Source organism: Protopterus annectens, chromosome 1.part0 (assembly GCF_019279795.1).
Source record: "Protopterus annectens isolate FY-2018-M chromosome 1.part0, PAN1.0, whole genome shotgun sequence".
Classification (NCBI taxonomy): Eukaryota; Metazoa; Chordata; order Ceratodontiformes; family Protopteridae; genus Protopterus; species Protopterus annectens.
In genome coordinates, this window is record NC_056725.1 from 1917011777 (window position 1) to 1917155955 (window position 144179).

Below are 144179 nucleotides of genomic sequence, written 5' to 3' on the forward strand. Positions count from 1 at the left end.
TTACTTTGTTTTTTATTTCAGACTTTTCTTGCTCCAATAAACCAGGTGTTCCCTGCAGATGAAGATGTCAGCAGGCATGTGGAAGATAATTGTGAGTATGCTATTTAATTTTATAGTGTAAAGTAGAACAAAACATGAGTACTTCAGTGTGAAGGCTGCCAGCCTAGCTAGATAGAATTTTGTAGATAATGTCATTTGTAAATATTAATGTAATCCACAGGCTTGGTTTACAAATGTAAAGAGAAACTATATGTTATGATTAAATTATATGTCGTACTGAGCTTCAAAATGTAACCACAGTGCACTGTGCTGGAAGAAAGCTGATAAGTCAAGCATTGCATGACTGTTTGATCTCATGCTCGGAGACATAATGTCTGGGCCACAAATTTTTTTCTATTGTCTTGATTTAAGAGATAATTACTAAGGTTTTACATGTATAATGTCTTTTATTGCATTGCTGTGGCTTCCTTGCCAAGTCTGCTTACTAAGAAATGTAAATTTTGAGTTTCTGTTAGCCTGGGAACCAGAGAAGTGTCAAGAATGATGTAATGTGAAATGACTCAGCAGTACTGTGTTATCAATTTAAGACTTTCTCAGAGAGAGAGAATTAAGCATTTTGGATTTTGTCTGAAGGCATCAACTTACCAGCACTCTGCCTTTGCTCTGTAAGTAAGATATTTATTTTGAACAGTGATTTCTCTTAGAGATAGAAATCGCCAGATTAGTCTAGCTATTGTCTATATTTATGTCAGACTATTTTATAGTATTATTTTAAAGCATTTTCCCTGTGAGTTCTGAACTCTGTAATGTCATTGTGTTGAAGTAATAAGTATTGTCTTGTGTTCTTATTATTTAATATTAAATATTTTAAACCTTTCAACTGTGGCTGTTTTGTGTAGAGATAATTTAAGCTCTTAGCATACATTGCATGTATCCAGTGATACTGTCTAAGCCACTCCAATAGCTTTAGCCCTGGGTCACACTTACTATTTGGATAACAGTAGTATTACACAGTGAAATTGGTCGCCCTTTCAGAAGGGCCTTATTAGTAGCTGATAAGAGTAGTTGGTGGCAGTGATTTCTACCTTGTAGCCTGGCAGGAGGGGGCATAGCTGGAGAACCTGTGCTAGCCTTCCCCAGGAGTGTCTGTGTGTTTGTATATAAACCAAATCTCAAAGTGTGTGTGTCAGCTACTTGGGCAGGGACATGAAGCACTGTTTGAACAAAGAGGGTACTGGAGGTTTTCTTTTGATTACTTGGCTGAGATCTGAACCCTATAGCTGTGCCAGTGGGGAGTCTTATTGGGGATCCGGAGAGAAATGGAGAAACCAGCCCCAGACTGACTGTGATCTCTGTGTACTCTTAAGGGAAATTGTACTTTACTGTCTGTGCACTTGTTATCCTTCCCAATGTGCATGCCCCTCACTGGTGCTAGTGGTGAGGATTGAGGCTCCTTGATTAATGGGCCATTGCATGGGCGTCACATTCAGGATAATTGTGAGAACGCTATTTAATTTTAAAGTGTAAAGCAGAACAAAACACAAGTATTTCAGTTTTTGGCACTGAGAGCAGAAGGGGAAGAAACAGCATTGAAATGAAGTAAAAAAGTAAAATAAGTTTATTCACTTTCCCTTGTACTTGAACCAATCATTACCTCTTGACTGTGCTTTGCCACTGTATGGCATTACTTGATGCCTTTCAAATTTACCTCACAAGTGTCCTTGATTTTGACTCATATTTTTCACTGCCCCTAGTAAAATGCATTTTTTTTTGTTTGTTAAATCACTAAGGATTGCTTTCAGCCAGTAATGCCAGAGATTAGAGTTTCATACTTCTTATAATTCAGAACATGCATGTTAATGTGTTGTTTTATTAACTTTTTTAAGTGAAGCAGAGTAATATTTAAAAAGGAATCCTTGTTTTGGGTCCCCCCCATTATTTTTGTCATTGTGCAGAATCCCCAGGCAAAAAAGCTGAGAGATAGTACCTCCTTCTCTGTTTTCAACTGATGGAGGAACTTCAAATGCTGACAGTAAAGCTTAGATTTTTTTTGTCTGTGGATGTACTTCAGGTTTTAGAAGCAACTTTTTTCTGATGACTGAAAGCTATTTTACCTTTAATTGGCTTTTTCTCACAGAAGCCTTTTTATACTCCGTGGCATATTTCCATTTGGGAAGAAAAAAAATCAGTTTGTGTAAATACATATTCCATATATATTAATCTGCTTACATTTATGAATTGTAAGTCCCACTGTACTAGAGACACCTTTCTGGGCAAGATCCAGGGCGAAAAAAGACAAACTTGTTGCAAAGTATTTGCAGTGCAGTAGAAGTTGTTACAAATTAACTGAACGTTTAGCTTGCAAATGCAGACGTTAATGACAACACTGCCGAAAGATTATCTTAAACTCTGTATGAGTTTGGACACTCAAGTAACTTGTTGAGTTTACATATTTTATTACGTATTTATTTATTTTACATTTGTTTAATGGGAAAGTCCGACTGGACACAGGACCTTTTTCAGTGGAGGCCCGGCGAGAAAAGCTCCAACAACAGTAGAAGAAGAAGAAGAAGAAAATTTGACATGTACACAATAGGATAACTTGTATATACAATGCAAGAAATGTTGAATATATACAAATACAGGATTACTGATAAAACTGAGAAATGTATCACATTACATATTTAACATAGATTAACAAAGAGTTAAATTATTATGCATATATTTCTCTTTAACTGGTACCACATTGTGTCCACTGGAAATGTTAGTAGAGTTTGTATTAATGAAAACTACTAAGTAAAATGGGATATTAAGAGAAACTATGAAGTAAAAAGGGAGATGTTTGCTGATTAAGAGCCAAATATCCTCAAATGGCATTATCATAGAGAAAAAAAGGTGGGGAATATCCTTCACATATATGCTTGTATTATTTCCAGTGATAGAAACCAAGGAAAAGTGGTAACTAGCTTGGACTTGTGCAGGAGCATAGCCTTGTTTTAGACAAGTGTTTTTTAAGTCTTTTTTAAACTGAGGTAAGCTAGTAGCAGATATTAAGTCTGTAGGCAATGTGTATGCATATACTTTAAACCTACAACTAACCATACATTGCAGTTCCTTATAAGAAGGCACTTTAACTTGTAAAATTAACTAATAGGGCTTACAGGTTATAGTAGAGTTAGCACAACCATTCAGGAAGTTAAGTCTGTAGCTGGGATGTCGTTATGTGTATCACGTGACAGTATTTTTATTGGACAAGAACTTAAGTACAGAAAGATGTCAAAAGGCATATCAGTAGTACCGATAGAAAAGTCCTATTGAGGATGTTGCCATGAGGCTAGGACATCGGTACAGTCAGATGCTGGAACACATACCTTTCAACTGTATAGATTTTCACAGAATGTACAAATTTTTGCCTCATATTTTTTTCCCATTTTTCTTAAAATTGCAGTTTTCTGGCAAATGTTTGCCAAATCATTAAAGAATGAAGATAGAAAATAATGACAGACATTTGCGTTTCTGACTTCATACCCTTCAGAAAATTATTGCTAATGCAAAACCTGTTATTCTATCAACTATCTAAGTTTGTAAGAGCAATGTTTAAAAATTGTCCCTATTTTTGGGCCTTTGTGCCACTTTTTATTTATTGTTTTGTCCAGATTTCTTTCTCTAAGGCATTGAGAGGTATGGTTAGAAGTACTGACAGAAGCAACCTTGAGCATTAAATTAAGAGGGGTGTTGATGCTGTGTGTGCTTGATAGACACCACATTTCAGGCATCGGCAAATGTTTAGTGGGAAAGACTAGAGATGAAAGTTAAAATGATGCTGTATCATAAAGTGATAAAGCCATGACTCTCACAATATACTGTGAAAACATGTAGGTACAGTCTAGTCACCACTTAGTAATGTCACTCCTCAGTGGATAAGAAAGTCATTCAGACAAATCCTCATGTTAATCATTCATTTTTGTGGCTTTACAGATCCAGTATGCTTTTGTGTGAAGCCAGCTGAAATAGTTTACTGTGACCATTTTCTAACAGTGTCAGACATCTGAATATGTACAGTGAATAAAGTGGCTGCACTTAATGAATACTGGGCTGTCTTTAAATGACAGTGAATGTGTGTGTGTGTGTGTGTGTGTGTGTGTGTGTGTGTGTGTGTGTGTGTGTGTGTGTGTGTGTGTGTGCATGTGTGTGTGTGTGTGTGTGTGTGTGTGTGTGTGTGTGTGTGTGTGTGTGTGTGGGAGGGAGTTGTTGCATTGTATCTAAAAGTAACAAATTGAACATAATTCATTTCACTTTCTATCACAGTCAGATGTCTGCATTGTACACAGTAAGTCATTACCTGGGATGGTCTTGGCTAGTTGTGTATGATGGCATCTGATCATTGGCATAGTGTTGCAGGGAGTAGCATTGTCTCACAGTACTGGGTTCTCCTGTTGAGTTCTTGGCTGTTGTTTCTTCAACATGGCATCATATACATGCCTTCCCTGCTTCTGTGTGGGTTTTGTCTCGGTGCTGTGATTCCTCCCCAAGACCTTGGCTGTGTAAGTGGATTTTGAAATGGGCTTAGTGGGATGGGAGCAATACAAACTCTGCCCTGGGCCCCACCTAGTCTGAAACTGACCTTGCTCAGAGGAGTACATGGATGGCCACTATATCTTGTGTGGGTACCTGTGACAGTGTGAACATAATTTCCTTAACTTTCATCACAATTAAACCTCAAAGGTATGCACAGAAAGTCACTAAAGCTTGTCTCATGGTGGTGCGCTGTCTTTTAGCAGCACATTGGAATTTATATATGTGATTATCTTTTTTTTCCTTTTGTTTTCATTGTCAAACATCAACTGTTTATATAGGGTATATAGTACGTTACTGAAGTTTTACAAGTTTGAACACAAAGTGGAACAGCTATACAAGACTTTCTGCAGATATATAGAGCTGAGTATATTTTTCTGCATTATTCTGTATTATAGAGCTAAATTGTTGCTTAGATATCTGTTGTTTTAGTGTTCTGCAAATATGCAGAGATCAGTATATATTTTTTGGGTTTTATAATTTGCACTCTGATTCCTCACATCTCTGTTGAAACTTTCTTCCCCACCCCCCTCATTGTGGTTTCTATTGCTTGTGTGTTGTTAACTCAAGGTTCCCTTAATTTGAACTGTTAATAGCAGCAGTCTGCATTTAAAGTGGAACAGCCTTACAAGACTTTCTGCAGATGTATAGAGCTGAGTATATTTTTCTGCATTATTCTGTATTATAGAGCTAAATTGTTGCTTAGATATCTGTTGTCTTAGTGTTCTGCAAATATACAGAGATCAGTATATATTTTTTGGGTGTTATAATTTGCAGTCTGATTCCTCACATCTCTGTTGAAACTTTTCCCCAACCCCCCTCCCTGTTGTGGTAGTAGTTTAAATTTGGTGGCTTTTGCAGTGCCCGCCCCACTGTAGATTTGATCTAGGACACTCCCCCAGTCCCATCTCTTTACCGCATTCTACCTAATAAACCCTTTCTGCACTTGCTTTTAGTCCTTTTTAATTTAATTACATTTTTTCAAACTGTGTGTGGACTAATATTGCTACATACTCAAGTGTGCCAGCTTGCACTGCATGTGAATTGTTTTTACTACTGTTTTTGCTACTTTTCTGAAAAAAAAAATTGTAAGCCTGTTTCCTACCTTTCCTGTAATTAGTGCTCCAGATACAGATTTGCTGTATCCAGGACTATTTGTAAGCTTCTGAGCCCCCAAGCCCTTCTGTGTTGGAGGGAAGCCTTCTAGCTTATCAGTGGGAGTGGTAAGCACTAGGTAACCTGTCTACCACATAAGGAGTGGTTCTGGCCCAGAATTTGTAGTTATTGGCCGTTTGGGCGGTCTTCCATCTCTCTCAAATTTCTGATTTGAATGCCTGCATTTGCACTTGTTTCTGTCCTGTAGCTGCTGGGCCCATCTCATTTGCTCACTCAAAAAAAAAAAATGTGCTTTTACTGTATTTGTGTTTCTTCCTACTTTATTTTGCTTTTGCGTCATCTTAAAAGTACTCAATTTTATTTATTACTGCTTGGTGTAACTCATTCTAAGCCTTTTAGTTTAAGCACTTGGGCTTCAGACCAGTTGTTTTACATTAGGAAGGTTTGTGGTCTGCACTGTGGTGGCAGGACAGGTAGCTTACATCCTTCTAAGTTGGGAACTGCTGATTTTGGGCTCAGTGTCTGTTATTCTAAAAGTGTATTAATTCTGTTTTAAGCACTTGGGCTTCAGGCCAGTTATTTTACATTAAAAGGGTTCGTGGTCTGCACTCTTGTGGGAGGAGAGGCGGGACTCTGCTCTTCTAGCTGGGAATTTCTGGTTAAAGGCTTATAGTGCCTGCATATCTAAACTGCTTCTTACTGAAATTGGTACACCTTGTTTGCTGTAGCATAGACTAGATCCAGGCCTGCTGAATCTAGCTTTGTTTGTATAACCTGAACACTAATCCAGGCATTCTTTAAAGTATTCAGTTGTATTTATTACTGCTTGGTAGTAACTTGATTAAAGTGTAGCTATCATTCTAAGTCTTTTGGATTAAGCACTTGGGCTTCAGACCAGTTGTTTTACATTAGGAAGGTTTGTGGCCTGCACTGTGGTGGCAGGACAGGTAGCTTACATCCTTCTAAGTTGGGAACTGCTGATTGAGGGCTCAGTGTTTGTTATTCTAAAAGTGTATTAATTCTGGTTTAAGCACTTGGGCTTCACGCCAGTTGTTTTACATTAAGAAGGTTTGTGGTCTGCACTGTAGTGGCAGAACAGGTAGCTTACATCCTTCTAAGTTGGGAACTGCTGATTGAGGGCTCAGTGTCTGTTATTCTAAAAGTGTATTAATTTAGGTTTAAGCACTTGGGCTTCAGGCCAGTTATTTTATATTAAAAGGGTTCGTGGTCTGCACTCTTGTGGGAGGAGAGGCTGGACTCTGCCCTTCTGAGCTGGGAATTTCTGGTTAAAGGCCTAGTGCGTGCATATTTGAACTGCTTCTTACTGAAATTGGCACACCTTGTTTGCTGTAGCATAGACTAGATCCAGGCCTGCTGAATCTAGCTTTGTTTGTATAATTGAGCACTAATCCAGGCATTCTTTAAAGTATTCAATTGTATTTATTACTGCTTGGTAGTAACTTGATTAAAGTGTAGCTATCATTCTAAGTCTTTTGGATTAAGCACTTGGACTTCAGACCAGTTGTTTTACATTAGGAAGGTTTGTGGCCTGCACTGTGGTGGCAGGACAGATAGCTTACATCCTTCTAAGTTGTGAACTGCTGATTGAGGGCTCAGTGTCTGTTATTCTAAAAGTGTATTAGTTCTGGTTTAAGCACTTGGGCTTCAGGCCAGTTATTTTACATTAAGAAGGTTCTTGGTCTGCACTCTTGTGAGAGGAGAGGCTGGACTCTGCCCTTCTGAGCTGGGAATTTCTGGTTAAAGGCTTATAGTGCCTGCATATTTGAACTGTTTCTTACTGAAATTGGTACACCTTGTTTGCTGTAGCATAGACTAGATCCAGGCCTGCTGAATCTAGCTTTATTTGTATGCTGCTTGTTTGTTTGCTTGTTATTTCCCTGAAATGCTAATTCCACCTAAAACGTGGCTTTTCAGCACTTCTGTGGATCCCTAGTGATATCTGCATTGCTTACTGTACTTATTTCCTTGTTTCACTTGAAAGAAAGTTACTGTTTGTCGTTTTTGCATTTAAGTTACCTGAAACACATTGCATTTAAGTTACCTGACACTTGCTCACTAAAGCAATTATATAAGTCAGCACTAAAATATTAAAAGCACTACACCCTCACAAACTCCCGTTGAGTACCTCGTTCCCCATTGGCCTTTTTTTTCAATTATAAAGGAATTCCCAATACTATTCTAGCATGCCCAAAGGTCAGTTGTCAATCTCCTCTCCGGTCCAGCTGGTGAATCTGGGAATCTTGAGGCAATGTTACAACTGCCTCATGTACACAGACAACCCTCTCCTCCTCCCAACAAATTCCAACACATGTGAGAGATGCAACCATATAGCCATACTGGAGGCTAAGCTCTCTCAACTCAGTACTGGCAAAACCAGTCAGGAGAAGAAGGAAACCACACTCACTACAATTCCAATCTCACATAGACTACCACGACAGCAAATCAAACACATAAACACACAAAAACATACTCAGAGGCTCTAAATAAAAAGCTGCCTAAGCAGCAGAGACCACCAAAGCAGACACCCAAGCAATTGCTACCCCAAAACAAAACTCGTGTAACACATAGCTCACAAAGCCAGTGTGCCGAACAGTCACAGCCCTTAAGGCTAAACAACACACCTGATACACTTGTAATAGGTGACTCTATCATCAGGCACACTGATGTCCCGCTCACCAGGCTGAACAAGGAGAAGGTCACGGTGAGCTGCCTGTCGGGAGCTGGGATCCACCACATAACACAAGCACTCAGGTCACTCCAAGGCAAGTACAAATATGGCTCAGTCATTGTCCATGCTGGTGTGAATGACCTGAGACATACCTCCCTGGACTACATGAAAAGAGACATAGAGGAGCTCTCTGAGCATGTAGCCCAGGCAGGTATGACCCTGACCTTGAGTAGCATCTTACCCTCACCAAGAAAGATGCCACAATATGAAGACAGGATGATCAATTTCAACAATTGGATTAAGTATTGGTGTCATTCAAAGGGGATCCAATGCCTGTCAGCCTGGGATGACATGCTCAACAAGCCACGATGCTTCGCTAGGGACAGCTTGCACCTGTCACCCCTGGGCTTTCGGATATTGGCAAAGGCTCTTGCTACCCCCATAATGCCTTTTTTAGGCAAGGCTCAGAAGACAAACCCACCTCCATAGTTATCACAAGGGATAAGAAACTAAGGGTAATGCTACTCAATGCCAGAAGTCTAAACCTCAAGATGCACGCACTCAAAACTCTCCTTAGCATGGAGAACATCGATATCTGTGCAGTAACAGAAACCTGGTTCAAAGCTCCTGAGAGCACCCCAGCACTACCAGGTTATACCTCATACCATGCTTTTCGGCCCCAAAACTTGGACCGTACGACAAAAGGAGGGGGAGTATCAATATTCGTCAAAGATACCCACACCTCCAGGTTGGTGGCACAGCACGAAGCATCAGAGACTATCCAAGTGCAACTAACAGTGGGTAAAACTGCCTTCCAGTTTATAGCCTGCTACAGACCACCCTCCCAAACCCAGGAACCCCACTCGGCCTTCCTGAGAACACTGGAAAATATGAAGGTCTCTCCAAACACCATTATATTGAGCGACTTCAACTACCCAAACATAGACTGGGAGCATTACTGTAGCTCCACCACCCTACCCCAAAGGTTCCTAGAATTTATAAACTCAAATGCTATGGAACAACTTGTTACCACTCCCACAAGAGGGGAAAACATACTTGACCTGATCATCACCAACATGGGGACTCTATGCCCCAGACCAGAAGTGTATCTCTCACTGGTAAGATCACACCATAAACTAATCTCACTGGATATTCACATCCCAACTCCACCCCCTGCCCTGAAAACCACAGTGAAAAACTTCTCTAAAGCAAATTTCACACTCCTCAAAACTGAGGTGGAATCCTTCAAAGCCCCCGGGCCTGTGAAAAATATGGTCCAGACCGCAGAATCTTTTATAAACGCATTCTATGAACACCTTCAGGAATGTATGGATCATGCAATCCCAAATAAAACCAAGACCCAATCCTCCAAAGGCAGACGTCCTGTCTGGTGGACCCCAGCCATAAACAAACTATACAATAGAAGGAGGAAGCTACTACATGATAGAGCAAAATCCCAAAAAGGGAAGGCATCTCTGATCAGTATTAGCAAAAAACTACGGGCACTCATAAAATCATCTAAGGCCAGCTTCGAGAGAAAAATTGCACAGGACACTAAGGATAATCACAAGGCTTTCTTTAGTTATGTTAGGATCCTGGGTGGGAATTCCCAGATATGCTCAGAATTAGTCCAAAATGACAAAAAATACACCGAACCCACAAACATTGCCAACATCCTAGCTGACAGGTTCAGCGCAAACTCCCCCCCACCAAAAGGGCAAATATTTATCCCAGCAGAGTGCTGCCCTCCCTGACATCTCAGATGCTCAGGTAAGAACTACCCTCTCCAAAGCAAAAAACACAGCATCAATGGGACCAGACGGTGTCCTGGGCTGCGTCCTACATGAACTCCAAGAAGAGCTAAACCCAAACATAAAACTACTGTTCAGTCTCAGCCTTACTACAGGATATGTACCCAAAGAGTGGCGTACAGCAACATTGGTCCCTCTCCACAAAGGTGGTGCCTCAACGGATCCTGGAAACTATCACCCCATAAGCCTGACTAGCTTGGTCTGCAAAGCTATGGAAAGGATCATCATGGACCTCATAAATAAAGATATTGGGGACCTACAGACACTGGATCCTACCCAGTTCGGCTTTGTTAAGGGCAGATCCTGCCTCTTAAACCTGGTTGATTTCTTTGAAACAGTCACCAAGGCCATTGACGAGGGGAAGGTGGTCCACACAGCCTACCTGGACCTCGCAAAAGCCTTCGATACAATATCCCACTCGGGCATTATAGATAAACTCACCAGCTTAAATATAAACCCCTATGTCACTAGATGGGTTGCAAACTGGCTCAAGGACAGAACCCACATGGTTAGAATTGCTGGAGCCATGTCAGACTCCAAACCAGTTACAAGTGGCATCCCAAAAGGCTCAGTCCTGGGACCTCTCTTGTTCGGTATATATTTCTCGGAGGTACAGGCCAACATGGAAGGACTGTGGCTGACTAAGTTCGCAGATGACTGCAAACTGGGCACCATAATCGACTCTCCAGCCGACACAAGCATCCTCCAAAAGGTGGCCAGAGCCATGGCCTCAAGCTAAACGCCAAAAAGTGTATAGTCATCCCCTTTGGCAAAAACAAAGTGCCCACAAATTACCACATAGGTGGTAATCCGTTAAGTACTGAAGAAGTAATTAGGGACCCAAGTTGATAGCAATCTCTCATTTGACAACCACGTGGCCAAAGTGGTTAGAAAAACATTTTATATAGCCCACCTAATCATGAAGGGATTCACATCTAGATCAGGGGAGGTCATCATGCCTCTTTACTCATCCCTCATCAGGCCCATAATTGAGTACAATGCCCCTTTTGGGATGTACCTTACCAGACACCTGCAGCAACTGGAAAGACCCCAAAAGTACCTCACCAAGAGGATAATAGGGCTCAAACAGATGCCATATGCTGCCCGGTTAAAGAAACTCCAGCTCTACTCAGTGGTATACCGCCTGCTCAGATGCGATCTGTGCCTGATGTATAAAGCCATGTCCAACCCGGAATTAATGGACATGCTGCACCTCAGAAACTCCAAATCCCATCGAGCTACGCGCTCGAGATACTTGAACCTCAGCACTGAAATAAATAGGACATGCTGGAGGGACAGATTCATAACCCAGAGGCTCCCTTCACTCTGGAATAAAATCCCAGTCCAGGTTAGGCAGAGTCCCTCATTGACTCTCTTCAAGAGGAATCTTGATGAGTGGATGGGAGATCGTAGGTTTATCCCGGGTATCACTTTTGTGTCACTGTTAGACAAAGGCACAGTATACTAACCTCGAAAAAGGGCATAGCAAAATTAATTTAAAATGGGTGGCGAAAGCCAAACACATTCTGGCTAGGCTTATAAATGCCCTAGGGCAGATAGCCTAGTATGAACCTATGAACCTATATAATCGAACCCATATGTTCGAAGTTGTAAAACTTCAAATACGTAAAAATAAAAAAAGAAAAAAGTTACCTGATGGTTTAAGCAGGGTAGCAAGCCACCCTGCACCCCTCACTCTTTAAATATACCAACTCTGAGATTGCACTACAGTGTAGTAAAGGGAAATCTTCCCCTTCCGCACGTTACTGCATTGTAGCGTGGTTTCGGAGTTGGTATATTTAAAGAGCGGGGGGTGTGGGTGGCACAGCCCCCCATGTGGGGGGTGCAGGAGGGCTTGCCCCCCTGCTTACAACCGTCAGGTGTTTTCTTTTTTTCATTTTTTTCTAACGTTTTTGAAGTTTTACAACTTCGAATATATGGGTTAGACCATATGGTGTTCGAAGATGTAAAACTTCAATAACGTAGTGTAGACCCATTTATATATACAGGTGCCTGTCTTTTGTGGGTAGAGATAAGGAGAAATGCTGTTTTGACAGTTGTAAGTTGAGCTATATTGTTGTGGCCATTTGCTCTTTTACTTTCTCCCAGTCTGACATCAGAGAGTTTAAGAGAAAGTAGTTTCTTTTGGGTATAGAGATAACGTGGCACACTGTGTATGTGTCTAACAGCAGCAACTTGAAATATGTACCTGTAACCATTTGTTCTTTCACTTTCTTTCCAATGTAACACTAGGTGGTTACATAGAAGTTGACTGTCTCTTTTGGAGGGGCACACAGACACTGTTTCCAGATATAATTTACTTATTCTAGCACGTCTGAACATTAATGTTTGGACACAACGTATTCCTCCCTTTTAAGAAAAAATCGTTTTGTTCAGGTCATTATTGGATCAAAAAGGTAAAAAAAATCTCCGTGTCCCAGAACATCTAGAGTTTTGTGGCAGCTGGGGACCTCACAGTCCTCAATTCCCCTGGCTTAATTAATTACTTCCTTCATAGTTACTACATTGCAGTCTTGGCCAGTAATGGTATATTGAAAGGATCTGAAGAGTAAGACAAGTGTGTGAATAAACAAGAAATAAGTAATCTTTTTGGTTGGAGTGGGGTTGTGGATAAAGAAGAAAAGAATGGGGTGTGGGGGAAGCCAGTGTACAGTGAGGGATGCTATTGAATCCTTTGTTTAAGGTTCCATTTCACCTAACAATTTCAGACATAGGAAGTGCATATAGTCAAAAGTGGCTAGCATGAGTACTTACTGAGGCAGTATTTGGATGAAAGAGACTGACTTCAGCTCTTGTTTGATCACGAATAGTCAGTGACCTATTGTAATAAAGCACCAGGTATTACAGTTAGCCCCATCCATCCAGTTGCATCCTGTAGCCCCATCTTGCTTTAAACACAGTAGCTGCCACTGGAGACCAGAACTAAGAGAGCTGGTTAACAGGGAAGTGGTTAGTTTACAGTGCAGCAGACACAAAAAGCAGCTAAACAGATCTGAATGTGTAATGCAGTGTAAACAAATGGAGGATGTGCTTTCCCTAGCAGATCTAGACCGATTGTCAAAGTAGACGTACACTCAAATTCTGCTGCAGCTGTGTACAGCACATTTCAATCCAAACTAAAATGTAACAGTGAGAGTATAATTTCCAAATAAATACTGAGGAGTAAGCAGTTGCTGGCTAAAGTCTGTCTTTTATCTGTAAAACTACTTCCAGTAGGGATCAGCAAACACAGGAATTGGTTAAAATCTGTTCTGTTCCAACAGCTTCCTTCATTATGCAGTAGAGACAGTAGAATTTGCCTTCTGTACCAACAGATACTTTCAAGATGTAACATGGAGAGAGAGACGTGGTTAAAGCCTGCCTGCTATTATAACAACAGCTGACAATGTGGAAGATAATAGCTCATGAAAGGTTTTATATAAACAACTTATAAGCTTCACAGCGAAGGACACAGAACTTGTAAAAAATAAACTGATGTATTCAATGGTACATTTTATGATGTTTATATAATCTACCATATTGTCTTATTAATAGTAACATTACTGTAGAGTGCTGTCATTGTAAACAATTTTGGAAATATAAATGTTACACGGAGTACATGTTAAAATGTATGCATTAAATGTTGCCACCTCCTCTTAACAGTTGTGGGTTATAATAGGCATGATTTAAGCAACTGCCTGGTACCTTTAGTTCTGGGGAGGCCCATGGCTGGATATATATAGGCTGTTTTACTGTATGTTCAGCACTGCTAACTAATTTTAGATTAACACTAATTTACATGATAATCACTTTTTTAACTAATGTAAGAAAAGAGAAAAGCATTTAAATATAATTGTGTAAGTATTCTGTTAATTACTGTCATGCGTGGGGAGCACTATACATTACTGAGACAGTGCAATACATAAACATGGTATTATTTATTTATTTTTTTATTAAGATGTTCGCACTCAGTGGGTAAGACTAGTTCACTCCCAAGCCAAAGGGACTTTTTGGAATCAAGCACTTTCATTTTGAAAGACCAGATGTTTGCACTTGCAGTGTGAAAGACCAGTTCCTTCCCACCTCAAACGGACTTGTAGGAAATGTGTTGAAGACCAGTTTTCTACCAACCAAAAGGGGCTTGTAGGAACTGTGACTGCCTGGGGAGTGTGTCCCCTTCAGAAAAATGCAAGTAAGATTATAAGAACTGGACTCTGTAATGCAAATCTGATCGTCAAAGCATCATCAGAGGACTTTGTCAGTAAATTATTTTGCCATAGTGGTGTGTGTGTGTGTGTGTGTGTGTGTGTGTGTGTGTGTGTGTGTGTGTGTGTGTGTGTGTGTCTATGACAGACCATTTTTTCTCATAGTGTACACATAAATGTCCATGAAACTCAGACCTTCTTGCTTACTTTGGAGGTTAAAAACGTCCCTGATTTCCTCTTATTTTTTTCAGGACCTTCTGATGCCACCCATGAACCGCTGGACTAAAATGTTTTGGTAAAGCACTGGTCAATAATGCTGGTCATTAGAGTTTCATAATTCTTATTCTGAAAATGAGCATGTTAGACTCATATTTATGCCCTGTTCCTTTTTATATCTGTTTATTAACCAGGTAAACCCACTTTTTAGGGGGCAACCCAGGAGAACTGTCACACAGAAGACAAATGGAGGTAGAGAGGGAGTCATACTCTGTACCTTTGACTATAGGAAGCAACTCAAAAAGAGCTTAGAACCTTAGTCCGCTGCACTTACTGACAGATTTTATTAACTTGATTTTCTGGTAAGTCACTGAGGACTGCATTCAGTCAATAATGCTGGTCTTTAGAGTTTCAAAATTATTGTTCATAAAATATACCTCCATTTGACACATGTTGTTCTGGTAACTTTTTAAGTGATTAAAGTTGTCTCGCACCTAAGGCTTTGAGTTGTTAAGGAACTGTAGTCAAACCTACATGGTTTGAATCCTTCCACCTCCTTTTACGTAATGTGTAACTTTCAACGAGTCATTTAACCAAACCGTGCTCCCGGACTGCCCCCAAAAAGGGATCCTTTGTCCAGTGGGTTTACCTAACTAACAAATAAATAAAATAAATATTTAAAATGTGTCAAGTTTAGAGGCCTTTGGACATCCATTATTTTTGGCTTTGTCCAGAATTCTTGAGCAAAGAAGTTGAGAGATAGTTTGGCTTGTCCCTTGTAAAAACGTGTGGCTTTCTAGCAGATTGTTGTTGATTGTAGTCAGTAAATAATGATAGATATGTGAGTTTCAGACTTTGTGTCTTTCAGAAAATGTTTACTAATGCAAAGCGTGTTATTCTAGCAACTTTCTTATTATATAAGCAAAATATTTAAAATCTATTCCTGTTTTAGGGTCTTTGTGTCTGATTCTTGAACTAAAAAGTTGAGAAGGCGTAATGGAATTGCAATTGGTTGCACTTTGTGGTTCAGAAATCAGTGAGTTGAGATACCTTTCTGGGTCATATTTCTCAATTTATTCATTCACTTGATCTCAAGCAGATAACTGAGGTATGCAGTCACACAAGAGGCTGTAACTGATGGTCTTTGTGTGTGTGTGTGTGTGTGTGTGTGTGTGTGTGTGTGTGTGTGTGTGTGTGTGTGTGTGTGTGCGCACGCTCACTCGCAGAGGGCATAGTTACCAACTGTCATTAATTTTTTTAACTCATATTTATGGTCTGTTTCTCATAAAATTTGTAATTTTTGATGGTGCTGTGGACTGCAGTTACTAAGTAATCACAAACGTGTGAGTTTCAGACTCCATACTTTGCCTTCCTACTCTGCCTTTATACATGGTCCTAAAAATGTGTGCGGAGGGTGGAGGAAGGCAAATTTTGAAAACAGACCAAGGTCAAAGGTTGATTTAATATGCCACTGTCTCTTAAGAATGAAGGCATTCCTCAAATATAAACTACAAAGTCATACTTGAAATCTAGAAGGAAATGCTGTGTCACCCTGGTGCCCTTTGGTTACTGTATCTGTCACAGTTTTGGATATATTGTTTCTCTTAGTTCAGGTAACCCAGGTGCATACAGCTTCAGAGTCACTAAATACCTGTATCTTATTTCATATGTTGTTATATTTTCTTCAGAGATCAGGAATGAGTTAAAGATTGTCGCACTGTAAGATTGGTTGTGACCCATCAGATTTCATGTACTTCTGACAGTGCCAAAAACTTGAGAGCAAAGTGCACATGATTCATCAAACCTAGGAACATTGTCATTCTACACTTGTTTTCTGTGAACAGTTTGAAGATCCTAGTCAGTCTTGAACTGAGCAGCAGCTGTGACTGTTTTGTGGCACTGCAACTTTTCTTCCTACCATCTTTCTAAATGATGGTGCGTATTTTCACACCTGCACCTCCAATATTATCTCAGGGGATTCTGGAATTTGTACTTTTTAAGTCCAGCAAATTGCTACGTTCTGGCCTTTCCAACACATTCATCGTACAAATGCTGCTTATTATAATATTTTAAAATCAGATCCTCCCTCTGAATCAGTATTCTGATCTGATGCTATCCGTGTCATCGTTCATCACGAATGGGCCGTGGATTCGACCTCGGATCTGAACCAGCAACTGTGAGACAGATACAGAGCTCAAGCACCTCCCCTTCTCATGATGTGTTTCTACCCTCTAATCCTCCGATCTAATTTGCAGCTGAAACGCTTGGACGTAATCCACAGAGCTCAGGCTGTTAGTCACAGGGATGTGCTTTCTCTTTTTGGGTTTTAGCTTATTTATTTCCTGTTCTTGGGTAGTTTTAGATAGTTTTAGATAGTCTAGTTGCATAACCTCCCCTCCCGCATACTAACCATTTGTTTAGTTAGGTTTCTTACCCCTTGCAGTTTTTTCCCACCCTTTTTTCTACTAGGTTAGTTAAAAGCAGAGGTTGTAATTCTTTGTTTAGGTTAGACTAATAAGTTAAACGTCCTTTAATTATTGGGTTGTGGCTGGTGTGTGTGTGTGTGTGTGTGTGTGTGTGTGTGTGTGTGTGTGTGTGTGTGTGTGTGTGTGTGTGTGTCAGAGTCTGTTGTGCTAGCATGGCTAACAAACCCTCTGGGTTCAAGAGATGCTCCTTGTGTGGTTGGAAGATGCCATGTTTTGACTCGCACGAGGAGTGCCTTTATTGCTTAGGCTCGGTGCACATGGATGGTTGAATGCGACATTTGTGTTGCATTCAACCCCAGGGCCCTTGTGGAGTGCTGTAATAAGCTTCTTCTGAAAGGTTTGGCTTGGGGAGGGGGTCCTCTGCCCTCGGACTTCCCTTCCAAGCCCTCTCAGGAGCCAAAAAAGAGAACTCCCCCTCTTTCCGGGGAGGTCCTCCTCGTCCTTCCACTCTTCCCCAGATCTGAGCCCAGCCTCTTTAGCTTCAGATCTGAGATCCACCATTCTGACAGCCTCTGATCAGTCTCTTGGATCCAAGACTTCCATGGAGTGGACGTCTTTAGATCCAAGTAGGCGCAAGCTGTCTCCAGATCTGACCAGCTTGTTGGATCGATGGGCATGCCTTCAAAGACTTAGGATCCTACTAGACTGTCAGATCCTTCTTGACTGTTGGATTTGACAGTTCTTTCAGATCCTATAATAATTCAGAGTTCCCCATCGCAGTCCTCCAGGAAGTTAGATCTGCTTTGTCAGAGCAGATTCCTTCCTGGGACCATAGGGCTATGGGATCCACTCTTCAGTCTTATCCAGGTCCTCCAGAAGTATCCTTCTCTCTGACATGGATAGGATGATGAGGAGCTTCCTCAAGGTTCAAATGGAATTGGGCTTGCTACCATGTCCTGTCCAAGTTGACAGGGGACCCTCCCCATCTTCAGAACTCTACTCTTCTCTTCCAGTCCATCTGTGTTTGGAATGTAAGAATGAGGAAATTTACAGTGAGAGGCTGATGGTGTCAGGTGTTCCCCCCTTCTCAACTCTGTTAGGGTCCCTGGCTGGCTCTGTTCTGTTGCCCTCAAATTAGGGTACGTCTTGCCTCTGAAGGGTCAGTGCGACTTTGTTGGCGGTGGTTTGGGTCCAGATTTGTCAGACCATTCCCTTCACATGGGGGAGTCAGCACTGAACAGCTTGGGGCCGATATCTTCAGGGGGTGTTGGTGCTGCTTCGGGTCCCTTTCCCCCTTCCCAGGTGGCCCCAGCCACGGTGGAGGGGAGAGGTGCTTTATCCAGTCCATCAGCCTTTCAGGCGATAGATAGGACCTTCTCCAGCTTGGCAGTTACCTCTCCTTTTTCTCTAGGTCCCTCCCAGCCACTCTTTGGTTTGGGCACTGAGGCTTTGTCATCCATCCAGGGTCAGCCCTCCTGAGAGTGCCTTCAGTCACACACTACCCGCTTGGGGTACCCATCTCTTCCGAGTCCTCCCCTGAGCCCAACCCCCTCAGAAGAGATTGCGCAAGAGGAGGCACTTGGACTTCCCCAGAGAATCCCTCACTGAGAATATGGACTTTGAGGAGGGAGACAAGTCCCCCAGACTCCTGCCTGAGGAGGTTTCATTCAGGGATATCCTCATGGTTCTTAAACAGAGAGGTGGGTGGTCTTCCCCTTCCCTGTCTGTGGAGGAATCCATTTTCCTGAAGGCCTTCAGGATGGGGCCATCTTCTACCTGGGTGTCCTGCCCTGCTCAAGAGCTTGTGGACCTTATCACCAGCCGGGCTTGGAAGGAACTGGACAAGGTGGAACCAGTGCCCAAGAGAGCTGACAAATTCCTTAGTCCTCACAAAGATGGATCCTTTTGGAGCAAAGGGGTCCCCATTGAAGCCATTGTGGTGGCCACTGCTACTAAGAAGGAGCTAGCGGAACAAAGCTCCTCGGTCTATCACCAAAAAGGGAGTCTTGGGTGACTGACCGCTTTGAAAAGTGAGTGTTTGCCTCAGCTTCCTTCAGACTGAGAGCAACAAACTACTTGGCCTATTATACCCAGCTTCCGAGGGATTTGGTTTTGGAGCTCACCACCTCCTTGTCAGAGTTGTTGCCTCCGGAAAGCCTAAAGGAAGTCACTCTGAGAGTGTCTACTCTAACCACCTTGGCTAATGCTTTGATGAGGCTGATCTCCAATTCTGTGGAGGCCACTTCTCAAGTGGCAGGCGCCAGCATTGCCAAATGGTGGCATGCCTGGCTTCACCTGTGCAGATTTGCGGAACCCTTCTAGGTGTCTTTCACTAACGCCGCCTTCGACGAATTCACCTTGTTTGGACCATCTGCTAAGGAAACCTTGACCTGCAGTGAGCAGGAGGGCAAGACTCTGTCCGCAGTAGGGATCATGTTTTCTACTCCCTGATGGTCCTTTTCAAAGACCCAGAGGGGCAATAAGAAAGTTTGGTTCCAGAGGGCTCAGTCTTCCTTCCAGGATACTCCCCAGGAATCCACTTTGGCTAGCCGGGTAGGGAATTCAATGGGAGATGCCACCCCAGGGGTAGATGGGGTCCATAGAACCAGGGCTCCCAGAAACTTTTCTCGGAGAAGCCTTTTCAGCGTGCCTGAAATGCTGCCCAATTGTCCTGCCCTGGAGGCAGGTCGGGGTTGACTCTCCCTTCACCCACTAGCCTGGACAAATCTCACCTCCGATCAGTGGGTGCTAAAAATTATTTCCAGGGGTTACTCCATTCCCTTTTCCCAGCCCCCCCAATTCAAAAAATTCTCCAAGATGTTTCACCCCACCAAAGGGAGTTGGCCTTTATCAAGGTGCAAGACCTTCTTCAAAAAAGAGCCATCCAAGAGGTCCAAACAGGGCAACGAATGTCTAGAACTTACTCTTGCTGCTTTTTGGTGCCAAAGAAGACTGGGGACTTGCGTTCGATCCTGGAGCTCAGCGAGCTAAATTCGTCCATCAAGAAGTCTAAGTTCCAGATGGTCACTGTGCAGTCCATTTTGCCTCTTTTGTACAAGGAAGGTTGGATGTACTCAGTGGATCTCAAGGACACATACTGTTATATAAAGATCAACAGACACTCCAGAAGACATTTATGCTTTTGGTTGGGGCCAGTAATGACCAGTTCAGGGCCCTGCCCTTTGAACTCACCACAGCCCTCCAGGTGTTTACCAAATGCATGGCAGTGGTGGCAGCTCATCTCCGAATGCAGGGTTTCCAGGTCTTTCTGTACCTGGGTGATTGGCTCCTCATGGCTCCCACAAGGCATCGACTGCTTATGGCCACCAGATATGTCCTTAGCTTTTTCCAGCATCTAGGCATCACAGTCAGTCTTCTCAAGTCCCGTCTTGTTCTATGCCAAAACCTGGAATTCATTGGGGTTCAGCTGGACACAGTATCGGAGACGGCAGTACTGCCCCCCCACAGGGTCCAACTCATTTGAGGTCAGGTCTCTTGTCTTTTGCTGGAGCTTAGAACATCCATTGGTTCACTTGATTTTCCAAGCATTAGGATCAATGGCGGTCACCATTCAGTTGGTGCCTCTCACCAGGTGTCACGTGCGAGTTCTCCAATGGACTCTTGACAGTCCAGTGGTCCATTCTGTCACAGCCCATGTCTGTGATGATAAAGTTGACTCAGGTGTGCAGGGGTCATCTTGCTTAGTGGCTTCAGTCTCAAGACCTATTTCTAGGCAAGCCATTTTGTTTTTCCCCACACAAGGCCACAGTGACCATGAATGCCTCCCTGTTGGGGTGGGCATTTTCAAGGCAGGGCAGTTCAAGGCATGTGGTCCCCCACAGAGACCAAATTGCACATAAATATCCTGGAGATGAGGGTAGTCCTTCTACTATTGCAAACCTTTCAGGAGTGCCTCCCTCTGGGGGACCATAGCAGATCAAACAGACAACATGGAGAGGTGGTCTGGTATATCAGTAAGCAAGGGGGAACACTATCTTATCCTCTGTTCAGGGAGGCCATGAGAGTGTGGGAATGGACAGTGTCTTCCAGGCACTTTCTTCTTGCAACTCTTATTCCTGGAAGTTCCAACATGCTGGCCGACAAACTCAGCAGGTCTATCCTGAGTCCTCATGAGTGGTCCCTGAATCCATCAGTGGTAAGACAAAAATTCAACCATTGGGGTCAACCACATTGTGATCTTTTTGCTTCTCCAGCTAACCACAAATGCAGCAGTTACTTTGCCCTGATCCCTCTATTGGGGGAGTCACCCAGGGATGCTGTGATTCACGACTCGCCTCAATCCAGGTCTCATCTATGCTTATCCTTCTTCTCCCCCAATACCCAAAATCTTATAGAAAGCTCAATGCCTGAAGACACCTCTCATCCTCATTGCCCCTTTCTGGTTTTACCAGACATGGTTCTCCTTCTTAAGATTTCATCTGAAGTATCTGCCTTGGGTACTGGATCTCATTTCGGATCTCATTTTCCGTCCCTGGGGGCTTCCACTACCCAATGTCCAGACCCTTCATCTAACTGCATGATTTCTACAGTTCCAGTAATCCTTTTGCAGTCCAGGCTTCCTTCCCCAGTGAAGAGCAGTATCTTGGCTTCTTAAAAGTCATCTACAAAGAAGATCTATTCTAGCAAATGGAAAAGGTTTCCTATTTGGGCTAGACAGTGTAATCCTTTTTAGGCCCCTATTCCTGATATTTTACTCTTCTTATCTTCTATTTTTCAGAATGGAGTGAGTTTTTCTACCATTAAGCTCCAGTTAGTGGCCATCTCTAATTTTCATCTGAACGAGGAGCCTACGTTTTCTTCTAAGCTGTGCAAAGCCTTTCTGAAAGGTGTTTTTCGACTTACGCCTCCTATTAAAGATTCATCCCGCCTTGGGATTTGACATTGGTGCTGGAGTCCCTGATGCAAAAACCCTTCGAACTGGCTGCTTCTTGTGACATTAAATTCCTTACTTAGAAGATGGGCTTTTTAGTGGCCATTACCTCTGTTCATCTGTTCAAAGGGTCTTGGAACTTCAAGCTCTTAGCATTAAGCCTCCATTCATGAGCTTTCATAAGGACAGGGTGTCCCTTAGAATAAATCCTTCCTTTCTTCCCAAAGTGGCTTTGGAGGCTAACCTCAATCAATCTATTCAACTACTGGATTTCTTCCCTAATTACTCTAATAAAGGAGAATATGTCTTGCATTGTTTAAATGTCCACAGGCAATTGCGTTTTTATCTAAAAAGGACTGAGGAATTTAGGAAGTCAGACCAGTCCTTTGTGGCTTTTCCTCAAAACAGAAAGGGCCAGGCGGTTTCCAAAGTGACTATTTTCAGGTAGAGTGCTAGTTGTATTTCCTTCATTTAGTGCCCATGGTGGTGCAGCGGTTAGCGTTGTCACCTCACAGCAAGAGATTCTCCAGTTTGATTCTCAGCTGGAGCGCCTTCTGTGTGGAGTCTGCATGGCCTCCCCGCAGTCGAGTGACGTTTAAAGACATGCAGGTAGGTGTGTGCGTGAATGGATCCGCCTTCTTTGAAGGTTGGGTGTCGGGCTGGCAACTCAGCACCATAAAAATCCACTGCCAATCATTAGAGGACTGGAGTTCTGCTGTGGTGACCACTAACCAGGAAAATCCAAAAGACGATTATTTTTTTTATGATAGTAATGACCAGTTAAGGCCCATTCTACTAGGTCTTTTGCTACGTCATCAGCCTTCTTGGCTAGAATTTTCCTGGATGAGATTTATACTGCTGCGACTTGGTCTAATCCATGCACTTTCATTTGTCACTACAAATTGGACTTAGTGTCTAGGAACAGGGCTTCCTTTGGTTCCTCACATGCTCTGGCATGTCCTTCCTTGAGGCCACCCAGGGTATATAGTAGCTGGGGACTCTGACCCTTGTGTGATGAATAACAACATGGATAACATCAGATAAAGAGTTATGTACTTACCATAACTTGGCATCTGTGCTATCCAGTGTCATCATTCATTACATTCCTGCCCTCTTTCCCCCTTCCTTCTGGGGGTTCTGGCGAGGCTGGAATGGATGATGTTGGTGGAATGTTTTGTTCTTTTACACAGTTTGTTCTGTGTTTTCAGTAGTTAGCAAACTCGATCTGAGGGTAAGAAGGTAGCAAGGGATCATGGGAAGGGGAGGAGCTTGAGCTCTGGATATGTCTGACAGTTCCCGGCTCGGATGCGTGGTCGGATCCAAGACCCATTTGTGATGAATGATGACACTGGGTAGCACAGATGCCAAGTTATGGTAAGTACATAACTTTTTTTTTTAACATAGAGACATTTTTAGCTGCATCATCTACTTGATCACTTTCTTATTCTTATTGTCTTCGCTGTCAGTTTTGGAATATCTCCTTGTCCACCTGCTGTAACTCTGTGAACAGTGAATCAGATGTGTGGCCTTTTTTTTTTTTTTTTATCAAATTTCTTTTTATTAAATATTTGTTCACAAAATATGCAGAAAAAGATAACAAGACATATACATGTGGTACAGTTGATGTTACATAGTGCATACCATAAGCATGTAATAATAGTTATTGCCCACTTTACTCATTAACATTCAAATTAAGTAGAATTACCATTTGTGTTACTACGAGGATATGGCTACATTATAAGTTAGTCCAAGAGCTTTTATCATATAGCAGATCTCTTGTACATTATTTTACAACTGCGAGCAATATTAGAGGTATAACATCAACCTATGTAATGCTAACAATCTACTCTACTAAACCTTATATACATATATACAAAAATGTCACCTTAATTATTGTGGTTACTAATCTCAACAAAGTGATGGGTTTACTATCCTTATATAATTAGAATTTAACATACTGTTTATGATAGAATATCAATGCATGCTTTGCAGTACCTTTGATAGTAGGTTTGGTTCTTCGGACTCTTTGTGTAAAGCTTCTTGGCCAATATATGTCTTTTAGCCATGCTTTTGTATTCTGACCAGGTTAGTCTTGATCTGTCTGTCCAGTTTTTTGCTATGTAAGCTTTTAATAGGGTGCATAGTGTTATTATAATGTGTTTAGAGAAATTATTATTATTGCATTTGAATATATGCAGTATAGCTGTTTCCCATGACAACATGAATTTTGAATACCCTGATTTCTCTAAAAGGAATCTAAGTGAGCACCATAGTTTATAGACTGTTTTGCAGCTCCAAAAGATGTGGAGGATATCTGCCTCTTTGTTAGGACAGAAGGAGCAATAGGGTGACTTGGATGGGTTGAATTTGTTAAGGTGGACAGGTGTATGGTAGGCATTGTTCAAGATCACGATCTGTGTGTATAAACTTTTTGTATGGTGTCGGTTTCATAGTATTTCTAATAGCTAATTCCTGTTGATTGTCTGTTATGGTGTTATCTTTTCTTTCCCAAAACTTTGAAAAAAGAATAGTACTTTGATATTTAATATTTGCTATTAATTTATATGTATTTGATATCATTTTCTTTTTACTTAAGAGCAATTTTAGAACTTGTTGTGCTAACTTGACATCTTGTTCATCTACATTGATATCTTTGGTTATAGTACTTACTAGGTATAAGATTTGTTTAATTATCAGGTTATATTTATTGCTAGCTTTACGTAGTTTCATGATATTTTCCATTGGAAGTTTTTTTAATTGGTAAAAATCCCATTATGTATAATTTTTTTATTAAAGGGTATTTATCTAGATTTACCATAGTGTTTGCTAGTTTTATATCTGGGTTGTTATTTATTGGTTGCAAAAGCATAATTGTGTCTTTTAAATTTATTGATATCAGTAGCTTCTTGAAAATTTCACAGTTGTTTATTAAGACTGGGTGAATTTTTATTGTCATGAGTTTCTTGTTTTAAGAAAGCAGATGTGTGGCTTAGTTTCTTTCGGGCAGGAAGGCACAAGGACTAAATCATCTCCTGCACATCTGGGGCCTGAACTAACCTGTGGATTCTGTCTGTGCTGTTAATTCACTGTGAGTTTACTATCCTATTTTTATGAGCAGTGTTGGTTTAACTTTTGCCATAAATATGGACAAACAGCCTAGAGTTAAATAATGAACTTAAATTTCCTCCGAATGTGATTTTTGAAACTTTTTCATTTGTTTCAGTGCATCTGCTTTGTGCACAGCTGTGGTCTCTATTTTTAACTGCCTTGATTCAGTAACAATGCTCTGCATCAGCTAACCACTAATTTAAGCCTAAGGCATAACAGAGTGATGTATTTAAACTCTTGCAAAGCTTCTGAACAAACATCTTTCAGAACAAGGTTAGCCCAGGAGATTACTGTTTTTTTTTTCTTGTGACCTGCTCTGATGCCAGTTTGTGTTGAGTGCCTACATAGTATAGAAGAAGTTGGCAGCACTGATTTCAGTTTGGTCTGGGAATCCCCTTTTAACACTGCAGTACTAGTGTCTTTGCTATTGCATGGCCTGTATGCTTAGAATCCAAAGTCTGATGCTTTGTAAAGAAGTTGAGAACACTGAAGTGTTGTCACAAATTATGTGCTAGGTCACCCCATTCACCCTCTTTTTCAAGCCTATTTAAAACAAATTAATCCCAAGAATACCCTGACCTATTTTCCTTGCTTGTTGGAGAAGAAATTAAATGAAAGTCTTTGAAATTAGGTGAAACTTGGATCCTGCATTTTTGGAACTGTGATTCTTTTTGTGTGTGTGTTTTGAGAAACATATCTTTTTATAATCAGATTTTGTACAAATCTAGTTTCTTTTTTAGTGTATTTTGCTAAAAATTATGAGAGGATCTCATCCAGAGTACTTTGGCACTGAAGACAAATACTTTACTGTAGAAGGGAGAGTAAGCATGTTTAGAAAGAGGTTTGAATGAATGAACAAAAGGCAACATAAGCAAGGAGTTTGCTTGCTGAGGCTGTTTCAAGTTGATAATAATGATCTTACAGTTAAATATGGTGTGACTAGATGAAAAAAAATTAGGTCTGCGGTATCCTAGTTGCATAATCGACTTCCCATTTAGCCCGCTCTTTAATTCATGCTCTTTATTCCATGACGTTAGATAACATTATATGACTCTATGGGGTGGATATCATTGTGCAAAATACTATTTACTGTGATCGCGTTTCTGTGCAGTTTCTTACCTTCACCGAATGTGACTAGTTGAACCTCTGAACTAAGCTTTTTTTTGCATGTTCATCATGGATATGGAGGATGCCTATCTCAAAGGTGGATTTAGGTGTTTTTTGGCTGGTGACTGCTCACTTTGCTCATGCATTAGTAGACGTCTTCTTGCAATGAAATGTTTGAGCCTGCCTTCCTGCTCTTCTGGTCCAGGACAGTGTTATCAGGTGGACCTATTGTAGTTGTCCCACACTGACCTGGCCTAAAAAAAAGTGTGAAATGCTGTTTTAAGCATGAGTGCTAATTTATGTTTATCCTCCCATCTCACTTAGTTTTTCAGTCTTTCTAATGTGCCGAAACTAGCTGCTTCATTATTCATGGCATGACATTCATAGGAATTCAACAGGGATTTGACAGGTTGGTAGATATCTGTGATGTCCTTTTATAACACTGTTGTAGTTTTCTACATAGAATGGATCACCAGCCTAGGGCAGCCCGATGCTTGTCTAGTATGCAAAAGCCTAAAAGATATTGTTTGCACTGTACGTCACATTTATACTGTCCCCACAGAACATAGGGCATAAAAGAGAAGTACGGACACAACTACCCAGAATATCTTTGCTGCCATTTTGAATGCCATTTTTGCCAATTGATCTGAATGCCTTGTTGCTGTACTGAATATTTAGCAACACCAGATAAGTTTCCCTTTGGGGTTGTTTCTTTTCTGGGTCTTGTAGTTTATTTTACTACCTAGAGTTCATGTCATCCAAGAAGAGAAAATGTCAGTGTGGGAGGCAGGTTCCCCATGAGGTTGTCACAAAGAGTGTATTTTTTGTTTGAGCTCTTCCCATGACTGCACTTCTTGAGTATCTGTAAGGTATTTGTGCCTAAGATACTCAGAAGCTGTTTGTATTCCCTGGCTCATGGCAGAATCATTTAACCACGAGATACTCCCGCTAGATAGGAAGAAGGCCAAGAAGTCTCAGATGGATTCTTTAGCTGTCTAGCCTCCACCGGACCTCCCTTTAGAAGCAGGTAATAGCTCTGTAGGTCATTCAGTGTGTATGTTGGATTTGAGTGCGGTAACCGTGTTGGAGGCTGGCATGGATCCATCTTTTCATATGTCTTTTGAGGATTTGCAGGTGTCTGCTCCAGATTTTGAGAGGGAAACACAGTTGATCATCTCAGTGGTTCCTAGAGTGATTCCACAGATCTTGATCAGGGAAGAAGTTCCAGGTTCTCTTATCAAATCTTGCCAAGAGTTGGAACCTCTGGTTTTTCTTAGGGCTGATGTCCCTTCTAAGAAAAGACAAAAACTGAAGCATGTTTCAGTCCATCCTACAGATCCTCAGAGGGAATGGCAGGAGTTTACTCAGGGCTTGATGTTCATCGTGTTACCCTGCTGTAGTCATCACACTTGGGTTATCCTGTCATCAGGCGGTCCCGCAGTCGGCCGGAATTCCAAAGTCTTGGTCCGGCGTCGGTTGCTGTCACTTCTTCCCTGACGTCAGTGCGCCAGGAGTATATGTAATGCATCCGACGCCATTTTCTTCAGTTTTTCTTGCCGCGCGGTGCCCGAAGCAGAAGCAGTTCGCAAGTGCGGGTCGGCCGACTCCTGAGATTTTCGAAGTCAAATTTCAGATCCGAGGTCTTCAGTAAAGCTAAGTACCCCATTGGGGAAACTTTTCTTGCCTCAGACCGATGTCAGAAAAATTAACAATTGTATTTCTTGTGGGAAGCAAATACCTCATAAGGATTTTCATTCTTACTGCATAACTTGCCTAGGCCCAGACCACGACGTCACTGGTTGTCGTTTTTGTGCTAGGTTTAATAAGCGTACTATAAAAAGACGCTTTGATTTCGCATGACACTATTTCGGTAGAAAATTTAACTACACTATGCCGTTGGAGCAACCGACTACCGGCGTGCACAAAAAACGCAAGGATAAGGACAGGCAGCCTAGACCCAAGCCAGACTCCGTGGCCTCGGCTGGTCTGGTCTGCGGTTCACCGGTCTTCAGTGAGGCTCCGACGCAGCCCCTGACTACCGCAGATCTGGAACCCGAGACCGCTTCAGAGCTTTTGGCAGAGAGTACTAGGCCGACGCAGCCATTTTGTTTAGCCCCTACCGACGACACTGCTGAAAAAGATGTCGGTGCTGTAGAAACACCTTCGGTTTCTGAAGGCGTCTTCAGACCGATGACGCTCACCATAAAAACGTATCCTAAGACTAAGACTCCTATTAAACCTAAAAAGACTGCACTTCAGTCTCCAGTTCAAGGCCCCATGCCTAAGAAACAGATGCTCAAAATGGCTGAAGATTTGATCTCTTTAATCAGGGGTTCCCAACCCCCACCCAACAAAAGGCGTAGACAAGAGGAAGATTATGCCTCCTCTGAACAAGTGTCTATTTCCTCAGGCTCCTCTGAGGACCAAGATTACTCTTTCTCCCCTTATGAAGATTCTGATGCTGAGGATTCTATTCCCTCAGCTTCTCCTCCTGAAGACTACTCCTTTGGGGAAACTTTACACACTATGAGGGAACATTTTCACTGGGAAGGTCAGGACTACTCTGACTCAAAGAAAAGACTCAGAGAGTTTCTTTTACTCCCCCAGCACAGACCACTTGCCATCCCCCAGTTTTAGACATTGTGGATGATGTTTACTTAGAATCCAGTTTGAACCCAGATTCTCTGCCTCCTGCTCCAGCCAAACCTGACAGATACTATAGAGTACCTGATTCCCACAAATTCCTTTATAAAAGCCCTGTTGCTGATCCAGAGACTATCTCCCAGGGTCCCAAAGGGGCTAAGGCTTCTATGGCAAAAAATCCTCTACCCTCGGAAAGGGACTCCAAAGCACTAGACAGGTGGGGGAAAAAGGTTTACACCTCAGCCACTCTAGCTATGAGGGCACTAAATTGCCAATTTCACATGCTAAAATATCAGCAATTTCTAATGTCTCAGTTAAAACAAAAAATGAGCACACCCCCTCAACAGTCTGAATTGAAAGAAATGCAGGATCTGTTGCATGCAACTGAACAGGTGGGCAAACATACTTTACAATGTGGGTTTGATTCTTTAGAGTCTTCCTGCAGAGCAGCTGTCACTGGCTCTGTTATACGTAGGCATGCTTGGTTAAAGGAACAAACTCTGCCTCATCATGTTAAAGCAAAACGTCTAGATGCTCCCTTACAGCAGGATGTTCTTTTTGGAGTTAAAGCAGAAGAAGTCTTAAAGAAAATGGAGGATAAGGCAAAATCTATGCAGACAGTCAAAGATTTTCTACAGGTACAGCCCCCTCGCTTCAGCAGAAATTGGCCAACAAAAAATTGGTCCTTTCCAGCCACTGACAGACCACAGAGGGGTAAATACAGACATTCAAGAGGCAGAGGACAACCACAAGCCCAGTACAAACCTCGACAATGGGGCACTGCAACACAGAAGGGAGGAGAAGACAGGTCCCAGACTACCAGAAGGCAAACTCAATGACTTGCACCTCATCTGGCCAAGCAACACTCTCTTGGCAGCCCCCCTTGGGAGGAAAACTCGCACTTTTTTCAGACAACTGGCACATTGTCACAAAGGACAAATGGGTCCTAGACATAATTTCACGAGGATACAGATTCCATTTTCACACCTTGCCAATGAAAAAAGGAATGCCAAACCTGCCACAAAATCAATGGGCAGAGGCAGAAAAACAAATTACAGCTCTCATGGAAATGAAAGCCATTCAACTGGTACCTACCCGAGAGCAAGGCCAAGGATTTTACTCAAGACTCTTTCTAGTTCCCAGAAAGGACAATGCCTGGAGACCAATTCTGGACCTTTCAATTCTAAACCCCTTCTTACAAGTACCCAAATTCAAGATGCTAACACTACAGCAGCTTCTTCCCATGTTGGGCAAGAAAGCATGGCTAGTAACGTTGGACCTCAAGGAGGCATACCTGCATGTCCCTATCAGACAAAGTTGCAGAAGATACCTCCATTTCATTGCACGTTCAACCCATTACTAATTCTCTGCACTGCCCTTTCGCTTATCTACTGCCCAGGGTTTTCACAAAATGCCTGGCACCAGTAATTGCATACTGCAGACAAAGAGGAATTCAAATATACCCATACCTGGATGACTGCCTCATCCAAGCAGAAAGCAAGGACATCCTCTTACAACATCTGGCTTTTGTAAAACATCTTCTAAGTTGCCTGGGGGGTACACAGTAAACAAAAAGAAATCAAAACTAGTACCCTCACAAAATATGACATTCCTGGGTGCCAGCTTGAATACAACGGCCCAGAAGGCTTATCTGATGCCAGACAAACAACTACAACTTACTCAATATTTCAAAACAATGGCAACAAAGACCCAACTACCTGCAAGAAAAATTCTGCAGGCCTTGGACTTCATGGCATCTTGCATACTACTAATACCATTTGCAAAGCTGCATATGAGGAAATTACAGTGGTACCTAAAAAGCGTATGGTCTCAACACAGCCACAGCTTGAACACAATGATATCTCTCATTCCCTGCCTACAACAGGAGTTTCTGTGGTGGTCACAGGCATGTCACCTCAACAAGGGTCAGCCTTTCATCTTGCCCCCAGCCAGGCAAACTATGACAGCAGATGCATCGGACTACGCCTGAGGGGCACACATGGCAGGACAGTGCGTTCAAGGCGTATGGACTGCAGATCAAAGGAATCTGCAAATTAATCAAAAAGAGATGCTAGCTGTACAGAATGCTCTCACAGCCTTCAAGAATCTATTACATCCAGGACAACTTACAATAAGGACGGACAACACCACAGTAATGTGGTACATAAACAAACAAGGGGGTACACACTCCTACCGTCTATGCAGGCAAGCAATGACCTTGTGGAACACAGCTCTGGCTTACCAAGTTCAGTTACAAGCTCAATTCCTGCCAGGAAAAAAGAACACATTGGCAGACGACCTCAGCAGAAACATCATGGATCCCCACGAGTGGATCCACAAGTATTCGCAATGATAACTCAGAAATGGGGCCTTCCAGACATAGACCTGTTTGCCAGTCCTCAAAACTATCAACTAACAAAATTTTGTACAAGGACACTTCACCATCAAGCTTGGAAAGTGGACGCACTCTCATTCAGTTGGAAAAACCTGACAGTATATGCCTTCCCTATATTGCCTCTCCTCACAAAGGTGCTTCTGAAAGTCAGAAAGGAGAGACCACGACTGATACTCATAGCCCCAGACTGGCCATGCCAGCACTGGCACCCACTATTGAGGTATATGGCCCAGGGCCCCCCTTGGATTTTACCACAAATTGCCCATTTGCTCACACAGCAAAACAATCAGATTCTTCACAGCCAGCTCAAAACCTTAAATCTGGCTGCATGGCAGATCACCTAAGCATCCAGCCAGCTCCTCTTTCCCAAGCAGTTATGGATGTTATTCTGGAAGCTAGGAGGCCCAGCACCAGGAAGGCCTATTCGGACAAATGGAAAAGGTTTTGCGCCTGGAATCAAGCCAAAGGCCAAAGCACACTACAGCCACACATGCCTCAGATTCTACAGTATTTAACTGAGATGTTGCACAAAGGACTTTCTTTTTCTTCCATTAAAATCCAAGCATCAGCTATTTCAGCCCACTACAACACGGATCCACCCTTATTTTCGCATCTACTTCTAAGGCAGTTCCTCAGAGGGGCAAAAAACATTAGGCCCCCCAGGAGAGCACCTACACCAACATGGGACCTCAATTTTGTTCTGGAAAAACTTACGCTACCTCCCTTTGAACCAGCTTTCTCTGCAGATCTACAGTTTCTATCATGGAAGACTGCCCTGCTGCTAGCAATAACTTCAGCTAGAAGAGTCTCAGAGCTGCAGGCACTAATGGCAGCGGAACCTTTCCTCATTTTCCATCAAGACAGAGTTTCTCTACGAACTAATCCTTCCTTCATGCCTAAGGTGGTTTCCAGTGTGTCTTTAAATCAAACCATTCACTTACCCACCTTCTTCCCAAACCCACAGAACGAAGGAAAAAGACTCCTGCATTCCTTGGACATTCACAGGCAACTTCTTTACTACTTGGATAAAACTGAGGCTTTCAGAAAATCTGACCAGCTCTTTGTATCCTATGCTACAGCTTCACAAGGGAAGGCTATATCAAAACAAACCATTTCCAAATGGATAGCACATTGCATTCGTTTTTGCTATACCCATCATGGAAAACCAGTTCCTGCTACCATTAGGCCCCACTCTACCAGGGCAACAGCTACCTCTACAGCCTTTCTCAGGGGGGTTCCAACCAAGGAGATTTTGGAAGCTGCAACTTGGAGTTCAGTACACACCTTTACCAAACACTATCACTTACCACTTTACTCTAAGACTAGAGCTGGCTTCGCCACTGCAGTTCTGCAGGGCCTTCTAGCCTCCTCTAACACTCTATAACTCCTCCACCCATCCTTAGCTTTGGGATTCTACCCAAGTGTGATGACTGCAGCAGGGTAACACGATGAACATAGTACAATTTTTTACCTACCATAAATGTAGATGTTCGAGTGTACACCCTGCTGCCATCCCCTCTGATCTAACTGGCTAAATCTCTACAATACCTTCCTGATGTATTTGCTTATAGCTGGAGGGATTTTGTGTTTGTGCAAAAAATTACTTAATTTGTGCAAAAAATTACTTAATTTGGTACTAACTACTGATCACCTTTTTGGGGGCACCTGACATCTGGGGCAAGAAAAACTGAAGAAAATGGCGTCGGATGCATTACATATGCCCCTGGCGCACTGACGTCAGGGAAGAAGCGACAGCAACCGACGCCGGACCAAGACTTTGGAATTCCGGCCGACTGCGGGACCGCCTGACGACAGGATAACCCAAGTGTGATGACTGCAGCAGGCTGTACACTCGAACATCTACATTTATGGTAGGTACAAAACTGTACTTTCTCTGCCTTAATGGCCCTAAAGCCTCTTCAAGGGGTTTCAGTACCCACTCCTTCTTGGACATCTATCCCTTCTAAATGGCTTATGGAACCAGATTCCTCAGATGAGGTTTCAGTGTCTAGTGAGGGGTCTTTGTCCTATACTTCACAGATACCTTCACCTTTGGCTTATGGTTCTGATTAAGATGAGTCTGTTAGCCCAGAGTCTCCTTTTGAGGAGTTGTCCTTTGGGGTCACAATCACTGGGACGATGGAATACTTTAAGTGAGATTCTTCTCAAGTGTTTGATATTCAGAGAAGATATTTTGAGTTATTTCAGGTGGCTACTCCTAAACCATCAGTAGTTCCTCCTGTGTTGGCTGCCTTGTTAGATAGTTTTTTCGCTGCTTCCAAGTCTTCTGATTCTCAGCCTCCTGCTCCTAAGAAACCTGAAAAGGTTCCTGAGGATTATCTATTTTATTTAAATGTCCTTCTGCTTTTCTTACTGTGGTGTCAGTCTCTTCTGACAAGCCTTCTAAATGTTTGCCTTCTGATAACGATAGTAGAACAATGGAGAGGGTTGATAAAAAAGTTTACACTGCTTCTACTTTGGCCTTTAAGGCTATTAATTACTAGACCCACATGGCCAGGTATGCTCAGGCCTTGATTGCTCAGGCTTGTTAGGTTATCTCTGTCCTCCCTGACTCTGAAGGCAAATTCTTTGCCTTATCTTTTTTAGACTCTGCTTTTCAAGTGGCTCACCACTCTTTTTAAGTGTAGCTATGATGCTACTGATGCCTCTTCTAGGGCTGTGACTTTTGGGTCCATCATGAGGTCTTATTATTGGCTTTGCCTCTAGTCTGTGCCTCAGGACATTAAGGCCAGGTTGTTGGATGCTGCTTTTGATAATGCACATCTTTTTGTGATGCTGCTGCTGACATGTTTAAGTCTCTTCAAGAGAAAGGCAAAAACCTTGCAGGACCTTAAACATATTTTTGTCTCTCCTGTCCCTAAGTTCCAAAGAAATTATCCTTCTAGGTCCGCTTTTGTTCGCAGGCAACCCTGCTAGGACTCTAAGGGCAAGAAGGGTGATAGGCAGGCCCGTTCTGCTAAGACTTCTCAAATTTCTGTGGCCCAGAAGCCTCCTTTATCTGATAAGCCTGCTTCTCTTTGACAGTTCATATCCTCTCCTTTTAGACCAGTTTCCTTCTGTCCCTTTGGCTGTTCCTTTGTCTCCAAATTGGCATCTCATCACTTCAGAGTCTTGGGTTCTTTCTGTCATCTATCAGGGCTACCTCATTGTATGGAAATCTCTCCCTCCTTTTTCAGGGATTCCTCAACCTCCTCTAGAGCAAATTCCTCATCTCCCAGAGGTTCTAGGGTCCGTTGTGAGACAAGGAACCATTCAAAATATCTTCCTTTCCCAAGTTGAGAGGAGTTTTTATTCCATTTCTGTTTCTGGTACCTCATAAGGAGGGCACTTGGAGACCTGTTTTAGATCTGTCCTGGCTCAATACTTCTCAAGGTCCTTTTTTTTGGATGTTTAATCTTCAAACTCTGTTTCCTCTTTTATTACCCCTTGGATCTGAAAGATGTTTTCCTTCATACCACTACTCACCCTCTACTCAGGAAGTTTTTAGGTTTCACTATGTCTTCTTCTCATTTTCATTTCTCTGCTTTTCCCTTTGGCCTCTCTTCTGCCCCAAGGGTATTCACAAAATGCCTAACTCCTGTGATTGCCTTCTGCAGGCTCCAAGGCATTCAGATTTTTCTTTATCTAGAAGCATGTTGTTTCAGGTGCCTTGTCCTAGTCAATTGGTATGGGATCTGCAGTTCACCATCTCTCATATTCAAAGTCTAGGGTTTACTGTCAACTTCCAAAAGTCCATTCTGACTCCTTCATAGGATCATGTGTGTCTGGGATTAAGATGGTGCCAATGTTGACCCCTCTTCTGCCTCCAAAGTTATTGTCATTGACAGCCTTCTTTCAGTCTCTTCTTCCTCTGACTGCCATGCAAGCCAAGGAGTCTCTTTGGGCCCTGGGATTCATGGCCTCTTCTATTCCAGTGCTTCCTCTTTCCAGACTGCATATGCGACGCTTCAATGGTACCTAATGTCATTTGGTAACAGTATTGTCACCCTCTGGATTTCAGTGTACCTCTCCATCACTATCTCAAGAAGTAATTTGAGTGATGGATTCAACAGTTTGGTCTGAACCCAGGCTGTCATTTTAGCATCCAGTCTCTTGTCAAGATGCCTCAGACATGGTGTGTGGGGTGGGGGGCTTCTCTTGGTCACCTGAAAGTTCAGGGTCTTTGGCCTCCTCATCAAAAGTCAGACTATATCAACATCAAAGAGATGAGAGCTCTAATTCTGACTCTTCAGGATTTTCACCCAATGTTCTCTCCAGGCCCCTTGAAGGTACACACAGACAACACTACAGTGATGTGCTATAGGTTCATAGGTAGGTACTAGGTTATGTCAAGAAACAGGTTGGCACGAAATCTTACCTTCTCTGCACGATGGCACTTTAGGCTTGGGAGGTCACTCTCAGTTATTGGTCACTCTCAGTTATCAGTTAACTCTTCGGGCAGTGTGCATTCCTTCAGAGCACAATCTAGTGGCAGACTCTCTGAGCAGGTCCAAAACACAGACTTATGAATGGATGCTTCACAGAAATGTGTTTCTGAGCATTGTCCATGCTTGAGATATTCCTCAGGTAGTTTTGCTTCCCTTCTGAACAGGCCGCTTCCTCTCTTCTGTTCCAGAGTGCTGTGCCATTTGGCATGGAAGACAGACACCCTTTCCTTTCCTAGGAAGGGGATATTTATTTATGCTTTCCCTCCTCTTCCTTTACTTCCAAGAGTCCTGCAGAAGATTCAGATGGATCTTGCTAGTAACTCCTTTTTAGCCGAGACAGCACTGGTTTTTCCTCCTCTTAATGCATCGGCCAGGGACAGTCATCACAAGTTACCTCACTGGTTGGATCTCTTCAAACAAGACAAGGGGGTCTCTCATCTGTTCCCCACTTGTCCACTGTGCAGCTGACACTGTGGGTGATAGGGTTTTCATCCCTTTCAGGCACCTCTTTTCTGAGGACATGCTCAGGGTTTTACAGGAGACAAGGAAACCCTCAACCAGAAAATTTTGTATGTCCAAATGGAAACTATTTTCTGTCTGTTCCATTGCTCGTAACCAGGACCAGAAACTCATCCCAGGTTTGGCACCTATGTCTCTAATGGATGCAGGTAACCTGTAAATGGTTCATCTCCCAAGCCCATGCTTACACTTATCAAGGGTATCAGACCTTATCAGAGATTTGGGATGCATGGCTAGGCTATAAAAGACCCTTGAGGTTGTTAGCCTAGTAAGCACCATGTGAACCTATGACCCTTTTTCAGTGGGGGCCCTTCTGGCCCTCAGTTATTTGTGTAATTTGCTCCAGTCTGGCTTGGCCTATACTTCTGTGAAGGCCCATTTGTCAGCGACTTCTGCTTTTCTGTCCTTGAATCCTCCTTTGACATCTTGTTTTGAGGTCAAACAATTTCTTAAAGGTGTCCTGCATATTAGGCCAGCAAAAAAAAAACTATTCCTTCTCCTTGAGACCTTCATTTTCTTTTGGAAAAATTGACTCAAGCTTCTTTTGAGACTGCAGATTCTGCTTCTCTGCAACATTGTACCTGGAAGACTGTTTTGTTGTTGGCTCTTCTGTTTGAAGTGTTTCTGAGCTTCGGGCCCTTATGGCTGTTCCTCCTTTTTTGGCTTTTCACAGAAACAGGGTGTCTGGTCGTACTAAACCTGTTTTATAACCAAGGTATTGAATGAGTCATCCTTGAATCAGTCAGTACAACTCCCTTCCTTTTTCCCCTTCTCCTAAGTTTGCTAGTGAGAGGATCCTGCATACCATAGATCTGCACAGACTAAGCAAACCATCTCCTCCTTGATATCTACTGCCATTTCCTTTTGTTATTCTTTTCATGGCAAATCTTTGTCTGCTTCTGTTAGAGTTCATTCCACTAGAGTTGTTGCCTCTTCTGGTGCCTTCTTCAAGGGGTTGGTCACCGTTTCCATCCTTGAAGCTGCTATTTGGTCTTCTTTCCATATCTTTACTAAGCATAAAAAGTTGGATATGGTTTCTATGTCCAGAGCAGGTTTTGCTGAAACCATTTTATGTGGGTTTGTTGAGGGCTCTTTTCAGCTTTCCACCTCCTATTCTGTTTCTTGAGCTTTTTTCTCTTCCTTCTATGTAGAATACTGCAACAGTTATATAGAAGAGAAACTCTTACCATAACAGCAGATGTCCTTCTCTTCACTTTTTCAGTATTCACTCCCTCCCTCCAACCCCCTCTTGTTTTGGATGTGCATAGACTCCTTTGTCCTTTGGAGACTGTTCTCTTCTGGGGCAATTCAGTTCTGGGTAGTTGTGTTTGTAGTTCCTTTTATGCCCTATGTGCTGTGCAGGGAGCATAAGTATAACATATGGCCCATACAAGATCTTTTAGGGTTTTGCATACTGGCCGAGCATCGGCTGCCCTGGGCGAGAGATCCTTTCTATGTTGAATACTGCAACAGTGAAAGAGAAGGACATCTATTGTTATGTAAGATATTACACAGCTGTACTTTCTTTCCAGATAGTAGAGTATAGTATGTGTTTGTGTGATTGGGCTGGGGAAGTGAGCAGTTCAGTCTTCACTTGTGGCATTATGAGAATTTAAAATTAAAGCATAAGCAATTTTTTGTATGTAGGAGGTCACAATCTCAACATTATTGCGTTCAGGCAGGTATTTTTTTTTTATACAGCACATGTCCTGAAAAACCCATAACAATGTGTTGCATATCACTGTGGCATGAAGTCTGCTTCCTTTGCTGGATTTAGACATGAGGACTTAAGGTGCAGATATCATGTGACAGTAAGCTGTTTATTGTTTTTGCGGAGGTTCATCAGTTTCATTATTATTTCTTTCTTTCTCTTTTTTCCCCACTGGATATGCATACTGGTCCTTCTCAAACCCCTTTCAGCAACAAAGGCAATAACAAATTCAGTATGTACATGGACAATTTAGTTTAGTCAGTCAACCAGCATGTTTCTAAAATGTGAGAAGAATCTGAAGTATCTGGAGAACACCCACAAGGAGAATGTGACAAACTCCACACAGTGACACTAGGTCAGGATTGAACCCTACACTCTGCTGCTGTGAGCAGAAGTTGCCAAATGACATCTACAGCAGAACTGCTCAAAAGCTATGTGTATCATTTGCCCAAATTGCTCAGCAGAGGGTATCTTGGGCTGTGTATCCCAGCTCCTACCCACTTACTCACACAAAGGACTTAAACCATCATGGGACATACTTTAATTAGAAATTTGTATTTTTCCCTTGAGTTGCAATAGTGGGCGTGAATCAGCAAATCATTTAGCATTGGAGCCAGGCAGGTGTATTTCACCGATTATTCAGATGACAGTACCACTAGCATTTAGTGGCATAATAAATTGGATTGGATTTATTCATTTAAAGTTCGGATATGTCCATTTTTTGCTCCTCTATTACAGCTTGCTTTATTTTTAATTTTGTTTTGACTTAAACTTTTTTTTTTCCTTATTGGAGTTTTAAAAAAATGTTGTCCTTCTCCATTCACAAGTGGAGAAGGAGTCCAGTCTAGCTAATGACTGGGAGCAGCTCAGAAACAAGATTTCTTATTTAGCTGCAAGTATTTAGCTGGAATGCTGTGCAACACTGCTGATGTCTGACTGCATTTGATTTTTCCCATCCACCCACTCTGTCCCTGTTGCATTTTTAAACTTGGTGGCTTTTCAACTGCTCACCCCTACTATCAATTTGACTCTGGACACTTCTCACAGCCTCATCTTGTATGCTCATTCTACTGGACAGTAACAGATCAACTGGGAAGGCTCTCCCCTTAGATTCTTAAAGCTTGATTTATCTTCTGTTTTATACCAACCCAGTCCGTTAGTGCACACTGCAAATTTCAAGGTATTAAACCTTTTTATTCCACTTTAGTTTTAAAATCTGTAACATCTGGGACTAGTCTACCAGTCACTGATGAGCCTAGGAACTGCTTCTCAGTAATCAGAGTGGGTTTATTACTTCTGTTATATTCCTGGTAAGAGAAAGAGCAGAAGGACACTATTTCCTGGCATTCCTAGAGATTACTAATTACTGGAAAGTCTGACAATTGCTTTTTGGGAACCAGGCATTAATGCTACTGATTTTCTAGTGAGAGAAAGGCTGGAGAGACATTGGTTCCTGATGATCTCTGCTAGGGCAGTGTTGTGTGGGACTTCACTGAGTGGTCTGGTTGAAGTTTGGTTGAGAACCTCTTCAGGACCTTTCTGCAGCTTGGCTAAGGTTGCCACCCATCCCGTTGTCAGCGGGACACTCACGGGTTGAGCTGCCTCATCCTTTTGCCTCCTGTGCAAAGTAGTGGGACTTGAAAAGTTTCACTTTTCAATCACTCTGAATTGCCGTGTAAAAGCCGCACTTACTTCCAACTTTTCCATGGCAATTCAGTTACGTCACTAACCCGGACCTGCAGGTAAAGCTGCTGCCTTTTAGGTCCGGGTGCTTTCATTTGTGCAGCAATTGGTTGCAATTCATGAAAGGGGTGGGGATTGGGGCAGGAAGAGCCCTGCAAAGATCACGGCTGTAGGAGCACTTTGTTTTAAGCGCTTCTACAGCCACTAAAAAAAGACCGAGATTTGTTTTTTGTTTTCTTTTCTAATGAGTCAGCCAGCCATCCTTTCATCCATCCAGCGAGCCATCCATTCATCCAGCCAGCCATCCATCCATTCATCCAGCCATCCATCCATTCATCCAGCCAGCCATCCATCCATCCAGCCAGCCATCCATCCATCCAGCCATCCAGCCAGCCAGCCATCAATTCATTCAGCCATCCATCCATTCAATCAGCCATCCATCCATTCATGCAGCCAGCCAGTCAGCCATCCATCCATTCATGCAGCCAGCCATCCATTCATGCAGCCAGCCATCCATTCATGCAGCCAGCCATCCATCAAGCCATCCATCCAGTCATTCATCCATCTAGCTGCTACTCCCACCAACCAGCTAGCCACTCCAGCAGCCAGCCATTCAGCTAGCCACTCCAGCAGCCGGCCAGCTAGCCACTCCAGCAACCAGCCAACCAGCCAATCCAGCAGCCAGCTAGCCACTCCAGCAGCCATCCGTCGTACCCATAACAGCATATCCTTCACCGCTTCTGTGGTGACATCATGGTAGAGGGCGTGGCCAGTGTCATATTGGCCACACACCCCATGTCCCACTTTGGCCCACTTAAAAGGTGGCAACCCTAAACCTGGCTTTCTGTTGCATCCAGCTGCTGTAGGTTTTATCCAGGGTCTCTTAGAGAAGACAGTAGCAAGTGTACTGAACCATAAACATCTGGGTTAACACCACTTCTCTTGAAACAGCCTGGTAGTAGTGCTACTGTATTGTTTCTGTTGGGAGAAGGAGCAAAGTACACATGAAATCACTTTGTAGTACTGTAGTTGTTGCCACTGGATTCCTGCCTACTTTAAGTAATTTCTGCCTGATTTACTGTGTTAGTTGAATATTTCCTGCACTTTCAGCTTGGGATTACTGTATAAGCAGATTATTTACGCTACATCCAAGCTCTTTCAGTGGTTTAGTTACAGAGGTTAGGCCTGCACATTGTTGGCAGTGGAGAATGGCATGATCTCATTCTCTGCAAAAAATCAATGAGGAAACCTTGGGGTGTGCTTATTGTGATTGGACTGAGGGATATTTTGCTTGTTTACTATTTTTCAAAGCCTGCATAAAGGTGTTTCATTTGCATGAGACTTGGCATTGCACAGCAGTAGTGAGCAGTGCCCTGTATTGATGCAACAATTAGTTTTATAGGAAAATTTCAGTTCTATATCTGTGCAACTAAGTGCTGAGGAAATTTCAGAGAACAACTAGTTTGTGCTTTGAGGAGCACTGACCCAAAAATTTAGTCTTAGTCTTAATTCTTACCCAAGCTAGCCAGCTGTAAACCTCTCCTGTACCATCTCCTTGTAGATCAAGTAATGAGGATCTGTAAGCATGGATATGCACTTTCCTACTATCTGTGCAGCCAGTTTGGTGGATAGGGGCATACTGAAGCAATGCAGTTGTCTCATGTTTACTGACAACTGCCTAATTCTTAAACAAACTGATATGGTATGGAACAGATGTAGTTAAACAATGTCACTGGAAGCAAGGCTCTCACATATAACACTTATAATACCAAGTAGGTTGTCAGAAACACACATACTTACACCCAACAAACATAGTATGTACCAGACACACAGACTAAGAAGTATTCTTAGCTACCTCAAATGTACTTTGCTAAATCAACACACACCATCACACATAACACATAACAGCTACATTGCATGGCATCTCAACTTCTTAGCAAATAAGATCCCATTGTAATGCACACAGATATCTCACTCACCAGGCTGAGTAAGAAGAGAGTCGCCATCAGTTGCCTGTCAGGGGCCATTATCCACCAGATCATTCACTTATTCAGGTCATTGATCTACAAGTACCAGTATGACTAACCATAGTCCATGTGTAAACAACCTGAGATGCACCTCCCTGGACTATACAAAAAGAGACACAATAGAGCGCTTGGACTATATGTCCCAAGTCAGTATGAGCTTAGCACTGAGCAGCATTCTACCTTCACCAAGGATGATGCCTCGGTATGAACAAAAGATGATTGACTTAAAAATAATTGTCTTAGTTTTTGGTGTCATTTGAAGGAGATATAATATTTGTCAGTCTGGGTAGATGTGTTTGACAGCCCATGCTGCTTTACCAGGTATGGTCTGCACCTGCCTCCTCTATGCTTTTGAATACTTGCTAAGACCTTTTCTACCCACATAGTACCCTTTTTAGCCACTGCCAAACTGATAAACCTTTTGACATGTCAAAACCAACCCAAGAAAATCTAAAGCTGTTACTGCTCAATGCCTCGAGACTAAGCAAGAAACTCCACTCACTGCTAGTAGATGTCTGTGCAGTTACTTGAGACATGGTTTAAAGCCACAGAGAGCACTCTAGCAGTACAGGGCTGTAATGCCTTCCACACATTTAGACCACCTATTGCACTGGAATGGACAAAGTGTGGAGGCGCCTTAATTTATATCAAAACCCAATTTACCTCAAGGCTTTTTCATAGGTATATACTAGGCTAATGACAAAAGGCCCTTATAAGCCTAGCCAAGTTTCCCAAATGTATCCAGCAAGTTTTTTTGGTACCCTGGAGGTTATTTTAAGAGTATATTTTAGTGAGTATATGTAAGTTAGAGCAGGGTTGGTCAAACATTTACAGGCTGGTCAAACTGTATGATGTGTATTAGCCTGTCCACATCCAAATTACCATACACAAAATCCCATATTGAATTCTTGCAAGCTATAGGTCCCCCTCTATGACCCAAAAAATCCATAACACATACCTAAATGTACTGGAGATGCTCCCTATTCAGTCCAACATCATATTCATGGGTGATTTTAACTATCCTGTTCTAAACTGGACATCATACATTATTCCAGATATGTAGATGCAGAGATTCCTGAACTTTGTAAACACAAACACTCTGAACCAACTAATCTGTATGCTTACTAGGGGTGATAATGTCCTTGACCTATTCTTCACAAACATGGGAGAAGGTTACCCCCCCCCCCCCCATGTAATGCTCTCACTTGTCAGGTCAACTATAAAGCTGTCTCCTTTGAAATAAAAATAAAATCTGGGACCTCAGCTAATCCTGGAAATGTGACACCCTAGCAAATTTTCAAGCCCCACTAAATCCTTAGAATATGGCTGCCTGTGCTGAAAGTTTCATGAAAACCCTGTACAGTCATGTTCATGGCTGCACAGAGACAGTTGTACATACACAGACAAGCTCAAAAAAGAACAAGCCACCCAGATGGAACAGTCTCAGAGGTTTGTCAGTAAAAAATACAAAATGTAAGACATATGTCTTATGCAGACCAACTAAAGGCCCTGTCCCTTTGCTGTGTCTCATATTGTTTATTTGTTTTTTTGAACAATAAAGATCTTTATTAACTTATCACTTATGACAAAGGCAATCATACATTTATATAAATGAAAACAAACCATGTTGACATAATCTTAGTTGCAAGCATTTTACATCACAAACCATATAGACATAATTTTAGTTGCAAATATTGTACATCACTTATAATCTACCCAGTTGTTGACAGTCAAACATTACATAGCTCATTCAGATCCTGTCTAATTTTAACCTTCATTCCTCCCCTGTGTGTATTGTTCTCACAGTTCCCATTTTCCTATGTAATTTGCTTCTACCATTTTCTAAAAGATCTCAATTCCAGTTGTTTTATCTCTTGTTACTATATTCACTACTTCTAGTAAGGTTGGTTTACTTTGATTTCCATTTTCTAGTAATTGTTTTTTTGGCAGCCACCATAATTAGACTCATCAAGGCCTTACTATGTCTAGGCAATTCCGATGCTGTATCTTAACTCAGAAAAATAATTTCTAGTTTGCTCACCCAGTATCTCTGATAGAGTAATTTGTAGGGAATCTATAAAGTCTGCAAACTCGTTACACTCCCAGAAGATATGTTCCCAATTACCTCCTTCCCCATCACACCTCCACCATTTGCTGTCTTCCTGAGGAAAATTTCTCTGGACTGTACTTGGGGTATAAAATATCTTTGTAAACATTTCCAAGCATAAACCCTAACTCTTCTATATTTTGTTGCATATTTCGGAGACAAACATATATTCCCCATTGTTTCTTTGTGAATTGTTTATTCAATGTCTCTTCCTGATCCTTTCTAACCTCCTCTAAATGATTCTTATAGTTATCATGCAATGTTTTATATGGTCTACTAATTATTCCTTTTTTAACAGCAGCTTCGGTTCAAGATTCTACTAAAAGCTGTACCAGTGCTGGTCTTATGTTTAGGAACCCCCTATTTCTTTCTCTTTGCCTATACTATTATATCAATCCTTGATAGAGAAGGCAATCTCTAACCTTCAGTCCAAATAAATTATTGGCATCTTCCCATTCTATTGCCTTTCCCTCTCTAGTTATTTGCTCCAAATACCTTGGTTTCTTTGGCAGTTTTCTCCAATACATTCCAGCTGCCTTCCGCCTATTGTCTGTATCCCTAATTGCAGTCATCCCTATTGGCAGAATCTCCTTTCTCCATTCCCATGTTGGTATAGTTCTTAGAATACTTTTTGCTACTTTATGAATATAATGTTCTGTATGATTATTGTTATTCTCCTTAAAGGTCTGCATCGAAAATCCCAGTCTCTACTTGTTTCTTGAGCTTCCCCCCTGTTTCATCATCTTGTTCATGGGTGACTTTAATTACCCCACTATTAACTGGAAATCCTATACAAAACCAAATGTACATGAACAGAGATTCCTAGATTTTGTAAACACAAACTCCCTGGACCAAATAGTCAATACACCAACCAGGGGTGCAACCATACTAGCTCTGGTCTTCACTAATATGGGAGAGTGCTGCACACCCCCTATGGTAATGCCTTTCCTGGTAAGGTCAGACTACAAAATGGGGTACTTTGAAGTAAAAATAAAACCTGGACCCCTAGCTATGTAATGCTGGATACATTTTGGAAAATTGGCTGGAATATTCAGGAACTATTCTAAGGCTAACCTCCTGCTATTAAGTGAGAATCTGTCAAAAATTCAAGCCCCCATAAACCCTGAGGACACTGCTGCCTATGCAGAACTGTTCACAGAAACCCTGTACAAACATGTTAATAGCTGCATAGAGGCAGCTGTACCCACCAATTAGAAGTACAAAACTAACAAAAAAAAGCCACCCTGGTAGAATCATAAAATCAATAGACTGTATAACAAAAGGAAGAAAATCATGACAAAAATTAGGAGGCGCATTACCCAGCAGGATAAAAGCACTCTCATCAAAATAAACAAAAAAATGAGAGGACAAATAAAGTCTACTAAAGCCACATTTGAGGTAAGTTTGGCCTCCCTTGCCAAGGACAACCACAAAGCATTTTTTATCTATGTCTGCAACTTCAAAGGCAATACACAATTGTGTGCAGAGCTCATTGTAAATGGAGCCACCTATACCGAGCCAGAAGATATAGCAAACCTCCTGGCTGATAAAATCAGTTCCAAGTTTACTCCTCTTTGTCCCTCAACCTTCCCTCAGAAAATATCATCAAATGTAACTCCTCCTACAATCACTAGGAAACAGGTCCTTAATGCTCTCTCTAAGACCATGAACACTGCGTCAATGGGCACAGACAATATCCCTGGATGCCTTCTAAGTAACATGAAACATGACCTATCCTGGTCTCTGGGATTACTATATAACTGTAGCCTCCAAACAGGCTTCGAGCCTCATGAGTGGAGAAAGGCAGAAGTCATCTTTCTGTACAAAGGTGGGCCATCTACAGACCCTGGAGACTACAGACCCAGCAGTCTCACTAGTCTTATATGTAAAGCCATGGAAAGAATTATCATGGAGATGATCAATAGAGATATAGTAAACCTCCAAACACTGGACCCAACCCAGTTTGGTTTTGTCAAGGGCAGATCATGCCTACTGAACCTGGTGGACTTTTTTGAGAAGGTCACCAAAGCAATGGATGAGGGCAAAATCATTCACACTGCCTACCTTGGCCTGGCCAAGGCATTTGACACAATACCCCACTTGGGCATTGTTGACAAACTTGAGGTTAGGTACAAATCTGTATGTTACCCATTGGATAGCCAACTGGCTCATGGACAAGACCCAAGAAGTTAGAATTGGGGAGTTCACCTTTACAAAGAGGCCAGTCACAAGTAGAGTTCCTCAGGGATTAGTCGTTGGACCACTCCTTTTTCACATTTACTTCTCAGAAATCAAGGCCAATGTCAGTGGTCTCTGGCTGACTAAATTTGCAGATGATTGCAAATTAGGAGCCGTCATTGAATCTCACACTGACACAAATGTTCTCCAGGAGGGGCCAATGCAGACAAACTGGTGTCAGAGCCATGGACTAAAAAATAAATGCATAATAGTATCCCTTCATATTGACAACACACCCCTTAGAGATGACCCAGTAATCAGGGACTTAGGGGCACATATAGATAGTCATCTAGCCTGTGACCATCTCGTGTCTACAGTAGTAAGGAAATAATTCTATGCTGTGCAAATTATAAAGAAAAGTATGGCATTTAAGTCCAAGGAAGTCATTGTTCCACTGTATTTTGCATTCATCAGACCTATCATTGAGGACAGTGGCCCCCTCTGGTATGTACCTAACCAGGCATATTCAACAAATGGAATGTCTACAGAGTTTCCTCACTAAAAGAATGCAGGGCATAAGTAAAATGTCCTACGCAGACCACCTCAAGGCTCTATCCATGTATTATGTCTCCTACAAGCTTTTGAGGGGAGATCTATGCCTGGTATACAGGGCATTGTCAGACCCTACTCTGATGACCCTCCTGCATATCCAAAAAAAAACATCACCAGAATTACCCATTCTAAAGACTTAAACTTTGCCTGTGATGTAAATTGGACCTGCTGGAAAGATAGGTATGTATGCCAGAGACTACCCCATCTATGGAACAGGCTCCCCATCCATGTGAAGCAGGGTTCCTTCCTAATGCAATTCAAGTGCAGCTTGGACAATTGGATGGGAAACTGGAAATTCATCCCTTCTTTGGCACCTATTTCTCTAATGGGCACAGGCAACCCATAAATGGTTCATCTCCTAGGCCCATGCTTACACTTATCAGGGGTATCAGAACTTGCAAGAGAGTTGGGATGCATGGCTAGGCTTAAAAAGGCCCTTGTGATCATTAGCTTAGTAAAGACCTTTGAACCTGTCATCACTTTCCACTCTGAGTTATAGGTTTTTGCTTGTACTGTGCATAGGAGTCTTAACTGTGTAGCCCTGAAATATCCCTTCAAATCAGGCAATCCCAATCAGCCTTGTTCTATTTGAAGAATCATCTTATTCCACTTGGCTCTTGCAGTATTCCCCTCCCAGATAAAATTCTTCAGCTCTTTATGAATTGCTATCCACAACTTCTCCTGTGGTTGATAAAAATATGCCTGACCTGTGCATAAGATTAAAGGGATTAAAACATTTTAACTGATTGTATCTTACTATTCATATCTATATAACCAAGCTTTCAGTTTCTTTTTTTGTATTCTCTTTTTTTAATCTCTTCCTGCATATCCTTAGCTGCCACACAGTAATCATTTTTAATCCATACTCCTAAATACTTCATTTTATCATGTCCTCATAAATATGGATATTGTTGAACCAATTAGTGAGTGGATACAGAATTTAACTCTATTGCCTTTGTTTTAGCTTCATTAATTATGTACCCTGAAAATATTTCAAACTGTCTCAGGAAGTTCCTCAACACTGTAATGTCATTTTCTGATCTTATCAGGTGTAAAATAATATTGTTTGCAAATAGATCTGGCTTTTCTTGACTACCATACCAGTTATATCCTTGAGTTTCTGAGTTCCTTATTTTCTTTGCCAATGGTTCTAAATATAATGGAAATAACAAAGGGGAAAGAGGACATCCCTGCTGTTCCTCTGCTCAAGCAGAAATTATCAGAGAGGAACCCACTCACTTTAATTTTCACCTCTGATCCCTCATATATCCTCCTAATCAACCTTATAATTTATAATCTTTATCTTTTTTTCCCTCCTAGCTTCCAAACTTCTACAGGAATACCATCTTTTCCTGCAGACTTTCATGTAGATTGGTTATACATTGCCATTTTATCTCATCTCCTCCTATCCTGTCAGTAATTGAGCCTCGTCTACCTCTAACCTTGGCATATTTAATTCTTCCATAAATATTTCCATTTATACCTTTTCTTGATTTTCATATTTCTTTGCTTTATACAGACTTTCCTTGTTATCTTCCTGGTTATAGGCTCCCTAAGCTTGGCGGTAACCCTTTCTACTTTCTGTTGCCTCTGTCATTGTATTAAAAGTTTTTGTGCTCTAGAGGTATTATCAAAAAAGAGTTGCTTCACAGGAATCTTTCTAAACTCATGTAGATTGTCAAGGTAATCCCTTTTTTTTCTGTTTAGCATTCTGCAGTTGCTGCTCTTCTTTTTCTGTGAGATTCCCCCTATTTTGCAATACTTTACCATTTGTCAGTCCCTGTAAATGCTTCTTGATGTCCTTCAAGAATGCAACTGCAGTCATAACATATGGGTTGTCCTGCCTCAGGAAGCCCTCGGTCGGCCGAATTCCAAAGTCTGGGTCCGGCGTCGGCTGGTGTCACCTCCTCTCCGACGTCACAACGGCTGGAGTATAAAGGCATCGGCCGACGCCATCTTCTTCAGTCTTTCTTGCCGCGCGGTGCCCAAAACAGAAGCAGTTCGCAAGTGCCGGTCAGTCAGCTCCTGTGTTTTCAGTACCAAAGTCATCTAAAAGCTAAGTACCCCGTTGGGGAACATTTATTCTTGCCTCAGCCGATGTCAGAACAAATTGAGAAAGTTAATAATTGTTTGTCTTGTGGTAAACAAATACCTCATAAGGACTTCCATTCTCTCTGCCTTCCTTGCCCGGGCCCAGACCACGACGTCTCGGCCTGTGCTGCCTGTGTCTGCTTTAATAAGCGCACTCTCAGGTGCCAGGCAGAATTCGCCGAGGACTTTTTCGGTGAATCTTTTGCGTATATCATGCCGTCGGATCAACCGACTACCCAATCTGCTAAAAACCGCAAGGACCGGGACTGACATCCTCGGCCCGCGTCCACTACCGATACTACTCTCAAGCCCTCTGCTAGTGCTCCGGTTCCTTCGGAAGTGGTAAATCTACCTCTCCAGGCCGACGACACAGCGTTAACACGACCTTCGGTCTCGGAGATCTCTCCGGTGCTGGTTGTTGATTTTCCTCCGGAAACCGAAGTTCTGGATCTACCCGACACCATTTCTGTGGACAAGGTTACGCCTGCACGTGGGGCTGCTAGGCTGCCTGTATCCATGTCCATCAAGGCCTTTGCACGTGCTAAGGCCGCCAGTCAGGCCAAGGCCCATCCTAGACCTACTGCCCAGGTCCCTTCTTCTGATAAACAAATCATGTCTCTGGCTGCTGATCTTATTTCCCTTATCAGGGGGTCTCAGCCTCATCCGGAGAGGGGTTCTCAGCCACCTGCAGAGAAAAGGCCCAGAACTGAGCAGGCGGACGACCTCTCTTCGGATGAAACCTCTGGGGATTCTGAACATTCTGATACCGAAGAAGAATCCTTCCAGGCCTACGAGGACTCTGATGCTGAGGAATCAGTTCCCTCTGCCTCCCCTCCAGAGGATTTCTCATTTGGTGAAGTCCTGCATTCCATGAGGGAACATTTTCAATGGCAGGGTCAGGAATTCTCTGACTCCAGGAAAAGGCTTTGTACCTTCCTCAAGCTTCCCCAGCACAGGCCTTATTCCACCTGTTATGGATGTTTTGGATGATGTTTTCTCTGACTCCAGTGCTAACCCTGATTCTCTTCCTCCGGCTCCTGTTAAGCCGGACAGATATTATAGGGTCCCTGACACTCACAAGCACCTTTTTAAGGCCCACTCTGTGGATCTAGAAACTATCTCACAGGGCCCCAAGGGAGTGGCTACCTCCTCTGCCAAAAACCCACTGCCAGCAGACAGGGAAGCTAGTTCCCTGGAGAGATGGGGTAAAAAGGTATATACTTCTACTACCCTGGCCATGAGGTCACTAAATTGCCTTTTTCACTTGTTTCAGTACCAGGATTTTCTCCTGGATGATTTACAGAAAAAGTTAGCCTCTCCTGAGCCTATTGATAAAAAGGCATTGCAGGATCATATACATAACACTCAGCAGGTTAATAACCATTTTCTTCAGTGTGGTTATGATGCACTGGAAGCTTCATGTAGGGCAGCTATGACTGGGGCTGTGATACGTAGACATGCTTGGTTAAAGGATCAGCCCTTGCCTGACCATGTTAAAGTAAAGTTACTTGATGCACCTTTGGAAAAACAGAAGCTTTTTGGTGCTAATGCGCAAGATGTATTGAAATCCATAGAGGAAAAAGCAAAGTCAGTACAGACAGTCAAGGATTTCCTTCAGTTTCAGCCACCCAGATTCAGCAGAAACTGGCCTTCAAAGAATTGGTCCTTCCCCGGTTCAGACAAGTTTCAAAGGGGAAAAAACAGACATGCCCGAGGTAGAGGGCAATACCGAGGATCTTACAGGGGACGCCAATGGCAACCTCCAAATCAAAGAAGTGGTACGGACAGTTCAGTTGCACCACAAGGACAATCGCAATGACTTGATTTTCATTCCGCCTACAAAGGTTCAAAGAGAAGCACCCTTGGGTGGAAAATTATCTTTATTCTCTCAAAACTGGCATATCTTAACCAAGGACAACTGGATTCTGGATTTGATAGACAAAGGTTACAGATTCCACTTCCACACATTACCAATAAGACAAGGCATGCCAAACCTGCCACATCATCAAAGGGCAGAGGCACTCTCTCAAGTTTCCAAGCTGTTAAGTATAAAAGCGATAGAAAGGGTTCCTCCTCAGGAGCAAGGCCAGGGATTTTATTCAAGGCTGTTCCTTGTTCCAAGAAAAGAAAACAAATGAAGACCCATACTGGACTTGTCATCTCTAAACACTTTTCTCATAGTGCCAAAGTTCAAAATGCTGATGTTGCAGCAGCTCCTTCCCATGCTGGGCAAGGGGTCTTGGCTGGTCACTCTGGACCTCAAGGAGGCATACCTGCATGTCCCAATCAGACAAAGCTGCAGAAGATACCTCAGATTTCTTGCAGGGACAGAGCATTATCAATTCTCAGCATTGCCATTTGGCTTATCTACTGCACCCAGAGTGTTCACGAAATGCCTGGCATCAGTAGTGGCACACTGCAGACTGCAGGGGATTCAAATATACCCCTACTTGGACGACTGCCTCATACAAGCAGACAACAAACAAACCTTAAAAGAAAATTTGGACTATGTCATGCATCTACTGCTGTCCTTGGGATACACGGTCAACATTCAGAAGTCAAAACTACTGCCATCCCAACAGATAATATTCTTAGGAGCCAAACTGGACACAGAAAACCAAATGGCCTACCTCACAGAGGAAAAGCAGCAGCAGTTACCAGAGTACTTCAAAGGCCTATCAAAACTCTCCCAGCTGACTGCAAGGAAAATCCTGCAGGCCCTGGGGTTCATGGCATCTTACATCCTTCTGATACCTTTGGCAAGACTTCATATGAGAAAGCTGCAATGGTATTTAAAAAACTTATGGTCTCAACACAGCCAAAGCCTAGAGGACATAATCCCACTTATTCCATGTCTGCAAAAAGAATTTTTATGGTGGGCTCAAGCCAGTCAGCAAAACAAAGGCATGGCTTTCAACAGACCTCAAGCAGGCAAAATGATTACAACAGACGCCTCAGACCATGGATGGGGGGCACACATGGAGGACAGATGCATTCAAGGGCAATGGGCCCCAAAGGAAAGACATCTGCACATAAACCAAAAGGAAATGTTGGCAGTGATACATGCAATCGAGACTTTCGAAAAATCACTACAACAAGGGCATTTACTGATAAGGACAGACAACACCACTGTCATGTGGTACATAAACAAGCAGGGAGGCACTCATTCTTATCCCCTCTGCAGACTAAAAATTCTTCTCTGGGAAAAATCCCTGAGCCTGAAGATACATTTACAATCCCAGTTTGTACCAGGCAAGGACAATGTACTGGCGGACAACCTGAGCAGAAATTTCATGGATCCACACAAATGGATGCTGCATCCTCACATTTTCTCTCAACTGACAAAGACATGGGGAAGACCGGATGTAGATCTTTTCGCCTCCCATTTAAATCATCACCTGAAAAAGTTTTGCACAAGGACTCACCATCCTCTAGCCTGGAAGACGGATGCCCTCGCCTTCAGCTGGAATTCTCTAAAAATTTATGCATTCCCTCCTCTGCCTCTGCTGACCAAGGTGATACTGAAGATCAAGGCAGAACAACCAACAGGTATTTTGATAGCTCCAGACTGGCCAAGGCAGCACTGGTACCCATTGTTATTGACCATAACTCGGACCAAACCATGGCCTCTGACCCTATGGCCCCTGCTTCTAACACAACACAATTACAGGACTGTACATCAAGACCTGAAATCATTACATCTGACAGCCTGGAGGCTAACATGATTTCTCCACCTAATTCTCTATCAAAATCAGTTCAAGAAATCCTGCTGGAAGCACGCAGACCTTCCACAAGAAAAACATATTCAGCCAAATGGAAGAGATTCCGCATCTGGAATGCCAACAGGGGTCAGGACACAGCATTACCGAGCATGCCTCAGATTTTAGAATACTTGGCAGAACTACTTCATACTGGGCTTTCATACTCTTCAATAAAGATTAATGCCTCAGCAATCTCAGCAAAATACAACTGTGACCCTCCAGTGTTTTCTCATCCATTGCTAAGACAATTTCTAAGAGGAATAAAGAATATCAAACCTCCCAGAAAACAGCCAGTACCTGCATGGGACCTCAATTATGTGTTGGAAAAATTAACTCTTCCTCCATTTGAGCCAGCAGCAAGTTCAGAAATGCAATTTCTTTCATGGAAGACGGCCTTCTTGTTGGCAGTCACATCTGCAAGAAGAGTTTCCGAGATACAGGCACTCATGGCAGTGCCCTCCTTCCTCATTTTTCATCAAGACAGAATTTCTCTAAGAACCAATCCTACATTCATGCCAAAAGTTATTTCCAGGGTGTCTCTAAATCAAGCTATTCACCTGCCTGCATTCTTCCCCAATCCTCAAAATAAGGGGGAAAAGCTACTGCATACTTTGGACATACACAGACAACTACGTTACTACTTGGACAGAACTAAGGCCACCAGAAAGTCTGACCAACTGTTTGTAGCCTATGCTGCTGGAGTGCAAGGAAAAGCAATCTCCAAACAAACAATTTCAAAATGGATTGGACATTGCATCAGATTCTGCTATTCTTTCCATGGAAAAGGTGTGCCAGCCAATATTAGGCCACATTCCACCAGAGCTATGGCCACTTCCACAGCTTTCCTAAGAGGAGTGGCAACAAAGGACATTTTAGAGGCTGCTACATGGAGCTCCATGCATACATTTACCAAGCACTACAACCTGCCCTTATATTCCAGATCCCGAGCAGGCTTTGCTTCGGCAGTCCTGCAGGGGATTTTAGCTACACCATCCTTATCATAGTTCCATCCACCCCCAGCTTGGCTATGGTATTCAACCCATATGTTATGACTGCAGTTGCATTCTTGAAGGACATAGTACAGTTTTGTACCTACCATAAATGTAGATGTCCGATAGATATGCAACTGCAGTTGGATTTTCCCTCCCTCCTACCCCTCAGTATCCTTCTTTTTGGGTCCCCACTCCTTTTCCCATTAGCTGGGGGTATTCCTATGGTGTATCTGTTTATTACTGTTGTGCATGTTTGGGATTATTTTTATCCATTTACCAAATTTAGCCTTCCTAGGAGGGCACCTGGCATCTAGGGCAAGAAACACTGAAGAAGATGGCGTCGGCCGATGCCTTTATACTCCAGCCGTTGTGACGTCGGAGAGGAGGCGACACCAGCCGACACCGGACCCAGACTTTGGAATTCGGCCGACCGAGGGCTGCCTGAGGCAGGACAACCCATATGTTATGACTGCAGTTGCATATCTGTCGGACATCTACATTTATGGTAGGTACAAAACTGTACTTTACTTCTTCACCATATCTCCTTTTCTTTTATTTCCACCCTATTTTTAAACTCCACTTTAATTTTATCCCACACCCTAGCTGTATTTTTAGAAGAAATTTCTGTCTTCTCTAATAGCTCCTGAATATTTTCCGCTATCCATTCCTTAAATTCCTGTCTTTTCAGTAGATAGGTGGAAAAGCGCTATTGTCTCATTTTCTTTTTAATTACCATGTGTTTTTATTTTAGTTGTTATTGGTGCATGATCTGAAATAGCTATTGGGTGTGAATCAAGACCTTCAATTAAATGCACATGGTCCTGTGACATATAAACTTTGTGTAGCCCAGTTTTTGTATCTCGGGGAATCATATGTAAATTAATTCCAAACTCCTAGTGTTGAATTTACATCTTCCATGCCAAATATTTTTATAAATTTCTTAAAAACTATACCCTCCTTTGTTATATTTTCCCTTATGGGGCCCCCAGACACATCTTCACTGTTGCAAATCAAATTCCAGTACCCATCTATAGGTAGTATTCCTTGCTGAAAGCTAAATCATTTCTACCAGAATTTTCTTAAGCTCCATTATAGCAGTTTTAGGTGGAATATAATTACATGCCACTGTAATCCTTCTCCCCTGCCAGTAGCCCCTTAATAGTACAAATCTACCATTATTATCTTTTTTATCTTCTTCTATCACTATTGGAGATCCTCTTGCAATTAATATAACTGCTCCTCTTTTCCTTTGTCCCAGGTATTCCACCAAATAACCATCCTGCAAACCTTTCTTTATTAAATTCATGTGTTCAGTTATTTCCAAGTGTGTCTCCTGTAGCTTAGCTATTTGCACTCTACATTTTTTAAATATAATTCACTTCTTTTGTATTTATCTGTGAGACCATTGACATTTAAAGACATTACAGAAAGCATTATTGTATTAAAAAGTTATTTACACCTTTTATGCATAACAGCTTTTTTGTTAAATGTCTAGTTCCAGCTTTTGTGTTACATGCAAACACCGTTTGCCAGTTTGATCTTTTATACAGTTGTTTCTTGTCATATCCATTTGAGCCTATGTCACATCTTATAAAACTTTTTGTTTTATTGAAAAACACTTAAAAACACCCCAGTACCCTCTAAAGCCTGTTAGATTAATAATAGCACAGAAAACTATGTACATCTTCAAATATTGAAGTTTTATCCTGCTAATAGAAAGAAATGTTCCAAAATGACATCCACACTTACAGACTTGAGTTAACATAAAAGAAAGGTTATCTATACTAAGATGTATGGTGCAGCCTGTGCTTTAACTAAGTGCAATATGGTTTTGTCTGATATTTATCTCTCCCAGCTGAGTAAACACTTGAATGTTTTCAAAGAACATTATCTTCTAACCATTTTCGTTATCAGGTTATCTCCTGGAGAAACGGAAACACAGGATTGCTTCCAAAAGTTTAATAAAACACAATAGCGGACAACGAATGCATCAAGCGCTTTCGTTTGGTCCAATACCAAACTTTATCAAGATAAAATATACAGTGATTAATTCCACTTATATAGAGCTAACTATTAAGTTGTGTGACTTAATCAATTATAAAAATCTTAAAGCTGCCATTGCTTCTAAAAATATATAATATCATAAATAATAAAATTCTAAAAACGAACCCGTAAAAATAATGTTAAACCATGCAATGTTAATCACATTCTATCTAAGAATGACTCTGGAATATGCTTTTGACATTTATTTACATCAAAAGGTTAAAAGCACACTGTGAAAAACTATTAAAATATGTTAAGATGCTAGCTTGACCTAAGAACATCCTATTGATACTAAGTATACATTTATTTGGTAGAAAAAAGCCTTATAATATTCAATATTATTTTCATTTACTTGCTTTCTTGTAAAACGTGTTACTAGATCAAGCTAAGCACCTTAATCCAGTCATTCTCCTATGCAAGAATGAGAAAAAGCAGACTCATTTCTCTTTTGTCATGCTGTTTTAACCATACTTCTCTTCTCTCTGTTTCTCTTTTACATTGCAGTGCATACATTTCTTAAAACTGACCAAGGAGAAAGAGAAAAGTGAGAAAGAAAACAGGAGCACCTGTTTATATTAGTATCCCTAAAAATAACTGAGAAAACTTTACTCTAGCATGCACAGAAAATCATGCACTATAAAAATGGTATAATTGAGCAAAAGTTTATTTTACTTACAGTTTACTCTTCCCCTTCTCTTCTCCTCTTGTAAGTGTTTTCCCAACATTAATTACATGAAGTAGGGCATATAGTCCCCTTCAAATTTAAAACAGTTCAAAAGAGTCCCCTCCAAGTTTAACAATGTCCAGAAGAGTCCAATATTTCCAGATGTTCTTGTTCTGTTATATTTCACAAATATAATTATTGCTCTGTAATCCCACATTTCTCAATTTTTAAGTTACTGATTTTATTCCTGTTCAGCTCCATCTAACAAATCCTGTCTCTGCTTCATTTCCAACATATTCTTGATTCTTCTAGTTGACTCTTGTACTTTTTTCCTTCTGTCAAGCATTTTCCATTGAAACATTGGAAGAGGTTTCACTGGCACAGGCTCTTCATGGTCTTTATTGCCAGAAGATCAAGAAGCAGAATCTCCTTCTGTTTCACAGCACATTTTTTGTTGGACAAATTTCTGTATTTCTTCTCTACAGCATGTTCTTCATTAGAAAATGATTTTGTCCCTCCAGCAAAGAATATTTTGAAGATGGCCTGGTACAGTAGTTTGAATCTCACACCTACTTCTCAACATTCCCTGAATAGTGGAATAAATTTACTCCTCTCCTGGCTGGTGTGCAATGAGTAAGGATTCTCCACAAACACTTTGCTGTTTCCTCTTTTTAGTACTTTGTGTTTCTGCCACAGTTTTGTCAGAATCATCTCCTTCTGCTAGTAAGATTGCATCTTTAATATTAAAGGCTTAGGCTGCTTTCTTATAGCCAGGTTTGAAGCATACATGTAATTTGCCCTTTCATTTAACAACTCCTTCTGTGGAATACCAGTCCAGTTGCTTATTTGTGCTTTCTTAACATTAATACAGTTTGTTCCTTCCAGCTTCTCTGGTACAGCAGAAAATCTCTCTACATGCTCTGTCCTCTGTTTCTATTGTTTTAAACATCTCTTCTTGAGCAGTGTCATATTCAGCCAGTCTTTTCTTCATTTTGACCTCTGATTTTTGCAGTTTTATCACCTTATCTGAATATTTGTTTATAGCTTCTTCCATTTTTTCCAGCCTTTTATTATTTGAGTTGATATACTGTATAAGTGTTTCGTTTATTTTAATCAAGTCTGTGGGCAGTTGTCTTATACTTTCTCTAAGTTACTGGAAGTCATGTCTGGAGTTTGCACTACTTTTTGCTGAGCAGCTGCAGTACTTTTTCAAGTCAATGCTTTTCCTCACCTTTTGTAGCTGATTTTCTTTCCTGTCCTCAGTATTTCTTTTTTCCTGGCATCCAGGCAGTGCACTTACTAGCCAGGTACTGAAATTTTCCCAGAAATAGAAATCCACTGGCTTTCTCTTCTAAATTTCTGTTTTCACACTGCAAGAGCTAGTATTAAGTTTTTGCTCAATGTGCATACTTCTTGGAAGTCCTTTCTCATATTGTTTCTTGAGAGGTGACTTATGCCTGAGCTACAAAACATTCTCTGATCTAGCCGTGATGAAAATGTTACATATTTGCAAGAAAAATTATACAAATGTTGTGCATTCCATGGACCTGAAGCTTAGTTGAGACTCTAATAGAACTTGTTGAAGAGACAGATTTGTATCTCAAAGGATACTGTGTCTATGGTATAAACTTCCCATTTTTGTAAAACAAAGCCCATGCTTTACTCTCTTCAAAAATAATTTGGATAAATGGATGGGGAACCCTAAATTCACTTTCAGGGTACAGCCCATGTCCCTTATGGACAGAGGTAGTCTGCAAAATTACTCAGAACTCCAACATCCAAAGGTCTACTACCCTGATACTATTCCATCCCATATCTGGGGAGTTAAGATGTAATATTGTCATATCCTGGGTATAATTGGCTAGACTTGTAAAGGCTGTTGTGCCTTAACCTAGTAATCACCTATGGTGGGATCCCAGAATTAATAGATTGTATAACAAAAGGAAGATAATCATAGCAAAAATTAAGAAGTGCAGTGCCTAGCAAGGTAAAAACTCCCTCATTAATCTAAACAAGCTGCTTAGGGGTCTAATAAAATCTACCAAAGTGAAATTTGAGTGAAAAATAGCTTCCCAGGCCTAGGAGAATCACAAGGCCATGTCCGCAACTTCAAAGGCTTTTCACAACAATATCCAGAATTAATTGTAAATCAGAGCCACTTATACTGAGCCAGAAGATATAACAAATCTACTGGCCAACAACGTCGGCTCCAAGTTTAACCCCCTATCCACCTCAGATATTATTTCTATCTTCAACCATAACTTTCCCAGCTGTCACTAGGGAGCAGATCCTCAATATACCTTTCAAGGTCAAGAACATTGCATTGATTGGCCCTCTTTATCCAAGGATGCCTCTTTAATAACATGAAACAGCGCCTATCAGGTCGTATAGAGTCAATATTTTACTATAATCTCCAGACTGGCTTTGTGCCACGCAGATGGAGGATTGCAGCTGTCATACCTCTACACAAGGATGGGCCATCTACAGACCTGTGTAACTACAGACTTGTAAGTTTATCTAGTCTCATATGCAAAGCTTTGAAAGGAATTGTCATGGAAATGATAAACAATGACATAGAAAATCTTCAGACACTGGGTCCAACCCAATTTGGTTTCATCAAGGGCAGGTAATGCCTACAAACCATGGTGGACTTCTTGGAGAGGGTCACCAAAACAATGGAAAAGGACAAAATGGTGTATACTGCCTCTATTGACATAGACAAAACATTCAACACCATACCTTACTTGGGCATTGCAGACAAACTCACAACATTAGGAGTAAACCTTTGTGTTATCAGCTGGATAGCCAGCTGACTGAAAGAACCCAAGAAATTAGGAGTGTTATCTCCTTAAAAAGGACAACCACTAGCTGAGTCCCCAGGGCTTGGTGCTGGAGCCACTCCCTTTTAACATCTGCTTCCCTGAAGTCAAGGCCAACATCAAAGGCCTCTGGCTGGCCAAGTTTGCAGATGCAAGCTAAGCATGGTCATATAATCTCTCAGTGGCAGAAATACCATCCAAGAAGACCTGACACAGACCAATAGCTGTTGCCATAACCATAGTCTAAAACTCATGCCAAGAAATGCATAAGAGTATCTTTTGGGAAACTGGCTATCCCTGGAAACTACCACATTGATAATACACCCCAAAGAGTAGACCCAGTAGTCAGGGATCTAGGAACATATTTACACAGTAACCTGGCCTTTGACCAGCATGTGTCTACACCACTTAAGAAAGTCATTCTCTGTTCTTGTTCTAATTAGCCTAGTAATCACCTATGAATCTATTAACCTATGGTGGGATCCCAGAATCAATAGACTGTATAACAAAAGGAAGAAAATCATGGCAAAAATTAGGAAATGTAATGTCTAAGAAGGTAGAAACTCTCTCATCAATCTAAACAAACTACTTAGGGGGCTAATCAAGTTTACCAAAGTGAAAGTTGAGGGAAAAATAGCTTCCCACACTGAGGTGCAAGGCCATTAGAACAAGACAGCTCATCCATCTACCTGCTTAACTGAATAAACTACCTAAAACTTCAACAGGGTGTCTTTATTCCTCCCACAGTGAGGGTATCAGAGAGAGAGAGAGAGAGAGAGAGAGAGAGTCTCCTATATCTGCTAGCTTAAGTGATTTTATCTGGGCTAGTCCTTTATTCTAGTGGGTCACAGGTGGGATACCAGACTTCACTCGAGCCCTTTGGATTACCTCTGTTTTCAGAAAAAGAATACAGGGTGTAAACATGCCCTGTGCAGATGGCCTCAAAGCCCTATCTCTGTACTCGGTCTCTTGCATACTGCTGAGAGGCACTCTGTGTCTGGTCTGTAAAGCATCCTATGATCCCACTCACAGGGACCTGTTGCACATATGCAAAACAAGTAGCATCAGAATTACTCAATCTAGATATCTAAACTTCATCTGCAACATAAGTAGGACATGTTGGAAGGACAGGTATGTGTCTCAGACACTACCTATTCTGTGGAACAGGTTTCCTAGCAAATTATTCTCTAACCAGATTCAAGTGTACCATGAACTAGAGGCTGAGGGACTGAACATTTACCCTTGGTCTGGCATCTGTCTTTGTTAGACTGAGACAGCCTATAATTGACAACCCATGTTGTAACATTCCTATACAGCTTAAAATAACCCTAGGGTATCAAAACTTGTTAGATACATTTGGGAAGGAAGGCTAGGGTTCATTAGCCTAACTGTCAACTGTGAAGAAAAATGAAATTATTACAGCCAACAGTGTATCGCAAAGGTAACACAAACTAGTCACAGAAAGAGAAGTGCCTTGAGCAGACTTTACATTGCGTTGAGGTGTGTGACATCCCTGCACTGGCCCAGTAATCAAGGAGCCTCAATCCTCACCACTGGCAACAGCGAGGGACATACACAATGGGATTAACAAGTACACACACAGTAAAGTGCAGTTTCCCTTTAAGAGCACACAGAAACCACAGTCAGTCTGGGGCTGTTTTCTCCCTCTTTCTCCAGATCCCCAATAAGACTCCCCACAGGCACAGCTATAGGGTTGAGATCTCAGCTGAGTGGTCAGTCCTGAACCTCAGCACCCTCTCTGTCCAGCCAGTGCTTCGTGTCTCTGCTCAAGTAGCTGACACACACACACACACACACACACACACACACACACACACACACACACACACACACACACACACACACACTTTGAGATTTAATTTATGTAAAAACACACACACACCTGGGAAAGGCTGGCACAGGTTTACTAACTATGCCCCCTTCTGCCTAGACTATAAGGTAGTTATCACTGCCATCAAACACTATTTTTATCAGCTACTACAAGGCCCTTACAAAGAGTGTCCAATACTCCTGTGTAATTTTACTAGTATCCAAATTGTAGTGTTGACCAAGATTTGCAAGGCTATTTAGGAATGGCAGTGTTATTGTCACCAAATACACATGCAAGTACAATAAGAGCTTAAATATCTCAAAACAAACCAGCCACAAACATAAGTGTAAATATATTTAATAATAAAAGAACAAGACAAGACTCAGTCAATCAACACAGTTACGTCAGAGTTCAAAATCACAGAAAATATTTTAAAACAACATTGCAGGACAGTCTCAAATAAATACAGAAAGCATCTAAACTAATCTTTACTGTATTCCTATCTATATCTAAAAGAGATACTGTGCCCTGAATCTTACTTGTAGAACAACACGCAAGCAGAAGTAGATGATGATGATGATGATGATGAGTGGATGTTCATGACAGGTCCAAGACAAAATACAAAATGTACAATCTCTCTCTCTCTCTCTCTGTGAGAGTTCTTAAATTAATATCACATTACGGCTAGGTTAGCCTGGATGACATCACTTTTTGTCATCTGGCTTTAGTTGCCAGGCTAAACAGAAATTTAACAGAATATTAACATCTCGGTGTTAAAAATACATATCTCTCAGATATTTGCTCAGAACTGTGTAGCTGCTAGGAAGTCGTAAAGCAATAAAACACTTTACATTTTAAACCTGGTAATTAATTTTCTTTCAAGACATTAGGAAAACTTCTAGTTCTAGACATTGTGTCTGCTTTTGCATTGAAACTGAGAGATAACATCTTTTATTTATAGCTCAGCTTTGCAAGTTAATCTTCTGTGTTCCAGCAGGGTATGCTGTGGTTGCATTCTTGGAGCTCAGTACATAACATACAGTTCTGTATAAATCATACCAATATTCATAAATGACATAAAATTATTTACAAAATTCTAGATAGCCGGACTGGCAGTGTCTCCTTTTGTTACATTTCTATATAAATCATATTAATATTCTCAAATGACATATAATTATTTACAAAATCCAGCTAGCTGGGCTGGCAGTCTTTACTCTATGTCACAAGGTGTACAGTATACAAGCATTAAATTGGAATCAAAGGAGTAACAAGAAGAGAGTGTGCAGAAGGTTTAGCCTTGTAAGCTGTAGTGGGGTAACACTAGTTGTTTCAAAGACAAAGAGTAAGTAATGAAAGACACAGAGTGAGTTTCCAAGGTGTGGTCAAAGAATCCACTTATGCTGTACTGACAATGTCAGAAAAAGGACAAATCATGGTTTGAATGCACCAGTAAATACTTAGAAAAGTAAAAACATTTTTGGCATTCAGAAGCCATGTAGCTGAAGCACTATAGAATGGCTGAAGAATCTAGCTTTGCTGGGTCTTGCTTTTAGTTATGAATGGGTTAATAGATTTTGAACTATACAGTTTTATGTTGGTTGAATATCCTACAATAGGTATTCTGTTTGGGATGAAATATGTCAAACCCCTCCCCCATTTAGACCAATAATGTCTGCACCACACAATAGCACTGAGGGAGTCTCACTGTTTCTAGATTATTTATTAAATCCTATAGTTCAGGCATAGCCATTTTACATCAGAGATTCCTGGGATTTTTTGAACAGCGTTAAGTCCTTTCAAAATGTGTATATATATATATATATATGAGGAAGGCAATTGTTATATGTTGACCTTAGTTGTGGTGTCTTTCCAACAAGAAGGTATTGAATGTATTAGATTATATCTAAGCAAGTATACAGATGTAGATACTTCTCTTGTTGAATTATATTGCTTCCTCTTAGAAATAGTGCTAGAAATTAATATCTTTCTGTTTAATCATAGATATTATAAACAACTAAGGGTGGTAGTTAAGGGGTTCTCAGTAGCTCTAGCCTTTGCCAGCTTAGTAGTAGGCTGGTGGGAAAGAGAAATTTTGAGTAAACTAGATTTTGTTAAAAACATAGTTTCTTATTGGCAGTTTGTCTATTTTTTTTATTATTATTAACAATGATCAACTAGAACTCAGTAACACCAATCACATCTTAGCCAGTATTAATAATAGTTTCATTTTTTTTAATTTGTATTAGGAGGTGAAGGCTACATACTTTGTTTCCGAGATGTATGTTTAAATTGTTACACTAATAACAATAAATTTATAGGTAAAAGAGAACCTTTTCCAACAGTTATCTGCACCATAGAAGTAACCATAAAATGCCTAGACGCCAGTATATAAGAGCCTGTAGGATGACAATTAAAGATAGTGACTTTTTAGAAGAGGTAAACTTTATTACTGCCTTGTTTAAAGAAAGAGGCTCTAAAGTAGAATGTTAAATAAACATGCCCAGGAAATAATTTCCAATAGATCTGAACAATTTGAGCCCATCTGAGTAAAAGGGTTTCAACAAAAAGCTAAAGAAAGTTTTACAGAGGAAACAGGGCTAGATATGCCATATAAATGTTTGTAGATAGTACTGATATCAGAAATATATGTAATAAATGGAAGATTATAGAAGGTAATAGAGACCTAGTTGACATCTTAGGAAAATAGCCTTTCTTTGTTTATAAAAACATGTTACAGTTATCTGATTGTCTCAAGGCTTGGCTTCTGTCTTGCTGGTGTAAAAGTATTACCATTTTGTAAATTCCTGCATATCATTGCTAGAATCTCCTTGTGTACTGACTGAATGTTCTTCTCAAACAATCTGGAAATGTAGAGCTGATAAGTATATTTTTTTGGCAATTTAACTGTTGCTCTTTAACTGTTCATAGTTCTGCACTATCTTTAATTTTGCTTGACTGAATTATTTATGTATTTGCTGGCAGAATTTAGTTTTCTGATCTTGCTGAAACTTTTTTTCTCCTTCCCCCACCCTATTCCTGTTGTGTTCTTAAAGTTGGTGGCTTTTGCAGTTGCCCGCCCCTACTGTAAATTTGATCTGGGACACTCCTCCCACTCCCATCTCTTTAGCTCATTCTACCTAACACAGAGATGATTTGGGAAGGCCAAACCCCTTAGTCACTTAACCGTGAATTATCTTCTGTTCCTGCTCTCTCCCTTTTTACTTTATAAAAAAAGACACTTTATTCACCTGCTAATATTTTCTACTTTGTGTTTCTTCCTACTACTGTGTTACGTCACCTTGCTGTGTTTTTTCCTGCTACTTGCTGCCTGTTCTTTAAAGTGTTCAACTGCATCTTTTCTGCTGCATTTATTACTGCTTGCTTATAGCCTGCTTAAATTGTTAAGTGTTATTCTAAGCTCTTAGTTTTGGTTTAAGTGCTTAGGCTTTAGGTCTACCCCTTAGCGCTCCCTGGCCTTTCTCCCTCAGATTCTGACAAATATGGATGGACGATTTCCTACAGTTTCTCCTGCCAGTGTGGTTGATATGAAATCCTGAGACAGTGTAGCAACTGCCTCATGTACACAGGCAACCATCTAATACTACCACCTAGGAACACTACTTGTGAGAGATGCAATTACATTAGGAACCTAGAGTCCAAGCTCTCTCACCCTTCAAGCTAGTATATCTAGCACCAAAAAGATTATCAGCACAATCAATACACCTCAAACACCACCCACACCTACACAGCACACACCTACATATGCGGACGTCTTCCACATAAACATACCCAAACAAAGGAGACCTCAGAGGCAAAAACACACATGATCTCCATGGCCCTCCACACCACATACCATGCATAGTCCACACACTTGTGCCTCACAGCCACTAAGGCTTCACCATAAACCCAACATATTAGTCATAGGAGCCTCCATTGTGAAACACACAGATGTGCCTCTCACCAGGCTGGATAAGGAGAAAGTCATGGTTAGTTGTCTGTCAGGTGCCAGAATCCACCATATCACATATGCACTCATGTCTGTCAACAACAGGTACTGTTACGACTCTGTCATAGTCCATGTTGGTGTGAATGACTTAAGATGTACCTCTCTGGACTGTATGAAGAGAGACATGATTGAGCTTGCTGATAATGTGTCCCAGGCGGGTATGTCCCTTGCCTTAAAGCAGCATTCTGCTGTTACCCAGAATGATGCCTGAATACAAACAGAAAATAATTGACTTTAGCAGTTGGCTTAGTTTCTGGTGTCATTTCAGGGGGATCCAGTACCTGACAGCCAGGGAAGATATGATCGACAGATCATGATGCTTTGCCAGAGATGGCCTGCATCAGTCTCACCTGGGCTTCAAGCTTCTGGAAAAAGCTCTTGCCTCCCTTGTAGTGCCTTTTTTTAGAAAAAGTGATGCGGTTAAAACTATCGACCATAAAAATTTCAACAAAACACATATTAAAGGTCATGCTGCTAAAAGCTAGGAGTCTAAACATGAAACTGCACTCATTGCAAGCATTACTAACTCTGGAAAATGCTGACATCTGTGAAGTCACAGAAACCTAGTTCAAAGCTGCAGAGAGCACCCCAGCCTTACTTGGTTACTCATCCTGTCATGCATTCAGACCGCAGACTATGGACAGTAAAGCCAAAGGAGGTGGAGTTTCACTATACATTAAAGACATACACACCTTCAGGCTGGTTAAACAGTTTGACACACAGGAGACACTCCAGGTGCAATTAGCCATTGACAAGACCTCTATTCAATTCATAGATAGCTACCAGCCCTCAAATCTGACTCAAGATGCACAATCTGCCTATCTGGATCTGTTCGAATCTGTCAAGATTCAACCCTTTACCCTGATCCTGGGTGACTTTAACTTCCCAAACATAGATTGGATGCACTACTCATGCCAGAACACAAATACCCAGAGATTCCTTGATTTTGTCAATGCAAATGCCTTGGAACAGCTAGTCGATACCCCCACAAGAGGTGATAATATCTTGGACTTAGTATTAACCAACATGAGTAACCACTACAGCATCTCTATAGTATCATCCTCCCTGGTAAGATCCGACCACAAAGCGGTCACTTTCAAAGTCATCATCTCCCCCAACTCCCTTCTAGCTAGGATTAGACATAAAAACTTCTCCAAAGCTGATTACAGCCTCCTGAGGGATGGTATAAACAGCTTCACAGCCACTCCCCATCTGTAGGAACTGGCACCAATATCCAAAACTACACCAAAGCATTATATGAGCATTTATATAGATGCATGGAATCAGGAATACCTGACAGGACTAAATCATCCTCCTCAAGGAAGAGTAAACTCATCTGGTGGACATCTGCAATAAATAAACTCTGTAACAAAAGGAAAAAATTGCTGTCCAAGACCAAGAAAGAGCAGGTGCCCAATTGGAAGTAATGTCTCCTTAGCCTGAACAAGCAAATAAGAGCACTAGTGAAATCATCCAAAGCAAACTTCAAGTGCAAATTGGCCACCTATACTAGAGACAATCATAAGACCTTCTTCACATATGTCCACAACCTCAAAGGAAGCACCCAGATCTGTTCAGAACTGGTGGTTAAGGACACCACATATACAAATGTTGTAGATCTAGCAAACTTACTGGTTGACAGATTCAGTGAAAACTTTACCCCTCTGTCCTCCCCATCAGTAAATCAGGACATCCCCAGTACCTGCACCCTTCCCCCTTATATCTATGGAACAGGCCATCACTGCTCTCTCAAAGGCAAAAGGTACAGCCTCCATGGAACCTGATAACATCCAAGGCTGCATCCTACGTGAACTCAGTCAGGAACTTGCAGCAGCATTAGGCACCCTATTCAACCAAAGCCTCTGTACCAGCTTCATCCCAGCTGAGTGGAGGACAGCCACTGTCATCCCTTTACACAAAGGTGGAGCGTCCACCATTCCAGGAAACAATAGACCCATCAGCCTAACTAGCCTGATCTGCAAGGTCATGGAATGGATTATCATGGACATCATTAACAAGGACATTGGCAACCTCCAACTACTTAATCCCACAGAGTTTAGCTTCATCAAGGGGAGGTCATGTCTGCTAAATTTTGTCGACTTCTTTGAGACAGTCATCAAAGCCATAGACAGATTCACTAAAGCCATGGACTAGGGGAAGGTGGTGCACACCACCTACCTTGACCTGGCTAAAGCCTTTGACACTATTCCCCACTCAGGCATAATAGATAAACTCTGTCAACTAGGCATTAATCCATATGTTACCAGATGGGTAGCAAACTGGCTCACTGATGGAACCAAGACACTCTGTAATCACCAAACGTAAAAACTGTTTAATATGAAGCTTTCAGGTCTACACCCTTCATCAGCATACAACTTAATGTCTATTCATCACATTTAAATGGAGAAACAGTTACAATCACATGAACAAACCAGCCATACAAAAGAAGCTTATTAACATATCTCATTAAAATTTAAAAACACATATACTTAAAATACTAAACATTTTCCCTCTGTTTTTTAACTAATATTGGCTTCAAACTTACTTTATTATTCAAGCCAGGCATTTTATCAGCCTGCAACAGATTATCCATTCATATTCTTTCAGTTGTAATAAATTATCCACATCTCCCCCTCATACCATATTCAAAACATAAATACACCTAAATTTAAAAGAATGCGAGCTATAAGTCATTAAATGTCTGTATAGGCCATTAGTTTCAACTTTTCTCTTAATTTGGATTTATGTTTTATTATTCTGTCTTTTAACCTTCTTGTAGTTTTACCTACATAGAACGCATTGCATTCCATGCAGGTAGCTAAATATACTAGCCCCGTGGTGGTGCAATCAGCATTACATCTAATGGAAAAATTTTCATGGGTTACAGGATGTTGAAAATTATCTCCCCCCACATATATATCTGCGCAACATGTACATTTAAAACACTTATGCGTTCCTGTCTTATTGCTTACTGGTTTCCTTCCATTACCAAAATCCTTATAACAAAGCATTTGTTTTAGAGTTTGTCCATTCCTAAAGGCAAACTTAGGTGTTGGACCCAATACATGTTGCAATTCTGGCATTGCCATCAATATTACCCAATTTTTATGTATGATATTACATACATCCTTGGTGTTACCATTAAATGTTGTCACAAATCTCAATGTGTTGTCAGTATCAGGCCTATCCAATTCTAATACCTGCTCAATTTCCTGGCTTTGAACAGAGGTAAAGACTGGACAATAGACATTCTTCCGTTTTTGTAGTATTTCATTGTAAATCTTATATACATCATTGCTACAATAACCATCATTTATAAATTCATTCTTCATAGCCACCATTTGTTCAAGAAAACAAGTCTCTTCTGAAGTTAATCTACTCACTCTAATCATCTGTGATTTTAAGATACCTTTGTATACATGCAGCAGGTGCATACTAGTTGTCCTTAAATACCTAGTTGCATGCACTGCCTTCCTATGTATCATAGTCTCCAGGTTATTCACTTTCCTATAAATGTTAACATCCAAGAATACCATACTCTTATTTGAGTAAGACATCTTAAATTCTAAGAAAGGAGTGGAACTATTAATGTAGGTTAAAAGTTATTAAGTTCTATTTCACTACCAGTCCATACAAAAAAACAATCATCAACAAATCTACTATAACATTCTACATATTTACTATGAATCATTTCACTATTGAGTATGTGTTGCTTTTCCCACATATATAGAACTAAGTTGGCAAAAGTATTAGCAACTGATGTGCCCATCGCCACACCTGTCAATTGTTGAAAACATCCTTGCCAAATATAAAAATATTCTTCGTTAGTACTATATGTAATAAGGAGCAAATATTTTCAATTTCCCTAGGTTGAGAAACATTTTGCATTAATAAAAATCTCCTTATACTTTCTATACCATATTCAATAGGGATCACTGTAAATAATGAAACAATATCCAATGTAACAAAAATATATTCATTTACAGTATTGTTTCTGTGCCATTCATTAAGTTTCTGTAAAAGTGCACAGTGTCTTTAATTATACTCTCACATTTTGGTAGAAACTTAGCTAGCATTAACTGTAAGTATTTGGATATTGGTTCGGTCACCCAGCCTTTACCCGAAACAATTGGTCTCAATGGGGGGTCTACCAAAGACTTGTGTATTTTTGGTAGCCCGTAGATTTGTGGAATTTTTGGACATGACACAGTAAAATAACTCAGTAAATCTAGACTAATATCTTGATTCAGTTGCATTTCATAAATAGCTAAATTTACTTGGGATATCTGGTCTTTCACTTCCAAAGGAGTCAACTTCTTAAAAGTACATCCATCAGATAAAAAAGTAGAGCATTTGTTATTATACCATATTCTATCCATAAGTACAGTGGCACCACCTTTATCAGCCTGCTTTATTATAATATCAGTGTCATTCTTTAAAAATGTCAGAGCTTTATATTCTTCATAGGACAGATTATATTTAACATGTTTTTTAGTGCTTATAGCATATAAGGCCCTAAGTTCCAACTCAACCAGCTCAATAAAAGCTACTAAGACCGGAGACAACTGGGGCAGGAAGGTACTAGACCTTCTACATATTTGTTGTGCTGTACAGGATTGTTTAAACATCGTTCGCAACATCACATTCCTAGCAAAAAGCTTTACATCAGTAATAATATCAACAATAGTGTCCTTAAAAGAAGGTATGAATCTCATACCATTCATTAATAAATCATAATAAACTGGCTCAAAAGTCTTACTTGAAATATTCAATGTACCTTTTATCAATTTTCCGACAGCATCTGAAGCTACAAAGCTTAACTGCTGCGGTATATGATTCCGCTCTTCTTCATGAGATGGTAAATTCCAGGTTATTGCAGCAGTTGTTTGTTTGTTGGAAAAAAGCTGCAACTGCTTAGCCGTTACTAACGCCGAGATATTTTGCTCGGTATTTTCGGGCTGTCGTACTTTCTTTTGCTTGCTTGCATTGGCGACTGCAAAGATTTTTGCGTCGCATTGTTCCCTTGTGTTACCCTTTCCTGTATTATCACCTTTTCTGGCTGTTTCAGTCTGAAGGGTAAAAAAGAAGAAATATCGGATTGCTTAGCTTTTTCTTTAGCCGTTGGTAGCATCTTGCCTGGTTGCGCGTTGTTCTCCATAACACGCTCTCCCTTTGCATGTTTACTTTCTTCGAGCGAAGCACCGGAAGTAACTTCAACTTCCTCAATTTCTTCAGCTCGGGGTCTGGTCTGCCTTACAGGATCTTCATTGGCTACAACTGAGGCAAAGCTTTGGAGCTTCTCTGCATGCTTTGGCTTCTGAGACTCTAGCGTTGGTTATGGAAGGAGATAGTTATTCTTCTTTTTTGGCAGTTGGATATGTTCAAACTTCTAAAGATTGACCAGGAATTCATGGTCTTTATGAAGTCCAGGGAACCCAGCCAGACACAGTTGCCTACCCCTATGCTTTTTCCCAGCAAATGAAGGAAGGATGTTACCTTCCAAGAAGATTCTGACAACTGAGATCTGAGTATGTGGAGGAATTTTCCTATTCTGAGCACGTTCGCTCTGAGTCTTACTCTGACTCTGAGTCAGATGATACTGTCTCTTCTGCCCCCCCCCCCGGACTTATCCTTCATGGGTACTATGTGTAAGATGAAGGAGGCCCTTAACTGCAAGAGCAAGGGATTCTGTTGGGCTCAAACCCATTATAGAGAGCTTCTAAGTCTAACATCCTGCTGACCACTGGCTATTCTTCCTGTACATGTAGTGCTAGATGATGTCTTTGGTGATATCTCTACACCCAGACTCCCTGCCACTAGCATCAAGAAAACCAGATAATTTCTATTGAGTGCTTGACACTCAGAAACATCTCTACAAAAGTCCACAAGCTGATCCTTCAGTCATATATACTAAATCCTGCAAGGGTGCCCCGAAGGGTGCAGCTAGACACCCTTTACTAAATGACAAAAAAAGCAGACAGCTGGATAGATTTGGAAAGATGGAATATACTTCTGTTACCCTGTCTGTGAAAGCCCTTAATTGCCAGTTTCACGTGCTGAAATATTTAGAGTTTCTAATAAAAAAAGTAATTTCTTCTTCAGAAGACATTACTGACAAGACCTTACAGCGAGTCATACAGGAAATGGCTAGATCAACATGTTAGGTCCTCAGGTGCTCTCTAAATGTGGTTACGATGCACTGGATGTATCTTGTAGGGAGGTAAGTTCTATCATTTGTAGACATGTTTATCTGAGGACTCAGCCACTCTCTAACCAGTTAAAGGCTGAACCCCTGGATGCCCCACTGGATATGGAGTTCCTTTTTGGCCCTCCTGCATAAAAAAGTATTTGAGAATTTGGACAAACAAGGAAAACAAATTAAAACTGTGAAGGAATTTTAACTATCTCCCACTCCTAGATATAATAGAAATTATCCTTCTAAACCTTGCCCCCCTAGACAAGACAAGTAGAGGCCTGTCCATGAAAAGAGGCCTAGACAGTCTAGAAGGTGGTAATCTGATCAGCACCATAGACCTGTGGGTTCCAAGGACCCTATCCCCCAGGGAACAGCTGTAACTATGCACAGCCCCTCATTCCCTACCCCAACCTGCCCATCAAGGAGACTTTCTTCTTTTTACAACAATGGAGACTCTTCACCAGAGACCAGTGGGTCCTACACATCATAGAAATGGTGTATATCTGAAGTTGTTAATCTTCTTCCTATTGATCACTGATGGGTTTGACTCCGAGCCCTAGGAACAGAGTCAGCCTTATACCAAGCTTGCGTGCACCAAAAACTCTCAAGCTAAGCTGCTACCCACAATGCCCTTTGCTCAGTTACCTCAGATCTTGTTTGCTGCGCAGCCATATAGCAGCGTTTCACCGAGCTCTCCAGCTAAGTGATTTTTTTCTGATACATTTACAAGATTTTGTAGAAGTGTTTTCCTGTTTATAGTCTGATGTTCATCATGTTACACTGCTGCAGTCATTACACTTGGGTTATCCTGCCATCAGGCGGTTCCCCAGTCGGCCCGAGTTCCAAAGTCTTGGTCCGGCATCGGTTGCTGTCGCCTCCTCCCTGACTTCACTATGACAGGGGTATATAAGATGCAGCCGACGCCATTTTCTTCAGTCTTTCTTCCCGCGTGGTGCCTGAAGCAAAAGCAGTTCGCAAGTGCCGGTCGGCCGACTCCTGAGATTTTCATTCCGAATCCAGAACCAAAATCTTCTACAAAGCTAAGTACCCCGTTGGGGAAACGTTTTCTTGCCGCAGACCGATGTCAGTAAAAGTTAATAACTGTATTTCTTGTGGGAAGCAAATACCTCATAAGGATTTCCATTCCTATTGTATCCCATGCCTAGGTCCAGACCACGACGTCACTGGTTGTCGTTTTTGTGCTAGGTTTAACAAGCGCACTATTAAATGTCAGTTTGATTTTGCCCGGCATTATTTTGGCAGAAAATTTAATTACACCATGCCATCAGAACTTCCGACAATTGGAATACATAAAAAGCGCAAAGACAAGGACAGGCATCTGAGGCCCAAGCCTGACGACGAAGCCTCTTCTAGGCCGGTCGCCGGTTCTGCGGTTTTCAGCGAGGCGCCTTCGCAGCCCCTGACGACCGCTTTTACAGAACCACTAGCCATCTCCGACTCCCACGTGGAGATGGCTGGGCCTTCGGACGCACAAGTTTTTCAGCCTACCGAGGCTGACCCTTCAGAGGGATCGAGAGTAGCTGAGCAACCTGAGGCTTCAGAGGGTGTTTTCTGACCTACTCAGTTAACCATTAAACCCCCTGCTAAGTCTAAGCCTGCTTTAAAAACAAAGAAACAACTACAGCATTCTCCAGGACAGGCCTCCATGCCTAAGAAACAAATGCTCAAAATGGCCGAAGACCTAATCACTCTGATATGGGTCCCATCCCCCTCCTGATAAAAGGCCCAGACAGGATGCAGACTATGACTCATCCGACCAGGTGTCCATTTCTTCAGATTCATCCTCAGACGTAGGATATTCTTTACCCCCTTATGAGGACTGTGATGCTGAGGAATCAATTCCATCAGCCTCTCCGCCTGAGGACTACTCCTTTGGGGAAACCTTACATACCATGAGGGAGCATTTCCATTGGGAAGACCAGGATTACTCTGAATCCAAGAAAAGGCTCAGAGACTTCCTTTTATTACCTCAACACAGACCCCTTGCTATTCTGCCAGTGTTAGACATTGTGGATGATGTGTATACTGAATCCATCTTAAATCCTGACTCCTTACCTCCAGCCCCAGTTAAACCTGACAAATATTAGAGTCCCTGACTCACACAAATTTCTGTATAAAAGCCTTGTTGCTGACCCTGAAACTATGTCTCAGGGTCCCAAAGGGATTAAGGTCACATCAGCAAAAAATCCAGTACCCTCTGACAGAGATTCCAGAGCATTAGACAGATTGGGAAAGAAAGTATATACGTCTGCAACCTTAGCAATGAGAGCCTTAAATTGCCAGTTTCACGTGCTAAAATATCAGCAATTTTTGATGTCTCAGTTAAAACAAAAAATGCTTCCAGATTCAGATCCTACTAATTTTAAAGAAATGCAGGATTTATTGCATGCAGCTGAACAAGTGGGAAAGCATACTTTGCAATTTGGTTTTGATTCTTTAGAGGCCTCCTGTAGAGCAGCAGTTACAGGCTCTGTCATTAGAAGGCATGCTTGGTTAAAAGAACATACGTTACCAGATCATGTTAAAGCAAAATTATTGGATGCACCTTTACAGCTGGATGTGTTATTTGGAGTTAAGGCAGAAGAGGTATTAAAGAAAATGGAGGATAAGGCAAAATCTATGCAAATGGTAAAGGATTTCTTACAGTTTCAGCCACCAAGATTTAGCTGAAATTGGCCAACAAAGAATTGGTCCTTTCCGGCTACAGACAGACCTCAAAGGGGCAGATACAGACGTCCGAGAGGTAGAGGTCAACCACAAGGTCCTTACAGGCCTCGACAATGGGGTGCACCAGGCCAGAAAGAATGGGAAGACAGGCCCCAACCATATAAAAAGCAGCCTCAATGACTTCCCATTACAGCTGCCAAACAACTCTCTCTTGGCAGCCCCCTTGGGAGGAAAACTAGCACTTTTCTATCACAACTAGCATTGGATCACCAAAGACAAATGGGTTCTCAACATTGTATCTCAAGGTTACAGGTTCCACTTTCACACTCTGCCAAGGTTAAAAGGAATGCCAAATCTGCCACCAAATCAATGGGCAGAGGCTCAAAAACAAATTACAGCACTCATGGATATGAGAGCTATTCAAAAGGTACCATCACAGGAGCAAGGACAATGATTTTATTCAAGACTCTTTCTGGTTCCCAGAAAGGACAAAGCCTGGAGGCCCATTCTGGATCTTTCTTCTTTAAACACTTACCTGGATGTTCCGAAATTCAAAATGTTGACACTACAGCAGCTTCTTAAGCTTGGCTCGTGACCTTGGACCTCAAGGAGGCATAGCTGCATGTCCCTATCAGACAAAACTGCAGAAGATACCGCAGATTCATAGCAGGTTCAATGCACTATCAATTCTCTGCGCTGCACTTTGGCTTATCTACTGCGCCCAGGTCTTCACAAAGTGCCTGGCACCAGTAATTGCATTTTGCAGACAGAAAGGAATTTAAATTTATCCGTACCTGGACGACTGCCTGATTCAAGCAGAGAGCAAGGACATTCTTCTAGAGCATCTGGCATTTGTAAAACAGTTATTAAGTTGCCTGGGATACACAGTAAACGAAAAGAAATCAAAACTAGTGCCCTCACAAGAGATAATATTCCTGGGTGCCAGCTTGAACACAACGGCCCAGATGGCTTATCTCATGCCAGACAAGCAAGGACAACTGACTCAATACTTTCAATTGATGGCAACAAAAACCCAACTCCCTGCAAGAAAAATTCTGCAGGCCTTGGGTTACATGGCATCTTGCATACTACTAATTCCATATGTCAGACTGCATATGAGGAAACTACAATGGTACCTAAAGAGTGTATGGTCTCAACACTGTCAAAGTTTGGAAACCGTTATACCACTAATTCCTTGCCTTCAACAGGAGTTTCGATGGTGGGCTCAAGCTTGTCACCTCAACAAGGGACAGCCTTTTACTCATCCCACAACCAGGCAACACTGACAACAGATGCATCGGATTACGCCTGGGGAGCTAACAAGGCAGGAAAATGTATTCAGGGCAAGTGGCCCGCAGAACAAAGGCATCTTCACATCAATCAAAAAGAGATGTTAGCTGTACAGAATGCCCTTATAGCTTTCAAGGACCTGTTGCATCCAGGAAAACTATTACTAAAAACAGACAACACCACAGTTATGTGGTACATAAACAAGCAAGGGGTAACTCACTCCTACCCCCTCTGCAGACAAGCCATGACCTTGTGGAACACAGCTCTAAACTATCAAGTTCATCTGCAAGCACAATTCCTGCCAGGAGAGAAAAACACACTGGCAGACAACTTAAGCAGCAACATCATGGATCCCCATGAATGGGAATTGAATCCACAAATATTCAGAATGATAACATAGAAATGGTGGAGCCCGGACATAGAGCTTTTTGCATCCCCCATGAACTGCCAGCTACAGAAATTCTGCACAAGGAGTTACCATCCACAAGCATGGAAAGTGGATGCCTGCTCATTCAGCTGGAAAAACCTACAAGTATACGCTTTCCCTCCACTACCTCTCCTTCCAAAGGTTCTCATAAAAGCCAGGCAAGAAGAGCCAAAGATGATCCTGATTGCTCCAGACTGGCCACGCCAGCACTGGTACCCAATCTTAAAGAATTTAGCACAAGAACCACCCTGGATATTGCCTCAAATCCAACATCTGCTGACTCAGCACAACAATCAGATACTTCACAGTCAGCTAAAGACCTTAAACCTAGCTGCATGGAAAATTCCTTAGTCAAGCAAGCAATGCCTCTCTCCAAAGCTGTTATGGATGTCATTCTGGAGGCCAGAAGGCCTAGTACCAGGAAAGCCTATTTGGATAAATGGAAGAGATTCTGTGCCTGGAACCAGGCTCACAGCCTTGACCCTCTTGTCCCAAACATTCCTCAGATTCTACAATATTTAACTGAGATGCTGGACAAAGGCCTCTCTTTTTCATCCATCAAGATTCACGCCTCTGCCATCTCTGCTCGATTACAACACGGATCCACCAATTTTCTCTAATCCATTGCTAAAACAGTACCTCAGTGGGGCTAAAAACATAAGACCGCCCTGTAGAGCACCTACTCCAACTTGGGACCTCAACTTTGTTTTGGAAAAATTAATTTTACCTCCCTTTGAGACAGCTAACACAGCAGAATTAAAATATATTTCTTGGAAAACTGCTCTGCTCCTGGCAATAACATCAGCTCAAAGAGTTTCAGAATTACAGGCACTAATGGCAGTGGAACCTTTCCTCATTTTTCACCAGGACAGGGTGTCCTTAAGAACTAACCCTACGTTTATGCCAAAGGTGGTTTCAAGTGTGGCTCTAAACCAAACTATTCACTTGCCAACGTTTTATCCAAAACCACAGAATAAAGGGGAGAGACTACTGCATTCTTTGGACATTCACAGGCAGTTACGTTTCTACTTGGACAAAACCAAAGCTTTCAGAAAATATGAGCAATTACTGGTAGCATATGCTGCAGGAGCACAGGGAAAAGCCATTTCAAAACAGACTATTTCAAAATGGATAGGACATTGCATACGTTTCTGCTACACACACCATGGGAAACCTATACTAGCAGCATTAGATCTCACTCCACCAGGGCAACAGCCACTTCAGCTGCCTACCTCAGAGGAGTGCCTACCACGGACATTTTGGAAGCAGCAACATGGAGTTCTGTGCATACCTTCACCAAGCATTACCATCTGCCTTTATACTCTAAATCCAGAGCTGGCATCGCCACTGTTGTGCTGCAGGGCCTTATAGCCACACCTAATGCCTTATAGAACTGGCCACCCTACATCAGCTTTCGGATTCTACCCAAGTGTAATGACTGCAGCAGTGTAACACAATGAACATAGTACAGTTTTGTACCTACCATAAATGTAGATGTTCGAGTGTATACACTGCTGCAGTCCAGATTACCCTCCCTCTTTCCCCTCTTACTTGCTGGTACGTACCTGTATCTTCTACCCTTTACTACCTACGGGGAGTATTTGCTGGTAATTAAAAGTTGTTGTTTGCTTTTCCTATCTATGTTTTATTAGCAATTTGAATTGCCTATCCATTTGGGGGCACCTGACATCCGGGGCAAGAAAAACTGAAGAAAATGGCATCAGCTGCATCTTATATACCCCTGTCGCACTGATGTCAGGGAGGAGGCGACAGCAACCGATGCCGGACCAAGACTTTGGAACTCGGGCTGACTGGGGAACCGCCTGATGACAGGATAACCCAAGTGTAATGACTGCAGCAGTGTATACACTCGAACATCTACATTTCTGATAGGTACAAAACTGTACTTTCTTGATATCTATATTGTTTCAGCTTTACCCACAGGTATCTCTTTCTTACCATTGTTGGTATTTTCTAACTTTCTACCCTTGTGGTATCTTGTTACCATTGTTGCTATTTCCTCTCTTTCTTCTTCATTTCCTCCACTTTCCTCACTCTTTCCCTTTTGCGTAAGAGTGTGTTCTGGGATGTCTGAAAAGAAAGGAACTACAGGGTTTAAACACTGCTCTTCTTGCAGTGTTAAACTGCCGAATAGTGACCTCCATGAAGAATGTGTGTACTGTTTGGGGGTTTTGCATTTGTTGGCAAAACCCCCGTGTGATATTTGTCCTAGCTTCAGTCAGTGGATGCTGAATGAACGTCGTAACAAACTGATTTTGAAGGGCCTGCTTGCTTCACCTTTTTCGGAGGATGTTTCTGCGACGGAGGTCTCATCCCCTCCTTCTGTGGGCAAGAAACGTCCTCGCTCGGACCCCTCCACCGGCTGGTGACAGAGGTAAAACTCATAAACACAAGGCCCATAAATCCTGCTCAGAGCACCGTTCTGCCTCCTCGGTTCCGACTACTACATCGGCTCCGAGCTCGGCTCTGGCGAAGCTTACCGAGGTCGCCTCATTGGCGCCCACCCCGGCACTGATGACTACGGCACCATCTACTGCCTCGGTTCCGATCAGCTTATCTGTTTCTGTCTCGGCACTGACCTCCCATTTCTGCTCCGATATCGGTTCCGACAACTATCTCAGAACCGTTTTTGTCATCTACCCCTGTTGTAACCTCAGCTCCGAGCCCGTTCGCAGATCCAACCATACCATTGTTGCCGGTTTCGAAATTGGAATCGTCTGCGCCGTTCTGTGATACACCACGGACCCGATATTTGTTGACTGTGGATCCATTTGCCGGACAAGCTTGCAGCCCCTTTTTGGGCCAGCTTGATTCCCCCTCAGGGGCATCAGTGAGATTCACCAGGAGCCTTCCTGAAGTGGATATGGTGTGCCTTTTTGACCAGCTGCTGACTGCCAGGGGAATTTCAAGTCCGCCTAGACCCTATCCCATTCCAGGCTTTGGGTCTATTACTCCAGCAACCCCTACTTACTCTCCTCCCTTGGATCCCAAGGTTCCAAGGCTCATTTATCCAACTTTCTTCTAGAGGACTCCCTTCCTCAACACCAACAACAACACTGTATGAAGCCCCGAGACCCCTTTGAGTGTCGGTTCTGTCAGAACCCACTCTTCCTCAATCTTATTCTTGGGGGTGGAACCACTGGTTCCGGTCTCAGTTCCAACGATATTGTCAGTCCACGACTTCGGATCCGAGGGTGACTACAACTCCGAGACTGCTTGAAGCTCCATCCTCGGGGGCAGACCGTCTGGAGCAGGGTGTGACCCCGGTTCCGATTTTGTCTTCTTCGGTTCTGGGCTCCCACTCCTGTTCAGGCAGGCCCGCTTTCCGGGTGATGGAGAGGGTGCTTGCTTCTAGCAATCCTCCTCCGTTGGTTATTCCCCCAGTTCCTTCTGAGCCGCAGCTGTCAAAAGCCAGCCCCCGGACTCCAAGAGCACAAGGCCCAGGAAACCCCTATCCAGGGTACTTCCCTTTCTGGGTTTTCTTTGGATGCTCCCACCGAAGAACCCTCTTGGAAACAGGTGTGTAAGAGGAAACACATGTACTCCCCAGTGGAGTCCCTCAAGGAAGATATAGACTACAATGATGGAGAAGGGTCCGCACGGTCACCCCTGACGATGTCTCCTTCAGAGACATCATGGAGATCTTGAAACAGAGAGGTGACTGGAAGTCATCCAATCCTTCCTCGGAGGAATACGTATTCCTGCAGGTCTCGCTCTCGGCCCTCTACATCTTGGGTGACTCCCCCCCCTTTCCCGCCGATGAGTTGGTTAAACTCATCATGCAATGGGCATGGAAGAACCCTGCCTCCATTGAGGCCATTCCCAGGAGATCAGATAAGGTATTCTCCCCTCCAGAGGATCAACCCCATTGGTCTAGAGGTTTGCCAGTGGGATGCTATGGTGGTGGCGGCAGCCATGAAAAAGGACCTTGCAGAAGAGAGTCCTGCTGTTCACCCACCCAACAGAGAGTCCGGGCAGTGGACAGGTTAGGGAAGAGAGTTTTTGCATCAGCAACCTTTGCAGTTAGGTCTCTAAACTTTTTGGCACATTTTATGAGGCTCCAGAGAGATCTTATCTCCGAACTCTCCGGAACCCTCTCAGGCCAAGTATCGGATGGAGCATGAGATAAAGTTGCTTCCCAACTTGCCACCCTAGAATCAATATCTAATTCATCCATGAGGTTGCTGTCACATGCAACTGAAGGAGCAGCTAGAGCTGCGGGTGCAGGCGTAGTCATGAGATGCCATGCCTGGATGCGCATTTGTGACCTTGCGGACTCCTTCAAGTCTTCCTTTCTAAATGCCCCTATCGAGCTATCAGCTCTGTTCAGTGCTAAGGTCAGGGATACATTAGCCAGGTGCGAGCAAGACGAGAAGACCTTGTCTGCCATTGGCTTATGCTTTTCCAAACCTCAGCATTCCTTCTCCAGGAATCAGAGGAGCGGGAAGATGTGGCACAAGAAATCTCAAGGTCCTTTCCGAGATGCACATGGTGAGGACTCCTCCAGTGGCAGATGGGGTTCCAGTAATGGAAGAAGTCCTTTTTGGGGCAGAGGGCGTCCTCGGAACCAGGGCTCCAGAGATTCTTTCTTGGATAGACCATATCAGCACTCCTGAGGCACCGCCCGATTGTTTTGCTCTGGAAGCAGTTGGGGTGTGTTTTTCTCTGCACCAAGCTGCCTGGCTCTCCATTTCAAATGATCAGTGGGTGCAGAGAATCATTAGCAGAGGCTATCATATTCCCCTAATAGCATATCCAAGACCTCCAAAATCCCTTCCCGGTGTTCCACCCAGTCAAAGGGAGGAGGCAGCTTCCGAAATACAAAAGCTATGTCAAAAATGAGCCATCCAACAGGTCCCCCCAGATCAGTGTGGACCAGGGTTCTACTCAAGATTCTTTTTGGTGCCAAAGAAAATGGGACTGGAGTCCCATTCTGGATCTCAGCCAACTAAACAAATCGGTAGTTCAGACCAAATTCCGCATGGTCACAATTCATCCATCCTCCCCTTTTTGCGGGAGGGTGTGTGGATCTGCTCAATAGATCTCCGGGATGCATATTACCATATCAGTATGGACAAGCGCTCCAGGAGCCTCCTTTGCTTCTGGTTGGGAGCCAATCACTACCAGTTCAGAGCCCTGCCTTTCAGTCTCTCGACGGCCCCCAGAGTGTTCATGAAATGCCTTGCAGTGGTAACAGCTCATCTGAGACTTCAGGGATTCCAGGTGTTTCCGTACCTAGACAATTGGCTCATCTCCGCCCCCACCAAGCGTCTTCTGGTCAGGGCCCTCCACTACACCCTGGTTCTAGCAGAGTCATTAGGCATCATCATACAGTGGGAGAAATCCAACCTTCAACCCTCACAACAACTGGAATTCATAGGGGCAATATTCCACACCCAGTCAAGCCTGATCTCACTTCCTGTCCACAGGCTTCCGAGACTAAGGACACAAGTTCAAGTGATACTCTGTCGAAGAAATGTGTCTGCAAGGGAAGCCCTCCAAGCCTTGGGATCTATGGCTGCAGCCATCCCTATAGTTCCCTTAGCCAGACTACACATGAGATTACTACAATGGCTCCTTCAGGCCCAGTGGATACCCAATCTTCACCCCCTGAGCTCACAGATTTTCATCACCAACACTTGCAAACTAGATCTCCTCTGGTGGATGAGTACGGATGAAAATCTTTGGTGTCGCCCTTTCCAGTCTCCCCAGCCCAGTGCCACGGTGACCACGGATGCTTCCCTGATGGGGTCGGGGGCCACTTCCAGGGAAAGTCAGTCCAAAGCACGTGGTCCGATGTACAGGTCAACTTGCATATCAATGTCCTGGAGTTAAGAGCAGTGCCATTGGCATTGCAAGCTTTTCATCCACTTCTTCCATCCGGAATGATTGCTGTCCAGTCAGACAACATGTTCGTGGTCTGGTACATAAACAAACAGGGAGGGACCAAATCTTACTCCCTATGTTGCGAAGCCATGAGAATCTGGCAGTGGTCAATAGCTTCCAACCGCTTTCTGATCACAACGCATATCCCGGGGAGCTCCAATGTGATTGCGGACAGGCTGAGTAGATGCATTCTTCATCCTCATGAGTGGTCTCTCAACCCGAGTGTGGCGGCGAAAATTTTCAGCTGTTGGGGCCAGCCATGCTGCGATCTTTTTGCCTCACCCTCAAACACAAAGTGCAGCAGCTACTTTGCCCTCTTTCCCCCTCTCAAGGAGTCACTAAGAGATGCTTTAATCCACGATTGGCCCATTCCTCTAATTCCCCTTGTTCTAAGGAAAGCTATTCGGATGAGAAGCAAAGTGATCCTCATTGCCCCGTTCTGGCCTCAAGTGTGGATGTTCATCATGCATACAGCTGCAGTAATCACATATGGGTTCTCTGCCGTCAGGCGGTCCCTCGGTCGGCCGAATTCCAAAGTCTTGGTCCGGCGTCGGTTGTTGTCCCCTTCTTCCTGACGTCAGTGAGGCAGCGGTATATAAGACACAGCCGACGCCATTTTCTTCATTCTTTTTTGCCATGCGGTGCCCGAAGCAGAAGCAGTTCACAAGTGCCGGTCGACCAGCTCCTGAATTTACGAAAAATTGGAAACCGAAGTCTTCATTAAAGCTAAGTACCCCGTTGGGGAAACTTTTCTTGCCTCAGACCGATGTCAGAAAAAGTTAACAATTGTATTTCTTGCGGGAAGCAAATACTGCATAAGGATTTCCATTCCCTCTGCATACCTTGTTTAGGCCCAGACCACGACGTCTCGGGCTGTCGCTTTTGCACTACTTTCAATAAATGCACTATTAAGCATCGGGCGGAGTTCGCCCAACACTTTTTTGGTACAGCCTTTGATTATAAAATGTCGTCGGAGACTCCGACTACCGTTTTGTCCAAAAAACGCAAGGACAAGGACCGACACGCGAGGTCTGCGGTCCCCACCGACACCACGCCAAAACCGGCTACACGTGGTCCGGTTCTCAGCGAGACGCCTATGCAGTCCCTGACTACCGACGACACTTCTTTGGCGGTGTCTTCTGTAACCGAGACCGCAGGTACCTCGGCCCAGACCCAGACTACAACCACCGAAGCCACTGTGAGCGTTGAATCTCCTAATGTGGACAGGTCTACTTCTACCCATGGTGTCTTTAGACCCTCATCTTCCTTTTCCATTAAGGCCTTTACTAAGTCCAAATCAGCCAGGCATCCCAAGAGGCCTGTTGCACAGGGCCCATCTCCAGGCCCCATGACCAAAAAACAGATGCTTAAAATGGCTGAGGATTTAATTACTCTTATCAGGGGTTCACAACCCCCCCCCAGACAAGAGACCCAGAGTGGAGGAAGATTCTCCCTCTTCTGATCAGGGATCCATTTTATCAGAACATTCTGATGTAGAGGAACACTCTTACTCCCCTTATGAAGATTCGGATGCAGAGCAGTCCATTCCTTCTGTATCTCCTCCTGAGGATTTTTCTTTTGGGGAAACCTTGCACACCTTGAGGGAACACTTTCATTGGGAAGGCCAAGACTTTTCTGATTCTAAGAAAAGACTTGGGGAATTTCTTTTGTTACCTCAACACAGACCTCTGGCGATACCTCCTGTCTTGGACATACTTGATGATGTTTATTCGGAGGCTTGCCTTAGTCCAGATTCCCTGCCTCCTGCCCCAGTCAAACCTGATAGGTACTACAGAGTTCCTAACACTCACCAATTTCTTTACAAAAGCCATAATGCTGACCCTGAATCCATTTCTCAAGGCCCCAAGGGAATGAAGGCCTCTACTGCTAAGAACCCACTACCTTCCGAAAGAGAGTCAAGATCCTTAGAAAGGTTGGGAAAAAAGGTATATACCTCGGCCACTCTAGCCATGAGGGCCTTAAATTGTCAGTTTCATATGCTTAAATATCAGCAGTTTCTGTTATCACAATTAAGAAATAAAATGTCTCAACCTGAACAACCAGACTTGAAGGAGTTGCAGGATATGATCCATAGTACAGAACAAGTGGGTAAACACCTTACAATGTGGCTATGATGCCCTAGAGACTTCAAGTAGAGCTGCTGTTACAGGATCAGTCATTCGTAGACATGCTTGGCTTAGGGAACAAATCTTGCCTGATCATGTGAAGGCTAAACTCTTAGATGTTCCTTTACAAAAGGATGTGTTATTTGGTACTAATGCTGAGGAGATACTACGGAAAATGGAAGAAAAAGCCAAATTTATGCAAACTGTCAAAGCTTTTCTACAGGTTCAACCACCATGTTTTAGCAGAAATTGGCCTTCTAAAAACTGGTCCTTTCTGGCCACAGACAAGCCCCAAAGAGGTAGATACAGGCGCACAAGGGGCAGAGGACAATCACAAGGGCCATATAGAGGCAGGCAATGGCAAACTCCAGCACCAAGAGGTGGCGAAGACAGTGCACAACAATACAGGAAACAAACCCAATGACTTCCTCCTTTCCATGCCAAGCAAGTCTCAGCTGGCAGCACCCTTGGGAGGAAAGCTGGCATTATTTACAAGAAATTGGCATATTGTCACAACAGACAAATGGATCCTGGGACTATAAACAGAGGCTACAGATTTCATTTCACACTCTTCCAAAAAGAGGCATGCCAAACCTGCCACACAATCAAAGGGCAGAGGCACAACTACAAATTTCAAAGCTCATAGACAAAGATGAATGTTATTCAAGAGGTACCTACCAACAGAACAAGGTCAAGGTTTTTATTCCAGGCTATTTCTGGTACCAAGGAAAGGATCCAACTGGAGACCCATTTTGGACTTATCCATCCTAAACACATTCTTCATTGTTCCAAAATTCAAGATGCTGACATTACAGCAGCTTCTTCCCATGCTGGGCAAGGAGTTTTGGCTGGTAACATTGGACCTCAAGGAGGCATACCTGCATGTCCCAATCAGACAAAGCTGCAGAAGATACCTCAGATTTCTTGCAGGTTCAATGCACTATCAATTCTCTGCATTGCCCTTTGGCTTATCTACTGCGCCCAGAGTATTCACGAAATGCCTGGCATCAGTAATTGCCTACTGCAGACTTCAAGGGATACAAATTTATCCTTATTTGGACGACTGCCTGATCCAAGCGGACAGCAAGCACATACTTCTGGATCATCTGGCTTATGTAACATGGTTACTGCATTCTCTGGGATACACAATCAACAAAGAGAAATCCAGGCTAACACCTTCTCAGAAAATAACTTTCCTGGGTGCCAACTTGGACACAAACACCCAGATGGCCTTCCTAACTGCAGAAAAACAGGGGCAACTAACTCAATACTTCAAAATACTAACAAAGCAGAACAGGCTTACTGCAAGGAAAATCCTGCAGGCTCTGGGCTTCATGGCATCTCGCATTCTTTTAATCCCTTGTGCAAAGTTGCATATGAGGAAACTTCAATGGTACCTAAAAAACCTTTGGTCTCAGCACAGCCACAGTTTGGAAACAATAATACAAATAATTCCATGTTTACAAAAGGAATTTCTATGGTGGGCCCAAGCATGTCAAACAAACAGAGGCCTCCCATTCTGCAAGCCTCAAGCAAATCAAGTGATCACAACAGACACCTCAGATTACGCCTGGGGGGCACACATGACAGACAAATGCATTCAAGAATTATGGTCCCAAAAGGAAAAGCACCTTCACATCAATCAAAAAGAAATGCTAGCAGTGATGAATGCAATTACAGCTTTCAAGGACTTGCTGCATCCAGGACAATTATTGATAAGAACAGACAACACCACAGTAATGTGGTACATAAACAAACAAGGAGGAACACATTCATACCCCCTGTGCAGACTAGCCATGACACTTTGGAACTTGGCTCTGGAATGGCAAATCGAACTTCAAGCACAGTATTTGCCAGGTTTGGAAAACACACTGGCAGACAACCTAAGCAGAAATATGACAGATCCACACGAATGGAAGTTGCATCCTCAAGTGTTTACAAAGATAATCCAAGCGTGGGGGAGGCCACAAATAGATCTCTTTGCCTCCCACTCAATCATCAATTCAAGAAATTTTGTTCAAGGACCTTTCATCCAAAGGCCTGGAAGGTGGACTCTCTATCATTCAGTTGGACAGCATGGACAGTTATGCATTTCCACCTCTGCCTCTTCTGCACAAGGTGCTACTGAAAAGCAAGAGCAGACAGACCAAGATGATACTGATTGCTCCAGACTGGCCAAGACAACACTGGTACCCATTGCTGAGGAGCCTAACACATACTCCTCCTGGTCCCTACCTCTAATGCCTCTTCTGCTGACTCAGCACAGCTACAAAACTCTCCACAGTCAGCTGAAAACACTCAATCTAACTGCATGGAAAATTCCATAACACCACAACAGACCCTACTCCCAAAGAGGTGCAAGATGTCATTTTGGAGGCCAGAAGGCCATCTACTAGAAAGGAACTATGCAGGAAATGGAAAAGGTTTGTCATTTGGAATGAGAAAAATATGTGGCCAGGATAGAAAACTGAATTTGCCTCAGGTATTACAGTATCTAGCTGAGCTGCTGAACAGTGGACTTTCATTTTCCTCCATCAAAATCCATGCCTCAGCCATTTCTGCAGAATACAGCGGATCCACCTGTCTTCTCACATCCTCTCTTAAGACAGTTACTCAGAGGAATCAAGAATATAAGACCACCAAGGAAACAACCAATACCAGCCTGGGACTTGAACATTCTAGAAAAATTAACATTGCCTCCATTGAACCAGCTGCCTCAACAGATTTGCAATACTTGTCCTGGAAAACAGCCCTCCTTTTGGCCATTACCTCAGCTCGTAGAGTTTCGGAACTACAAGCCCTCATGGCTGTGCAGCCCTTTCTCATCTTCCTGATGATAGGGTTTCCCTTCGTACCAACCCGTCATTTATGCCTAAAGTGGTATCCTGGGTAGCTTTAAATCAAGCCATACACCTACCTACCTTCTTTCCCAATCCACAAAACAAAGGGGAAAGGCTGCTACACTCCTTAGACATCCATAGACAGCTACATTATTATTTGGACAGAACAAAGCCTTTCAGGAAATCTGAACAACTCTTTGTGTCCTATGCTGTAGGAGCTCAAGGGAAGCCAGTTACCAAACAGACTATTTCAAAATGGATAGGTCACTGCATACGGTTTTGTTACTCCTATCATGGAAAATCTGTCCCTACAGAACATCAGATCCCACTCCACCAGGGCCACAGCTACCTCTACAGCCTTCCTCAGAGGAGTTCCTACCAAAGATATTTTGGAGGCAGCCACTTGGAGTTCTGTGCATACCTTCACAAAACACTACCACCTGCCTTTATATTCCAAAACTAGAACAGGCTTTGCCACTGCTGTGTTGCAGGGCATTCTGGCTCATCCCAGTTCCACCTAGTGCCTACCACCCTGTTTGGCTTTGGGATTCTACCCATATGTGATTACTGCAGCTGTATGCACGAAGAACATAGTACAGTTTTGTACCTACCATAAATGTAGATGTTCGAACAGGATAGCATCTGCAGTACAGGATCCTCCCTCCTTCCCCTCTTGGTAAAGGCCTAGTGGCTAACACCTCCTCTTAAAGCCTGATTGGGTTATCCTTCTATGGTGTATTTGCTTGCAACTACTGATTTTTGATTAAATTGCATTGCATGATTATATATATATATAATTTATGTATTGCCTTCCTTCTTGGGGCACCTGACATCTGGGGCAAGAAAGACTGAAGAAAATGGCGTCGGATGTGTCTTATATACCCCTGCCTCACTGATGTCAGGAAGAAGGGGACAACAACCGACGCCAGACCAAGACTTTGGAATTCGGCCGACCGAGGGACCGCCTGATGGCAGAGAACCCATAAGTGATTACTGCAGCTGTATTAGCACTCGAACATCTACATTTATGGTAGGTACAAAACTGTACTTTTCCCTTCCTTCGACCTCATCAGTTACAACCTCCTTGGATCCTAGACACTCATCAGGACCTCATATCTCACTCACAAGGGCTGACTTCCCTGAATCTGTCCACTCTCAAGCTGACAGCTTGGTTCCTCCATTTCCGTTAGTTGCCAGGCAAGAAACCCTCTCCTTACCCGTCCGTGATGTTATTTTGGCCTCTCATAAACCATCCACCAGGAAACTTTACAGGGACAAATGGAAAAAATTCTCCATTTGGTCACGTAATCAGAAGCTAGACCCATTCTCAGCCCCAGTAGGCACTATTCTTCATTATCTGGCTGAACTGTTCGACAATGGGGCCTCAGCTTCCACCATTCGATTCCATCTAGCAGCTGTTTCCAACTTCCATAACGGGTCTGATGGAGTGCTACTTATTTCCTCTTGCCTTTGCAAGACCTTCCTCAAGGGTATTTTCCACAGCAGGCCTCCCACCAGACAGCCGTAGAGGTATGGGATCTGTCTTTGGTTCTGCAGTCTCTTTTTCTGCCCCCTTTGAGCCGGCTGTGACATGTGATCTAAAATTCCTGTCATGGAAATCCTTATTTCTGGTGACTATAACTTCAGCCAGAAGAATTTCTGAATTAAAAGCATTATGTATCAAGAGCCCTTATCTGATCTTTCATAAGGACAGAGTATCACTTCGAACTAACCCATCCTTTCTTCCCAAGTGGTTTCTGATTTTTCGATTAGCCAGTCCATTGAGCTCCCTGTGTTCTTTCCAAATTACTCTAACAAGGGAGAATACTGCCTACATTCCTTGGATGTTCATAGACAATTAGGTTTCTATCTGGACAGAACTAAATCCTTTCGCAAGTCGGACCAGCTTTTCATTTCCTTTGCGGGTCCTAGAATGGGAGGCGCAGTATCGAAAGTTACTTTGTCTAAATGGCTCAGGGATTGCATTGCCTTCACATATTCACTTATGGAGGGATCTAAGCCTGGCCAAATCAAAGCTCACTCAACTAGGGCTATTGCAGCATCTGTTGCCTTCCACTCTAGGGCCTCCATGGATGACATTTGTGCAGCTGCCATTTGGGCTAAGCCCCACACTTTTATCAAACATAACTTCTTTTTCATTTAGTTCAGTGAAAGGCCACCCTTCCTAGGAATGCCAGACCCACCCCTGTGAAGAACAAGAGGGTCTTCTCCCTATGATCTTGATATAGCTTTTACAACAAGAGTGCATTCAATCAGTTCCTGCAGGAGAACAGAGCACAAGGATGTACTCTAAAGTCTTTCTCGGCCCATGAAAGAAAGGCACCTGGAAACGAGTATTAAATCTGTCAAAGTTAAACAAGTTTCTATACATCCCAAAATTCAGAATACTAACCCTTTAAAAACTGCTATCTGTGATCTTTCAAGGGGCTTATATGGTTGGGCTTTACTTAGAAGATGCCAGCCTACATGCCATATTTCAAAATATCATAGGCGATACCTGTGATTTGAGGCAACAGGATTAACATTACAAATTTTGTGCTTTACCATTTGGCTTATCCACTGCTCCCAGAGATTTCACCAAATGTCTAGCTCCTGTTATAAGCCCATCATGGAACCTCAGAGGCGCATATATACCCTTACCTGGATGACTGCCTCATCCAGGGAAAATCCATGCCAGAACTCCAAGCAGCTTTAGAAATCAAGATGGACTACCTCCAGAAGTGGGTCTCGCTCTGATTCTCTGCAAGTAAAAATTCAGCCCCAGACAAGATTTCTTCTTCTGTGTGCACTGGATAGGCTGTGTGCAACAAAAAGCCTTCCTATGCCAGGAAAAGGTTTCTTAGCTCACAAGCTATCTCCTCAGCCTACCACCAAATTAGACAGTGCCTGCAATGGAAGACTTCCAAGATTACTGAGCATTGATTAACAGCCTATTTCTAGTTCTCCCAGTGTGAAAACAGAAACTTAAGAGAGAAAGCCAGTGGACATAAATGTCTGGGTAAATTTCAGTAACTGGCTAGTAAGTGCACTGCCTGGATGCCAGGAAAAAAGCAACACAGCAGACTTCAAGGAAAATCAGCCACAAAAGTGATGGAAAAACACTGGGAAGAGTGCTGCAACTGTTCATCAAAAAGCAGTACAAGCTCCAGACATAACTTCCAGTAACCTAGAGGAAAATATAAGGCAACTGCACACAGACCTGCTAAAATAAACAAAACACTGATGAAGTATATCAACTCAAATGCTTAAAGGGTGGAAAATAGAAGAAGCTTTAAAAGATATTCAGATAAGGTGCTAAAACTGCAAAACTCAAGAGGTCAAAATGAAGAAAAGGCTGTCTGACTTCACAAGAAGAGATGTTTCAAAAAATAATAGTTAGAGGACAGAGCATGTAGGGAAGACCTGAGATTTTCTGCTGTACCAGATAAGCTGAAAGGAACAGACTGTATTAATTTTATGAGTGCACCAGTAAGTAAATGGACTGGTGTTCCACAACAGGAATTGTTAATTGAAAAGGCACACCATGTGTATGCTCCAAACCTGGCTATGAGAAAGCAACCTAGACATTTAATAGTAAAGATGCAGTTTTACCACCAGAAGGAGTTGATTCTGACAAAACTGTGGCAGAAGGACAAAGTACTAAATGTGGGAGACAGCAGAGTGTTTGTGGAGAATGACTACTCATTCTACACCAGGCAGAGGAGGAGTGCATTTATTCAGTTGTTCAAGAAATGTTGAGAAGCAGGATTGAGATTCAAATGGCTGTACCCAGCTATCTTCAAAATATTTCTCCTGGAGGGAAAAAGTAATTTTTTGATGAAGTACATGCTAAGGAGAAAATACAAAAGTTTGTCCAACAAAAAGTGAGCTGTGAAATAGAAGGAGATTCTGCTTCTTTTTCTTCTGGTAATAAAGACCACAGAGAAACTGTGACATTAAACCATTTCCAATGTTTCAAAGGAAATGCTTGAGAGAAGGAAAACACATGAGTCGACTAGAAGAATCTAGAGTATGTTGAAAATAAATCAGAGTGGAGATGAACAGAAATAAAACCAGTAACTTGGAAATTGATGAATTTGGGATTGCAAAGCAATAACTATATTTGTGAAACACAATGGAACAAGAAAATCTGGAAATATTGGACTTTCTTGGACTTTGTTAAACTTGTAGGAGACTCTAAAGTATATGCTTTATTTCATGTCATTAACGTTTGGAAAAATACTTGAGAGGAGAAGAGGAGGGAGAAAGTTAACTGTAAGAAACCAAAATTGTTTCTTAGTAGTACTATTTTAATACTGCATTATTTTCTTTGCATGCTATAAAATAAAGTTTTCTCAGTTATTTTTTAATTGTAATGTGAATACTAATGTAAGTAAATGCTCCTGCTTTTTGTTTTTTCTTTTCTTTCTCCCTTCCCCTGCCTTTCTCCTTGTTCAGTTTTAAGAAATGTAAGCAGTGCGATGTTAAAAGAAAAAAAAAGAAAAAATTAAAATTAAAAAATAAATAAATAAAAATCTGGTTAAAAGAACATGGTTAAAGAAAAATTAGTATGCTTTTTTTCATTCTTGCATAGGGGAATGACTGGGCTAAGGCCCTTAGCTTTATCTAGTAACATGGTTTATGAGAAAACAAGTAAATGAAAAGGAATATTGAATATTATAAGGCTTTTTTTCTTGGCAAACAAATGTATGCTTGGCAGTTTTGTGTCTGGTTCCCATGTCTCTAGGAGACAATCTGATAAAGAGAAATGGCTTGAAGAAAATGTTTTCTGAAAACTTTCAAGTGTTTTCCCAGCTAAGAGAGCAATAAAGATAAGACCAAGCCAGATAGCAGTTAGTAGAAGCAAAGGCTGTACCATGCATCTTAGCATGGATAACCTTTCTTTTAGGTTATCTGAAGTCTGTCTGTGTGGTTGTCAGTTTGGAACATTTGTACCTATTAGGAGGATAAAACTTCAATATTTGAAGATGTACATAGTTTTCCATGTTATTATTAAGTTAATAGGTTTTAGGGGGTGTTGGATATGTGTTTCTTTTTTGTTTGAGGGCTTTCAGTAAAGCAAACTGTTTTGTAAGATGTGACATAGGCTCAAATGGATATGACAAGAAACAGCTATATAAAAGATCATCCTGACAAACATTATATGCAGGTAACACAAACACTGGAACTAGACATTTAACAAAGAATGTGTTATAGATAAAAGGTGGGAGTTATATTTTTTTAAGAATATAATGCTTTCTGTAATGTCTTTAAATGTCAGTGGTCTCAGAGATAAATACAAGAAGGAAAGAATAGTGAATGATATTAGTAAATATAGAATGCAAATAGCTATGCTACACGAGACACACTTAGAAAGAACTGAGCATGTGAATTTGATAAGGAAAGGTTTTCAGGATGGTTATTCAGTGGAATACCTGGGGTAAAGGAAAAGAGGAATATTTATATTAATTGCAAGAGGGGCTCCATTAGTAATAGAAGAGGATAAAAACGATGGTAGATTTGTAGTACTAAGAGACTGCTGGCAAGGAAGGAGGATTACAGTGGCATTTATTTATATTCCACTGAAAACTGCTATAATGGAGCTTAAGAAAATTCTGGGAGAAATTTTCAGTTTTCAGCAGGGAATATTACTTATATGTGGGGACTGGAATTGGATTTGCAGCAGGGAAGATATGTTTGGAGGGCCCGGAAGGGAAAATATCACAAAGGACAGTAGAATTTTGAAGAAATTTCTGAAAATATTTGGCATGGAAGATTTAAATTCAGTGTAGGAGTTTGGAGTGAATCTGCATATTATTCCCCAAGGTACAAAAACTGGGCTAGCCTAGACCTAGCCAGAATGTACATTTCACAGGAACATGTGCATTTAATTGAAGGTCTTGATACGTACCCAATAACCATTTCGGATCATGGGATAATAATAACTAAAATAAAAACACAGGGTTATGAAATAAAAATCAGACACTGGTGCTTTCTCAACCATCTTATGAAAAGAAAGGAATTTAAGGAATGGGTAGAGGAAATTATTCAGGAGCTGTTGAAGAAGATAGAAATTTCTTCTGAAAATATAGCTAGGGAATGGGATAAAATTAAAGTGGACTTTAAAAATAGGGTGGAAATAAAAGAAAGGGAGATATGGTTAAGAAGTAACAAGAAATTATTTAGGACTGACAGATGTTAAAGTATTGCAAAATAGGGGGAATCCCACATAACAAGAAGAGGAGCAACTGCAGAATGCTAAACAGAAAATAAGGGATTACCTCAATAATATGCATGAGTTTAGAAAGATAGCTGTTAAGCAACTGTTTTTTGATAACAACGTCAGAGCACAAAATCTTTTAGAACAACTCAGGCAACAGAAAGCAGAAAGGGTTGCCATCAAGCTGAGGGAAGACTATAACAAGTAATAAAACAAGCGATCCTGTAGATGTATTAGAAATATTATGAAAGTCTATATAAAGCAAAGGAATATGGAAATCAATAAAAGGTACAAATGGAAATGTTTATGGAAGAATTAAATATGCCAAGGTTAGAGGTAGATGAGACTTAATTACTAACAGGATAGGAGGAGATGAGATAAAAATGCTGAGTACAGCCAATCTACAGGAAAGCCCCTGGGAGTAGATGGTATTCCTGTGGGAGTTAGGAAGCTAGCATGGATAAAACTGACAAAGATCTGAAGGTTTTGTTTAACAGTATTTTAAGAAGAAGAGGAGAAGTAGCAACATTCTGGAAGAAAGTGGTGGTAGCTATAATCCCTAAAGAGGGTAAAGATCCATCAGATCCAGCTTCATACAGGCCCATTTCAGTACTAAACCATGATTATAAAATGATTATGTCTATAATGGCTAAAATAATGGCAAACGTGATGCCACAATTGATAGATATGGATCAGTGTGGTTTTGTGGAGGGGAGTCAAACACTGGAGAACCTTAATGGAACTTTGTTGATCCAGAGTGAAGCAAAATGTAAGAAATTACCACTGTTGTTGATAGGTCTTGATACAGAGAAACCATTTGACAGAGTAAGCTGGTGCTTTATGAGCAGGGCAATGGGATCATTTACATTACTGGATAAAATTTAGCAGGATATATGATGTATCAGAGGCAAAAATTAAAGTGGGTGGCGTCATCTCTAATAATTTCTGCTTGAGCAGAGGAACCAGGCAGGTGTGTATCTCTCCCTTTTGTTATTTGCATTATATTTAGAACTATTGGCAAAGAAAAAAATGGCTTAGAAATTCAAGGATATAATTGTTATGGTAATCAAGAAAAGCTGGCTGTATATGCAGATGGCATTATTTCATACCTGACAAAACCAGAAAGGGACATTACAAAGTTGTGAAATTTTTTGAGACAGTTTCAAATCTTTTCAGGATACAAAATTAATGAAGCTAAAACAAAGGTGATAGTGGTAAATTATGTACTCACACACAAATTGGTTCAACAATATCTGCATTTATGGGGCCATGGTCAAATGAAGTATTTAAGAGTATGGATTAAAAATGATTTCAGTGTGGCAGCTAAGGATATGTGGGAAGAGATTAAACAAAAGGTAATACAAAAACTGAGAAAATGGAAGCTCTGTTATGTGGATATCCATAGTAAGGTAAAAGCAGTTAAAATATTTTAGACCCTCTATTCTTATACACAGGCCAGGCATATTTTTATCAACCAGAGGAGCAGTTGTGAATAGCAATTATTAAAGAGCTGAAGGATTTTATCTGGGAGTGGAAGATGGCAAGCGTCAAGTAGAATAAGCTGATTCTTCCAACAGAGCAGAGCGGATTGGGATTACTTGATTTGAAGGGGTATTTCAGAGCAACACAGTGAAGGTTTGTACACATAGCACATGCAGAAAACTGTAATTGAAAGGGTTGATGATGAAACAGAGAAAGCTTAAGGAACAAGGAGAGACTGGGATTTTGGATGCAGACCTTTAAGGAGAATAACAGTAATCATATAGAATATGATATTCATAAAGTAGCAGAGAGTATTCTAAGAAGTAAGCCAACATAGGAATGGAGAAAGGAAATTCTGCCAATAGGGATGACTGCAATTAGGGATAGACACAATAGTCAAGAGGGGGCTGGAATGTATTGGAGAAAATTGGCAAAAAAAGTATTGGGAGCAAATAACTAGAGAGGGAAAGGTAGAATGGGAAGATGCCAAGAATTTATTTGGACTGAGGGTTAGAGATTGCCTTCCCTATCAAGGATTTATATCAGAGCATAGGCAAAGAGAAAGAAATAGGGGGTTCCTAAATGAAAGACCAGCACTGGTAGAGTTTTTAGTAGAATCTAGAGCAGAAGCTGCCGTTAAGAAAGGAATAACTAGTAGACCATATAAAATATCACATAACTATAAGAATCAATCAGAGGCGGTTAGAAAGGCTTGGGAAAGAGATTGGATAAGTAATTCACAAAGAAACAATGCAAGATATATGTATGTCTCCCAAATATGCAAGAAAGTCTAGACTGTTTATGATCTTTTATTTTTTTACCCCAAGTAGACTCCAAAGAATTTTTCCACAGGTAGACAGCAAATGTTGTAGGTGTGATGGGGAAGGAAAAGGTAACTGAGAACATGTTTCCTGTGAGTGTAATGAGCTGGCAGACTTTAAAGAGTCCCTGCAGACTGCTCTGTCCGAGAGACTGGGTAAGCAAATTGGTGTAACTAGAGAAATTATTTTTTTGATCTATGTTACAGAATTGGAATAGTCTAGGCACAGTAAGGCCTTGCTGAGTCTAATTATGGTGGCTGCCAAAAAAACAATTACTAGAAAATGGAAATCAAATTCTTTACTAGAAGCAGCGGCTATAGTAACATAGGTAAAACAACTGGAAATGGGATCTTTAGAAAAGGGTAAGAGCATATTATATTTGAAAAAAATGAGAATTGTGGGAACAATACATGTAGAGGAAGAATGAGGTTTTAAAAAATGGCATGATTTGAATGAGCTATGTAATGTCTGGGTGACAATGGCAGGATAGATTATAAGTGATGTATAATGTTTGCAACCACAGTTATGTCAACGTGGTTTGTAATGTATAATGTTTGCAACTGGAATTGTGTCAACATGATTTATTTTTATTTTTATAAGATTACCTATATTATACGTGATAATTTAATAAAGATGTTTCTTGTTTAAAAAAAGAAATCCCCGCAATGCAATGTAATACGTAAGGGTTTGGGATGCATGGTATTCTACATTTTAATGGTGCCCCTGAAAAAACTGCGCATGTGAAACTCCAATGTTTCCTTAAAAATATACTTGAGAACAGCATTCTCAACCCATGGATACATTTGTACTTCTTCTCCCCCCTCTTGAAAAGGGAATTGCTGTGGTGAAAAAACATCATCCTGCATAATCCACGGTCAGACTTCTCCTAGCCAGAAGCAGACAAGATCATCACCATGGACAGTTCATTTATTGCCTGGGGAGCACACTTTGCCACTTGAAAGTTCAGGGTGTCTGGACTCCAGAATAAAGAAACCTACAGATAATTCAGAAATAAGTGCTAGCAGTCATTCCAGCCATCAAAGCTTTTGAATACACCCTCAACCCAGGAACACTGCAGAATTCACTAGAAACCCCTATGATTATATGATACATAGGCAAGGGGAACCTACATCTACCCCCTGTGCATTCTTGCAGTGAAACTTTGGCACAGTAATTAGAACTGACACTCATAGCATCTGACATCCCAGTTCAGAACATGCACCCTAGCAGACTCTCTGAGCAGGGATTTTCTGGCTGGTGAATGGATGTTGAAAAGAGACATTTTCCTGGACTTTAACCTTCATTGGGTTTACACTAGTGTAGACCTTTTCGTCTCTTATCAGGACAGACAGCTACAAAGGTTCTGCTCTAGAACCCAACAAATAAGGACATGGAGATGCTTTCTCTTTCAAATGGACATACCTCTTTCGTTATGCTGTTCCAAGGTTACCTGATTCCCAGGGTAGTGAAAAAAGTGAGGTCATCCAAGCTGAGCATAATACTCATAGCCTCCTTCTGGCCAAGGCAACATTGTTTCTCCCCTCCTCTTGACTCTCAGTGAAGGGAGATATCTCATTCTTCCGCAGGTAATAGATCTGCTCACCCAACTAAAGGGGTCTGTCATTCATCCTCACCTGCCACCCTCAAATTGACAGCATGGACATTGGATTTTGAACCCAAATAATGCAGCCTATTATACAGAAGTGTTATCTGTCCTGAGAGAGTCAAGAAAACCTAATACTAGAAAATCATACTTATCCAAATGGAAAAGGTTTTTTTTGGTTTACCTTTACAACGTTGCAAATAAAATGTGCGACTAGTCAAATATCCAACTCTAAAGGTCGGAAACTGCACTTTCGAATGCTTACAAAACTGAAAGAGCTGAACAATGAATTTGATATTCTGGGAATGTTGAATGTTTTCGAAATACTCAACATTTCCGCATTTCTCTAAACACCGTTATGCAGGGGGGCAAGCCCCCTGCACCCCCCACACCCCCTGCTAATTTAATATACTAACTCTGAGATCACACTACAATGAGGGAAGGGGTACATGTTATGATCGCCACTGTAGTGTGAACTCCACTCAGAATGCCGAATTCACATCAGCGAATGCACACTGGCATTCACTCAGTTGTGATTTCAGCAATTCCTAGTTTGTTATTACGAACTTTTGCAATTGTACTTTCACACATCTGGCCATTGCAGATGCGCACTTCAACCATATGAAGGTAAACTTTTTTTTTTTTAGTGTAAGAACAAAGGTACTATTCCTCCTCATGCGGACATTCATCTAGCATTGGAATACCTTTTGGGATTGTTTCACCGGGGTCTTTCTTATTCTGTATTAAGGTACATGCTTCAGCTATCTCTGCCTGTCTTAATTGCTCAACCCCACTTGAAGAGTTCCTGAAAAGGGTCATACCAGAGATTTAAACTACGTATTAAAAAAAACTTACATTGCCACCTTTTGAACCAGCAGCTTTTGCTCCCCTAAAGATCCTCACTTGGAAGACCACCCTATTGATAGCCATCACTTCAGCCAGGCAGGTCTCAGAGCTACAAGCCCTGATGTGCAGAGAACCAGGATAACTCTAAGAAGTAACCCCTTCTTTATGCCCAAAGTAGTATCAGAACTCTTCTTAGATAAAGCTGTTCACTTACTGGTGTTCTTTTCAAACCCACAGAATAAAGTCAAGCAAATTTTGCTTTCCATGGATGTATATTGACAGATCAGTAATTACCTGGACAGGACTACGTTCCCAAATAGAGCAGATTAAGTACTAGTGGCATTTTCAGAAGGGAAAGAAAGCACAGCCATCATCCACACAGGCTGTCTCTAAATGGATAGCCAACTGCATTACTTTCTGGTTTCCCATTGTGGTAAACCATTACTTGCCCATATCAGATCTCACTCCACCAGACACAGTGCAGCCACTGCTGCATTCCATAATGGTGTCTCTACACAGGCCATCCTGGAATCTGCCACATGGCTTCTGTCCACAGTACTAAACATTACCTTTTAGCCAATACTGTCCTACAGAAGTTGCTTTCTCAGGGGGTCGTCAGACACCCTGCCCCCAATTTGTAGCTTTGGGAGTCTTCCCAAGCATCAGTATTGCTACATTGACTGCAAAGAACATAGTACAGTTGTGTTACACTTACTATAATTACAGATGTTAGTACATTTGTGTCAGTCTTACTATAATTACAGATGTTCAACTAGATTAATGTCGCAGGACAAACTCTCACCCTTCTACCCCTCTATTTGCTGGTCTCTCCCCCATGTCTGGGGGAGTGTTTATGGTGGGTAGTCCTTATCCTCCATCATCCTTCTACTACTGCCCCATGGTCGGAAACTTCCCTTATCCCTGACTAAAGCTGCGACATCTGGACGTATCAGGGTGTCCTCAGGCATCAGACCTGAAGATGATGCCGATGGAATCTCCTCTGATACCCTGATGTTCGGATAGTGGTCGTTAGACATCTGTCAGCAAGGGTTGATGCAGAGACATTAGAAATTGGACTGGTCCCAGGTTTCTGCATGCCTGGAAGACTCACAAATCAGTACTGCAGCATTGGTCTAATGGAACATCTGTAATTACTATGTGTGTGGCACAACTGTACTTTATCTGGTACAAGTCAAACATTTTGTGTTACAAATCAAGCATGTCCAAAAAGTACAAATTTTCTAACATGTCCCTCCTACCAGACTCTCTTTTTGGTAGAGGTTATTGGATTGAACAGTTTTACCTTTCTGAGTGGTTTCTTGGTGTATGTCAATGAATTTTCATAGGGGGGTTTCTGTTCTGTAAATCTATTAATTTTCTAGACTATTAATTTTCTAGTACCACAGGCCTATTATTTTACTTCTTAGTTCTGTCTCATTATTAAATAAATCTTGTTAAATTAATATAGAAATGTTTGGGTCTTGCTCATTTTTACAGACTTGCCAACACAGAATATTTAGAAGAAGAAACTATGAAAAGTAAATAGCATACGTACCCTAACTGCAAGTTATTCACAGGGATCTTATTCATCATGTCTTTACCTTTTCCCCTATTTTTGTTTATTTTTATAACTAGGTTCTTAAAGACTTAGTTTTGGCATGCTGAGTCTTCTTCCTAGACAGTCATCTGGTTAGCACTAAGGAGGAGGAGGAGGAAGGCAGGACCACCTTTACAGTTATGCAGGGATCAACAGAGATCAAGGGGTAGCTGTGCAGAGGGCTTGTGGGAGTCTGCTTGAGGAGTGACTTGGAATTCCAGCGCTGATTAGTGACATTGTAATATTTTGTGATTTGATGCACCTGCTGTGTCTGAGGCCCTCAGTGCTATTTTTTATGTGAGGTACCACAGGTGATTGTCTTTTCTATGTTTTCTTCTTCTTTTAAGATTTTGTAAGTTGTGATTTTAATGGTTTTCTGCTGGCTAATGGTGCTTTTTTGGTTGCACTTTCTGTATTCTGGAACTCTTTTGATGGGTATCTGTACAAAATACTTTCCCTAGCAAACTTCTGTTTAAGCTAGACTCTTTAGATTTGAAGTTCACATTCCCAAGGGACTGCAATTAGACAATTAATGTATGACTACTTTAAATCTGTCTGGAATTACATTAAGCTATTTTCTGTATCCTTCACTGTGATGTTCAAAAAAAGTCAGTGTTCTGCTGCACAATGCATTATGTTTGCAGTCTATTAAAAAAGCTGTGTTGTAACTTTTGACTCTTTCCCACTGCTCTTTGCTAGATCCAGAAGTTGTGATTGTCTAGCATTTCATTAAAAACAGATTCACTTCAACAATCACTTTTGCATCACACACACATTTTCAACAGTGTTTCTCTGTGCACATCAGTACCTTCTTAAGGGGAATCGAAATTGTACAGTGCGATAGCTATACATCTATTGACATTTCTGATAATCTCATTTGTGTTTTCATCAGCAAAACAAGAAACATTACATAGGCTTTTGCTACCAGTAACAGTTGACTTATGTCTTGTAACATAAGTAAAATACTCAAGCCTTTTCCTTTTTTTTTTTCAGGTTCGCTTATGTATTTAAATGAAGCTACACTCCTTCACAATGTGAAAGTGCGGTATAGTAAAGACATAATATACGTAAGTGTTTCAAACTTTTTTCCCCCAAGACTATATTTAATTGTAACTGTTGTACAACCTTTGAGATTTCACTTCTAAATGATCACCCATGTTTATTTTAAGTGAAGATCAAATGATATTGCATTCCTGATAGTTCACTGTGCAAAAACCCTGGAATAGACAGTATGATGCAGCCCTTCTGTCTGTAAACAGCACTGGTTCACCCGCAAAATTGTGTTTGACTTGGATTAGCCTGTTGGTGTTAAAGCATTACAAGTTCATAAGTGTACCATGAGCAGGCATCAGTGACCTAATGCATAAGGCACTGGCCTCCTATGCCAGTGATTGCTAGTTAGCGGCCCATATGGGGTGATAGTGTTTAGTCTGGCGGTTAGCTTAGAGGCTTATGGCTATAAGATGTTAGTGATTAGTGTCTTGTTGTCCACTGTTTGATTTAATCAGTCTCCACTTGCCTATTGTATGACTCTTGAGCAAGGGACTTAACAGTGCTCTGGGGTGATTGGGAAACTGCACTTGGGCACATCATTGGTCTCCCAGACTGTATGCTTAGTAACTACCTACGAACTTGGAAAAGTGCAGTACAGAGTATGTATAGATCTTTTCAGCACAGAATTATAGTATTGCCATAAACGTGTAGTTTCTTCTAATGTTATTGCAGATTTCTGAACATTACATGCTAATGCAAAGTTCCTTTTGTTACTTCCGTCAGTGTACAGTTGTAACAAACCTCCACAAGTAAACAACAATGTCTGAAGAAAGTCCTTGATGTGCTGTTACAGATTATTTTGGAAAACACTACATGGATGTTAGATTAATCTGTGCTGCTTCAAGTTCAAAAATTAGAATGTTTCCACATGGCAGATTGCTTCATGCTGTAGCTGGTAAGAGCTTTAATTTGCCATGTTTACACATGCAAACTGTTTGCCCTCTGAATCCTGTTTCATCTAGCATAAGTTACCTTTGTTAATACTTAAATGGTTGTGTTTCTCTAGACGGCATGTTTTTTTTTTCCAGTGAGGTTTTACAGTTGCCTGCTCTGAGTCTTGGGAAGACAAAGGCATCATTTCCATTGCTCCACTGACCATACTTTAAGTGCAGATCGTGGAACTCACATTCTGTAATGAAATCTCAAGCAAACAGCTCTATGTTAAAGTAATTAAACATACAAATAGGCCTTTCCATGATACGTCTACTATCATAAGATAATTACCAGTCTATTCAATGCAGAGGTGAAACTCGCTGAGTTAGACCAATGTGTTTTGGAGAGCTGCAGTTTCAACACCAGAGTGCTTTGGAGTTACAGCTTAAAGCCAGCAATCCTTGTCAATGAGTGCTTTACAGATGTTTCTCATTTATCTGTGAGGCACTGTGAAATTCACAGCCTCATAATTACATTGCTTTAAGGAGACTTTAAAGATACACTTTGTTTTTTTTTTGTTTTTTTTTTGCTAAGGTTGTTATTTAGTCGTACAATAACTGTGCCTTACCATGCTAGTTTTTTAACCCCATTTCAGATAAGTCTGACATCAAGCTTCAGTGATTCGATATTTGGTGTGCTGTTGAAGCTTATGTGTTGGATACTGAGAGCCAATGAAGACTGGGTCCTGTCCATTCTTGTCACATTCACATTCTGATGCTTTTGTAAGGTTCTTGCCAATGGCGTTTTCATTTATTGCTTTGCTCGGTCACAGTGACCATATTTCAGCTAGTCTTCAAGAACTTTAATAGTTTGATAAGGCCCTTGCTTGCTGTGTTTCTGACTGCAGTAACTGCAGCGAATGCTAATATAACGCTATTTCCTGAGAATCACATTCATGTTTGCATACTAGACTGCTTTTCTAGTGAGTCAGAGCACTGACACTATGTGTGATGTTAACCTTTGATTTCATCAGGTTTGTTATTGACAAAGTATGTGAGCCTGCTGTTTTGCAGAGAAGACTGAGGAATAAGAGGATGCCAAGGGTGATATGGCTTATTTTGTTGTACTAACTGAGTACTTTTGGTGCAGGGTTTTCATCAGGGGTTACATCCATTGCTCAGTGCATGTGTAACTGTGCTACTAATGTAATATAATATGATATAATATAATATAATTTAATACAATACTAGTTTACATGTTAGTTGGAGCATGTAGGCTGTGCTGAATTAATGTCTAGTGATAACTTTTTCCAGGGTTTTCACTTTTGTTTCAGTCAGTGTACTTAGCAATGTAAAAAACACAGGGTTAGCTTATTCTCAGAATACACCCAAACATAATGTATGTATGAATGACACTTGACACGAATAGGAATATTGGTTTATAAGTGTTATATTGAATAGGGATTTTTCACAGCAGGTTAACATTGGCTTCCATATATAAAATCCAGTTGTGCAGCGGTTGCATTGTCACCTCACAGCAAGTAGGTCTCCGGTTCTATTCTAGGCTGGGGTGCCTTCTGTGCGGAGTGTGCATGTCCTCCCTGCATTCATGTTGGTTACCTCCAGGTGCTTCAGTTTCCTCCCATGTTACAAAGACATGCATCTGGACCATTTCTTCCTGGGCCTTCACTGAAAATTGGCTTTGTTCCAAGTTGGACTTTCCCGGTAAACAAATGTTAATTAAATAAATAAAAAATAAAATAAATTAGAAAGCAAGACACAATCATCTACAGGATGTTTGCTGTAAGGAATATAGAGTAAACCTACACATTTAGGGTGGGTCTATATTAAATGCTCGAAGAGGTGTTACATTGAACGTCTCTTCAGCAACACACAAACACTGACCGCATTAAACCGCGAATGTTCAAAACAGCGATTTCTTTCCCTGGGAAAGAAATCACTAGCACCAAAAACACATACACACAATTTCAAACAAAACTAAGTGGGGGTTTCGCACCCACACACCCCCCCCAGTGTGGGGGACTGTGCCCCCAATCCCCCCTAACTAAATATACCAACTCCGAGATCGCACTACAGTGAGGTAAAGGGCAATGTCATGGCTCAGGCCAAGCAATTTTTTTCCCTGGGGAAAAGATCGCTGACCTGAGCCTTCGCTATTTTCAGATTTTAGTCTATATGTGTTGGCGAAATGGCATTCTCTGTAATGATGTTTCTCCGATCTAATATATAGACCCATTTAGAATTTATATGGAACTTGGACTCAGGCGCAAAACAAGAGAGGTACAAACAAGAGACTGTACCCATTAGATGTATTATAACAGCATTAAGAAGCTTTGCATTGTGTTATGGTCATGCCTTGACCTGACTATCATCAGCCTAAATAGAAATCAAAAAATGAATGGTTGACATTCACTGATAGGATATTTTCTCGAATACAGTATTTGAGCATAGCCATTACATATCACTGTGAATGAAATTATGAATTCTGTACTTTGTAATCTTTATTTTAACAGTGTAAGCCAATACTGTTATTTTGAGCAGTAAACGTAATGCAGAAATCTAAAGGATTAACACAGCTAACCTAAAAAAAACTTTCAATTTGTACTGTCATTCTTGCAATAGAATGATGAGTATAGTGTTAAACCAGAGGAAGTTGAGGAGGTAGAACAAGAAAATGTACAGATACAGCAGTTGCAAGAGGCACTTTAATAAAAAATGAACAGGATTTTGAAGTTTTAGTGTTAATATTTCAGCAGTTAATAAGAAGGTTGACTCTTTTCTTGTTCCAGGTGCAAAGTTCTTAGCTCTTAACTTAGCTCTTCATAGCAGTTCTGTTTCCCCAGTATATTTACAGTTCTTTTTAGTGCGAGTTTATAGGAATTTTTGCCTCATTTTACACCTCCTGGGTGGGTAATAATTAAAGAAAAGAGACCCTAACACTGGCATATCTGGTGATAGTCATGTTGTCACCACAGAGAAAGCTTTGTTCATTATTTTAAAGGAGATAACTGAGTATCATCTCTGAAAAGATGTGTGATCGGATGACCAAAGTAATTCTTTATAGTGCTATTGAGTTGCCTTATTGTCTTTAATTAGGCTTGTAATGGCACAGGACCATCAGTTTGCCATCTGGTTTGACAGTAACAGCTGCAGAGTAGAAGTATTAAACCTTAACCAGTCTCTGCTTTGTTTTCAGATGTTGCTTGCTGGCTTAGAGTATTGCAGAAAGGCAGTCAACAGGAAGTAAAAATGTATTTCACTCACATGATCTCTGTTGTTCTTTTGCTGATAAATTCTGGTACAGGTAAACAGTTTTGTTAGATCCTAATGGAATAAACCATTACCAGTGAATAATATTAATTTGAATTGTTTTTGTTACTACTATCTTGAAATGACAACGCCATTTGTCCTGTTTGCCCAGTCATTTCTACTAAGCTTCAGCACACTAAAACACCAGCAGAGGGGGGATATAGCCAGGAGACACAGCTGTCATCCAGTGGGTATTATTATATTTTTGTGTGTTCCTAGCACATACCTCCTGCTGAATGGAAAGGCCAGTGCTATGCAGTTTGTAAATGTGTTCTTCCTCCTCCCCATCTCCAGTTGGAATGCTTGCAGATGTCTTGTTGTCGTCATGCTCTCTAGAGTCACTGGTTATAAGAGATGCACTCCTGGATCTTCTCTAGGTGAAATTCTTACAGTAGAACATCACCAACACTTGCCCTTTTAGGATGGACAAGCTGGTTTTGCCTGCTTACTCCCATCTTTCACTTGCTGAATGCTGGAGCATATGGATCGCTTGTTATATAGAGTCATAGATAAATAATAGGCTAGCTGCATTTTAAGCCTGGCCAGTTTCCCTCAAATGTGAGAGTCAAACTTTGTACCATGTGCTTGTGAGGTGAATACCTTAACCATTATGCCACCCCCCCACCCAAATATTTAGGTGTTCAGGGGCATACTTATACCTCTTTGCCATGTAATCAGTATAGCAACCCACAAAAACTGGCAGCATGTCTTTTTTGAAGTGAGTTTATAATTTTTGTATACATCTGTTTTTTTTTAAAAAGATATATTTCTGAAATAGTAAGCATGTTTGCACATTTTGCCAAAGAAGTTGTAATGGCTTGTCTTAGCAACATTAATAGGAAGGCTTTACAGCTTTTGGCACACTTGAGCTACTCTGTCAACATGTTTTTTATACTTAGAGGGTCAGGACTGTTCTTGTATTCCTTTAGAAAGTTATCCTGCTAAAAAAAAAACAGTAGTGGAAAATATTACACTGCCTACAAGCCACGGCTTCTGTGGTTGCTGCTGAGATAGTTTATGGTCAGGAAATGACTCTGATTCTGGTGACACGTGATTCTTTTCCTTATATCCCCTTCTGCTAGTTCTTCCTAGTTGTCACTATGCTACTGCTCATGCTGAGAAAAGAGCATTCCAGAGTGTTACTGAAGTCTGTGCGTTTATTACTTGTGCCTCTTGACATGAAGAACTGTCATATTATTCTGGTCTTGGGATACCACTGAAAGACTTCAGAATCATTCTGCAGGTGATGCTCATAAACAGTCAGTATTAGTTTCTGTTTTTAGTCTCTAGTTCTGGTGGAGCTGCTGCTGTATTATCTGAGGTTGTTTTATGTAGCACATAAAGATTTTTTGTCAAAAATGTTAGTGTTAGTAAAATGAAGTCCTTTAGCTGGGTTATCTTCAGATACAATCAAGGTTTTTGTGTTCTTCTTAGTCAAGGTAACTGCTTAATCCTCTCAGCACTAGGTTCTGTCTTCCTTTGACAGTATCATTACATTTGGTGTCAGACTGATCTGTCATCATTTTCACTGTCTTTATTCCAAGTAGTGCACATGAGTTTTCAGGTCTTTGTCTTTCTAGGCCTGTTCCCATTTTCTGCTTTAACTGGAGGCTAGTGAAGACAATTGTCCAATTAAGGTGTACTCTTTCAGTTATTTGAGGATGGTTCTCCACTGAAACTAAACATGGGCTGTATTTGAGTTAACAAATTTGCAGGTGCAAGAAATTGTAAATATATCAATGGCTGTTTTTCAGTTTAGAGTGGTATTAACAGTGTTCATAGGTTCATAGGTGTGTACTAGGCTAATGGCCCTGGAGCCTTTACAAGCCTAGCCCATAGAAGTGCCCCGGCATCGTGCCGCTCAATGTTAGTTCCCCGTGCCTGTATCAGGTAGAGCCACTGCAGTGATCCCCGGGGTGAACTTAATATTTCCCATCCACTCATCAAGATTTCTCTTGAAGAGGGCCAGTGAGGTACTTTGCTTGACATGTATGGGAAGTCTATTCCAGAGCATAGGCAGTCTCTCGGTTATGAACCTGCCCCTCCAGCATGTTCTGTTGATTGTGGTAATGAGGTTGAGGTCTGTAAAGCTTGTGGTGCGGAGGGATTTGGATTTTCTTTTCTGTAATTTAATAGAGACTTGGATGCACCGTAAGACTGACTGGAGAGGTGTAGTCTACCACAAATATCTGTAGCCTCATTAAAAATCAACCTCCATACCAGGCTACCATGGTATATAGGTTGGGAGTTTCAGTTAATGTTAAGATTTTTTCTAACTTTAGTAATATGGAATTTAATATTTTTTAGAAAATATGCTTGAAGAATAAGAAAGCCCCATTCCCATTAGATAGTTGACATTCCAAAGTGGTGAACTGATATACTATGAAAGCCTGATGAAAAACAAGTGAACTTAGTCACTAGAGTGAATCCTAGGTTGTAACTTTACACATTGCTTCAGGCTGCCATTTCATCTGAATGTCCTAACCGTGGCTATAGCATTTATTACTCTCAAAGACAATGTCACAATTGCTTCCTGAGGTAAAGATAACCATAAAAAATGGTGAGCCCAGATGTTCTTCGTGTTTCACTGTTGCAGTCATTACATTTGGGTAATCCTGCTGGCAGGTTGCCCTCAGTCGGCCTGAATTCCAAAGTCCTGGGTCCTGTGTTGGCTGCTGTCGCTCCTTCCCTGACGTCAGGTCGTCAGGGGTATAAAAGATGCGGCCGACGCCATTTTCTTCAGTCTTTCTTGCCACACAGTGCCCAAAGCAGAAGCAGTTCGCAAGTGGCGGTCGGCCGACTCCTGAGATTTTCGTGTTCGAGTTTCAGATCCGAAATCTTCATTAAAGCTAAGTACCCCGTTCAGGAAACTTTTTTCTTGCTCCAGATCGATGTCAGAAAAAGTTAATAATTGTATTTCTTGTGGAAAGCAAATACCTCATAAGGACTTTCACTCTTACTGTATTCCTTGCCTAGACCCTGACCACAACATTTCAAGTTGTCGGTTTTGTGCTAGATTTAACCAACGCACTATTAAGCGTCAGTACATCTTTGCATTAAACTATTTTGGGCGCAGATTTAATTATAAAATGTCGGATAGCCATCCGACTACCGGAGTTCACAAAAAACGCAAAGAAAAAGAAAGACAACCGAGGCCCCAAACCGACGACGAAGCTTCTCCTAAGCCAGTCGCTGGTTCGCCAGTTCTCAGGCACTTTCACAGCCCCTGACACCCGCTACTTTAGAGTCGCAGACCGCTACTGACTCCCACGTGGAGTTGGCCATGCCACTGGAAACTCAAGGTATTGGAGCCTCGGATGCAGTTCCCTCAGATGGGTCCAGAGCCGTTGAGCAGGCACCTGCTTCTGAGGGTGTATTCAGACCTAAACATCTATACATTAAACCAACTACAGCTTCAAAGCAAAGACTAAAGCACCTTCAAAGACAAAGAAAACATTTCAAGAGCCACATGGGCAGGCCTCCATGCCCAAAAAACAGATGCTTAAAATGGCCGAAGACTTGATTACCTTGATCAGGGGCTCCCATCCCCCTCCTGATAAGAGGCCTAGGCAAGAGCCAGATTATGAATCTTCAGATCAGGTTTCTATTTCTTCTGATTCCTCTTCTGATCAGGAATATTCACTTCCCCCCTATGAGGATTCTGATGCCGAAGAATCTATACCTTCAGCTTCTCCTCCTGAGGACTATTCTTTTGGGGAAACCTTGCATACCATGAGGGAGCATTTCCACTGGGAGAGCCAAGATTTTTCAGAATCTAAAAAGAGGCTCAGGGATTTCCTTTTACTTCCTCAACACAGGCCACTAGCCATTCCACCTGTGTTAGACATTGTAGATGATCTGTTTTTGGAGTCTAGCCTTTCCCCTGACTCCTTACCCTCCAGCTCCTGTTAAGCCTGACAGATATTACAGGGTTCCTGACTCACATAAATTCCTTTTTAAAAACTCTGCTGCAGACCCAGAAACTATTTCATAGGGTCCTAAGGGAGTTAAGGCTTCCACTGCAAAAAACCCTAAACCCTCTGACAGAGATTCTAGGGCACTGGATAGATGGGGAAAAAGGTATACACATCTGCTACCTTGGCTATAAGGGCCTTAAACTGTCAGTTTTATATGCTCAAATATCAGCAACATGTCATGGCATTGCTTAAACAGAAAATGTTATTAAACTCTGAATGTGCAGAAAATAAGGAAATGCAGGATTTATTGCATGCAGCTGAACAAGTTGGAAAGCATACTTTCAATGTGGTTTTGATTCTTTGGAGGCCTCCTGCAGGGCCGCAGTTACGGGTTCTGTAATTAGGAGGCATGCTTGGTTAAAGGAACAAAATCTGCCTAATCATGTCAAAGTTAAATTATTAGATGCACCTTTACAGCATGATACTTTATTTGGTGTTAAGGCAGAAGAGGTGTTAAAGAAAATGGAGGACAAAGCTAAATCTATGCAAACTGTCAAAGATTTTTTACAAGTACAGCCACCTAGGTTTAGTAGACACTGGCCAACAAAGAACTGGTCCTTTCCTGTGTCAGACAGACCTCAAAGAGGCAGACCCAGACGCCCTAGAGGCAGATCCCAGGTGCAAGGTTCATACAGGTCAAAGCAATGGGGTGCCTCTACCTCCAAAGTTGGAGAAGACAAATCTCAACCATACAGGAAACAGTCCCAATGACTTCCCCCTGCCTGCACCAAGCACTTATCTCCTGACAGCACCCTTAGGGGGAAAATTAGCACTTTTTTCTCAAAATTGGCACATCATAACCCAGGACAAGTGGGTTCTAAATATCGTGTCACAAGGCTACAAGTTCCATTTCCATACCCTGCCAAAGACAAACTAAATATCGTGTCACAAGGCTACAAGTTCCATTTCCATACCCTGCCAAAGACAAACGGCTGGCCAGATCTGCCAAAAAATCAATGAGCAGAGGCACAAAAACAAGTCTCATCCCTCATCGACATGGGGGCCATTCAACAAGTACCAGAGCAAGAGCAGGGACAAGGATTTTACTCGACTGTTCTTGGTACCCAGAAAGGACAAGGCCTGGAGGCCAATACTGGACCTATCTATTCTGAACACATTCCTGGATATACCAAAATTCAAGATGTTGACTTTGCAGCAGCTTCTGCCCATGCTGGGCAAGAACGCTTGGCTTGTGACTTTAGACCTAAAAGAAGCATACCTGCATGTCCCTATCAGACAAATATGCAGAAGATACCTCAGATTCAAGGCTGGCTCAATGCATTACCAATTCTCTGCACTGCCCTTTGGCTTATCTACTGCACCCAGGGTCTTTACAAAGTGCCTGGCACCAGTAATTGCATTTTGCAGACAAAGAGGAATACAAATATATCCTTACTTGGATGACTGTCTAATTCAAGCAGAGAACAAGGATATTCTTCTACAGCATCTGGCATTTGTGAAAAGACTTCTAACATGTCTAGGGTACACAGTCAACGAAAAGAAATCAAAGCTAGTACCCCCTCAAGAGATAATATTCCTGGGTGCAAGCTTAAGTACAACTGCCCAGATGGCTTATCTCACGCCAGACAAACAAAGGCAACTGACTACCTATTTCAAAATGTTGGCAACAAAGGCCCAGTTATCTGCAAGAAAAATTCTGCAGGCTTTGGGCTTCATGGCATCCTGCATCCTACTAATTCCATATGCAAGACTGCATATGAGGACACTACAATGGTACCTAAAAAGTGTTTGGACTCAACATTGCCACAGCCTGGAAACTATGATTACTCTTATTCCCTGCCTGCAACAGGAGTTTTGATGGTGGGCAAAGGCTTGTCACCAAAACAAGGGACAGCTGTTCACATTACCCCCAGCCAGGCAGACACTAACAATGGATGCATCAGATTATGCCTGGGGGGGCCCACATGGCAGGAAGATGCATTCAGGGCACATGAGCCTCAAACCAAATGCATCTACATATCAATCAAAAAGAGATGCTAGCTGTTCAAAATGCCCTGACAGCCTTCAAGGACCTACTTCATCCGCGACAACTACTGATAAAGACAGACAACACCACAGTCATGTGGTATATAAACAAGCAGGGGGGCACACATTCTTACCCCTTTTGCAGACTAGCCATGACTTTGTGGGACACAGCATTGACTTACCAAGTACGTCTGCAGGCACAATTCCTGCCAGGAAGGAAAAATACTCTGGCAGATGAACTAAGCAGAAACCTCATGGATCCCCACGAATAGCAGCTGTATCCATAAGTCTTCAGCATGATAAAAAGGAAATGGGGATGCCTGGACATAGATCTATTTGCCTCCCCTCACAACTACCAACTAAAAAGATTCTGCACAAAGATTTGTCACAGACAAGCATGGAAAGTGGACACCCTATCTTTCAGCTGGAAAAAACCTATCAGTATATGCATTTCCCCCACTGCCTCTCCTACCCAAGGTACTCCTAAAGGTCAGACAGGAGAAGCCAAAGATAAGCTAAAGTTAAATGCCAAAAAATGCATAGTCATACCCTTCGGGAAAAACAAGGTTACCCTATACCCTAAAATACAAAATCCACTGAGCACAGAAGAAGTTATCAGGGACCTGGGGACCCAGGGGGTTGATAGTAGTCTGTCATTCGACACCCATGCTAAAGTAGTAGTAAGACCTTCTACATTGCCCACCCCAATCATCTAGATCATCATTCTCACTAGTCTCAGTCAGAGTCAGTCCCTATACTCATCACTCATCACACCAATGATTAGACCAATATCTTCCCCCATTCAGAATGTATGACCGAGATCTGACCCAGCACTGGAGAGGCCACAAGGCCACAAAAAAAGGATAAAAAGTCTCAAACATCTGTCCTATGCTGCCCGACTGAAAGAAACTACAGCTCTATTCAGTACTGCTCACTTGCTCAGAGGTGACCTTTTGCCTAACATACAAGGCCATGTCAAACCCAGATTTGATGAATATGCTTCACACCTCAAAAATCTATCCGAAAGAAACAAGGGGGGAGAGAGAAAATAAACCTCGACGACTGATGAGGACGTGCTGGAGGGATAGATTCATCACCAAAAGACTCAAGACTCGCTGTGGAATAAAATCCGCTCCAGGCAGAGGCAGAGCACTCGCTGGCCCTTGGCCTTGAAATGATGGGAGATACGCATATATACCCCAGGATACCCCCAGTGTCACTGCTTCGCGAGAGGCACACAAAAATAATAGGTATAGTCCCCCCCTAAACAAAAGGGCGAGCGATGCCAAAACAACTATGGGCTAGGCTTGTAAATGCCCTCGGGCAGATAGCCTAGTATGAACCTGTGAACCTATGAACCTATGATACTAATTGCCCCAGACTGGCCCCACCAGTACTGGTATCCAGTACTAAGGAACTTGTCTCAATGCCCAGCTTGGACCTTACCTCAAATACCTCCTCCACTGTCCCAGCAAAACAATCAGATCCTGCACAGCCAACTCGGGACTTTAAACCTGGCAGCATGGCGGATAATATAGTCATACAAAACACACCTCTCAGTAAAGCTGTGATGGATGTCATTTTGGAAGCCAGAAGGCCTATTACTAGAAAATCTTATGCTGGAAAATGGAAGAGATTCTGTGCTTGGAACCAGGCACAAGGGACTGATACAGCTGTGCCAAATATTCCTCAGATTTTGCAATACTTAACTGAGATGCTGGACAAAGGCCTATCTTTTTCATCTATTAAAATTCATGCCTCTGCCATTTTGTCTCATTACAACACAGAGCCACTAATCTTTTCTCATCCCTTATTAAAGCAGTACCTCAGAGGAGCCAAAAATTTAAGGCCTCCAAGGAGATCACCAATGCCTGCATGGGACCTCAACTATATCTTGGTAAAACTCACCCTGCCTCCTTTTGAGCCAGCTGCTACTGCTGATATAACGTTTTTATCTTGGAAAACAGCTCTGCTTCTAGCAATAACGTCTGCAAGATGAGTTTCAGAGCTACAGGCACTCATGGCTGTGGAACCTTTTTATCATGTTTTATCCAGACAGGGTCTCTCTGAGGACAAACCCCACATATATGCCTAAGGTGGTGTCCAGTGTGGCTCTTAACCAAACTATCCATCTGTCAACTTTTTATCCAAATCCACATAACAAGGGGAAGAGTATTCTGCATTCTTTGGACGTACACAGACAGCTTAGATTCTACTTGGACAGAACCAAAGTTTTCAGAAAGACAGAACAATTACTAGTGGCATATGCTGCAGGATCACAAGGAAAGGCTATCTCAAAGCAGACAATTTCAAAGTGGATAGGCCACTGTATTCGTTTCTGCTACTTACACCATGGCAAGCCAGTGCCCAAGGGCATTAGGCCACATTCCACCAGAGCTGCAGCCACTTCAGCAGCCTTTCTCAGGGGAGTACCAACCAAGGACATTTTAGAGGCTGTTACTTGGAGTTCAGTGCACACCTTTACAAAGCACTATCATCTGCCACTCTACTCTAAATCCAGGGCAGGCTTTGCACTGCAGTTCTGCAGGGCCTCATAGCCGCTCCTAACGCTGTTTAGCTCCAGCCACCCATCCATAGCTTTGGAATTCTACCCGAATGTAATGACTGCAACAGTGAAACACGAAGAACATAGTACAGTTGTGTACACTTACCATAAATGTAGATGTTCGAGTGTATTCACTGTTGCAGTCCAGATTACCCACCCACCATCCCCCTTTTTCTTCTGATGGAACCTATCTTTCCTTCTCTGATCTTATACAACCTATGTGGTGTATTTGCTTGTAGATGAAGGTAAAGTTTATATTGGTGCATGTATTTTATATATATATATATATATATATATATATATATATATATATATAAACATTTTGACTACCCTTTTAGGGGGCACCTGACATCTGGGGCAAGAAAAACTAAAGAAAATAGCGTTGGCCGCATCTTTTATACCCCTGATGACCTGACATCTGGGAAGGAGCGACAGCAACCGATACAGGACCCAGGACTTTGGAATTCAGGCTGACTGAGGGCAACCTGCCAGCAGGATTACCCAAATGTAATGACTGCAACAGTGAATACACTTGAGCATCTACATTTATGGTAAGTGTACACAACTGTACTTTCTTGGGACACTTGATTAGATTGGATTCTCATTGTTGAACTTTGCTTCAGTATGTCAGAGTAGAATGGTTACCTTCACATATAGAACACTGACCAACTGCCTCACTACTGTTTGTGGAAAAAAAACTGAATCTGGAAATCTCTGTGTAAAGAAGTGGGTTCACAATTTTATTAGCTATAGGAAGCTTTAGGCTGCCAAAGGAAAATAGTTGTGTGTGTGTGTGTGTGTGTGTGTGTGTGTGTGTGTGTGTGTGTGTGTGTGTGTGTGTGTGTGTGTGTGTGTGTGTGTGTGTGTGTGTGTGTGTGTGTGTGTGTGTGTGTGTGTGTGTGTGTGTCTGTGTGTGTGTGTGTGTGTGTGTGTGTGTGTGTGTGTGTGTGTGTGTGTGTGTGTGTGTGTGTGTGTGTGTGTTTGTGTGTGTGTGTAGTTTGAATACACTGTATGAATTATCTGTCTCTTCAAAATACTTAATTACATATAAACAACTTTAATACGTTAGGTGAAAGAAATATTTTATGTAAAAAAAAAATATATATATATATATATACACACACACACACACACATATATATATATATATATATATATATATATATATATATATATATATATATATATATATATATATATATATATATATATATATAATTATATTTATTTTTGCTTATTTTTTGTGCTTTACTTTTGCGTGCGCCAAGGCTGCCTCTCCATGCATGTGAAGTAGCATGTTGACATTTGCAATATCAGTAATTTCTGATGGACATTGTTAATGTTGATGTTTGGGGTGTTCAGTCATTATCAATAGATCTGTCTATCTATTGATCTATTTATTAACCCACCATGGCACACAGATCTAATCACACTCTCTCTTTATATATAAATGTAAATGTACATAGATCTGTGTCGATCGATGTCTCAGAATGGCTAATTTCTTAAAGTTGAGACCACATGGTCAACATTCTGAAATGTCAAAAATAAAACAAATGCCAAACACTTTTATGTAGGGGGCAAGCACCCCCCAACCATACCCCACATGTGGTGGGCTATGCCTCCACACATTTTGCTAGTTATATATACCAACTCTGACATCATATTACAGTAGGGAGAAAGGCAAATTCCCAGATGTTCATCGTGTTTCAATGTTGCAGTCATTACTCTTGGGTTATCCTGCTGGCAGGCTACCCTCAGTCGGCCAGAATTCCAAAGTCTAGGTCCGGTGTCGGTTGCTGTCGCCTCTTCCCTGATGTCAGTGCTCCAGGGGTATAAAAGATGCAGCCGACACCATTTTCTTCAGTCTTTCTTGCTGTGCGGTGCCCGAAGCAAAAGCAGTTCGCAAGTGCCGGTCGGCCGACTCCTGAGATATTCAAATCCAAATTTCAGAACAGAAGTCTTCATTAAAGCTAAGTACCCCATTGGGGAAACTTTTTTCTTGCTCCAGACCAATGTCAGAAAAAGTTAACAATTGTATTTCTTGTGGGAAGCAAATACCTCATAAGGATTTTCACTCTTACTGTATTCCTTGCCTAGGCCCTGATCACAACATTGCTAGCTGTTGGCTTTGTGCTAGATTTAACCAACACACTATTGAGCGTCAGTTCGATTTTGCATTTCTTTACTTTGGCTGAAGATTTAATTATATAATGCTGTCGGACCAGCCGACAACCTGAGTTTACAAAAAACGCAAGGAAAAGGATAGGCATCCGAGGTCCAAAACCGACGATGAGGCCTCTGATAGGCCAGTCGCCGGTTCTCAGTGAGTTGCTTTCGCAGCCCCTGGCGCCCGCTACCTCAGAGCCACAGGCCGTTTCCGACTCCCATGTGGAGCTGACTGGGAAATGGATACTCAACGTATTGGACACTCGGAAATCATTCCCTCAGATGGGTCTGGAGCTGCTGAGCAGGCATCGGCTTCTGAGGGTGTCTTCAGACCTACACAACTTTACATTAAGCCATCTTCAGTTTCAAAGACAAAGACTAAAGCAGCTCTAAAGACAAAGAAACAAGTACAGCATTCTCTTGCTCAGACTTCCATGCCTAAAAAACAGATGCTCAAAATGGCAGAAGACCTAATTACTTTAATCAGGGGCTCCCATCCCCCTCCTGATAAGAGGCCTAGGCAAGAGACAGAGTATGATTCTTCTGATCAGGTTTCTATTTCCTCTGATTCCTCTTCTGAACAGGATTAATCCATGCTTCCCTATGAGTATTCTGATGCTGAAGAATCCATTCCTTCAGCCTCTCCTCCTGAGGATTATTCTTTTGGGGAAACCCTGCATACCACGAGGGAGCATTTCCACTGGGAGAGCCACGATTATTCTGAATTTAATAAAAGGCTCAGGGACTTTCTGCTACTTCTTCAGCACAGACCCCTTGCTATTACACCTGTCCTAGACATTGTAGATGATGTATTTTCAGAGTCCGGCCTGTCCCCTGCCTCTTTAAAATTCCTGCTTTTGCCCTGGCTGCTGTGAGTCCCTGGCCCAAGAGGAACTCCTATACTTTTATCTACCTTCTCTCCTGCATTAAGAATTGGGAACCTATCTGCCTGGTCTTTAAGGACCCCTTCCATTAAATTTTCAGTCACTCCAGCGTCAACCCAAAGAAACCTGCTGCCCTAGCACATTTTTCCAGGTTCCAAAGTGAGTAAGAAATGTATCTACCTTCTCTCCTGCATTAAGAATTGGGAACCTATCTGCCTGGTTTTTAAGGACCCCTTCCATTAAATTTTCAGTCACTCCAGCATCAACCCAAAGAAACCTGCTGCCCTAGCACATTTTTCCAGAAAGTAAGAATAAAGAAAGTATGTTCTTCCCTAGACCTTAATGATAAGCTGAACCTTTTTGTAATTATCTAGTGTTGTATATATGTTTTAGTGACCAAGCCAGGAATCCAGCAGCCATACCTCTCCCTACCCCTTAAATATTGACCTTCACCTCACTGACTACTATCTAAGCCATCTCTATCTGCTATCTCTGCCACAGCTACCTATTGCTGTACCCTACTCTTTGTTCACTAGGTGGCAGTCTAACCTTAGGCTTGTGCTGCATCTTTTACCCCACTTTTCCCATACTTTATCGCTGACTACTTTCCCATCTTCCTGCTGTACTACACTTTTTTTCAGGGCTTTCCCCCCTCTCTATCCAACTATACCTCTATCATTTTTTTCACTCTATCCCTCAACTACCTAAGAAGCTCAGTTGTGAGTGTTCAGCCATTTTACAGTGTGCTAATCGAAGGAAGGACACTCAGCAAACTCAGAGCTATAATATATAACAATAAGTATCCTGTTTTTTGTTTATTTTGTTCTTTATTTCTTTGTTGTTTATAGCACTTTGTGTACTGTGTATTTTTTCTAGCTAGTTTCACTGTGTGTGAGGTATTAACTGGAAATTGTCCACTCTTATTAAGCATCTGTTGGGTTGTTTTTTATGATAACTTGTTGCAGTTAAACTCTTTTTCTAGTGGCTCCTTTAGCAGTTTAAAACTTTCATTTAAAGGCTCACTGCTGCTTTTCAGCTGTGAGTAACATTTCTGCAGTTTGTTCTAAGTAGTGGGGATATTTTTGTCATTTCCATTATTCAGCTTGTATTTTGAGCCTGTTGTTTGTGTGAGGCTGTTGTGTGAGCACAATATTCAGGGACATCTTGTTTTAGCCAAAGCCATCAGGCATTTCAGTGAGAGAGAATTGTTTGAGGTCATTTCTTTCTTAAAAGCTGTCTCAGGTTTCAACTTTCTGGAGTGTTCAGCCATTTTACAGTTATAATATATAACAATAAGTATCCTGTTTTTTGTTTATTTTGTTCTTTATTTCTTTGTTGTTTATAGCACTTTGTGTACTGTGTATTTATTCTAGGTAATTTTACTGTGTGTGAGGTATTAACTGGAAATTGTCCACTATTATTAAGCATCTGTTGGGTTGTTTGTTTATAATAACTTGTTGCAGTTAAACTCTTTTTTCTAGTGGCTCCTTTAGCTGTTTAAAACTTTCATTTAAAGGCGCACTGCTGCTTTTCAGCTGTGAGTAATATTTCTGCAGTTTGTTTCCCACCCTCCCTCCGTGTTGGTATAGTGTTTTTATAGTTGGTGGCTTTGCAGTTGCCCGCCCCTTGTGTAAATTTGATCTGGGACCCTCCTCCCAGTCTAGTGTCATTACCTCATTCTACCCAATAAAGGGAGAGCATTTGAGAAGGCCAATCAGCTTAGTTTCTGCTACTCCTTTCTCTCTTTCCTTTCTCTCTTTCCAAAAAAAAAAAAAAAAAAAAACCACCTGGGCTTCAGACCAGTTTTACATTAAGAAGGTTTGTGGTCTGCACTGTAGTGGCAGAACAGGTAGCTTACATCCTTCTAAGTTGGGAACTGCTGATTGAGGGCTCAGTGTGTTATTCTAAAAGTGTATTAATTCTGGTTTAAGCACTTGGGCTTGAGGCCAGTTATTTTACATTAAGAGGGTTCGTGTTCTGCACTCTTGTGGGAGGAGAGGCTGGACTCTGTCCTTCTGAGCTGGGAATTTCTGGTTAAAGCTTATAGTGCCTGCATATTTAAACTGCTTCTTACTGAAATTGGTACACCTTGTTTGCTGTAGCATAGACTAGATCCAGGCCTGCTGAATCTAGCTTTGTTTGTATAACTTGAGCACTAATCCAGGCATTCTTTAAAGTATTCAGTTGTATTTATTACTGCTGGTAGTAACTTGATTAAAGTGTAGCTATCATTTCTAAGTCTTTTGGATTAAGCACTTGGGCTTCAGACCAGTTGTTTTACATTAGGAAGGTTTGTGGCCTGCACTGTGGTGGCAGGACAGGTAGCTTACATCCATCTAAGTTGGGAACTGCTGATTGAGAACTCAGTGTCTGTTATTCTAAAAGTGTATTAGTTCTGGTTTAAGCACTTGGGCTTCAGGCCAGTTATTTTACGTTAAGAAGGATTGCGGTCTGCACTCTTGTGGGAGAAGAGGCTGGACTCTGCCCTTCTGAGCAGGGAATTTCTGGTGAAAGGCTTATAGTGCCTGCATATTTGAACTGTTTCTTAATGAAATTGGTACACCTTGTTTGCTGTAGCATAGACTAGATCCAGGCCTGCTGAATCTAGCTTTATTTGTATGCTTGTTGTTTGTTTATTTCCCTGAAATGCTAATTCCACCTAAAACGCAGCTTTTAGCACTTCTGTGGATCCCTAGTGATATCTGCATTGCTTACTGTACTTATTTCCTTGTTTCACTTGAAAGAAAGTTACTGTTTGTCATTTTTGCATTTAAGTTACCTGTAACACATTGCATTTAAGTTACCTGGCACTTGCTCACTAAAGCAATTATATAAGTCAGCTCTAAAAAATTAAAAGCACTACACCCTCACAAACTCCCCTTGAGTACCTTGTTCCCCATTGGCCCTTTTTTTCAATTATAAAGGAATTCCCAATACTATTCTAGCATGTCCAAAGGTCAGTTGTCAATCTCCTCTCCGGTCCAGCTGGTGAATCTGGGAATCTTGAGGCAATGTTACAACTGCCTCATGTACACAGACAACCCTCTCCTCCTCCCAACAAATTCCAACACATGCGAGATGTAACCATATAGCCAAACTGGAGGCTAAGCTCTCAACTCAGTACTGGCGTAACCAGTCAGGAGGAGAAGGAAACCACACTCACTACAATTCCAGTCTCACATAGACCTACCACGACAACAAACCAAACACATAAACACACAAAAACATACTCGGAGGCTTTAAATAAAAATCTGCCTAAGCAGCAGAGACCTCCAAAGCAGACACCCAAGCAACCACTACCCCAAAACAAAACACGTGCAACACATAGCTCACAAAGCCAGTGTGCCGAACAGTCACAGCCCTTAAGGCTAAACAACACACCTGATACACTTGTAATAGGTGACTCTGTTGTCAGGCACACTGACGTCCCGCTCACCAGGCTGAACAAGGAGAAGGTCACGGTGAGCTGCCTGTCGGGCGCTAGGATCCGCCACATAACACAAGCACTCAGGTCACTCCAAGGCAAGTACAAATATGACTCAGTCATTGTCCATGCTGGTGTGAATGACCTGAGACGTACCTCCCTGGACTACATGAAAAGAGACATAGAGGAGCTCTCTGAGCATGTAGCCCAGGCCGGTATGACCCTGACCTTGAGTAGCATCTTACCCTCACCAAGAATGATGCCACAATATGAAGACAAGATGATCAATTTCAACAATTGGCTTAAGTGGTGGTGTCATTCAAAGGGGATCCAATGCCTGTCAGCCTGGGATGACATGCTCGACAAGCCACGATGCTTCGCTAGGGACGGCTTGCACCTGTCACCCCTGGGCTTTCGGATATTGGCAAAGGCTCTTGCTACCCCCATAGTGCCTTTTTTAGGCAAGGCTCAAAAGGCAAACCCACCTCCATAGGTATCACAAGGGATAAGAAACTAAGAGTAATGCTACTCAACGCCAGAAGTCTAAACCTCAAGATGCACGCAGTTGAAACTCTCCTTAGCATGGAGAACATCGATATCTGTGCAGTAACAGAAACCTGGTTCAAGGCTCCCGAGAGCACCCCAGCACTACCAGGTTATACCTCATACCATGCTTTTCGGCCCCAAAACTTGGACCGAACCACAAAAGGAGGGGGAGTATCAATATTCATCAAAGATACCCACACCTCCAGGTTGGTGGCACAGCACGAAGCATCAGAGACTATCCATGTGCAACTAACTGTGGGTAAAACTGCCTTCCAGTTTATAGCCTGCTACAGACCACCCTCCCAAACACAGGAACCCCACTCGGCCTTCCTGAGAATACTGGAAAATATGAAGGTCTCTCCAAACACTATTATATTGGGCGACTTCAACTACCCAAACATAGACTGGGAGCATTACTCTAGCTCCAACACCCTAGCCCAAAGGTTCCTAGAATTTATAAACTCAAATGCTATGGAACAACTTGTTACCACTCCCAGAAGAGGGAAAACATACTGGACCTGATCATCACCAACATGGGGACACTATGCTCCAGACCAGAAGTGTATCCCTCACTGGTAAGATCAGACCATAAACTAATCTCACTGGATATTCACATCCCGACCCCACCCCTGCCCAGAAAACCACAGTGAAAAACTTCTAAAGCAAATTTCACACGCCTCAAAACCGAGGCGAAATCTTTCAAAGCCCCGGCCTGTGGAAAATACGCCCAGACCGCAGAATCCTTTATAAACACATTCTATGAACACCTTCAGGAATGCATGGATCATGCAATCCCAAATAAAACCAAGACCCAATCCTCCAAAGGCAGACGTCCTGTCTGGTGGACCCCAGCGATAAACAAACTATACAATAGAAGGAGGAAGCTACTACATGATAGAGCAAAATCCCAAAAGGGAAGGCATCTCTGATCAGTATTAGCAAAAACTACGGGCACTCATAAAATCGTCTAAGGCCAGCTTCGAGAGAAAAATTGCACAGGACACTAAGGATAATCACAAGGCTTTCTTTAGTTATGTTAGGAACCTGGGTGGGAATTCCCAGATATGCTCAGAATTAGTCCAAAATGACAAAAATACACCGAGCCCACAGACATTGCCAACATCCTAGCTGACAGGTTCAGTGCAAACTCTTCCTCCCCACCGAGAGGGCAAATATCTATCCCAACAGAGTGCTGCCCCTGACATCTCAGATGCTCAGGTAAGAGCTGCCTCTCCAAAGCAAAAACACAGCATCAGTGGGACCAGATGGTGTCCTGGCTGCCCTACATGAACTCCAAGAAGAGCTAAACCCAAACATAAAACTACTGTTCAATCTTAGCCTTACTACAGGATATGTACCCAGAGAGTGGCGTACAGCAACAGTGGTCCCTCTCCACAAAGGTGGTGCCTCAACGGATCCTGGAAACTATCGCCCCATAAGCCTGACTAGCTTGGTCTGCAAAGCTATGGAAAGGATCATCATGGACCTCATAAATAAAGATATTGGGGACCTACAGACACTGGATCCTACCCAGTTTGGCTTTGTTAAGGGCAGATCCTGCCTCTTAAACCTAGTCGATTTCTTTGAAACAGTCACCGAGGCCATTGACGAGGGGAAGGTGGTCCACACGGCCTACCTGGACCTCACAAAAGCCTTCGATACAATACCCCACTCGGGCATTATAGATAAGCTCACCAGCTTAAATATAAACCCCTATGTCACTAGATGGGTTGCAAACTGGCTCAAGGACAGAACCCACATGGTTAGAATTGCTGGAGCCATGTCAGACTCCAAACCAGTTTCAAGTGGCGTCCCACAAGGCTCAGTTCTGGGACCTCTCTTGTTCGGTATATATTTCTCGGCGGTACAGGCCAACACGGAAGGACTGTGACTGACCAAGTTCGCAGATGACCGCAAACTGGGCACCATAATCAAATCTCCAGCCGACACAAGCATTCTCCAAAAGGGCCTCATAGAAACAGACAACTGGTGCCAAAGCCATGGCCTCAAGCTAAACGCCAAAAAGTGTATAGTCATCCCCTTTGGCAAAGTCGCAGTGCTCACAAATTACCACATAGGTGGTAATCCATTAAGTTCAGAAGAAGTCATTAGGGACCTGGGGACCCAAGTTGATAGCAATCTCTCATTTGACAACCACGTGGCCAAAGTGGTTAGAAAAACATTTTATATAGCCCACCTAATCATGAAGGGATTCACATCTAGATCAGGGGAGGTCATCGTGCCTCTTTACTCATCCCTCATCAGGCCCATAATTGAGTACAATGCCCCTTTTGGGATGTACCTTACCAGACACCTGCAGCAACTGGAAAGACCCCAAAAGTACCTCACCAAGAGGATCAAAGGGCTCAAACAGATGCCATATGCTGCCCGGTTAAAGAAACTTCAGCTCTACTCAGTGGCATACCGCCTGCTCAGAGGCGATCTGTGCCTGATGTATAAAGCCATGTCCAACCCGCAATTAATGGACATGCTGCACCTCAGAAAATCCAAATCCCATCGAGCTACACCCTCGAGAGACTTGAACCTCAGCACTGAAATAAATAGGACATGCTGGAGGGACAGATTCATAACCCAGAGGCTCCCTTCACTCTGGAATAAAATCCCAGTCCAGGTTAGGCAGAGTCCCACATTGACTCTCTTCAAGAGGAATCTTGATGAGTGGATGGGAGATCGTAGGTTTACCCCGGCTATCACTTCTGTGTCACTGTTAGACAGAGGCACAGTATACTAACCTCAAAAAAAGGCATAGCAGAATTAGTTTAAAATGGGTGGCGAAAGCCAAACACACTCTGGCTAGGCTTATAAATGCCCTAGGGCAGATAGCCTAATATGAACCTATGAACCTATGAACTACCAAATAGTTGCATTATCACACCCTACTCACCTGTAAATACCAAGAGTGCCTCAGGAAATCTGCTATACACAGATTGTCTGTGCAGAATCTTCCTTCTTCTGCTCTACCCGCTCCATTCGCTCTGAGGGCTCACTCCGTTCCCCTACCCTACCCCCAAATTCCACCCACCCCCAGTGCTCCTACATTTATACTTAACAAACCACACCCCTTCCCTTTATTGATCATTAGCACGTCAGTACTCAATTTACATATTTAAATCCTACACACCCACTTTTCATACTGCTTGCCATTCTACTACCGCTGAAATACTATCTCATTCCAAATAAACTCATTATTAGGCCCTACATCATTGAAACTTTATTATATCCTTCACTGCTAGTATGCCTTTAATTTTCAAACCAAAACGTATTTACCTATCTCTTTTACTTCTCCTACTTCCTATTGTATCTGTACCCTATATTCTTACCTTATATGACAGCCTACACTATACTGAGTCCCACCATCCCTTAAAGTAGACATTACTACTAAATCAGTTACACTTCCAATGCCATTCTAACATAACAGCCTCCTCCACCTACCTCTTACCAAAGTTTCACAGGGTTGCCCATATTACTTACCTACAAGCTAGGAAGTCACAAAATATTTTCTGTAAACTCCTGAGGTTTACACATATTCTGAAACAACATCCTCTACTCCATGGTGACATTCACCCTAACCCTGGACCAATCAATAATACCCCAATAAACCCCTACCCACCTCAAGCAAACACCCCATTCACCCCCCACTAGCACCCATAACCGTCTGCTCATATCACATCTCAATATACAGAGCTTAAACAATAAAATTAGCCAACTACATGCCCTGCTAGACATTCATTCATTTGATATCCTATGTTTAACAGAGACTTGGCTCAACCCAATAACAAAGGACAATGAAATTATTCCACCTGACTATAACATCTTAAGATTAGACTGTACAACCAAAAAGGGTGGAGTGGTAGCAATTCTATACAAATCTAAGTTACATGTCACTGCTTTAGATGTAAAACTACCTTTTGATAGTAATGCTGAAATCCTCGTCTCTAAACTACATATCAATGCTAGTAAAGCTTTGTACATTATATGCTCCTACCTACCTCCAGGCAATAACATTAACATCCTAGAAAATATCCTTTCCTGGCTTTCTACATCCTTCCCACAAGAATCCATTCTACTTGGTGATCTTAATATAGATTGGAATAACTGTACCTCACCCAAACCTACAACCCATATCAACCTTCATGGATTCTCCCAAATAATTACCAGTCCAACCAGAATCCATAAACCCAGTAGCAAAGAAAGTATCTTAGAATGGATCTTAGTAAACAGCCATACTCTCTCTTATAAAGCAGGTACCCTTCCTGATGATATTAGTGACCACTCCCTTACTTACATAATCAGACAAAAAACCTTTATTCCCAACCAGACTCTCTTTAAAATCGCCGGAACAAAAAAGATTTCAATCCAGCAAGCTTCCAAGCTGAGCTTCAAGCCTGTGACTAGTCACCCTTATAACTACTCCCTCTTGAGCAAGCAGTAATCTATTTTAACACTAAATTTTTACAAATCCTGGAATACCATGCTCCTACTCCCTCTATAAGAACTAGAAGTAAAGCTGCTCCATGGCTCACTAAAGACACTAGGCAGAAAATCTTATTGAGAAATAAAATTTGGTCTAAATGGAGAAACTCTAAAAACCCAATAGATCATCAAAAATTTAAAGAGCTGAGAAATGCCACTAAAAGATCAATAATTCTTGATAAAAAAACTTCTACTTTAAACTACAGGAAAAATATCAACAAAAAACACAAACTTTCTGGTTAGGTACAAATAGACTTCTATACCCAGGCCATTCCAAGACACCAACACCATCAGGTCTCTCCCTTAACAGTCCCAGCCATATTGCTGATGCTTTCAATACCTTTTTTACTGAAACTGTTCAATCTCTAGCAAGCTCCTTACCTACTGTTAGCTCAACTCTCCTATCCTCATCACCTAGAATACCCCCCACCTTTCATTTAAAACCAGTTCCTACATCCCTTAGCCACACCTTACTCCACAAACTTAAACCATGTACCCCTTCAGATGATCTCCTACCAGCTGAATACCTGCAAACTGCAGCAAAAGTACTTGCCTATCCCATTTCCATCCTAATTAATAGAACCATTACTGAAGGCACCACTCCATCTCTCTGTAAAATCTCTCACATTATCCCACTTCACAAGGGTGGTAACTCAACCGAACTCTCTAACTTTTGCCCCATAGCCTTACTCTCTCCTTTAGCTAAAATTATGGAAAAATGCATCCACCAGCAACTACTTGATCACCTTCTCCAAAATGACCTACTAGCTGACTGCCAGCATGATTTTAGGCCCTGCCATAGTACCACCACTGCTCTCTTATCCTTCTCTGATTGCATTAACAAACATCATAGTAACAACATTCTTTCCTCTGCACTTTTTATTGACCTCTCTAAAGCCTTCAATATGGTTAATCATCAGACACTTCTAAACATACTCAAATTACTCTCTCTTGACACGCAGGCACTAAAATAGTTCATCTCCTACTTAGAAAATAGACATCAAGCTGTCCTTTGGGACAATCACCTATCCACACCTCTCCGTATTACCCTTGGCGTCCCTCAAGGCTCTATCCTGGGACTGCTCCTTTTTTTCCATTTTTATTAATGATCTAAATATAAATCTTCCTCAAACTACCTGCATACAGTATGCAGTTGACTCCACTCCAGTCTGTGCTGCCTCATCTTCATCGGAACTCCAATCCATAACTCAAACTGTATTTAACCAGTGTCTCCTCCTAAATGCCAGAAAACAAAATTGTTATTATATACTTCAACACTAAAATCCTCCCCAATAGACCTCACGGTTACATCTAACAATGGTACAGTCATAGCACCTGACTCAACCACCAAACTCTTAGGTGTAATAGTTGACCACAACCTGAACTTTGACTCCCATATTAACTCTACTATTAAAACTGTAAACAGAAAACTCGGTACCCTTTACAGGATAAAACCTTTCCTTACCCCAGAAGCTAGAACTACCATTGCCCATACCCATCTGATCTCTACACTCCTCTATGCCTCCTCCATCTTTATTAATCTCTCCAAAAGCAACCTCAACAAATTGGCAACTTCCTATAATAACATTGCCAAATTTGCCACTGGCTCCCCATTTTGAACTCGCCATTGCCAAAATCTTAAATGGCTAGGATGGCTAGAACTGCAAAATCAGCTACAATCTCAACAGCTTATTATCACCTATAAGACTTTGTATCATCCAGGAAATACTCCTATTCTATGTAGCCTCATCACACCCTTCGCTCAGCAGATAAATTACTAGTATCCATTCAAAAATCTTACAACAAAGCAGGTGATTCTCTTTTCTCTAATTCTGTAGGGAAAACCTGGAATAGGCTTCCCAGCAAACTAACATTTCTTATTTCATTACCACTCTTCAAAAAGCAACTAAAAATATTTCTTAAATCTCAATGGCTATGCCCATGTACTAATCCAGACTAACACCCCCCCCCCTTTATCCGTACTGCTTTTTCCTTCCTCCTAACACCCTTACATTGTGATAGTAAGCCTCCTTACTTTGATATCTAGCCTTGTCTCTTCAGGTAATTACCACAGAATACATATTTCTGTAATAATCAACTTGCTGAGACCACATATGTTTCCATTTTGTATATTTCATGTTGTTTTTGTTATATTTGAGCATTTACTTTTAAAAAACAACCTTAATTATTAGTTTGAATCCGTTCTTTTTCCTAGTCTTCTATATAATTGTCAAACCTCTCCTATGTAAATTTGTTTCTTGTAATACTGCATTGTTTTTTCTTTTTTTGTAAAACCTGTGCTGATGATCTTTATGTTTAATCTTTATTGACTATGTATATTATTTTTTTTATATCTCTTTTGAATTAATAGTGTAACTGGAGCTTATCTCCCCGGGCCTCTATTGAAAATGGACATGTATCCAGTTGGACTAGCCCAGTCAACAAATGTAAAATAAAAAATAAAAATAAATCTTTACCCCCTGCACCTGCTAAGCCAGACAGATACTACAGGTTCCCGGATTCTTATAAATTCCTATATAAAAACCCCGCTGCTGACCCAGAAACTATATCTCAGGGTCCCAAAGGGGTCAAAGCATCCACTGCAAAAAACCCTGTCCCCTCTGATAGGGATTCCAGGGCACTAGACAGATGGGGGGAAAAAGTCTACACTTCTGCTACCCTGGCTGTAAGGGCTTTAAATTGTCAGTTTCATATGCTTAAATATCAGCAATATTTAATGTCACTGCTTAAACAGAAATTGTTGACAAATACTGAATGTTCAAAGAACAAGGAATTGCAGGATTTATTGCATGCAGCTGAACAAGTGAGAAAGCATACTTTGCAATGTGGTTATGATTCACTGGAGGCCTCCTGCAGGGCCACTGTTACAGGTTTTGTTATTAGAAGGCATGCTTGGTTAAAGGAACAGAATCTGCCTGATCATGTTAAAGCAAAATTATTAGATGCACCATTACAGCATGATACTTTGCTTGGTACTAAAGCAGAAGAGGTGTTGAAAAAATGGAGGATAAAGCAAAATCCATGCAGACAGTCAAGGATTTCTTACAGGTACAGCCACCCAGGTTTAGCAGGAACTGGCCTTCTAAAAATTGGTCCTTTCCAGTGTCAGACAGGCCACAAAGAGGCAGATACAGGCGTCCCAGTGGCAGATCTCAGCCCCAAGGCTCATACAGGCCTAAGCAATGGGGTGCTCCTACCTCCAAAAGCAGAGAAGACAAATCACAGCCTTACAGGAAACAGTCCCAATGACTTTCCTCTACCAGATCCAAGAACTTTTCTTTTGGCAGCCCCCTTAGGGGGAAAACTAGCACTTTTTTCATCAAATTGGAAAATGGTTACCCAAGACAAATGGGTCCTGAACATAGTGTCCCAAGGCTACAGGTTCCATTTTCACACTCTACCAAGGTCAAAAGGTATGCCAGACCTGCCACACAATCAATGGAGAGATGCACAAAAACAAATTACAGCCCTCATGGACATGAGGGCCATTCAGCAAGTAACACAACAAGAGCAGGGGCAAGGATTTTACTCCAGACTTTTCCTAGTACCCAGAAAGGACAAAACCTGGAGACCAATACTGGACCTGTCTATACTAAATACATTTCTGGAAGTTCCAAAATTCAAGATGTGGACTCTACAGCAGCTACTTCCCATGCTGGGCAAGAAGGCTTGGCTCATAACTTTGGACCTAAAAGAGGCATACCTGCATGTCCCAGTCAGACAATCCTGCAGAAGATACCTCAGATTCATAGCTGGCTCAATGCATTACCAATTCTCTGCAACTGCCCTTTGGCTTATCTACTGCGCACAGGGTCTTCACAAAATGCCTGGCACCAGTAATTGCGTTTTGCAGACAAAAAGGCATTCAAATATATCCCTACTTGGATGATTGCCTAATTCAAGCAAAGAACAAAGATATTCTTCTAAAGCATCTGGCATTTGTAAAAAGATTACTAATTGTCCTAGGGTACACAGCAAATGAAAATAAATCAAAACTAGTGCCCTCTCAAGAGATAATATTCCTGGGTGCAAGCTTAAATACAACTGCCTAGATGGCTTATCTCAGGCCAAACAAACAAAAGCATCTGACTACTTACTTCAAGAAATTGGCAACAAAAACTCACTTATCTGCAAGGAAAATCCTGCAGGCCTTGGGTTTCATGGCATTCTGCATTCTACTAATTCCATATGCCCGACTGCATATGAGGAAACTACAATGGTATCTAAAAAGTGTTTGGACTCAGCATTGCCACAGCTTGGAGACAGTAATTGCACTCATTCCCTGCCTGCAACAGGAGTTTCGATGGTGGGCAGAAGCCTGTCACCACAACAAGGATCTGCCATTCAGCCTACCCACAGCCAGCCAGACACTGACAACGGACGCATCAGGTTATGCCTGGGGGGCCCATATGGCAGGAAAATGTATTCAGGGCACATGGCCTGCAAACCAGATGCATCTTCACATCAATCAAAAAGAGATGCTAGCTGTTCAAAATGCCCTGACAGCTTTCAAGGACCTGCTTCATCCAGGACAGTTACTGATAAAGACAGACAACACTACGGTCATGTGGCACATAAACAAGCAGGGGGGTACACATTCCTACCCCCTCTGCAGACAAGCAATGACCTTATGGGACACAACATTGGCTTTTCAAGTTCACCTGCAAGCACAATTCCTGCCAGGAAGAACAAATACTCTGGCAGACGAACTAAGCAGAAACCTCATGGATCCCCACGAATGGAAAGTGGATCCACAAGTCTTCAGCGTGATAATAAGGAAATGGGGATGTCCAGACATAGATCTATTTGCCTCCCCTCACAACTGCCAATTGCAGATATTTTGCACAAGGATTTATCACAAGCAAGCATGGAAAGTGGACGCCCTATCCTTCAGCTGGAAAAATCTAACAGTATATGCCTTTCCTCCACTGCCTCTCCTTCCCAGGGTACTCCTAAAGGTCAGACAAGAGAAGCCAAAAATAATACTGATTTCACCAGACTGGCCACACCAACACTGGTACCCAATCCTAAAGAGCTTGTCTCAAGGTCCAGCATGGATATTGCCTCAAACTTCTTACTTGCTGACCCAACAAAACAATCAGATCCTGCACAGCCAACTCAGGACCTTAAATCTGGTAGCATGGCGGATAATGTAGCCATTCAGAACACTCCTCTTTCAAAAGCTGTTTTGGATGTTATCTTGGAGGCCAGGAGGCCCAGTACCAGAAAATTTTATGCAGAGAAATGGAAGAGATTCTGTGCTTGGAACCAGGAACAAGGCATTGACATGTGTGTACCAAATATCCCTCATTTTTTACAATACCTAACAGATGCTGAACAAAGGCCTTTCTTTCTCATCAATTAAGATTCACGCCTCTGCCATTTCAGCCCATTACAATGCTGAACCACCTATGTTTTCTCATCCTCTAATAAAGCAGTACCTCAGAGGGGCCAAAAACATTAGGCCTCCAAGGAGAGCACCAATTACGGCCTGGGACCACAATTATGTCTTGGAAAAACTCACACTGCCTCCCTTCGAGCCAGCATCAACAGCAGATATAAAATTCTTATCTTGGAAAACAGCTCTGCTCCTAGCAATAACCTCTGCAAGGCGAGTCTCGGAGTTACAAGCACTCATGGCTGTGGAACCTTTCATAATTTTTCATCCAGACAGGGATGTTCATCGTGTCACACTGCTGCAGTCATCACTGTTGGGTTATCCTGCCATCAGGCGGTCCCGCAGTCAGCCCGAGTTCCAAAGTCTTTGTCCGGCATCGGTTGCTGTCGCTTCTTCCCTGACGTCAGTGCGCCAGGGGTATATAAGATGCATCCAACGCCATTTTCTCCAGTCTTTCTTGCAGTGCGGTGCCCGAAGCAGAAGCAGTTTGCAAGTGCCGGTCGGCCGACTCCTGAGATTTTCAAATCGAATTTCAGACCAAAGTCTTCATAAAGCTAAGTACCCCGTTGGGGAACCTTTTCTTGCCTCAGTCCGATGTCAGAAAAAGTTAACAATTGCATTTCTTGTGGGAAGCAAATACCTCATAAGGACTTTCATTCTTATTGTATTCCTTGCCTAGGCCCAGACCACAACGTCACAGGTTGTCGGTTTTGTGCTAGGTTTAATAAACGAACTATTAAACGTCGGTTTGATTTCGCCCGACATTATTTTGGTAGGAAATTTAATTATACCATGCCGTCGGAGCAACTGACGACCGGAATGCATAAAAAACGCAAAGATAAGGACAGGCAGCCGAAATCCAAACCGGATTCCGAGGTCTCTGCTAGGACAGTCGCCGGTTCTCCGGTTTTCAGTGAGGCGCCTACTCAGCCCCTGACGACCGCTGATTTAGAACCCCAGGTGACATCCGATTCACAAGCGGAGATTACTAGGCCTCCACAGCCTTTACCTTTAGGCCCTTCCGACTCCATTCCTGAAGGAGATTCCGGTGCAATTGAAACGCCTTCAGTTGCTGAAGGTGTCTTCAGACCGACTATACTCACTATTAAATCCTATACAAAACTGAAAACTCCTTTAAAAACAAAGAAAACTGCACAGCAGTCTCCAGTACAAGGCCCCATGCCTAGGAAACAGATGCTTAAGATGGCTGAAGACTTAATTACCCTAATCAGGGTTTCCCATCCCCCTCCTGATAAAAGGCCTAGGCAGGAGGAGGACTACGCTTCCTCTGACCAGGTTTCAGTTACCTCAGACTCTTCTGAGGAACAGGAATATTCCTTTCCCCCTTATGAAGATTCTGATGCTGAAGAGTCTATCCCTTCTGCATCTCCCCCAGAAGACTTCTCTTTTGGGGAAACCTTACATACTATGAGGGAACATTTCCGCTGGGAAGGCCGGGATTACTCTGATTCTAAGAAAAGGCTCTGAGAGTTCCTTTTACTACCCCAGCACAGACCACTTGCAATTCCACCTGTGTTAGACATTGTGGATGATGTTTATTCAGAATCTAGCCTTAACCCAGATTCACTATCTCCTGCACCAGCCAGTCCCCGACTCACACAAATTCCTGTATAAAAGCCCTGTTGCTGACCCAGAAACCATTTCCCAGGGTCCCAAAGGTGTTAAAGCCTCTACTGCTAAAAATCCTGTGCCCTCTGAAAGGGATTCTAGAGCACTAGACAGATGGGGAAAGAAAGTATATACCTCAGCTACTCTAGCTGTGAGGGCCTTAAATTGTCAGTTTCACACGCTGAAATATCAACAGTATCTGATGTCTCAATTAAAACAAAAAATGCTCGCACATACAGACCAACCAGATTACAAGGAAATGCAAGATTTGCTGCATTCAGCTGAACAAGTGGGAAAACATACTTTGCAATGTGGAGTTGATTCATTGGAAGCTTCTTGTAAAGCAGCAGTGACAGGGTCTGTCATATGTAGGCATGCTTGGTTAAAAGAACAAACTTTACCTGATCAAGTTAAAGCAAAGTTATTGGATGCACCCTTACAGCAGGATGTTTTATTTGGTGTAAAAGCAGAAGAAGTTTTAAAGAAAATGGAGGATAAGGCAAAATCTATGCAGACGGTCAAGGATTTTTTACAGGTTCAACCTCCTCGTTTCAGCAGAAATTGGCCAACCAAAAACTGGTACTTTCCAGCTTCTGCCAGACCACAGAGGTGCAGATACAGACGCCCAAGAGGCAGAGGCCAGCCACAAGGCTCTTACCAGCCTCGACAATGGAGTGCTACAGCCCAAAAAGGAGGAGAAGACAGGTCTCAAACTACTAGAAGGCAAACACAATGACTTACCCCTCAGACTACCAAGCAAAACCCTCTTGGCAGCTCCCTTGGGGGGAAAACTAGCTCTTTTTGCGGACAATTGGCACATCATCACAAAAGACAAATGGGTCCTAAATATTGTATCTCAAGGATACAGATTCCACATTCACACTTTTCCAAGGATAAAAGGAATGCCAAATCTGCCACCAAACCAATGGGCAGAGGCTCAAAAACAAATTTCAGCTCTCATGGACATGAGAGCCATTCAATAGGTTCCTACACAGGAGCAAGGACAAGGATTTTACTCAAGACTGTTTCTAGTTCCCCGAAAAGACAAAGCCTGGAGACCCATTCTGGACCTCTCAATTCTAAACACATACCTGGAAGTACCCAAATTCAAGATGCTAACACAACAGCAACTTCTTCCCATGCTGGGCAAGAAGGCTTGGCTAGTAACGTTGGACCTCACGGAAGCATACCTGCATGTCCCTATCAGACAAAATTGCAGAACATACCTCTGATTTATTGCAGGTTCAACCCATTATCAATTCTCTGCACTGCCCTTTGGCTTATCTACTGCACCCAGGGTCTTCACAAAATGGGTGGCACCAGTAATTGCATACTGCAGACAAAGAGGAATTCAAATATATCCATACCTGGACGACTGCCTTATTCAAGCAGAAAGCAAGGACACTCTTTTAAAGCATCTGGCATTTGTCAAAAACCTTCTAAGTTGCCTAGGGTACACAGTAAATGAAAAGAAGTCAAAACTAGTGCCCTCACAAGACATAATATTCCTGGGTACCAACTTAAATACAATGGCCCAGATGGCTTTCCTCATGCCAGACAAGCAAAGACAACTGACTCAATACTTCAAAATGATGGCAACAAAGACCCAACTCCCTGCAAGAAAAATTCTGCAGGCCTTGGGATTCATGGCATCTTGCATACTACTAATACCATTTACAAAACTGCATATGAGGAAATAACAATGGTGTCTGAAAAGCGTATGGTCTCAACACAGCCACAGCTTGGAAACAATAATTCCACTCATTCCCTGCCTTCAACAGGAGTTTCAATGGTGGGCTCAGGCATGTCACCTCAACAAGGGTCAGCCTTTCACCTTACCCACAGCCAGGCAAACTATAACAACAGATGCATCGGATTATGCCTGGGGGGCACACATGGCAGGACAGTGTATTCAGGGCAAATGGCCTGCAAACCAAAGGCATCTACATATCAATCAAAAAGAGATGCTATCTGTACAAAATGCCCTAACAGCTTTCAAGGACCTCCTACATCCAGGACAACTCCTAATAAAGACGGACAGCACCACAGTGATGTGGTACATAAACAAGCAAGGGGGCACACACTCCTATTCCCTACCCCTATGCAGACAAACAATGACCTTGTGGAACACAGCACTGACCTACCAAGTTCAACTACAAGTACAATTCCTGCCAGGAAAGAAAAACACACTGGCAGACGATCTAAGCAGAAACATCACAGATCCTCACGAGTGGAAACTAGATCCACAAGTATTCGCAATGATTACTCAAAAATGGGGGAGCCCAGACATAGATCTGTTTGCTTTCCCCCAAAACTACCAACTACGGAAATTCTGCACAAGGACATACCACACATTAGCTTGGAAAGTGGACGCCCTCTCATTCAGTTGGAAAACATTAACAATGTATGCCTTTCCTCCACTGCCTCTTCTGGCAAAGGTGCTGCTGAAAGCCAAATTAGAGAGGCCACAAATGATCCTCATTGCTCCAGACTGGCCACGCCAATACTGGTATCCAATACTAAGGAACATGGCTCAAGGCCCACCATGGATTTTGCCTACAATTCCTCACCTGCTCACTCAGCAGAACAATCAGATTCTACACAGCCAGCTCAAGACTTTAAATCTGGCTGCATGGCAAATTGCCTAAATAATCAATCAACACTTCTCTCTAAAGCTGTGATGGACATCATTCTGGAGGCCAGGAGGCCCAGCACCAGGAAAGTCTATTCAGACAAATGGAAAAGATTCTACGTCTGGAACCAGACTAAAGGCCAAAATCCCCTTGTACCAAATATTCCTCAGATTCTTCAATATTTAACTGAGATGTTGCACAAAGGACTTTCCTTCTCATCTATTAAGATCCACGCCTCAGCTCTCTCAGCTCAGTACAACACGGATCCTCCTATATTTTCACATCCATTACTAAGACAGTTCCTCAGAGGCGCTAAGAACATAAGACCGCCCCGGAGAGCACCAACACCAACTTGGGATCTCAACTTTGTTCTGGAAAATCTTACACTTCCGCCCTTTGAACCAGCCTTCTCTCCTGATCTACAGTTCCTATCATGGAAAACTGCCCTGCTGCTAGCAATAACTTCAGCACGAAGAGTCTCGGAACTACAGGCCCTAATGGCAGTGGAGCCTTTCATCATTTTTCATCAAGACAGTGTCTCTTTACGAAGTAACCCTTCCTTTATGCCAAAGGTGGTATCCAGTGTGGCCCTAAACCAAACCATTCATTTGCCCACCTTTTATCCAAACCCCCAGAACAAATGCTCCTACACTCTTTGGACATCCACAGGCAATTACGTTACTACTTGGATAAAACTAAGGCTTTCAGAAAATCTGACCAGCTCTTTGTATCCTATGCTGCAGGATCTCAAGGAAAAGCTATCTCAAAACAGACCATTTCAAAATGGATAGGACATTGTATCTGCTACACACACCATGGGAAATCTGTGCCTGGTAACATCAGGCCCCATTCCACCAGGGCTACAGCAACATCAACAGCCTTCCTCAGAGGGGTACCAACCAAGGATATTTTGGAGGCTGCCACTTGGAGTTCAGTGCACACCCAAGCACTATCACTTACCTCTTTACTCTAAAACCAGAGCTGGCTTTGCCACTGCAGTTCTGCAGGGCCTACTAGCCTCTCCAAACCCTGTTTAATTCCACCACCCATCCTTAGCTTTGGGATTCAACCCAACAGTGATGACTGCAGCAGTGTAATACGATGAACATAGTACAGTTTTGTACATACCATAAATGTAGATGTTCGAGTGTTCACACTGTTACAGTCCAGGTTACCCTCCCTCCATCCCCTCTGAACTAGCTGGACTTATCTATTCCTTTCTATCCTGTACAACCTCTGTGGTGTATTTGCTTGTGACTGAAGGTTTTGTTTTATTTTTATATGTATATCTTTATATAGCAATATGTATTGCCTACCTATTGGGGGCACCTGACATCTGGGGCAAGAAAAACTGAAGAAAATGGCGTCGGATGCATCTTATATACCCCTGGCGCACTGACGTCAGGGAAGAAGTGACAGCAACCAACGCCGGACCAAGACGTTGGAACTCGGGCCGACTGCAGGACCGCCTGACGGCAGGATAACCCAACAGTGATGACTGCAGCAGTGTGAACACTCGAACATCTACATTTACGGTAGGTACAAAACTGTACTTTTCTCTGAGGACAAACCCTACATTTATGCCTAAGGTGGTGTCCAGTGTGGCCCTCAACCAAACTATTCACTTGCCTACCTTTTATCCAAATCCACAGAACAAGGGTGAGAAAATTTTGCATTCTTTGGACATACACAGGCAGCTACGCTTTTACTTGGACAGAACTAAAGCTTTCAGAAAGACTGAGCAACTTTTAGTGTCATATGCTGCTGGATCACAAGGAAGGGCTATCTCAAAACAGACTGTTTCTAAATGGATAGGCCATGGCATCCGTTTCTGCTATTCTCAACATGGCAAATCAGTGCCTAAGGGCATTAGGCTTCATTCCACCAGAGCAGCAGCCACTTCAGCAGCCTTCCTCAGAGGAGTACCAACCAAAGATATCTTAGAGGCTGCAACCTGGGGTTCAGTGCACACCTTCACAAAGCACTACCACTTACCTCTTTACTCTAAGTCCAGAGCAGGGTTTGCCACTGCAGTCCTGCAGGGCATCATAGCCTCTCCTAATTCTATTTAGCCCAGCCACCCATCCTCAGCTTTGGGATTCAACCCAAGTGTAATGACTGCAACAGTGAAACACGATGAACATAGTACAGTTGTGTACCTACCATAAATGTAGATGTTCGAGTGTATTCACTGTTGCAGTCCAGGTTACCCACCATCCATCCCCCTTCTCTTTGCTGGGACTTATCTGCACTTCTCTATCCTATACAACCTTTTTGGTGTATTTGCTTGTAGATGAAGGAAATGTTATTTTTGTGCATGCATTTTTATTGGCATATTTTTCAGTCTACCAATTTGGGGGCACCTGACATCTGGGGCAAGATAAACTGAAGAAAATGGCGTCGGCTGCATCTTTTATACCCCTGGCGCACTGATATCAGGGAAGAGGCTTACAGCAACCCGGACGTAGACTTTGGAATTCTGGCCGACTGAGGTTAGCCTGCCAGCAGGATAACCCAAGAGTAATGACTGCAACAGTGAATACACTTGAACATCTACATTTATGGTAGGTACACAACTGTACTTTCCCCACTCTTCTGCAGATGCTTTAAAAACAGTCTTCCTGCCCTACTAAGTAGTCAGCATTTCAGAATGTTGACCTTATGGTCTTGACCGTATGAAAGAGGATGTTCTCAAATGTCACCCTGGTGATATAGACCCAATAGATATATATATATATATATATATATATATATATATATATATATATATATATGTATGTATGTATATATATATATATATATGTATATATATATATATATATATATATATATATATATATATATATATATATATATATATATATATATATATATATATATATATATATATATATATATATATATATATATATATGTATATATATATATATATAAATGTACATAAATATATATAAAATAGGTCTTTATCAGAATGTCAAATATTTGACAGTCAAAACATCAAATCCACAACATTGCATGCTCAGAATATTAAAACTGTGCACCTCCGCACCCCTACTAATTATATATACCAATTACAAGATTGTAATACAGCAGGGAAAGGGCAATACCCCACTCCCAGCTGTACTGTGATCAGAGAAATGAGTTACTAGCATTTGTTGATCTTCTACATATTTAACATTTTGTATTCGATATTCTGAAGCTTGGCATTTTTGGGTTTTGATCATGTAACAGCCACTGATACATAGATATGTATTTGTACATTTATTATATATATTGTGTATATGTTTATGCACTGGTACACATGTACATATTTATATATATGTATTAGTATTTCCTAGTTTCGTAGCATTCTTTTAGGTGACTGTTACTCTGCAGGGGTGGCCTAAGCTTTACTAAACACTTTGTGATTTAATGGGGATAGATGGTTGTCACACCACTTACCTTGTGAGCCTGTGATATTCTATCTCTCAGTCTGAAAGCAGCATCAGTAGAGAATGCTGATGGTCCTGTATTCAAGTCCTATTCATAGTCAGACTTTTAGTTTATTTCCTTTCAGCCAGAAAGAGGACTAGAATGAGCATAATTCAGGCCTTTGTTATAGGTTAGGTACTGCAAAGTAAGAACACCTTATTTATGAATTTAAGTCTAGATTTTCTTTGAGGGTATATCAGTCAACAGATAATGTATGCAGAACATTGAGCTCTCATGTGGAATATGTCTGTATTTTTTTATTGCACCATTCCCCAGGTAACCATCAAACATCCCATTTACTCTTTTACACCCAGTTGGCCTGCTTGATCTCCCAGTAGGGGATAGAAGCCTGTGGCCCATTTGTTCCTCCTGGGAGGTAAGAGTCATGTGGTATGACTGCTGTCATCATGCAGCATAGAGAGTCAGGGTCTTTCTCTTAAGCCCTGGCCTTTCTTACTGCTCATACCTGCTGATGCCCCAGCGGCTGATGTATAGTGGGCATCACCGATGTGTGTGTCTCCTGCTTCCACAAGAGATGCCCTCATTATCAACACTACATCTTTGAAAGGCAGGCATCTCTGACCTCCACCAGGGTTCCATCTAAAATTTTTACTACAGCCATATGCTCCTTGACTCTTCCACCAGAGACAGTTAAGTAGGCTTTGCCTCATTGTTCCCCTCTCGCTTTCTCTGGTCTGCTCTTGCAGTGCCCAAGTCACTGGTCAAATTTGGGTCATCTGGGCCATAGTAAGAGCCATCTCCCTCTATGTTAATGGAGCTGAATGTGAATTTTTCTTTTTAACTGTTAGCTGCATATCTGGTGCTCTTTCTGTCTCTGTCAGTCTCTGTTACACACCGAATATAAAGAGCTAAATGTGTTACTTCCAGTTCAAGTGAAATGCCATATTACAGTGTAAGTAGAATGGGGGGAAGGGGTGGTTGTATGTGGTTCAAGCTGCCATGAGGCACAATTGTCAAGGAAGGGGGTGGTTGTATGTGGTGAAAGCTGCTAGGGTGCACAATTGTCAGGGAAGGGGTTGGTTGTATGTGGTGCAAGCTGCCAGGGGGCACAACTGTCAGGGAAGGGGGTGGTTGTATGTGGTGCAAGCTGCCAGGGGGCATAATTATCATGGAAGGGTTGATTGTTTGTGGTGCAAACTGCTAGGGGGCACAATTGTCATTCACTGATGTGGTACAAGGGCAGTACTGGCACTCATATAAGAAGCCACAAATGATATTGTCTGTTCCTTAATGAATGCTGATACTGCATTTGTGGAGCTGTGTCTGTGTAGCAAGTGGCTTGCTGTAATTACTTTTGTGTTTTTTTTTTCTGGTCTTCATCTTCAGGAAGATCTGTTTTTCATTTCTTGGTCTTTAACTTTGGGTTGTGGGGATGCTAGTCTGGGGACTGCTCAATTCATGGCTCTGTACTCTACTAACCAAATGTAATACTGCTCAGGATAATAGTTTATGAAAAACAGTTGCTTTTAAAATTGTTTACCTGTAGGAAAGCCAAACTTCTTCCAGTATTTAAATACCTAATTTTTCATGCCTATGTTTTTGTCCCGACTGTATATGTAATTAAGGAATGTAATGCAGCAGTAAAGTGCAGCTGCTAAGATGAAAATAGATTTGCAAAAACCTTTTCAAGGCACCATCTCTCTGTGTCGTTCGACTGTTGAAGTTAAAAAGTGTGTGATTTAAGAATCAAATAGAATAGGAACAAAGCCAGTTTCCGGTCCCCATTGGTACAGAACGTAGCTTGAATTCACAGCTTACTGCTTTGAAGTAGCTTTATTTCTTTAAGCATTGCAGTGCATACAGTGCTGAGATGTGACTAGCTTTGCAGATGTTTTAGGAAATGAAATTTGCTCGCTTCTAACAGTCAAAAAGGGAAAATATACAAATGCAGAGGTTTGCAACAGCTGTATGCCTTAACCTACTGACAAAGACTCTTGAAAAATAGATCTATGGGATAATTAGTATGGAATTTGCTTATGAAAATTACAACTCCTCCCACTTTCAATGGGATTATGGGACTCAGAAATAATAAGTTTGTAATATTAAAAAAAAAACAACAGTGACAAAATAACACAAATATTAACAGAATAATTATGTTTTATTAATGTTTCCACATATACCTTGAATCCAGATTTATTAACACCTAATTACAACATAACAGTAAATGAATATTCTGCTTACTGTGATGATCAGACTATGACTGTATTGCTGTGTTTCCTGTGATGTCACATCCATCCGTAACAGTAAACATCATATTAATTTCTCATGGACATTAGCTGGAATGGTGTTTCTAAATTTGAATTTAACACATTATGTTTTTTTCTTCAGATTATTCTCAGGTCTTCCTTATAAGTGGAATTTAGAGTAATAAAGGTTTACCTAGTAAATAAAGGGCAGTAAATAAATTAATAAAAGGCATGCCAGTTAGGATTCCAAATGCTTATAAATATACTATTTCAAAAGCAAAAATATGTGTGGCTTCAGTAATATTAAAAACTAAGTCATATGTAATGTACTGCACAAATTAGTTCAACAGACCAGAAAACAGAGATTCCAAATAGATAAGGTAACAGATCCTCAGCAAATTGTATCTAAATATTTTACAAGGCAAGATGTTTTCTTTCTTCTGAATACTACTGGAAACTGTGATGCTATTACAAATGACTAGAATTATCTTAAAGTGGTATGACAGCAGTTGACAAGTAACATTTGACATATGCAGTTTTGTATTATTAAAGTTTAAAGAAAGCCAATTTACACTTGTTGATGGTATGCATTTCCTGTACAAAATCACACATTTCAGTGTGTTCCAGTTTAGGCATCTGAAAAGGTTGCAGTCCTATATATTTCAGTGCCGATTGATCTGAAACTGAGTACTAAGACAGTTGTAATGGCAGCAAATGGAGGATAACAGAGCAGAAAATTGAGAAAGAAGGGATAGTTGTGTAACAGGTTAACAGCTTTGTGTAGCTGGGAGGGGGTGACTGATCTAAATTATTAGATGGCTTACTTTTACAGAAGCTTTTAGTTTCTCGTACTGCCATTTCCATCAGTGTTAATAAGGGAATAAATTACTCCATGGTGTCAGTAGCTAATCTGCCTGTGTCTCCTGCATAATCACACACAAATATCTAGTGCACATCAGTATGGAATCTGTCACCATTCTCTGTCTCACTGCCTTACCCTGTCTCTGTCACTCACACACTAACTCACAAACACACTTACATTGTGTAATACTGGATCTTCCCAGAGCATTGTGTTACTTGGTTTACGTAGTACATTTCCAGATAGGCTGTAGGGGGCACGAATCCTAAGACTATACAAAGCACTGTGTACCCTGATTAAAGACAAGTCAGAGGGTGCTTGGCTTGCTTAGCTCTCAACCTCTTTGAGCAAGAAATCTGGACAAAGCCCAAAATAGTGTGGGAACAAAGGCTCAAAATAGGGGCAGATTTTAAATATTGTTCATATAAATTCAGAACGTTGCTACAGTAGCAGGATTTGTGTTAGCATGCATTTTTTGAAATACATGATGTGAAACTCAAATGTGTGCCATTACTTAATGACTTCAGTCCTCATTGATTTCATAAGTTCATAGGTGAATACTAGGCTAACTGCCTTGAAGAGCCATTTTAAGCCTAGCCAATAATCCAAGGTCAGAAAGAAACCCTGCACCTTGTGTATAAAGTTTGCCAAAACCCCCAACAAATTTTGAGGAACAAATCAAAATATGAGGTAAACTTCTGGACAGTTGAGAGGTATGCTCAGCTGCCTCTGTTATTATTGACAAAATATATAGTTACACTCTGCCCTGTTTAGGCAGCTGGCATGTACTACATTATGGCAAGCACTTCAGGTTATTTTTGTGCATTGATGTAATAGAGTTTTGAGGCTCTCTTTTATATTTAAAACATGGCAAAAGCATGATCAGTAAATATTACAACATCAAGCTTTCAAAGGTTCTTGGCTACGCAGCAGAAGCTTTTCTGTTCAAAAAGTACAGGTACAAAGTCTGAGTAAGTGCCCTATAGTTTTTCAGTAATGGCTGTTAGGTAGGGCTGATTGACATGTCTGTTTAAATGGAGCACTGCCTCTACCCCTGCTCATTTATTACACACTGCTCTTGTACAAAACAAATAGATATACTAAGCGCTATGTCAACTACTGTTTGCAGGCATAGCTAAGTATTCTGTTCTGTTTTTTTCCTTCTTTTCTTTTCTTATTCATGTATACGTGTGTGGAGAATGACACTTGTTTCTACTTTCAAATGTGGTTTACTTACCCACACCATGACAAGGCTTCCACTGCAGCTGCTGTTGCTAGTAGAGTCTGAAGTGTATACTAGTGTTGTGAGTCATGATGCTGCCTTCACTGCTTTTCTTGGCAGTCGGGAGTGGCCTTCTGATTCCTCCTGCTTAGGGTTTGCCTAGCTCTTGTTGTTGCTTGCTTCTTCGCTTGTCTCAATACTCTTACAGTCCATCATGGTCACGGCTTTAGTAATGTCATCATGTCAGTGATGCTAACATTCCATGAGGGGTCAGACTGTTAATAAAATTACAATTTAAAGGGACCACTTAGAATTCTGTGGGACCCTGGTTTTTTTTTTAATTAAATGAGGTGTTTTTGAGGAAGTACCAGGTATTTTAGAGGTACAATAGCAACCACTGTAGCAATGCTGTTAACTAGACTTTGCTGCAGTTAATACTTTTTGTTCGTGTGGTTACAGGTGTATGTCTGCCTGTCTGGAATGCATTTTTTGTTTCTGCTATTGGACCTGTTTCCATTTGTGAGGAGAAAGCCTTTCATGTGCTGTTTACACAGAGTGCCTGTGTGGTGTTCACTACAGTGGTATCAGTTTTGTGTCATAGCTGCAGAATTCTGTGTCCACAGAAAATATCAGATGTTCTTCATCTCACATTGCTGCAGTCCTTACTTATGGGTAGTCCGCTGTCCTCGGTCGGCCCGAATACCAAAGTATTAGGCTGACGTCGGTCATGGGCGCCTAGATCTGACATCAGAGCGTCAGGGTATAAAGGCGCATGACCGACGTCATATCCTCAGTCTTTTTTGCCGCATGGTCTGATGCAGAAGCAGCATTGTAAGTGCCGTTCGGCGTTCTGAAATTTTTCGTTTTCAGAGTTTCAGACTGATACCAAGTTGGGCTAAGTACCGCTGGGGAATATTTTGTTTTTCTTGCCTCAGTTACTTACCGGATGTCAGAAAAGTGAATAATTGTATTTCTTGTGGGAAACAGATACCGCATAGGGATTACCACTCGCTTTGTATTCCTTGTTTGGGACCGGAGCACCGTAGTCGGGTGTCGATTTTGTGCTAGGTTTAATAAGCGCACTATAAACGGAGGTTAGATTGCGCTAGGTTAGTCTTTGGCAAGAGGTGTAATTATAATATGCCGCCGGATGTTCCGGCCTGCTTCTACTAAGAAGCGCAAAGACAAATCTTTAAAGCCTAGGCAGGATGATTCGTCCGCTTCGACACCGGACCTTTAGAAGCTACAGCTGAACAGGTGGATCCGGCTGAAGTTTCTGTTGAGTCCCAGGGGGAAACTTTGATTTTACAGGATGTGGCCTCTCAGGAGGCAGGTCAGGCTGAAGGGGCCTCTCAGGTTACTATTCTCCCTTCTATGCCTAAGGTGGTTAGGCCTTCTGCTACTGTTTCTAAGGCTCCTTCTAAGGGCAGGTCTGTCTTGCCTTCCTCTGGTGTCAGTTCTGGTTCTTCAGGGTCTGTGCCTAAAAAGCACATGCTTAAAATGGCAGAGGATTTGATTACTTTAATTAGAGGTTCTATGCCCCCTCCTGATAAAAGGCCCAGGGTGGAGCCAGAGTTGGAAAGTTTGGAGCAGGCCTCAGATGATTCAGAGTCTTCTGCTGAAGACATTCAAGATTTCCTCCTTATTCTGATTCTGATGCAGAGGATTCCACTCCTTCTGCTTCTCCTCCAGAGGATTTTTCATTTTCAGAAACTCTGCATTCCATGAGGGAGCATTTTCAGTGGGAGGGACAGGATTACTCTGATTCACGGAAGAGACTTAGGGAGTTCTTGTTTTTACCACAGCATAGACCCTTAGCTATACCTCCGGTTTTGGATGTTGTTTCAGATGTTTTTTCGGAAGCTTCCCTTAATCCAGATTCTGTGCCTCCTGCCCCAGTTAAACTCGACAGGTATTACAGGGTGCCTGAGGCTCATAAATATCTGTATAAGAGTCCTAGGGCGGACCCAGAAACTATTAGTCAGGGGCCTAAGGGTGTTAGAGCCTCTGTTGTCAAGAATCCGGTTCCTCTGGATAAGGAAGCTAGAGCTTTGGATAGATGGGGTAAGAAGGTGTATACCTCTTCTACTTTAGCAATGAGAGCTTTGAACTGCCAGTTTCATATGTTGAAGTATCAGAATTTCCTCCTTTCTCAGCTAAGGTCTAAAGTGGATGCTTTGGCAGAGGGCATAGAGTGTAAAGAATTGCAGGATTTAGTGCATGTTTCTGAACAGGTGGGTAAGCACTCTTTGCAATGTGGTTTTGATGCTTTACAGGCTTCTTCTAGGGTGGCTGCCACTGGTTCAGTTATTCGTAGGCACGCCTGGCTTAAGGATCAGAATTTGTCTGAGCATGTTAAGTCTAGAATTCTGGATGCCCTTTACAGTCTGAAGTTTTGTTTGGTCCTCCTGTGGAGTCAGTCTTAAAGAAAATGGAAGACAAGGCTAAGTCTATGCAGACTGTTAAAGATTTTTTGCAGGTACAACCGCCAAAGTTTAGTAGAAATTGGCCTACTAAGGGGTGGACGTACCCTTCTTCTGATTCTCAGTCTAGGGGTAGATCTAGGCGTGGTAGGGGCAGAGCTCAGAGTACTTTCAGGCCGAGACAATGGAGTTTGCCTGCTCAATCTGCTGGTGAGGGCAGGGCCAGTCCTTTCGTAAACAGGCCCAATGACCTACATTTTCAGCTGCCAGATTCTTCTTGCCTGGCAGCTCCTTTGGGAGG